Source organism: Odocoileus virginianus, chromosome 33 (genome assembly GCF_023699985.2).
Source record: "Odocoileus virginianus isolate 20LAN1187 ecotype Illinois chromosome 33, Ovbor_1.2, whole genome shotgun sequence".
Classification (NCBI taxonomy): Eukaryota; Metazoa; Chordata; class Mammalia; order Artiodactyla; family Cervidae; genus Odocoileus; species Odocoileus virginianus.
This window is the reverse complement of record NC_069706.1, coordinates 17237406-17381217: the sequence shown is the minus strand read 5'-3', so window position 1 is coordinate 17381217 and position 143812 is coordinate 17237406. Positions and strand designations below refer to the sequence as shown.

Sequence of the window (143812 nt, the reverse complement as noted above, 5' to 3'; positions counted from 1 at the left end):
GGTGGACTTGCTTCCGATGGCTCTGCTCAGACTCAGGATGACCCCATGGTCCCATGGCTATTCTCCATATGAAATTGTGTATGGGAGGTCCCCTCCCATAATGAAAGAGGTGTCAACAAATTTGCCTCAGGTAAGGGGGGGATGAGATTTCACAGAAGATGGAACAACTGGGTAAGGTAATAAATCACATAACTAAGTTTGTACAAGAAAGGGTGCCGTTCCTCCTTGGGGAACAGATTCACGAATTTGTGCCCGGTGATCAGGTGTGGGTCAAGGACTGGAAACACGACTCCTTGACCCCACATTGGAAGGGTCCATATACTGTTGTTCTAACCACCCCCAGAGCAGTTAAAGTTGCAGGTGTCACTCCCTGGATCTACCACGTGAGGGTGTAGAGGGCATACCACGCAGACCCGGAGGATGCCGAGTAGACTACATAAAAGGATCCCACTGACCCCTGTGAAACCAAGATCATCTTAAAGAAGAAAAAGAGATGAAGCTCTACAATCAGCTGCTGCTACAAGGACTTGCCGGTATCATCTTGAGACTAATCATAGTCTCAGCACAAGGAGGGACCTGTGCTATAATTAAAAGTTGAATGTTTTGTATATATTCCTGATTTATCTTACAATATATCAGTCACCCTAGATGACATGAAACGTCAGGTAAAACTATGTCGGATGATAATCTTCCTTTTTGGACTTCGGTCCTATCTTTCCTAATATAGTGGAAAACTATATTTACCATTGTTATAGTTGCCTTGATAGTTCTGCTTTTAGACCCTTCATTTTACAATGTATTATGAACTTTGTAACCCGAAGGTTGGTGTCATTGTCCCAAATTGGCGGTCAGAGAGCCAGGGTACAATATATCCCTATGAATGATGCTCATACTATGAGTTAAGAGCATCAGGAGTGGGGAATGAAGGAGGAAATAGACAGAACAGGCTCCATCTTGAAAGCAGGACTCCATCTTGGGCCAGACAGTGGAATTTGAGCTTTATGTCCAGTATCTACGGCAAGGACATACCAACTGGAAAACCAGACCCCCAGTTGGAAGAGCCCAGGGCTCATACCTAGACTTTCCATCGCCTAAAAGAATGCCCTAATTATTTGTGTAGCTGAATAGAATCATAAACTCTATTATGCTTTTCGGGGTATGACCACAGGCCTATTGATAATTGTCCACTGTTAACTATCTAGGCCTAAAGCATAAGAATCATGGGTTATCTTGATTGTATATTTCTTTTCCTTTGTTCAGACTAGTTTCATGGAATTTGGGGAGGTGGGTTTGGACATGTACACTAAGGGTATATAAGGTTTTCACAAAAACTGGACGGGGTCCTTGGCTAAGAGGAGACTCTGCCTTGGGCTCGCTGGTGTAATAAACTGCACTCCACTATCTGCATTATCCTTCTGAGTGAGTTTGTTTCCCAGAACATATGGCTACAACAGTGTCATGGGCCAAATTATGTCCCCTTAAAATTTATATGTTGAAGTCCTAACTGCCAGACCTCTGAATGTAGTTGTACTCACAGATGGGGGCCTAAAAAGCTGATTAAGCTAAAATGAATTTGGGTCCTTAATCCAATATAACTATTGTTCTTATAAGAAGAGATTGGGATATAGACATGCACAAAGAAAGGGCTATGTGAAGACCCTTGAGAAAGTAGCATCTACAAACCAAGGAGAGAGGCCTCAGACTGAAACCAACCCTGCTAACACCTTGATCTGGGATTTACAGGATGAAGAATGGAGGGAATACATCTCTTTTATTAAAACTGCCCAGCTCATGGTACTTTGTTATAAAGTCTGCCCAAGCAGACTAATACAGATAACAACCAGTTGGCTTTGCTTATCCTTGTGTGTCCCCAGTCCAGGACTGAGTAGGCACTCAATAAACATTGACCAATGAGTGAATGAAAGTGCTGAGAATCCAGTAGCAGCTCTAAGGTCAGTTTCCACCTGCTTCTTCTCTGCATGATTGGTTTCAGCTGCTCAGAGCAACCCTTTCCATTTCTGTGCTTCTGAGACATGACTTCAGGTCTCTGTATTTTTCCTGGGTCAGACAACATGCTAGCATTTGGAGCTGATGTGTTTGTATATGGAGGAAGAACAAGATATGAGGCAGAGTGTGATATTCAGTGATCATTTCTCCAAAATAATTTTTTTTTTCATTAAAAGAGTTAAATATACTCACTGAAAAACTTGGAAAATAGAGAAATGTGGGGAAAGGAAAAATCTATCACCCATTATTTTCAATACTCAAGAAAATTGCTATTAACATTCAGTGTATCTCCCTCCGGTCTTTTTTCTTCTGTAGATTTTCCTTTGTCATATAAATAGCTGTGGTTCCCCACTATACATATATTATTTTTATTCAGACAAAATGAATTTAGCCCATTTTCCCCAACACACATGTTTAATGGCCAGCTACAAAACATGTTATTGAGTTAATCTACCACAATTTAATCATTGCCCTATTACTTAGGCATTAATTATTCCCCCCAATTTGTCACTGTTTTAAACAATTCTATAGTAACTATCTCTTGAATATTTTGTTTTGTAGTGATTTCCAAAGATGGAGTTTCTGAACTAAAGAGTATGACTAATTTTTTTGGCCCTGGAGTATGATTACCAAACAGCTTTATCAAAAGGGTCAAGTGGTTATACTGCCCCTGGCAGTAAGATCACAAGTGCCCCCAACACTCTGGTGACCTGTCCTTTGGAGGGCTAGCTAAAAGCTTATTAAGAAGTAAGACCAGTGGGCAGCTACTGAGGATACCTCCAGATAGATGAGGAAGTCAAGCCACTGAACAGTTGCTAGACCGGGCAGTGGCTCTGAATTGATGGTTAATGATGTTCTCTGCTTTCTTCCAGGGTCATCCAGTGATTCTAAAGATGCCCATTTGGAGACTGCAAGCCTTCAATTTCAGTAGGGTTGAAAGGATGATGCTCCAAGTGGGGATTAACCAGTGATCCCACCAGTTCCTCTTAGAAGTTTCAGAGACTTATGGGACCTTTCTGGGGTTGCTTCTCATTTCCCCACTCTTGATTTCTCAATTTACTCCTTTGAATCTTTCCAGAAACCGTCTTTGGAAGTTCTGAAACAAAGGCCATCTAATGACCATAAAAAAAAAAAAAAAAAACAAGAAAACTCTTTACAATTATCATTTCACAGCAAGACTTCTGTCCTGAAAGAATCATTACCCTCTGACATGTCATTGGAAAGCATCCATGATTCCTGGTTTTCCCCAAATTGCAACAATAAAAACAGCTGGCCTGAAATACATGCACTTTCCAAAAGCATTTCAGTACCACCCACTGAATCTTGTTTATGCCAATTCTTAGGGTGGGCACACAGCATGCTCTAAGGAAGGCCCAGTGAAGAAACAGGGAGACATGGATGAAGCAGCAGCTAGAGTTACACAGTCTTCACACTCCTAGTGCCTGGCCCTGAGTAGGAGTTCTAGGAGCACATACCCATTTGATTTCCCAGCTTTTCAAGTCCTAGGACTTCCATATGTTTACCTTCCTGGGGTACTTGTATGGAGCAGTCACCCTTTTCACATGCTCCTGGAGTTCTTGGGTTAGTTTCTCTGGGTCATGCGAGGAATAGGCTGGAGAAAGAACTATAAATGCCTTTACCACCTGTTGAGAAAACCAAAACCAAACAAAGGAAAAAACAAAGAATCAGTCCCCATATAACAACTCTTTTCTCTTTAACCAAGACTTGTGAACAAGTGCTTACATTTACCAGCTCAACATGAAACTTTTACCAGTGTCTTGGACTCGGCCAGCAAATTGGACACCAATTTTTTTCTGTTGTCTGCCTTTTCAGGATCAATCATTGGGAGTAATCATTGGGAATTATGGCTTTTATGGAGTGATTTAGAATCCTATTTACCAAACTCTTCCCCATACATGAAATGACACTGTTAGAAGCCAACATGCTTCTCTTAAGATGCCAATACTTTGGAGAGAGGACATTCACAGCCTCCTTCAGGCTCCTAGTGTGCCTGAGTCTGCTTAGTCACTCAGTTGTGGCTGACTCTTTGTGACTCCATGGACTGTAGTCCACCAGGCTCCTCTGTCCATGGAATTTTCCAGGCAAGGATACTGGAGAGGATAGTCATTCCCTTTTCAAGGAATCTTCCCAACTCAGGGATTGAACCCAGGTCTTTTGCATTGCAGGTAGTTTTTTTTGTTTGTTTGTTTGTTTGTTTTGTTTTACCATCTGAGCCACCAGGGAAATCTTTTAGGGCTCATTACTTACAGGTTTTCCTATCTATGAAGGCAGCTAGGAATAGGCTTGGAGAGGCAGGACTGGGGGGAAATTTATACCATTTTCAAGGGGTGGTGGGTCTTTCTGAGACTGCATGTATGAGTATTTGCAATCAGCAAGCATTTTTCTGCACAGCTGTTTCAAGCATCCTGAAACATCCTGAACATTCTGTACCTAGCTCTCTCTGCCCATATCTTTCTTGCAGGTTGCCTCTTACTAATGACAAGAAACAGTCCAAAACTCAGGCACAATAGAACATGGTTTCTGATGGAAACCATGGAAGAGTTCATGGAAGAGTTCAAAAGGCCAGCATACAACTCTGCCAACAATACCCTAAGCAGTGGTTCATTGTCTTTACATACATTCCAGTGGTGGGCATCTCATACCATTTTAGGTGAAGATAGATCTGGCTTTTAGGAAGGGCCTTCTCTTACTGTTAAAACTATCCAGAATTTATCAAACAGTTTCTATGTGCCAAGTTCTATTCTGAGCACTATACTTGACTTAACTTTGAACACACAGGCATTTGTCACAGCCCCAGTTAATTTGGGGCATTCAGGACTAGACATACATTTCCAGGTACAATTTCTGTACCTCAAAGATGGGACTCTCATCTCCTTCCTGTATATTAGTGGTCTCAAATTTTAGTGGGTATCAGAATCACCTGGCTAGGGGCTTCTGGTCAAAAATGAAGATTCCTTAAGGCTGCAACCCCAATCACTTTGACTCAACAAGTCTCACTTTAAGTCTAGAAATCTGTATTTTAAACAAAACTCCCAGAAGATGCAGCTGTGAGCAGTCCAGGGTCCAGGCTTTGCAAATCACTCCTCTCTCCTGAGGCTTCTGAGGATGCAGCTTGATCTTGTACTAACTTTCATAAAGTAACTACATTATACATCAGGATTATGTTGGATTTACAGCCACTGAAAAGTTCATATTTCTGCCTATGAGTTTATTTCTCTCATACTGTCCCTTCTTCTGGGACCCACTGGAAGGTATTTGCATATTTCCTGAGAAAGGCCAGCTTATTAAAATTGGCTACTTCGCTCTGTATAATGGGCTCCAGTTTCATCCATCTCATTAGAACTGATTCAAATGAATTCTTTTTAATGGCTGAAGGACTCTGGGAGAAGGAGAGGGTGGGATGTTTCAGGAGAACAGCATTGAAACATGTATATTATCTAGGGTGAAACGGATAACCAGCTCAGGTTGGGTACATGAGACAAGTGCTCGGGCCTGGTGCACTGGGAAGACCCAGAGGGATCGGGTGGAGAGGGAGGTGGGAGGGGGGACTGGGATGGGGAATACATGTAAATCCAGGGCTAATTCATATCAATGTATAACAAAAACTACTGTAATGATGTAAAGTAATTAGCCTCCAACTAATAAAAATTTAAAAAAAAAAAAAATAAAATTGGCTCATCTTTCTGATATATCATGGACTTCCCAGATGGTACTAGTGGTAAAGAATCTGCTTGCCAATGCAGGAGACACAAGAGATGCAGGTTTGGTCCCTGGGTTGGGAAGATCTCTTGAAGTAGGAAAGGCTGCCCCACTCCAGTATTCTTGCCTGGAAGATTCCATGGGCAGAGGAATCTGACAGGCTACAGTCTATGGGGCTGCAAAGAGTCAGACATGAATGAGTGGCTGAGCACATCTGACATATCAAGCTCACGTGGGATATTTATTGTGTCATCCCTCAAGTTGGCTATCCCTACCAGGTCACGGCCAACAGTGACCATGTTTGGCATGCTCACTATACTCTCATCTGCAAATGGAAAAGGACCTTTTATTGGACAGGATGAATGACAAAGTCTGCACCTGCCACCAACATCTCCATCTAATAGCCCCTTTTGGATCCAGTTCCATGTCCAGTTGACACCAAAATGTTTATATCTTCCCATGGTGTCCCTCTGGAGAGTATTTGTATCCTTAAAGACATGAAGGCAATGCTTAACCAAAAGACATGTGTATTTGCCTGATGGTGGCATTTCAGGCTTTGCGGTACCTGGATGGAGTGAGATATGGGAGAACCTGCGCCTTCCAGGTTACTCCGCTGGGTGCTGGTGAGTACAGAACCAGGAGATAATGCTCTTGGTTGGACTAGTTACCTCCCCTCTGATGGGGTCTGGGCTGCTGACCACAGCAGACTCCAGGACAGCTGGGTGCTCAGCAAGTGCACTCTCCACCTCAACAGGCCCGATTCGGTAGCTGGAAGAGAAAAACAAACTCTTTCAAGGGTCCTCCTCTCTCCTGCGAAACTTCAAAGGAAGAAGGAAAGTGTAGACAACTTGACCTTGAGGAATTGATCACATCATCATCTCTTCCCATGAACCAAAAGTAGCCATCCTTGTCCATGTGGGCTCGGTCCCCGGTGATGTAAAAGTCCCCTCGTTCTGATGCTGCTGTCTTCTCAGGGTTGTCCTGAAAGACACAGTGAGCCCATTAAGGGCCATCTGAACACAGTCACTCATTACTTATGGCCTGAGCAGTCCCTTGCAGATGTCTGAGGACCCCTCAACAGGAAATCCAGTGGCCAGAAGTCCCCACTGGACAGGGAGCTGTGAATCTGTGGGTTTTCCCTTTTTTAACTGAAAGGAAGCTGCCAGAAAATGATTAAGGACAGACACACATTACCATCCTTAGAAGTGTCTAGGCAGCATACTTGTGGGCAGGGGGATGGGCACAGGGCTGTTAGCTCTGTCTTTTTTTTTTAATTAATTTATTTTTTAATTGAAGGATAACTGCTTTACAGAATTGTGTTGGTTTCTGTCAAACATCGACATGAATCAGCCATAGGTATACATGTGTCCCCTCCCTCTTGAGTTTCCCTCCCACCTCCCTCCCCATCCCACTCCTCTAGGTTGTTTCAAAGCCCCGGTTTGAGCTGGTTTTTCAGGATAAAAGAGCACACTGATACTCTTTGTGCTCAGCAATCGCTGAAAATAGAAAGGGGATGGTTGGCAGAAGCAAGGGTAGAGGAAAGAAATAAAACATCAAATTCTGATTCTCAAAGCTTTAAAGTAAAAGCTACTGCTCAGCAGGAAAAAGGAACAAGTTATCGGCACATGCAGATGAATCTCAAAAATGTGTGCTGAAAAAAAGAAAGCACACACACACAAATTAATACTTTGATTCTATTTACATAAAGTTCTTTTTTTTAATAAAGGGGAAAGTTATTCTTCAATGGTGACAAGCAATTTAGCAATTGCCTGGAGTCTAGGTGTTGACTGCAAAAGGGCACAACAGAACTTCTGGGGGAAATAAAAAATGCTATATCTTAACTGCCATGGTGGTTACACAGGTGAATACACATGTCAAAAGTCATTGATCTGTACATGTAACACAGGGGCATTTCATTGTATGTAAATTATACCTTAATTTTAAAAATGCATTCTGAAAAATAAAGAAAAGGCTAAGCTATCAATACCTAAAAATAAATCTAACACAAAATCTGTAAGAAACATATACAGAAAATATAAAACTCTATAGAACATCAAAGAAGATATGCATAACTGGAAAGATACACTTAATATCATAAATATGTTAATTATCCACACATTGATCTATGAACAATGCAACTTCAACTAAAATGCTAACAGTTTCCAGGGAGCCTGACAAGTTGATTCTAAACTGACTATGAAAGAAAAGAGAAATAAGAGTAAGTAGGTAAAACATTTCTAAAGAAGTTAAGTAAGAAGGAGAAACTTGTTCTATTAGATACTGAGACTTATGGTAATGTTTTTGTGAATGCATCTCTAACTTTCTCAGGGTAATGATGCTTGTTGTCAGGCTGGGCACAGGAATGTACTCAATGTGCTGCCATCAGACCAAGGCCCTCAGGAGGGAATGTTCTACACAAAGCATAATAATCATATTACTCCCAAAGTGGGGGACCTCTAAGTAGTCATAAAAAATGAATTTTTCCCAAAATACTGAGTGCCACAAAAAAGACTCATGACATAATGTTAAAAAGTACATAGTACAAAGCTGTGGTATGGTATGGTGCCAATTATATGTGAAACTATACTTGAGGACCCTTTCATTGTAAAAAATTTATCATTTCTGTATCATATAATCATATATTTCTTATAGAATAAATACAAAATAAAGATGAAGGATGACCAAAGATCAGTCTCACTATTCGGATAACTAAGGCTAAAAATTTGATCTTGTATATGGGAACTTTTCATGGCTTATCTGTGATTCTAGGCATACACACATTTGTGTGAATGCAAAATATTCTGTTCTATGTGTTTCTAAAATCCAATTTTACTTTAGTTAACAATATATCATGAACATCTCCTCAGAATAATAAAAAGTCTAATGAAATATAAGATAGTTGCATAATATTCCCCTGTGTGACTGCAATATTATTTATTTAAACAATTTCATGCTGTTAGAAATTGGATTAATTTTCTTTTTAGTTCTTTCCCTTTCCTTTTTCTCCTTTTTCTGTCTTTCTCTCTCTTCTTCTTCTTTTTTTTAATATGCAGTGCTATAATATCCTTTATGTAACTAATTTCCCACTGTTAGAAATTCAGATAGTACGTCCACAATTTTTTGTCTGTTATAAACAACATTCTAATGAACACCTGGCATTTGACAGTTTGTTTCCATAGGAAGATAAGTAAATTCCTTACACTGGGCATAAAATTGATGTAGGCACATGAGTTTAATTGACAAGGACAATCTCAGCTATTTGGAATGTACACACTAATGAAGGGGGATGAGCTTACCTGGTCAGTCCTACTGACAACTCAGCATTCACAGAGCAACTCTGGCTTGACAACGTCTATTAATTTTCAATGTTCCATGACTCTCATGAAGAGATTAAATGCTTTAAGAATTTTCTTTGCTAAAAATCACCCAGAAACAAAACTAACAGCTAGTGCTAGGATGAAATGAAAAAGTTGAAGAAAGGAAATGTTCTCGTTAGGAGGAAATATTCTCGTTAGGAAAAAATGTTACATTGACTCTCAATGGCATGATCACAGACTCACAAAGGTCCTGTATGGAAGCCCTATGAGGACGAGGGTCTTATCTTTCCTGTCCAGTGCTGTATACTTAGTGGCATGAAGTAGGTACTCAGTGAACACAGGAATAAATTCTTCAGGAAAGTCAAGGATTTACTTTTGTTTACAAAAGTGATTAGAAGGAAATGCATTTAAATTTTCACATCACCTCTGCTTGATGGAATTACTGTCTTGTTATTGTTGTTATTTTGTAGGTAGCTTTCTATGACTTTAAATGGAATGTCATGAAAGATTTTCCGCTTGTAATCACAGAAAAGTCACAAAATACATGTGCAGCATTTCAAAATCAGATGAACTGCTTCTTCCAATATTGCTGCTGACTGATGGCTTAGTATACACAGCAGATGGAGTTCCTATAAAGTTGGGCCACACATATGGATCACCTGGGGAATTGATGCCCATTCTCAGAAAGTTGCCTCTCACTGACTTGAAACTTGAGTATCAGTCATGTGTGAAGCTTCCAAGCTGCTACTAATGAGCATCCAGTATTGAGAACCAGGTCAGCAGAGTTTTGTAGAGAAGAGTTTGGAGAAAACAGAATCTGTCATAAACACCACCTAAGGTGGGTATAAGGGAGAATTAATTACTGGATTATCACAGAAACTTGGACTGGAAACCCAGGACACAAGCCCTGACAGCAAACCCTTATCCACACAAGATTCAGGGCAAAGAGCCCTGAAAACTTGGCTCTTCTAAGAAATTTTAATTTGACCTTTGATAAGTCCCTTCCCTTCTCTGAACCTTGATTTTATCATCGGTAAAATGATTGAGTTGCCTTTATCTCATCATTAAATGATGGAATGTGTCCTTAGACACACCACATTTAAATCCCATGTCCTGAACATATTAATACTAAGTTATCAATATTGGATAAGTCACTTCATCTTTCTATAGCAGCCTCCTTATTGATGATAACATCTTATCAATATTAGTGCCAACTCATGCAGTTATTGCAAAAGTTAAACAAGTAAATATTTATAAAGCATAGAGCACCATGCTTGGCACAGTGCAATTGCTGTGAAAATGGCCATTCCCTGTTACTTACCAAATAGCACGTGAAGAAACAGAAGGGCCTGGTGGGTCTGACACGGATAGCAACATTCCCTTCTTCTCCAGGAGGTAAGATGTTGCCCTCCTCATCTACAACCTGGCAGAGAGATCACAGGATGGTGTCTTGAGGTCTGCACAGCCAGGCCAGCCTGCCGGCTGTCTGCTATCGCTAATCCAGATATGTGTGTTTGCTCTCTTCTTCAAGCCTTATTGACAGTTGGGAGAGGCTGCCTACCTGCACATCATATGGTGGGGACGCTTTCCCCATGGATCCTGACTTGATTTTCATCCCTTTTGGATTGGCACAGATTAGAACCTGAAGAGAAACCAGAACCAATAAGGAGGCGGCTTATCTCCTTAGTCTCCTTCCTGGCCCATGCATTTCCTTGCACTCTGCCTTCAAACTCTGTCTCCTTCTTTCTTGTTCTTCCTCTCCCCTTCCTTTCATCTTTCCTTTCTTCCTTCCCTCCCTTTCCTTCCTTTCTTCCTTCAGTTCTTTCCACAGAGAACAAACACTTATGAAACACTCAATCGGACACTCACACATAAAGAACTTAAGCTGTCACGAAGCTAAAAGACTCAATTAATCACCACGTCTGTGCCCAAGTGGCTGTAGAAAATGCTGTTAAGATTGGGCTCTGACCAGGGACAGACATGGAACGTCCTGGTGGAGACAAACACCTCAGCCACAAGCGTTGGTTTGCTGGCTATGGTGTCATTGTGAAATTAAATTACCTTTAAAACAAAGGAGAAGAAAGGCCAATTGTGTTTCTAGCAGAAGCTAGTGTTTTGTCACTAGCTTCTCCTCCTTGTGAATGGGGAATGGATTTCCCTGGTGGTTCAGATGGTAAAGCATCTGCCTGCAATGCAGGAGACCTGGGTTCGATCCCTGGGTGGGGAAGATCCCCTGGAGCAGGAAATGGCAACCCACTCCAGTACTCTTGCCTGGAAAATGCCATGGACGGAGGAGCCTGGTGGGCTACAGTCCATGGGGTTGCAAAGAGTCGGACACGACTAAGCGACTTCACTTCTCCTCCTTGTGGGCAGGGCAGTCCCTGAAGGAGTCACAGAGACGACAGCCAGAAACGCAGGAGGCTTTGCAGACCAGCTCTCCCTACAGACTGGCTGAGGGCTCAGATGGAGGTGACCAGGGCAGGGACTGGCCTGGCAGTACTCACGGTTTCAGACTGGCCATAGCCTTCGTGCAGCTCCAGGCCCGTCTGGTTCTTCCACTTTTCCCTCACATCAGGAGTCAGAGCCTCCCCTCCGGTCACACAGTGTCTCAAGCTCTGAAACTGGTACCTTTCTCAGCCAAAAAAACAAGGCCACATATGTCAGAATCCCCATGCCCAACCCCATACTCTAGCACTTCTGACAGATACCTCGAGGCGCTAAAGCATAGGCTCCCATACTTATAAAGATTATAAATCTGCCCCAAGTGCCCTGACCTTGCAGGCATGGACAGAGAATTTTTTAAAAAATCTTATCTGAGTTTGAAATAAAATCAGAACCTCATACAGTAGGCTTTGGCATAACACTGGTGAATTCCACATGAATTGGTCAAAATGATTAAGTTGCAAACAAACTGATTGATAATAAGTTGGTTAGGACAACCACCTGTGAAAAAGAGAAATCAATTAACAACTAAGAAAAGTAGCCCTTTAGAAACCCCAAAATTCTGACAGATATTAAATATGTTGCAAAACTATTCAACAAATTATTCAAAATGTGAAAGATAAGAGACTGTAAATAAATTTGTGATCATTTTCTCCTTTGGATTAAATTGGTTTGGCTATTACCTAATATTACCAAGTATCTTTCAATCACTTTCTGCTTGAACAAATCATTCTAAGTCTGCTTTTGATCAAATCATGCTGTGTAAATATTCACAATAGATCAATGGATATGAAGAATTCTTACATCATAGAGAATTAACCTTGAGAATCATGGAAGAACTCACTCTCTTAGGCACTTTATGACCAGATATATGAGATTAGGGAAGATAAGGGTGGTTGGGACATCTCCCATTATTTGGGAGAGAATAGAAGGAGGGAGGCAGAGATGAGGGTCACTAGGTTACCAGTGGGCATGGACCTCTCTCTACCCACCCCAGCAGTGAAACTCGCCTTACCAGAAGATGTTGCTTTGGATTCACCCAAGATGGGAGCCATCTGCAATATCTTGTCACCTTCAGTTGGGTGTCCAGTGGCATTCACTTGAGAATGGCTGGCTGGTGTTAGTATGGGACTAGGGATGGAGCTTTCATTGTGGTGGATTTGTTAGTCTCAGCAGACCTAAGGCTCTGGCCACAAACCTATTCCACAAGTGATTAACAATTATCCATCAATTTTTCTAATCTCATTGCTGAGGGAATGGCCTATAGGTATATGGGTGTAAACACCGAAATTTCAGACTGTTAAGTTCTACTCAGTTCAGTTCCATTTGGTTGCAAATTCCTGGGGGCCAGAAGCTCATTCCTAAGAGGTGTCTACAAAGGATATGGGTATATATGCTTGTGAGTATGTGTATACATGTGTGTGTGAGAGAGAGAAAGAGAGAGACACTGAGAGAAAGAAAATTGGAATAAGAGGGGACACGTGTTATAAGGGGTTCCTGTGCTATATATTTAGATACTTGGGTATCTAAAAGCACCAAAGCACCAAAACAATGAGCCATACCTGCTTAGATCCTCCTGCACAAGTAGACGGAAGATGGTGGGGACACAACAGAGGGTGGTGATCGGGAACCTGGACAGAGTCTAAACAAAAACAAAGTGTGGAGACCTTCTTAGAGTTATGAGGGTGGGATTTCACGGAGGGGGAGTGGGTGAATCAGGTCTTTTTATATTCCCATTATCAGAGGAGAAGAGTTGAAAACGCCATGTGGTTCCCAGCCTCCAAGATGGCCTGGAATGATTTCTACCTACCAGTATTCAAACTCGATCCCCTCCCACAATGTACCAAATTTGGTCTATGTGACGAATAGCATAACACAGACGTGGCATTTGGACTACAGCTTCCCCTTGGGCACTGTCACTGGCTCTCTGTCTCTTGGCTCACTCACTCTGGGAAAAACAAGCTGCTGTGTTGTGAGTACACTCCAGTCGTCCAATGGACAAGTTCACATAGTGAGCAACTGAAGCTTCTGTCTGTCTAAGAACCGATGAGGAATTGAAATTTTCTAAAACCTACATAAGTGCAGTTTAAAACATAATCTTCAATCCCAGTCAAATCTCAAGATAGCTGCAGCTCTGGCTGACATCTTTTTTCTTATTATTGTGATAAACATAACAGAAAAGTTCCCATTTTAACTACTTTTAAGTACAGTCCAGCGGTATTAAGTAAATTCATGCTCTTTTGCAATCATCACCACCATTCACCTCTAGAACTTTTTGTAATCTTCCCAAACTAAAACTCTCTATCTCTTACATGATAACTCCTTATTTCCCCTCCCCCATCCTCTGACCATCTACTTTGTTTCCATGAATTTGATTACCCTAGGTATTTATATATTATCTGTCCTTCTGTCCTATATATTATTTCACTTAACATAATGTTTTCAAGATGATGTAGTATGTAGCAGAATTTCCTTCTTTTTAAAGGCAGAATAATAATCCATTGCAAGTATGGGTCACATTTTATCTGGGTTGATAGAACTTGGATTGCTTCCACCTTTTGACAATTATGAATAATGCCACTATCGACATGAGTATAGCTTTCTGACATCTTGACTGCAACCCTTTGAGAAATCCAGATCCAGATCCACCTGGAAGCTGATTCCAGATTCCTGATCATCAGAAACTGTGAGATAATAAATAATTATGCTTTAAATTTCTATGTTGTTTTAGTTACTAAGTCATGTCTGACTCTTTTGAGGCAAGAATACTGGAGTGGGTTACCATTTCCTTCTCCAGGTGATCTTCCCAACTCAGGGATTGAACCTGTGTCTCCTGCATTGGAAGGTGGATTCTTTACCTCTGAGACACCAGGAAAACCCCTTTTTAATTAATGTATTTTGGAGTGGTTTACTACATAGCAATAGATGACTAACACACTACTTCAGAGTTGGGGGAAGTGGAGGGAGAAGGCACACATTGGTCTATCAAGCCCTGGATGAGTAATAATGATGGTGAGTTTGATAATGATGATAAAATAATTAATATGTGTTAAGAACCTACTACGTGCCAGGCCATATGCCTAATATTATTTAATTCTCATAACAGCTCTCTAGAACCTTATTATCCCTTTCTTCACTGCCAGTGAGAAACATGAGGTTCAAGGAGATTACATGACTTTCCCAAGAAAACACAGTGAGCAAATGGAAGATGTAGGATCAAAGGCCAGGTTTGACTAATGGCCCAGCCTGTTCTATTAGCCACCATGTTATACAGCTTGCCTCAATGCAAAGAACATGGGCAGATGGTTCCTCTGATATTTTAAAAAATTGTGGTTAGGATGTGGAGGGCAGAAGAAAGATGCCCTATATCGTCACTGGGGACATGGATTATGAGAAAATCCTGGAAGGATGGGCTGGAGAGTCTAGGGTTGGGTGAACTCTCTATGCTATGCACCATGGACAGCAGCACACAATGTTGAGGAGGAGGTTATAATTTTCCCCCAAGGTGTTGAGAAATAACTCTGGTTTTGACACGAGCACGAGGAAGAAAGTAGTACCAGAAAAGGCACCCCACAAAAAAACAAATAGAACATGCAAAGGTTTGGAGATATTAAGTGGTCTTACGTCTAGGAATATAGCTAGAGGATGGGCAATGATTCAAGACAACCAGGAGGGCATGAACCAGATTATGGAAGGTCCTGGGAGATTTTTGTGTTAATATCAACATCAAAGAAACTTTATAGTCACTGATTCATGCTTTTTATCCTGCAAACTCAAAACCTATACCCCACTCATCTAATTTATACCCAACACAGAAGAGGTGTTTTTGTCTCTTACATTTAGGATAAATTTGGCATCAACCCGGGGCAACTCGTGCACAAAAATGCAAGATCCATTAGGCCAGGCAGAGAAGAGAGTCCAGGCTGCCTTCACCCAGGCAGTGTCGGTTGTGTTCCAGAAGATGTCTGATTTGGTCAAGGCCACCCACCTCCTGCCAGAAATGGGAGAAAATCAGAACCCTCAGCAATGTTTCTACCTTTAAAAAGAGTTACATCAGTCTGTTCTCCTCTTTGGAGCCTTACTCACTCACTTACACTTGTCATATATGTATAAGAACCATAGAGCCAAACTGCCTCCAAAGCATTTATTGAGCATCTTCTATATTCTTATCTCCTAGGCCAGAATCAAAAAGACAAATTTCCTGCTTCCAAAGACTTCAAAGTCTAGAGTGATACTTAAGGGAACAAGTAATCTCAGTGTAATATGGAAGGGCACTTTATTTATTCAGTCAATATTTATTCAGTATTTATCTTGCCCTGACCATTAGGGATAGAGAAATGAATGATTAGTCTTGCTTGGAGGGGCTTATAGTTTAGTAAGTATAAGCATAAACTTGGCATCATCCTTGAGGTTTGTCTCTCACCTCTCATCAAATCTTATTAGGTCTGCATTCAAAATACTTTCAGGATCACACTTCCTCTCACTCCTTTCGCTGCTATTCCCCCAGGCAAGCCTTTACCTTCGCCTCTCAATGCACTGGCCTCTTAAGTGGCCCTCTGCTTCACCTTTGCCCCCTACAGTTTATTCTTAACCCAATATTCTGAGTTATCCTTTAAAAAAAAGCAAATCATATCTGGTCACTCCTCTGCTAAGAATACTCCAGTGTTCCTCAAAAAATTACATAGGATCACCATGTTATCCAGCAATTCTACTTCTGATTATACATCCAGAAGAATTGAACAGATATTTGTCCACCCATATTCACAGTAGCACTATTGACAACAGGTAAAAGGTGGGAGCAGTCCAAGTGTCCATCAGTGGATAAGCAATGAATAAGCAATATTAGTATAGATACAATGGAACATTATTCAGTTCAAAGAATAAGAAGGAGATTTCTTTCAAAAAAGAGGAGGAGATTCTTACATAGGCTACAACATGAATGAACCTTGAAGGCATTATGCTTAGTAAAATACATAAGACACATAAGGAAAAATATTGTATTTTTCTACTTTTATGAGGTTCCCAGAGTAGTCAAATTCATTAAGACAGAAGGTAGAACGGTTGTTTCAGAGCTGGGGGTAGGAGGCATTAGGGAGATTTTGTACAATGAGCACAGGGTTTCAGATTTGCAAGATGAAAAAGTTTTGCAGTTGAATGGTGGGGATGATTGCACAAAAATGTGAATTTATTTAATGACACTGAACTATACACTTAAAATGTTTAAAATGGTAAATTTAATGGCACATGTAGTTACCAAACTTAAAAAAAAACCCAAAAAACAGAAACACCTCCAGTCGCTTCTCACCTCACTCAAAGTAAAGACTAAAGCCTTCTGATTTTACCTGATTTGCCCCCTTGTTAGCTCCTAACTTCGACTCCTGCCACTTTCCCCCTCACCCACACTCCTCCAGCTCACCTACCTACTTTTCTCTTCTTGGACCCACCAGACAAGCTAACCCCTGGTACCTCCCACTCGCCACAAAACCCAGTCCGTAGCTGGCCTGGGTGTGCTCAACCATCTTGGGGGCCCCAGTCGTGCCGCTTGTGAAGTAGACAGCCACTGGGTCTTGACTCCTGGTCCTTGCACAGTTGTGTTCGGTGGATGCCTCCCTGTAAAATAAAAAAATATTATAGGGGTACTGTTAGGAGTGCCAACAGTCACAGTAATATCTATAACAACAAGACAGGCTACATTTGATAAATAGCATGTGTAAGGTACCTGCTGGAAGTGCCAGCTTAAGTTATCTCTGACCCCTACAATCACCTCGTGGAGTTATAACCATTTGCACATAAGGAAACTGAGGCTCAGAATAATTTAATGACTCACTCAAAAAAAACCTGTGCTTTTATCAAGGCATGAGACCTTCTGGTGGAACCAGCATTTATGGGTTCTACCTCAGTTCCTGGTAATTCAGAGTTGTTTTCTTAAGTGTTCCCTAAATTTGGATTTTTGAGATGTGGGTAATTCCTAAAATTTTATGATCTGGAGAATGTTCTAACTCACTATTTCTCAATCCTGGCTGCATCTTAGGATCACCTGATAGGTTTTTTGAAATAAATACTATTCTGCGGGCTCCAAGCTGAAGAAAATAGAATCAGAATCTTTGTTAGTGGGGCTGGGCACCATTTTTTTTTTTTTCTAAGTTCCTTATGTAATTCTAATGACAGCCAAAATTGAGAGCCTGCTGATTCAGACCAGCCTGACGCTCATCAAAATCACGTGGGCAGATCACTGAATATAAGGATTTGGGCCCTTGTTCATATATGTCTGGTTAAGTAGGTCAGCAGAGAAGGCAATGGCACCCCACTCCAGTACTTGCCTGGAAAGTCCCATGGAAGGAGAAGCCTTGTAGGCTGCAGTCCGTGGGGTCGCTAAGAGTCAGACACAACTGAGTGACTTCACTTTCACTTTTCACTTTCATGCATTGGAGAAGGAAATGGCAACCCACTCCAGTGTTCTTGCCTGGAGAATCCCAGGATGGGGGAGCCTGGTGGGCTGCCGTCTATGGTGTCGCACAAAGTCAGATACGACTGAGGCGACTTAGCAGCAGCAGCAAGTAGGTCAGATGTGGGACCTTAAAATCTGTATTTCAAACCTCACCCCAAAATAAATAAATAAAATGGGGCTTCCCAGGTGGTGCTAGTGGTAAAGAACCTGCCTGCCAATGCAGGAGACTTGAGAGATGAGAGTTCGATTCCTGGGTCAGGAAGATCCCCCGGAAGAGGGCATGGCAACCCACTCCAGTATTCTTGCCTGGAGAATCCCATGGACAGAGGAGCCTGGTGGGCTACATTCCATAGGGTCACAAAGAGTCAGACACAATGGAAGTGACTAAGCACACACTCAAATAAATAAATAAATAATTTCCCATAATTTTATGGTAGAGAGTTTATATTCTATTGTAGGAAAGGACATTCAAAAAAGCATTTACCATGTCCTCAAACTTTTAAATATATCTTTGTATTTAACTGTATTTCTTATATATATTGATTATTTTCTGTTCAAGTTTCAGCTGCTTATAATTATACTGGGATATAAGGAAAGTACAGACAAGGCCATATGTTGGAAATATAATATTTTGTAAAATACGGGACACATTATTTATAACTTGTGCTTGTGAGTCTTATAGTCCTAAAAATTATAATATAATTAAATGCAAGTGACACAAAGTTTTCTTTTAAGCTACGGACAAGAGACAAAGGCTGAGATCAGTCAAAAAAAAGAAAGTAAAATAGCAGGTGAATCTGATGCCCCTGATCTATGAAGACAAGCATTTGTGACTTAATAGTGCAGGCCCATGTGAGGGACCCATTTTAGTTCTGGCCTCCAGTCAAGACAAAATCTCAAATGCCCAGTTTGATTTCCACGAGTCCTTAATGAAAGGCAAATGGCTTTGGTTCGGTCCCAACCTTGACGTCATTACTTAGCATCATCTCAAACACGTCACATTATCTTTCCAGGTCTCAGTTTCATCATCTGGAAAATTAGGGTAAAGTGTACTTTATAGGGTTTTTCAAGGATTAAATAAGACAATGCTGATTCATTATTGTCTGAGTATCAAACACCATGCTTGTCATAAAACAGATGTTAGCTAAATTTTTGTTGTAAGATTGAATGCAGGTGAAAGCTTGCGGGGCGCGGCTTGAAAGAGCTGACTCTGGGAGCTGCCTTGATTGATTCTCAAGGGTCTGTTCTCGGACATAGCTCTCTGTCCCGCCACCTCTCTGGAATTTATCATCCAAGTTAAATCTTAACAGAACATTGGTAAGCCTTGAATGCACACACGGAGCAGATAGATAGCCTTGCACGACTGCCCTTAAGATAAGTAGGATGCCTTTCTTATCCCTTGGCGCCATGAGAGAGCTCTGGTGATTGTTATCTTGAAGATGATGCACATGGGGAAGAATTTTCTTTGGGATGCCTCCTTCTTGGTTTAGTATCAATGAAGCTTAGGAAAATAAAGAATCATCGCTGACTGCAGCGATCCTCTCGACCCCATCTGTTCTGTGTCTTTAATTCTTAGCCTATAGGAACGCATCGTGCTTCCCATTCGAAATCTTCTGGCTGGCCCGGCAAATGCTAACCCAGCACAACACCTGGAATACATGCAGTTCAGTTGTTCAGCTGTGTCTGACTCTTTGCGACCCCATGGACTGTAGCATGCCAGGCCTCCCTGTCCATTACCAACTCCCGGAGTTTACTCAAACTCAGGTCCATTGAGTTGGTGATGCCATCCAACCATCTCATCCTCTGTTGTCCCCTTCTCCTCCTGCCATCAATCTTTCCCAGCATCAGGGTCTTTTCAAATGAGTCAGCTCTTCGCATCAGGTGGCCAAAGTATTGGAGTTTCAGCTTCAACATCAGTCCTTCCAATGAATATTCAGAACTGATTTCCTTTAGGATGGACTGGTTGGATCTCCCTGCCGTCCATGGGACTCTCAAGAGTCTTCTCCAACACCACAGTTTGGAATACATTAAGCACTCAATATATGGAAGAAATTAGATTATTAATTGGCCACCTACAATGTACTAAGCGCATCATGTAAATCATCTCATTTACTCCATCTGATCATCTGTATTTATTACCACATCATAGAGACAAATACACAAAAAAATCTAGCGACAATTCTAGTACTGACTAAGTGAATAACACTGAAGGAACTTCAGGTAGTCCCCAGGAGGATTAGGTCTCAGGTCTGTCTTGCTTCCAAAGTGATTCACCTTTCTGATTCACTCTCTCCATGTGCAATGAGAAATCCATTCTTTTTACACAGGGGGAAATGCCTTGGCCTCATTTTTAAGCTCACCTCTGGAGAGTTCCAACTTACCAGAGGAGTTCCCTGAAGTTCATCCAGCCTGGCCGATAGCTGTCTGACACAAGCAGCTTGGTCTGAAGGGAAGGGCAGTCGGAGCTAATGGCATCCACCCGTGGGGCCAAGTGGTCACTGGTGATAATGGCCTTGGCTCTGGATGCCTGCAGCCGAAATTTGAGGTCTTTTTCTGTCAGCTGAGAGATGGCGGGAATCATGATGGTCCCTGATACCACACAGAGAGAGGATGTTGACTGGGTGACAGGGAAGACCCCTGTGAACAGGTCCAGACCAGATATTCCCAGATAGAAGCAGGAAAGGGCCAGAGATATTTAAAATGCCTGAACTGGAAAAGGCACTGTTAATGATAAAATATTGAAATTCAGAGAATATTTACAGAACATTTACACATGCTAAGAACTTTGCATGCATTATTTCATTTAATTCTTACAACCCTGGAAAGTAGATGTTATCATTAAACCCATTTGGCAGATTCGAAACACTAAGACCTAGACCTTTCTGCCTTAAATAAATTAACTATCCCAGGATCATACAGCTAAAATGTTGTAGAGCTGTGACTGTGAACCCAGGCAGTGGTAACCTTAAGACTCCATGATCTTGAACACTGTATTACATTGTCCTAGAAATTACCTGGAGAAAGAAATGGCAACCCACTCCATTATACTTGCCTGGAGAATCCCATGGAAAGAGGAGCCTGGCAGGCTACAGTCTATAGGGTCTCAAAGAGTTGGACATGACTGAAGCAACTTAGCATGCACACATGCAGAGATTACCTAGTTCAATGCTTTTTCAGGCCTTTCAAACAAAAGGCTATAGTGAATCTTAGCATTGGGTGTGGGTCACTTGGGGCAGGGGCAAGGGTATAGCAGTGGGGGCTCCATGGCCCCATATTACTTCAAACAAAACCACTCTATAGTAGTTGAGTTCATCTACTCTCAAGGGGAAGTGATAAGGAAACAGAAAGCAGGGGCAAATTTTAATCAGACACTTGAAAAACCACTTGAACATCTCAGAATGCAGGCTGTAAACACTCCACACTCCACTGAGTCCAACATTCTCATTTCACAGAGGAGAAGAAAGAGACCCTAAAATAATTGGCCACCCAGTGAATGAGGACAGAAGACAGAGGAAAGGGCCAATCCCAAATAGGGTGGAGTCCAAGCAAAACCCTCATTTCCCTTCTCTCCATCTCCTAAACTTTATGGGATTTAAAGCCCAGCATGAACACTTTGGGAGCTGAGCAGTTTGGTTCTTCACTCCACCTCTCTGTTTTAGCTGTTTCTAATACAAGTCTGTTCTATCCGGAGCTTTGGTGGCCCAGAGATGGTGGGCAGCCGGAGCTGTCAGCAAGAGAAATGAGGTGAACACCATAGACTGAAAGAAAAGTGACAAGTGCTTATCAGGAGAACATGGGGATGTGAGAATGTGAGGTCATTCAGGTTGTTTCGCCTTGGGAATGAACAGGATGCTAGACTTGATGTGGCGATGGAGAACATGGTCTTGAGCTACTTGGACAGCAAAGAAATGGGGTATGTGTATAATTGTTGAAACTGGAGACATTTTTCGGTTATAATTCCAGAAAAAAATGATAATAATACTGCAAAGAGAAGTTTTGATCATGCAAGGTGCCTAACACAGTGCCTGGAGCAGAGCAGATCCTCAGGATCTCCCTTACCTCAGTCCTCATTTAGATGGATTTTGTATTCATGGCAGAATATGGAGAAGTCCCCAACCCTGTGTGCCTGTTTCTTTTCTTCAGAGCTGGATACACTATAATGGTGCTCACTTTTATTTGTTGTCCAAAAATAGGTAAAAATAAAGTTTTGGGGAGAACAACCTATTCACAAAATGGTTGGATTAAGCTTGATCATACAGAAAGGTCAATTTTCTGATATGAGTTTGTACTGATTTGCAAACATTTGTGACAACAGATTTCAGGTGGATTGTTCTACAGATACAACTGGAAGGGAGTGGACGACTTTCTGAGTGGTAGAAAGTTCCTAGGGGATGGAGGAACTAGCACCCCACCAAAAGTCGATGTCTTGCTTTTGAAAAATCAGCCTAAAAACTCCAGCCCTTTCAACATGTGCATAGGACAGAGCCAGCAGAGGCTCTTGGGGGTACTGAGGGCTATATCCTTTGGCCTCCCCTCCTTTGCGGAAGGAACCATCTGAAGATTAATAAGTTCAAGACAGCAGTCATCCCTTGATGGGTGAGGCATGTGAGCTCTAGTTCACCACAGTCCTCAGCACTCCCTGCTGCCTCACATTGTTAGGGAAATTAAATGAATAGTCTTGTTTAGGCTTCAGAGACAAAGCAGAGCAGTCCTCTGACCTTGCCTCTAACCTTCAGGGACACTGCCCAGACTGGGAGTGAATGCAAGATTTGCAGCACCAAAGATAAGATGGGGGAGAAATCTTGAGATTGTTGAGCCCCTAAAGGGGGCCTGGCCAACCAAGCCCCAGGCTTAGCAACATTCTAAGTTTTACAAGACAAAACAAACATCATTAACATGAAATCAGGCTTGCGATTTGGCCACAGATTGATGATGATATCAGTTTTTGTAGTCCTGGGATTATCAGCAGAACACTGAACTGCAATCTTTGAAGTCTCACCCATGGAGTCGACACACTGCCTGGGACCCTTTCCCAACTGGGACTCACAATGTGCTATGACATGGGGCTTCCCAGTGCTGTTTAAGTCTGGATGTTGGTGTAGTCTCTGCTCTTTCTATTTCTCTTTTCTTTTAATGTTGGTATGTTGAAAGCAAGCTAGATAATTCTCTAATACATATCTGTATTCTCTATTTGCATATAACGAGTGGCTTACTTTATTAACAAATCCTTTGAACCTGAGACGAAAGTGGAAAACATTCGACAAAACACATACTGACCTGCTTTGATCAATTACAGTGCTCTCTGGCCCCTGCACACAATCATGCTGTGATTGGAAAGTAAACAAAACTCCACATGAGGTTCAACTTACTCCATTTCCCAGACATTGTGGAAGCTGCCCAAACTCAGGCAGGTTATGTCAGCCCCAACTGGGAGTCTCAACCCGGTCACTGACCTGTCCGCATACAAGCCACGCTGACCAGCCACCACTCCGGGAGCCGTGGGAGCACCAGCATCATTCTGTCTCCAGGCTGCAGGCCACAGGCACCCTCCAGCACATTAGCCGCCTTCCTGGACTGCTCCGCCAGCTCTTCAAAGCTCCACTTGACCTCTGCTCCTGCACCATCAACCCACCAGAAGGCAGGGATTGGGGGCCGGTGGCCAGCCTAGAGAATTGTATAGGCAAAAAAGAAATAGAAGACGTGGGTGAGGATTTTTGTTTGTTTGCTCTTCTTTTTTTTTTTTTTTAACTTTTTTTTACAATAGTTATTAAAGTCACAGGGTTAAAAAATCAAAATGATATGAAAAGATATGCATTGAGAAGGCTTCTTCCACACTGGGCCTATCCTGCTCCCCACTTCACCTGTCTCAATGAGCAACCAGTATTATTAGTTTCCTGCAAATCCTTCCAGTGCATCTTTAGGCAAACATAAATATATTCTTTTTTTCCATCCCATCTTTTTAAAGCAAAAGATAGTCTAAGATTTATACTATTCTGTGTCCTCCCTTTTTAAAAACTGAGATGCAATTCTCCTACCATAAAATTTACCATTTTGAAGCACACAATTCAAGGGGTTTTGGTATATTCACAAAGTTATGTAACCATCACTACTATCTAACTCCAGAAAATTTTCATTATCCTAAAAAAATGTTTTACACATTAGTAGTCACACCCTATTCTTTCCTTATCCAGCCCCTGGCAACCACTAATCTATTTTCTGTATGGATTTGTCTATTCTGGTTATTTGACATGAATGAAATTATGCAATATGTGGTCTTTTGTGTCTGGTTTCTTTCACTTAGCATGTTTTCAAGATTTATCCATGTTGTAGCATGTATTGCTGTTACATTCCTTTTAATGGCCAAATAGCATTCTACTGCATGGATAGACCATATTTTGTTTATCCATTCATCAGCTGATGGACATTAGTGTTGCTTCCACTTCCATAAAGTTTTTATGAACATTTATGCACAAGTTTTTGTATGAACATGTGCTTTCTCTTCTCTGGGATATATATCTGTGAGAGTAGTGCTAGGTCATATGATAACTCTATGAGTAATTGCCAAACTGTTTTCCACAGCATCTGTACCATTTTACATTTCCACCAGTAATGTATGAGGTTTCTAATTTCTCTATATTTTTGTTAACACTTCTTAGCAAACACTTTGGTTTTCTTTCTCTATTTTTTCTGTTTATTTCTTCTTGCCCAACACTTTTTTGTTTGTCTGTTTTTGCTTTTAGCCATGTCACTCTGTATGAAATTGTACCTCTTTGTGGTTGGGATTGCTTACCCGTAATGAATAAAGATGTTGAGCATTTTGCCATGTGTCTGTTGGCAATTTGTTTATATTCTTTAGAGAAATGCCTATTTGAATACTTAGCCAATATTTTAATTGGGTTATTCATACATTGCAGATTATATACACACACACACACATATACATAAATTATATATCTCAGATATGTGATTTTGTGGGTTGTCTTTTCATTTTGACCTACAAATGCTAGAAATTTTCATGAAATTCAATTTATCTACTTTCTTTCATTGCTTATACTTTAGAAACCATTACCTAATCCAGGATATGCACCTATATTTTCTTCTAAGAATTTTATATTTTTTTCTCCTTCATTTAGGTCTTTGATCCATTTTTGAGTTAATTCTTGTATGTGGTGTGAGGTTGGGGTCACATTCTTTTTTTGCATGTGAATATCCAGTTGTGCCAGCACCATTAATTGGAAGGACAATTCTTTCCCCATTTAATTTTCTTGGCACCTTTGTTGAAAACTAACTGACCATAGATTTATGGGTATATTTCTGATTCTTAGGTTTATCCCATTCATCTATGCCTATCCTTATGCCAGTACCAGATTGTCTTCTTCTTTTTTTCCTACACAGTCTTGATTACTGTAACTTTGTAGTAGGTATTGAAATAAGAAAGTGTGTGTCCACCAGGTTGTGCTTCTTTTTCAAGATTGTTTTGGTTATTATGGGTTCCTTGCATTTCCACATGACTGTTTGGACAAGATTGTATATTTTTGCAAAGTCTACTGGAATTTTGATAAAGCTTACATTGAATATGTAAATCAATTTGGTATATATTGTCATTTTTTTGCAACTTCATAATTTATGCCTTAATAACAATTCAGTTTTTAAAACATACAGATCAACTTATTCATACTATTCCTTTATGGAAGAGACTTCAGGTAAGCTTTTAAAAGTATGAATAACATAATACATAATTATTTTCTGGTAGTTCTTGGCTGCTGAAAGTTAAATTTCATCAGATGTATTTTAACATTTTCAGAATAGTCACAAAGGATATGTAATTTTTGCATAATGAGGTAATATCTCTGGGGCATTCTCATTGAAGTACACCCAGATGTTAACCAGAGTGTCTTTAGTATACATTCCCTGGATTACTCTAATCTTTAGTTAGTTTCTAGAATTCTGAAAAGTTGATTATGACTAAGTTTTTTGTTTTGCTTTTATGGAGAATAAAATTTCAGAAAGTCCTTATTCCATCATTTTTGCTGACTTAACCCTCTTTGTTTGATTTTTTTTCATGAGGAGAAGTCTTCTAAGAATGAGCTTGTGTGCATGCATGCTAAGTCGCTTCAGTCCCATCTGACTCTTTGTGACCCCATGGACTGTAGCCTGTCAGGCTCCTCTGTCCATGGGATTTTCCAAGCAAGAATACTGGAGTGGGTTGCCATTGCCTTCTCCAAGGTAGGAGGGAGCTGCTGTCATCCCCACTCCACAGGCAAGGAGCTGGGGCCACTTCAGGCCCACATAGCCTGTGAGCTTATGAAATCCAGGGGACTACAGAGCCTGGCAGGAAGGTCATTTCAGGGAAGCACTGAATAAGCTTAATGTGGTTTTATTTTCTAAAAAAATCTTATACTTTGTAGATAGTAAAGGAGCACCCTGACCCCAATCTCTTATTTCTCATTTAATTCTCACAGCTCCAGTTGGCATACTGTATGACTCCATTTTTATAGATAAGGTAACTGAGATACAAGGAGCCTAGCGATTGGCTCAAGGTCATGCTTCAAGCAGATAAAGCACATCTGACAGCAAAACTTACTTTTACATCTCAGTCATTCTCATGCCACCTCCATACATTTAACCATATCCACTAATGATAGACTATTACCACATCTACTCACAATATTACTTAGCTCATCTTTTTTCTTTAAACAAGCTCTTCTTAAAATTAACATAAATAAATTTCTTTGAGATAAAGTTTATATTCTTCTACTATAAACAAAAGGTATCTTTAACACAGAGTACAAAGAGAGGCACAACAGACAGACAAGGAAGGGAAGATAAAGAAGGAAGCAAATGCACAGACATACGAGGAAGTCAAGATCGTCTGAATTCAATCCTATGTATTTGCTGTGATCTGTGAAAAGTTTGAGCCTGAGCCAAGCTCTCCCCTTATTTAAAAAGGGATGGACCCAAAGTGAGGAAGATACTAAAAACAGATTAGTAGTAGTACAAAACTTTCTCCACTTGCTCAGAATGATTCAAAGGATTTGATTGGGGCATAACTCTCCCCCTGGGTAATTTGGGTTTAGGAATGTGAGAATACTAGGGATTAGGTAGGGGTGTCTAAGGCTCCAAGACTTAGTCATAATAGCTTTTTTAAGGCTTAAATGCTCACAGTTTAAATTTTAAGACTTGCAAAACTCTCAAGCCACGATGTACACGTCTTATAGCCTCGAGTCTCACTGGGGTTTTGCGAAGGAGGAGTCTGATGCCCAAGTTGGACCCTAGGACACCGTGAGCTTCACCTTTTCCAGCTGACTCCACACGTCCAGCACATCATGGGCAAAGTTGAAATACTCAGGCACTGGCTGCCTGCCCAGGCTGATGGCTTCCCAGGTGGCCACAATCTTCTCCGGGACAGGAAGGGGCGGTGGCTGCCCATGAGACCCACAGATACCCCGAGCATTTCTCAGTGCCTGGAGGACCAGCTCTCTTAGCCATAGCCTCATGTTGCCTCCTGCCTGTCATCAAAGAAAAGAGAGAATGTCATCACGAATTTTGGGCTTTAGGGAGACTGAGGTTGGAGAGAAACCTGTGGTCAGCCCTAGGGTGACCACAGCACATATTGCCTTGTAGAGCAGAGTCTTCGGCTTTAATCTGAGTTCCATGGCGTGATTTTGATCATTTCTCCTCCCTGGGCCTGAGGTTCATTTCTCCCACCTTTCACGGCCTGTTGGATCTCTGTGGAGGGCAGGAACTCAGAGCCTACCTCCCAAGGCTCAGTCCTTCAAACTGAATTCCTCAAAAAGCCTTTGGCAAATCCTGAACTGGCCTGACAAGTCTGAAGAAAGCTCCAGGGCAGCACCTTCCAAAAGATATATGATATAAACCACACCTTCTCCCGTAATGCACAACTCTCTGGTAGTTTCATTCAAAAAAATTAAAAAGAAACAGGTGAATACATTTTATTTAACTATTGTGGAATGGAATGGAATGAAGTGAAGTGAGTCGCTTAGTCGTGTCTGACTCTTTGTGACCCCAGGGACTATACAGTTCATGGAATTCTCCAGGCCAGAATACTGGAGTGGGTAGCTGTTCCCTTTTCCAAGGGATCTTCCCAACCCAGGGATTGAACCCAGGTCTTCCACATTGCAGGTGGATTCTTTACCGCCTGAGCCACAAGGGAAGCCCTTGTGGAATGGAATACTTCCTGCCATATCAGTGGGCAAGAAATGCCACAGCCATCAGTGATTTGGGGCCTTCAAATGTGAATGCAGGCTCCCCAAAGGGAATGCAACGCCTACTATCCATCTGATGTGATGCTCCCCATGGTGATTGCTGAAGAGCTGGGGGATGGGTGGGAAATGCAAGAAGCAACCATCCACTATATCTGCCACGCCTTGTGGTGAACAAAGAATTAAGGATGTAAACAATTAAGAAATAGAGTTTGGCCCCAGATAGCTGAGGGGCATAAGAGTGAGTGAGTGTTGCTCAGTCATGCCTGACTCTTGCAACACCATGAACTGTAGCCTGCCAGGTTCCTCTGTCCATGAAATTCTTCAGGCAAGATTATTGGAGTGGGTTGTCATTTCTTTCTCCAGAGGGACATATGAAAGGAATGAATTCAGTGAGCCCAGAGGCTAGCATCCTCCTACAGATTGAAGCTAAATTCCTTAATATCTGGTTTTCCATACTTAATAATCTTTGTTGTTCATACTGCCTGCCCTCTTTGTTCCAAACTTGTATATAGCCTAACTCCCTTTTCTGCCTCCTCAGAGCAATTTTCTCAGGGCTCCTGAGATGCTGCCTCCTGGGCTGGGAGTCATTAATATCCCCACCAAATAAAATAATTCTCTACTTTCACCAGAGATACACTAGCTGTATCCTATAATTTCAAACATGTAATCAATATCAGAAGACATTATTAAAGAGATATTTTATATTCTGTTGTTCTTAAGTCTTTGAAGTCCAATGTGCATTTTCCATTTACAGGCACACTTCGGTTTAGACCAGCCACATTCAAATGCTCCAAAAGCTCCACGTGGCTAGTTTCTACTGTATTGGACCAGAATATTTTAGTATCTGGATATTCAGAGTGTAGTCTATGGACCAGCGACATCAGTATTACTTGGGAACAGGTTACAAATGCAGAACCTTAGACCTCACCCAAGACCTGTGGAATTAGAATCTGCATTTCAACATGAACCCCAGGCCAGCTGAGCACATTAAAGTTTAAGAAGTGAAGCAGTGGCCACGGGACAATATCCCCAGATTCATTTCCTTTCTGCCAAGTTCCTCTTAGTAATAATAATAATAGAATGCAATAATAATAACTGCCATAAACTAAATGTTTGTGCTCTCCCCAAATCCATGTGTAATTTATTCCTAACCTCCAATGTAATGGTGTGAGGAGGTGAGGCTGCTGATTGGTGATTAAGTCATGAGGGTGGAACCCTTATAAAAGAGACCCCAGAGAACTCCCACCTTCCTTCTGCTTGCTGAGGCTAGAACTATGAACCAGGAAACAGGCCCTCACCAGACACCAATCTGCCCATGGTGCCTTGATCTTGCACTTTCCAGCCTCTAGAACTATGACAAACAATGACAAACTTGTTTAAACCACCTAGTATGTGGTATTTTTGTATAGCAGCCAAAACGACTAAGACAACAATAATAATGTGCCAGGATAACAAGAAAAGCAATAACAACTGTCATCTCAAGCATTTGAAAAGGGCTTTATAAATGTTATTTCCTTAAATCCTAATAACTGTGTAATGTGTTATGTTCTCTATTTACAGATAAAGAAAGCAAGGCTTGGAGAGAAAAAGTGACTTCCAGGTCTCACCTCCCAGAAAGCTAGACCTCAGGCCCTGTGCCACCAGCCCTGCTGTGGGCCAGGCTGGGGGTGGTGGCTGCAACTTCAGGACTCCCTTTCCTTCACCTCCCTCCTTACTCCTTACCTCTCCAGAACTCTGCCCCAAGCCCTTTCCTCTGCTTTTCTCTCCTGGATTCCTGGGGTCCCTTGACAGCAGATGTTTAGAATCTCAGGCTTCCTTCCTAAGTGTACAAAGCCCCATTCCTGGCCCTACCCCCTTTAAGCTTAAATCAGTAAAGGCTTGGGGCAGCTGACACCTCCTGCCAAGCATTTCTCTTCACTGTACCTTGTTCTTGAACCCAGGAAATGCGAAGACTTCCAGGTTTTGCTTCAGTGGAATGCAGGCCTTTGTGCCTGTAAACAAACAGGCTCCCAGGAACGCTAGTAAAGGCAATCTGCTAACTCAGCCTCCTGTGGGAACCTTGGCCCCAAATGCAGCCAAGAGAGGGCAGAGCCTAAGCCAACAGAGGACGGCGTCAGCTGGTCAGCACACTTGAGCCAGCGAGAGTCGCCCTGCAAACGTTTTTTCACAGCTGGGAGATGCAATTCCAACCTCAGGGCCTGGAGGGTCCTGGACTCCACTAGGGGATATTTTCCCTGAAACTTCAGGTCACCATCTAATCCAGAAAGAGAACAGGAACTATATTGTATTCTGGCAGAAAGAAGGCCATAGCGACAATAATATAAATCAAATCATGTCCCTTTTCTGTGCAAAACCCTCCAGAGACAGAAAACAGACAAGAAGTAGATGGGCAGTTACCTAGAGCAACAGGACACAAGGGATGGTTGGAAATGTTCTAAACTGGGAGCGTGGCCGTGACTGCGCATCTCTATAAACTTCAGTTCAGTTCAGTTGTCGCTCAGTCGTGTCCGACTCTTTGTGACCCCATGGACTTTGCGACCCCATGGGCTCGATAAACTTAGCAAAAGAAATTAACAGTAATACAAATAATTGTACACTTGAAATGAGTGAATTTTTTGGTACGTGAATTATACCTAAATAAAGCTACTAAAAATAACTAAACCTCCTCTGTTGCCTTGTGTCTGTTAGCGTCAAAGTCAAAGTCTCAAAAACAGTTCTCACTGGGCTTATTGGGCTGCAGCCACTGTAGTCTCCTTGTGGGATTGAAGTTGTGGCTTGGGGTGGGGCTGCTGGTAAACTGGTTCTCTGAGAACAAAAACTGCACAATTGACTTACAGTGTTTGCCAGTACCTGCAGTTAAAAATTCCCACCGTGGCCAGTTTCGGTTCCCACAAGTTTCAACCCACCAGAGTTGCAAAACTTCTGAATATTAACAAGCTCTCAGGCTGGCTCCGGCCAGTGCTGCTTCAGGTCTTCTTGCAGATCATCTGCCAGGAAGCTCCATCCACATGACTCAGCTCATGGAGCCTTCAACCCACTCCCTCATCGAAAGTGGAATCCTCTCCCATCTGATGCTTCCTACCCATGGTTCTCTGCTTGACCTTCCTCCCCAGGATTAATCACTTTCTAACAGTTGATACGTGTTAAAATATGTTTTTATTTTTATTTTTCTCCAACTGCACTGAGGTATTGATTCCAGACGCGTGCAGTAGTAAATGGCAGCTGGCAGCAAGCAGCAGCAAGAGGTAGCTGGAAGCAGGGTCTTAGTTTCCCAGACTGGAGTCCTAACCACTGGACCACAGGGGCCAGCAGTTAGGGCTAAGTTCCCTAGTCCTGCCTGCCTAGTCAAGAAGGAATTCAGGTGAGGAGGCAGAAGGTAAAGAGTAAAGTAAAAAGTTTATTGAAAGGAAAAGTACAGGCGGAAAGGCGCATGGGCGAGCTCAGAGAGACAGTCGAGCCTCTGGGAAGTTTAAATCCTTTATAAGGGCATTTCTCCAGGTCTGTCTTCCCTCAGGTCAATCACCTTGCTTTGCTCCACACTGATTAATTTGTCTCAGGACACTCCCCTGAGGCGCACATGTACACTTTAGCTATTAAGGTGTGGCTAATCTCTTGCACATCATTTGAATCTCAAAGTGAAGTCTTCTGGGAGGAGCAAGACTCATTATGGCCTGGAATCACCCTCTAACTTTTGACTCCAAGGAGCCTTTCTGTATATGTATCAGTTCAGTTCAGTTCAGTTGCTCAGTTGTGTCCAATTCTTTGCAACCCCATGGACTGTAGCACGACAGGCCTCCCTGTCCATCACCAACTGCCAGAGTTTACTCAAACTCATGTCCGTTGAGTTGGTGATGCCATCCAACCATCTCTTTCTTCTGTCGTCCCCTTCTCCTCCCGCCTTCAATCTTTCCCAGCATCAAGGTCTTTTCAAATGAGTCAGCTCTTCATATCAGTTGGCAAAGTATTGGAGTTTCAGTTTCAGCATCAGTCCTTCCAGGGAATATTCAGGACTGATTTCTTTTAGGATGGATTGGTTGGATCTCCTTGCAGTCCAAGGGACTCTCAAGAGTCTTCAACACCACAGTTCAAAAGCATCAATTCTTTGGTACTCAGCTTTTTTTATGGTCCAACACACATCCATACATGACTCCTGGAAAAACCATAGCCTTGACTTGATGAACCTTTGTTGGCAAAGTAATGTCTCTGCTTCTTAATAAGCTGTCTAGGCTGGTCATAACTTTTCTTCTAAGGAGTAAGCATCTTTTAATTTCATGGCTGCAGTCACCATCTACAGTGATTTTGGAGCCCAAGAAAATAAAGTCAGCCACTATTTCCCCATCTATTTGCCATGAGGTGATGGGACTAGAACTAACACCCAAAAAAGATGTCATTTTCTTTATAGGGGACTGGAATGCAAAAGTAGGAGGTCAAGAAACACCTGGAGTAACAGGCAAATTTGGCCTTGGAGTACAGAATGAAGCAGGGCAAAGGCTAATAAGAATTTTGCCAAGAGAATGCACTGGTCACAGCAAACACCCTCTTCCAACAACACAAGAGAAGATTCTGCACATGGACATCACCAGATGGTCAATACCAAAATCAGATTGATTATATTCTTTGCACCCAGAGATGGAGAAGCTCTATACAGTCAGGAAAAACAAGACCGGGAGCTGACTGTGGCTCAGATCATGAACTCCTTATTGCCAAATTCAGACTTAAACTGAAGAAAGTAGGGAAAACCGCTAGACCATTCAGGTATGACCTAAATCAAATCCCTTATGACTATACAGTGGAAGTGAGAAATAGATTTAAGGGGCTAGATCTGATAGACAGAGAGCCTGATGAACTATGGACAGAGGTTCGTGACATTGTACAGGAAACAGGGATCAAGACCATTCCCATGGAAAAGAAATGCAAAAAGGCAAAATGGTAGTCTGAGGAGGCCTTACAAATAGCTGTGAAAAGAAGAGAACCGAAAAGCAAAGGAGAAAAGGAAATTTATTCCCATTTGAATGCAGAGTTCCAAAGAATAGCCAGGAGAGATAAGAAAACCTTCCTCAGCGATCAATGCAAAGAAATAGAGGAAAACAACAGAATGGGAAAGACTAGAGATCTCTTCAAGAGAATTGGAGATATCAAGGGAACATTTCAGGCAAAGATGGGTTCGATAAAGGACAGAAATGGTATGGACCTAACAGAAGCAGAAGATATTAAGAAGAGGTGGCAAAAATACACAGAAGAACTGTACAAAAAAGATCTTCACGACCCAGATAATCACCATGGTGTGATCACTCAATTAGAGCCAGACATCGTGGAATGTGAAGTCAAGTGGGCCTTAGAAAGCATCACTATGAACGAAGCTAGTGGAGGTGATGGAATTCCAGTTGAGCTCATCACTCATTATCAGAGAAATGCAAATCAAAACCACAATGAGGTACCATTACACTCCAGTCAGGATGGCTGCTATCCAAAAGTCTACAAGCAATAAATGCTGGAGAGGGTGTGGAGAAAAGGGAACCCTCTTACACTGTTGGTGGGAATGCAAACTAGTACAGCCACTATGGAGAACAGTGTGGAGATTTCTTAAAACACTGGAAATAGAACTGCCATATGACCCAGCAATACCACTTCTGGGCATACACACTGAGGAAACCAGATCTGAAAGAGACATGTGCACCCCAATGTTCATTGCAGCACTGTTTACAATAGCCAGGACATGGAAGCAACCTAGATGCCCATCAGCAGACGAATGGATAAGGAAACTGTGGTACATATACGCCATGGAATATTACTCAGCCATTAAAAAGAATTCATTTGAATCAGTTCTAATGAGATGGATGAAACTGGAGCCCATTATACAGAGTGAAGTAAGCCAGAAAGATAAAGAACATTACAGTATACTAACACATATATATGGAATTTAGAAAGATGGTAATGATAACCCTATATGCAAAACAGAGAAAGAGACACAGATGTACAGAACAGACTTTTGGGCTCTGTGGGAGAAGGCGAGGGTGGGATGTTTCGAGAGAACAGCATCGAAACATGTATATTATCTATGGTGAAACAGATCACCAGCCCAGGTTGGATGCATGAGACAAGTGCTCAGGCCTGGTGCACTGGGAAGACCCAGAGGGATCGAGTAGAGAGGGAGGTGGGAGGGGGGATTGGGATGGGGAATACATATAAATCCATGGCTGATTCATGTCAATGTATGACAAAAACCACTACAATATTGTAAAGTAATTAGCCTCCAACTAATAAAAATAAATGAAAAAACAACAACAACAACAACAAAAAAAAAAAGAATTCCAGTTGAGCTATTTCAAATCCTGAAGGATGATGCTGTGAAAGTGCTGCACTCAATATGTCAGCAAATTTGGAAAACTCAGCAGTGGCCACAGGACTGGAAAAGGTCAGTTTTCACTCCAATCCATTAGAAAGGCAATGCCAAGGAATGCTCAAACTACTGCACAATTGCACTCATCTCACACGCTAGTAAACAATGCTCAAAATTCTCCAAGCCAGGCTTCAGCAATACGTGAACCAAGAACTTCCAGATGTTCAAGCTGGTTTTAGAAAAGGCAGAGGAACCAGAGGTCAGATTGCCAATATCCACTGGATCATCGAAAAAGCAAGAGAGTTCCAGAAAAACATCTATTTCTGCTTTATTGACTATGCCAAAACCTTTGACTGTGTGGATCACAATAAACTGTGGAAAATTCTGAAAGAGATGGGAATACCAGACCACCTAACCTGCCTCTTGAGAAATCTTTATGCAGGTCAGGAAGCAACAGTTAGAACTGGACATGGAACAACAGACTGCTTCCAAATAGGAAAAGGAGTAGGTCAAGGCTGTATATTGTCACCCTGCTTATTTAATTTATATGCAGAGTACATCATGAGAAATGCTGGGCTGGAAGAAGCACAAGTTGGAATCAAGATTTTTGGGAGAAATATCAATAACCTCAGGTATGCAGATGACACCACCCTTATGGCAGAGAGTGAAGAGGAACTAAAAAGCCTCTTGATGAAAGTGAAAGAGGAGAGTGAAAAAGTTGGCTTCAGCTTAACATTCAGAAAACTAAGATCATGGCATCTGGTCCCATCACCTCATGGGAAATAGATAGGGAGACAGTGGAAACAGTGTCAGACTTTATTTTTGGGGGGCTCCAAAATCACTGCGGATGGTGACAGCAGCCATGAAATTGAAAGACGCGTACTCCTTGGAAGGAAAGTGATGACCAGCCTAGATAGCAAATTAAAAAGCAGAGACATTACTTTGCCAACTAAGGTCCATCTGGTCAAGGCTATGGTTCTTTCAGTGGTCATGTATGGATGTGAGAGTTGGACTGTGAAGAAAGCTGAGTGTCGAAAAATTGATGCTTTTGAACTGTGGTTTTGAAGAAGACTCTTGAGAGTCCCTTGGACTGCAAGGAGATCCAACCAGTCCATCCTAAAGGAGATCAGTCCTGGGTATTCATTGGAAGGACTGATACTGAAGCTGAAACTCCAGTACTTTGGCCACCTCATGTGAAGAGTTGACTCATTGGAAAAGACCCTGATGCTGGGAGGGATTGGGGGCAGGAGGAGAAGGGGGCGACAGAAGATGAAATGGCTGGATGGCATCACTGACTCAGTGGGCATGTGTTTGAGTAAACTCTGGGAGTTGGTGATGGACAGAGAGGCCTGGCATGCTGTGATTCACGGGGTCGCAAAGAGTCGGACATGACTGAGTGACTGAACTGAACTGAACTGATGGGACTAGATGTCATGATCTTAGTTTTCTCAGTGTTGAACTTTAAGCCAATTTTTTCACTCTCCTATTTCACTCTCTTCAAGAGGTTCTTTAGTTCTTCTTCACTTTGCTATAAGGGTGGTGCCATCTGCATATCTGAGGTTATTTATATTTCTCCCAGCAATCTTGATTCCAGCTTGTGCTTCTTCCAGCCCAGCATTTCTCATGATGTACTCTGCATGCATATAAGTTAAATAAGCAGGGTGACAATATACAACCTTGATGTACACCTTTCCCTATTTGGAACCAGTCTGTTGTTCCATGTCCAGTTCTAACTGTTCCTTCCTGACCTGCATAAAGATTTCTCAAGAGGCAGGTTAGGTGGTCTGGTATTCCCATCTCTTTCAGAATTTTCCAGTTTATTATGATCCACCCAGTCAAAGGCTTTGGTGTAGTCAATAAAGCAGAAATAGATGTTTTTCTGAAACTTTCTTGCTTTTTCGATAATCCAACAGATGTTAGTCTCCCATATTTTTTACTCAGACAGGGTTTTTTCCTTCTCTTTGTCTTTGCCATGATTATGCCCTTGAGGTGTTTACTAGAGACACCAGTTCAGTTCAGTCGCTTCGTCATATCTGACTTTTTGCGACCCCATGGACTGTAGCACTCCAGGCTTCCCTGTCCATCATCAACTACTGGAGCTGGCTCAAACCCATGTCCACTGAGTCCGTGATGCCATCCAACCATCTCATCCTCTGTCATCCCCTTCTCCTGCCATCAATCTTTCCCAGCATCAGGGTCTTTTCCAATGAGACAGTTCTTTGCAACAGGTAGGCAAAGTATTGTAGTTTCAGCTTCAGCTTCAGCCCTTCCAATGAATATTCAGGACTGATTTCCTTTAGGATAGACTGGTTGGATCTCCTTGAAGTCCAAGGGATTCTTAAGAGTCTTCTTCAACACCAGAGTTCAAAAGCATCAATTCTTCGGTGCTCAGCTTTCTTTATCATCCAACTCTCATACCCATACACTGGAAAAACCATAGTTTTGACTAGATGGAACTTTGTTGGCAAATAATGTCTCTGCTTTTTAATATAGCTCTACAAGTCATGTTGGATGTTAGCTCCCTGTGTATTAGTTGCTCAGTTGTGTCAACATTTTGCAACCCCATGGACTGTAGCCCACCAGACTCCTCTGTCTATGGGATTCTCCCAGCAAGAATACTGGAGTGGATTGCCATTCCCTTCACCAGAGGATCTTCCTGACCCAGGGATGAAACCCTGGTCTCCTGCATTGCAGGCAGATTCTTTACCATTTGAGCTACAGGAAAGTGTCTTGTTACAAGAGACTAAGACTGACTATTTACCAGTCAACAGGGGGCTGGTTATAAATTCCTCAGCTGGACCCCACCTGTCTCTTATCTCAGGAGACTGACTGACTGTATATGTCCAGCCTGGAGCTTTCAGTATGACTGACAAATGAAAGTGTATATACTTAGGCATACAATGTGATGACTTGATACACATGTACGTGATTACCAGGGCTGGGTTTCTTGCCTTCCAGGTACTATCTGTAGTATCATCTCATCTAACACTTACAACCTTTCTAGGTGTTGTATGTCATTTTGAAACAAGAAGAAAGGGGGCAGGGCACAACTTTTGAAAGAATGACATAGCCCATGGATATAACATAAACCAATTAGAATCAAATGGGCCCAAGATGGCAGACAAGTCAACTTTGACTAGACTTTGATCCTCAGTCAGCAAGCTAAATAACACACCCAGAGGTGCCATGACAGTTTCAAGGCACCACCAAAACCAAAATGTGGTCAGTGGCCCAACTCCTGGAAATCTCCACCCCCTCCCCAAAGTAGTTAGAATAATCCTTCCACTCAGTAGCCTATGAAATTGCCCAGACCATAAAAGCTAACCACACCACATTTTGGGGCCCCTGTTTTCACCCTCTTCAATGCCCCCACACTTTGTCAATGGAGTATGTTTCTCTGAATAAAACCACTTCTTAACTATCACTTTGTCTCTCACTGAATTGTTTCTGTGATGAGATATCAAGAACCTGACCTTCATTACTGTGGGCTTTGGCTGGGTTCGAGTGCTGGTCATGGGAGTTCAAGTCCCAATCTAAGGTAAATGGTTTCAGTTTTACTGGTGAGGAAACTGAGCCCAGAAAGCCTAAGTGACACTCCTGAGATCACACAGATGCTTAGCAACGGAGCTGGGATCCAAATTCCAATCTGTAGGCACCTTTGGTGGGGACACCCAGTACCGCACAGTGTGTTTTGTTTCTGGCCCTTCTTGTGACCTTCAGCCCTCAGCTCAGCACGGGCAGAGGAGGGCCCCCTCTTACTCAACAATGCCCTATTCTTCTCCCGGGCCACCCCTGGCCCTCCAGAACCCCGGAACTCAGAACACTGCGGCTACGGCTGCTGTGGCCTCAGTGAGTCCAGGAAGGAGCTCCATTTCTGCCTCTGGATTTCTTCAGAACACTCAGCTGCTTTTGGGTCCTGCTCTGGTCACAAAGAGAAGTCAGGAGGCTACTCTTCAGCCCACGACTGCCCTCCTCAAGGGCAGAAGAGTTCTTTGTCCCAGCCCTGGCTCAGCCCCAGTGGGCCTGAGAGAAACCAGGCATCCTTCAGGTATGAACTTGAGTGAAAATGGCAGTTCTGACTGAAGGGCCCTGCCCTGACAGCCTTCCTTCTGCCAATGTGGTTATAATTTTAAGTGTGAGTTTTAACATAAATGGTTACATACTAAGATGACCAAGAGGGCTTAAAAAGAAAAGATGCCCAGACTCACCCCACCCCAGATCAATGAAAGTGAATCCAATGTGTTTGAGTTAAAGCATCAGCATTCTTTTTAAGCGCTCTGGGAGACTGAAATGCACAGTCATGGCTGAGAACCACTGAAACAGACTTGTGGGGTTTGCGTGAGAATTAAATTAGCTTATTTATTCATTCATTAATTCAAATTCCTTGAGCTCCAAATCTTGGCCCGGCACCATTCTAGGAGGAGGGGAAACAGCCACAGCCGTGAACAACGGCACTTACATTAAAAAGTTAGAAATATAAACAAGATGTTGTGGGAAGTAAAAATAGAAAATTTGAAGCAAACTGTTGTGATGTGACCAAGAGTGCTCAAAGTTGGGGTTTGGGGAGACAGAGTGGCCTGTGGAGACCCTTCTGAGTTGCTGGTGCTTGCACCCGGACCCTTCAGAAAAGGCTGAATGGAGATCAGGTTGAGGGATTTCAGGCCAAGGCAAAGGCCTGGAAGCAGGGTGTGTTTGAGGAGAGGAAAGGAAAGCAACGTGGCTGGTGCCCTGTGAATGGGAGTGGAGAATGGAGGGTTGGTGTCAGAGGGAAAAAGAGCTATGGAGGCCGGAGTTGGCCTGAGGGGACAGACGCGCGGTGGGGTTGTCCAGGCCAGCCAGCTGAGGACCTTTCAGTGAGGTCCACAAAGCAATGTGATCCGCATTATGTTTAAAAAGAAACTCGATAACTGCTGTGAGGGAACTGGATGAGGGGAGGTAAAGAGAGTAAGTAGAAGGATCAGACAGGAGGATACTGCTCCAAGTGGACGAGGGCCGACAGTACGGGGATGAGCGGCCTCTCTGGGAATGCTGGTGGAGACAACACACACACAACAGCGCTCAGCGCACCAGCCGCGGGGTAGCAAGCCCCTCCATGGGAGCTATTCTTGTTCTTTTTAATAAACATTTCCTATCACGGCACTCTCCTCGAGTCGGGTACGGGGGAGGGATGCTGGAATCTGTGGGGCTTGGGCAGATGGTGCCTGAGGGGACACAGAGCGGGCAACAGGGATGCCCGGTCAGAAGGGCAGGCGCTGGGAGAACTGAGGTCCACAGGCCCAGAGAACAGAGGGACCTCGGCACACGGCGGGGACTAGTGCCTGGGGTTGAGCCAGAATGGGGTCCAGAGTTTGAGGGGAGCCCTGTGATGAGGTAGGACAGAGCCACGGCCACAGTGAGTCTCAAGAGAGGGCACAAGAGGGAGACAGAGAGAGAGAGACTACTCTCCCTGCCACGCCACAGCCTGCTCCCAGAAATGCAAATAGTTCACTTCTTTGCTTCTTTCAGAAAATGTCAACTTCTGAGTGATGCTTTCCACGTGGCCCTATTTGAAATGTCAACAGCCCCACACACCTTTATCCCTTTCAGATCTTCTCTGACTGACTTTTCTCCTTAGTGCTTTACCAGCATGTGATATGCTCCGTATTCTTTCTGTCTCATTCGCTTTTTCCCTCTTCTAGAATATAAGCTCCGTGAACGCAGGGACTATTGTCTGATTTGTTCACTTCTGTACGTAGAACAGTACTCAGCACACACGAAGGCCTTAAAAAATATCTGATGAATGAACAAAACGAATGAGTGAGTGGGTGGATGAATGAATGAACAGGGGTTGTGGCTGGTTCTGCGAGGCCGGAGGGAAGGAAGACTGAAGTGGGCAAAGTCTGACTGTGAAAGGCTTTCCACACAGCTCAAGGGGCTTGAGCTCCATCCTGTGAGACCTGGGGCACTGGAAGACTTCGGGGGCTCCTGTTTCAACCTGTCCAGTTTAGCAGGAAACCTGACTCCTCCCTTTCGGGGCCTCCCACTTCTCCTTCCCCATGAATTGTTCAGGAGCCCCTGGGAATCCTGTGTCCAAGCCCTGTGAGGGGAGAAAGTGCAGGGCATCCCCTACAGTCCCCACTGTCTTGGCTGCTGGGCCACCCACGGGCTTGAGAAGGGCTGGCACATTTCTCCCAAGTCCTGGAGCTGAGGTGAGACCGCTGGCCCAGGCTTCCCTTCCCTCTGACAAGAGCCATCTGGCTATCTCAGAGAGAGTCTAGCAACCTCCAATCTTGAGATTTCTTTCCTGAAGACCCATTGGTACTTTGGCAAATCCCGCCCACCCCTGCCAAACAAGGGATTTTGGGTGCCAAGGGGTTTGGAAGGGATCACCAAATGGTCAGTTACAGAAAGGCTCTGGGTGGCTCTCTCTGTCTTATGTTTACGTAATAGATAAGGGGTAATTCTGGTGATTACCTGTAAAATAAAAGTTAACTCTCTAGCACTTTAATGTCTTCATATAGACAGAGAAATTTAGATAAGAGTTTCTCTTGCAAGTAAATTAATCAATGAACAAACAAATAAGCAAACAGATGCCAATGAAAGAATAGAGCTCACCATCTGGTTCCATAAGAATTAAGTCATTAGTCATTGCAGTCACTGACCTTCAATACACTCTGAAAGAATTTCAGGGCAAAGATGAAGAATGAAGTACTCTGTGCTCTGGGAAAACTGGCAGACTAGGTCTTCAAAATAGTTAAATAGTTTTAGGAGAAATTTTTATGAACCCAATTTCTTGCGTTTTCTCATACTTAGAAAAGCACTAAAACCAATAACTAAGACATTGGTTCCTTATGACCAGTAGCAACCTTCTACCAAGTTGTGTGTTTGGTTACATGTACCCCTTCACCAAAATTATAAATATTCTGACCTCCTCCCTTACATCTTTTGAGCAGTTTCTCAGAGCCATCTGAGAGACTGTCTCCCCAGGCTATAGTCTTCAAAAAGATACTAAGTTCAACCCGCAGCTCTTATGTTGTATGTTTTTTCCCAAGTGGACAAAGGTGAGTTAATACTAGGAACAAAAGTTCCATCTAATAGTCATCACCCTGCACCAGACTTCCCCAGGACTAACAAGTAGCATGTTATCTGTGGGTCCTGGGATTCTGGGGATCATTAAGCACACTTCAGGCTGGGTGGCAGTAATGAGCCCTTTGGCTGAAGTGTAGATTTGAATAATATGCGTCACTCAGCTTTCCAGAAAACCAGACTCTCCACTCTGCCTTCATCCTTACCTCAACTCTCCTTTATTGACTTTATTTTATTTTTATTTTGGTTCTCAACCTATAGGCTGCAGGATAGAATTACGTGGAAGGCTTAAGAGACCCAACAGTCAATGACAATACATGGATCTCAATTGGATTCTGATTCAAACAAACCTAAAACTTAGGGAATAATCAGAGTAGTTTATTGCCTAGATATTTGATGATATGCAGGATTAGAGTGAATTTTGTTAAGTGTGATAGTGGTGCTGTAGTTATGTTTTATTATCAGACTTTCATCTTTTAGAGATTCATGATGAAATATATATGGATGGAATAGTACGATGCATGGGACTGGCTTCAAAACAATCCAGGGCAGGGAGCTGACAGGAGTATAAACAATATGATTGGGGGTGACAACTGAGGTTGAGTGGTGAGTTACCATGGGGGTATGTTGTACCATACCATTCTGTTTTTATGTTCAAAATTTTCCAAATAGAAAGTTAAAATAATCACCTGGAGAGCTTTTTAAACATACAGACATCTGGACCCCACCTTGAGCAATTTTGAACTAATAAATGGTCAGAGGAGCATCAGTATCACCTTAAAAACTCCCTAGAGAATTTTAATGTGAATCCAGGTTCTTAGTTCATGTTAGTTGTTCAGTCCTGTCCAACTTGTTGTGATCCTATGGACTGTAGCCTGCCAGGTTCCTCTGGGATTCTCTGGGATTCTTCCCTGGGATTCTCCAGGCAAGAATACTGGAGTAGGGATGCCATTTCCTCCTCCAAGGAATTTTCTCAGCCCAGGGATTGAAACCAGGTCTCCAGCATTGTGCTAATCAAGCACAAGTTCTTTATGAATCTTCACAACTACTCTGGGATGAAAGGCCACTCACCCATTGTGCAGAGGGAGGTGCTATGATCTGATAGTGGACTTTGAAAATCTGAGAATCTGTGACCACTTACCAAGTACAAAATCTGAGGTGGGGCCATGCGGGCAGGGTGGTATGGTGATTTAGACCTGAGGTTAGCAAACTTTTCCTGAAGAGGGCCAGATAATAAATATTTTTGGCTTTGTTGGCCACATAGTGTCTGTATTACAACTACTTAACTGAATAGTTGTGGTAAAGGCAACCATAGGCAATAGTGATGGAATGGATGTAGCTGTGAATCCTCTAACATGGTATTTACAAGAAAGGCAGCGGGCTGTAGATTGTGAGCCCTGGTTTAGACCCATATGCATTAGGCTTAGATATACCTGAGCTCAAGTCTTGCTCCTTCTTCTAGGGTGGGTCTCCACCTTTGTAAGTTGGGCATCATAATTGCACCTACCTAAGAGACATGCTGTGACGGTTAATAAGATGATGTGTGTAAAGCTCAAATGCTAGTTTAATACACAGTGATTGATTTATTGCTATGACCAGAGTGTGACTGGGGATAGGGACTGCAGTGGTGAGCCAAAAGAGAAGGGACAGAGGGTCAGAACCCTTTCTCAGGGCCCTAGAAGCATCAAAGCTCTTGCCATTCCTTCCTGCTCTCCTCCCTCTTGATAAAAAGGCACACTTTTATCTCCTTTGGGGAAGGTGAATGTTCCTTCTGTCAACGTGTTCTTCCTTTAGAGTTTATAACATAAACCTTTGAGTAGTCAAAAACCCTTTTTTATTTTCCTGAAAAGCCTGGTTCTTACAATTAGAACGCTGACTTGCAAGCCCCTCCTGAGTTTTAAAGGCCTGTTTTGTAACCCCAAACCAAAATTTTGATTCTGTTCTGTTGCCAGCCTCAGTCCTCCGCTTCTGAGACAGAGCACGATTAGATGGTGGATACCAGAGATGGTGGTTGGAATCAGGGAGCCTCAGTTACTGTCTAAAGACACCGTTCACTGCACCAGTTTTGCAGGGGGCACTAGAGAGACAGTACATCATTCTGGTTAAGGACACGGATTCTGTAGCTAGATTGCCCTGTTTGAAATCCTGTCTCTGTCACATGTTAGCTCTATGGCCTTGGACAAATCACTTAACCTCTATGTGCCTCATTTTATACTCACTAAATGGGGGTTATAATATTACTATCTTATAGAATTGTCATAGGAGAGATGATGGCGGGGAATGCATAGAACAGCCATACATGACAAGTATATTTAGCGATAGGTATTTATAAAATTTAACACTTGATACATAATTTAACAAGTATGTTTAGCTACAGGTATTTATAAAATTTAACACTGTGACCAATTATCTAATACCAATTATTTTAGTGTTAGACCAAAAAAATTACATTAGAATATTTACTTTTAAAAAATCCTCAGATAGTGTGCCAAACATATTTACCAGGTATGTATCAAATATCTACTCATTCATTCATGTTTATTTGCCTATGATAAATACCAGGTGCTAGGAATACAGCTCTCAAAGAAATTGAGGTCCTTATAAATTTAATCTGGACCAGCTATTTGCCATGTTCAAAACATTTGAGTAGTCTGTACGCTACGTAGGAAAATGGCTCTGTGCTTAAGCACAACATGCAAAGATCTATGACAGTGATCCTATGCTCTTATTTATCAGGGAAAATGTTATTGGGGAGAGTGGCACTTAAAGAGAGACAACTGCTGACCCAAACCATCTGAACAGATAAGAACTGTAAAAGAAAAGATAAAAAGGAAAAGAGAAAAAAAATGAGGGATAAAAAAAAGAGGAAAGGAAATCATGTTATAGACCTAATATGTACTCTTATCAGAAAGGTATCTGGATATATTTTACATCATTGAGTAAGACAGTTGGACAATGAACAGTACTGCCTATCTAAGTCCATTTATTAATATGTTTACATATGTACATTTAAATATACATTCATACTGGCATTTTCAACATTGGTAAAGATTCATTCCAAACTGAGTCACTTTCTCAGGGGTGGGGTTATGGGAGAAATTTTTGTTTTCTACTTGACATTTTTTTATTGTGTTGCTTGGAATTTTTACAAGTGTACATTATGGTGATTACTTTTTTATTTTTTTTATTTTATTTTTTTATTTTTTAGGTGATTACTTTTGAAAGAAATATTTACACTTGAGAAAATTTGCTCAGAAATCAAACGGGGTACACTGCCAGTAGTAAGCTTCCCATCAAGCAGGAGTCGGGGGAGCATGAAGCAGAGGCTGTGATAGGGATTGGATTAGTTGTCTCTGAGACCCAGAGGCTCACCTTGGGATTCTGGACTGAGTTTCATATCTAAAAATATCCTTACCTAGTGTCTGGGGAGCCAGTGGGCTTGAGTGTTGGTTTGTGATTTGGCTTTCTGTTGCTCCAAGTGGGACCCTGCTGCTCTGAGCTAACCTCATGCAGTTTCAATGGGCCCCAAGGTTAACCTCACTGGCAAAGTTTGCCTCTCCTTTTCCAGCTTGCTTTGCTGAGCTCTGGGCACTGCTAGGAAGCCAGTGGGGCATGCCCAGGCCATGTTCTCCACATCAGGACTGACCTTTCAGGAAAGGAGATGGGGAGGGAGTGATGATGTGGGTCCCCACCACCCGTGGTGATAAGAGTCCTTGTTTTTTCTCCTGCCCTTGAAGGACAGCCATGGTGCTGCTCTGGATGTCTCTCCTGCTGGTAGCCTCTTGTGTCGGCACTGTCCAGGGCTCACCAAAGATGAATGGCAAGAAGGAGATCATTAACATGTCCCAGCCCTTGCATATCCTTGTGGAGGAAAACTTGATGGTGCTAACACCTGCTGGCCTGACTCAGATGCTGAACGAGACACGCTTCCTGATGGTGCTCTTCCGTGAGTGTCCCCCACTCCTGGGCAATGGGTGATGGGTGGGCTGAGACCTGCCCCCTTTCTTCTGGCAGCCAGAGGAATTTTAAGTATTGCTAAACAGGTGGCGCTGGTGGAAAAGAACCTGGCTGCCTGTGCAGGAAACGTAAGTGGCGTGGGTTCGATCCCTGGGTTGGGAAGATCCCCTGGAGAAGGAAATGGCAACCCACTCCAGTATTCTTGCCTGAAAAATCCCATGGGCAGAGGAGCCTGGCAGGCTACAGTTCATGGGGTCCGCAAAGAGGTGGACACAACAGAAGCAACTTAGCGCAAATACATGAGAACACATTTCAATAATAATTTAAAAAATAGCATCATCCTTAATTTCCAGATGAGAGTACTGAGGTCCAGAGAAATTAAGTCATTTGCAAGACGCTATTTCGCCTCTTCAGTCTTGATTTGTATCTGGCTCCTCTGTTCCACTGAAGGCAAGAAGCCAGGATTTACCTTCAGGTGTCTTTACCATTCCAAACCTTAGTTTTCTCCTCTGTAAAATGGGTATAAACACAAGCGCCACATTGGATTATTGTAAAGACAAAATAAGTTGTTAAGTTGCTAAATAATATTGTAAGTTGCTGGGACACAGTTATGGGCACTGTCTCAAGGAAGATTTTTAGATCATCAGCTTGAATTTTGCATGCCTACTTTTATTCTTCAGATTTTGCATCAGCAGGCATTTTGATGGAGGAAACAGACTTCTTTTTCCTGAGACATTGACACAGATCCATGTCTGTGCTTTGAGACAGGATGGAATGGATGTTCATAACAACTTTCACATAGCAAGCACTTAGAGTGTGGCAGGAACTGTCCCTAGAGCCCCACTAAATGTTCTCACATACTCCTCATAATTACCTGGTGTACTGCCACTATTTGCCTCCCTATTTGGGGACATTTCATAATTGAAATTCAATTTACATCTGCTCTTGAAAAACCAAGAGATCTGGAAGCCCTGGCTTACATTCCTATGATGTGACAGTTGGCTGCAGCTGAGTGACAATTTCCCCCTTGTGATCAGAAAAAACACACTTGTCTGTTTGCCGCATTCCTAGTCGGCCAGCCCCACATAGTCACACCCCTGCCTCACCCCTCTAGCATCTGAGTTTGTGCCTTCTGCCTGAAATTCAGGCCTCCCAGCCCCTTCCTCAACTCCTGTCTCTCCTCATTTGATACATTCTCTCTGAGTTACACCACTTCAGTGGGGTGGTCTTTGCATCAGCAGGCATTTTGTGCCAGTGACAGTATCAGTAGCTCAGTTACCCTGGATCCCATTACTTCCTCAGCTGACGTGTGCAGCCACTTCATAGCAACATACAACAAAAATGTCCTTTTTGTGCCCTTAACCTTCGTAGTTCCCAGGAGAGAAAATCTAATTGGGTCATTTTGCCTCCTTCCAACTTTCACCCTTATGGCAGAAAGTGAAGAAGAACTAAAGAGCCTCTTGATGAAAGTGAAAGAGGAGAGTGGAAAAAGTTGGCTTAAAGCTCAACATTCAGAAAACGAAGATCATGGCATCAGGTCCCATCACTTCATGGCAAATAGATGGGGAAACAGTGGAAATAGTGGCTGACTTTATTTTCTTGGCCTCCAAAATCACTGCAGATGGTGACAGCAGCCATGAAATTAAAAGACGCTTACTCCTTGGAAGGAAAGTTATGACCAACCTAGACAGCACATTAAAAAGCAGAGACATTAGTTTGTCAACAAAGGTCCGTCTAGTCAAGGCTATGGTTTTTCCAGTGGTCATGTATGGATGTGAGAGTTGGACTATAAAGAAAGCTGAGCGCAGAAGAATTAATGCTTTTGAACTGTGGTATTGGAGAAGACTCTTGAGGGTCCCTTGGACTGCAAGGAGATCCAACCAGTCCATCCTAAAGGAGATCAGTCCTGGGTGTTCATTGGAAAGACTGATGCTGAAGCTGAAACTCCAGTATTTTGTCCACCTGATGCGAAGGGCTGACTCATTTGAAAAGACCCTGATGTTGGGAAAGATTGAAGGCAGAAGGAGAAGGGAATGACAGAGGATGAGATGGTTGGATGGCATCACTGACTCAATGGACATGAGTTTGGGTAAACTCCGGGAGTTGGTGATGGATGGGGAGGCCTGGTGTGCTGCGGTTCATGGGGTCTCAAAGAGTCGGACACGGCTGAGCAACTGAACTGAACTGAACATGAAGTGTGCCTATTGTGTAAAGTTCTATCAAAATAATTTCAAGCCTCTGACCTCCATCCAGTTCAGGCTGTTAATGGTTTGTTTCCTTCAAAGAGTCAGAATGCACACCTGATTTTGCTTCAAGCCCATGGAGCAAGACCTAGGTGAGATCGAGCTTGGACCATTTTCTTTATAGGAGCCTATGAGCAGGACATAATTTCCACCTTACTGAACTACTCCTCCAGCTGGTTCCCTACCTCCCTCATCCACATCAAGACTTGGGTCACCACTTGGACATTTGGTTCATGGTTCTTTTCTCAGGGAAGAATTGAGAACTCTACGGCTGCTCTACCTGCTGTGGCTTGTGAGTTAATGGTTTGCACAGGTCAGCCGTCTAAGCCGTCTTCTCTTTTTTGCTGCAACCTTAATCCCTGAATCCTGGACCACCAGTGGAGATATTGAAGGATTTAGAGCCACACACTTTGCATGCACACACCACAACACTCATTTATGCTTCCAAAATGACACAGCAGGTGGACAAGCCTGGGTAACCTATCCTATCTGTGTGAGAATGCAGGACTCTGTCCACGACCACTCTGCTTTAATCAGGGCAGAAGGGCAAGATCATGGTTCTTTGGGATGTTGACGTTTTATAACTTAGGGATTGACATTGCGCCTGGGGCTATGAAGGGAGCCAATCCATTTTATAATCTTTAATTTTACCTAATAACAACCAATTTGAATACTTTAAAGTCTTCCCACCAGCAGGTATTTCAATTCGGTGAACACCAGCAGAGATGTTATCTAAAAGACACTCAAACTCATTTCATTTGAAAATTTGATTCCTTCAAATGTGCAGTTTAAATAAAAATGAATTCTTAAAAGCTGGCAGACCCTTTAAAATGACCTTTGGAAAAACAAATCTCTTAGGACGGACATTATAAAAGTTTTTTTTTTTTTTTCCAAGAGTAAATGGCTCTTTACAAAAAGGTCTTTCCAATATTGTCCCAGGGAAATACTGTCCTGGTAACTATCAAATCCTTAGCTGCTGCCCAGTTTCTCATTTCTCCAAGGACTTCAGGTTCAAGAACCAACACTCAGAGGCCTCTTTTCTCTTGAATATTTCACACATCTTAATGTCACATGTGTCCAAAATAGACCTCAGCATCTTTACTTGATTTGCTTTTTCTCATATCCTGTCTTGATTGACAGCATGGCTATCTTTATAATGTCAAAGTCAGAAATCCTAGATCATTCTTGACTCCTTTCTAGTCTCATCTCTAATCTCTCACTGAGTCCTATTGAAACTACCTCCCAAAGCCCTCTGCAATCTCCAGTCCTCCCCATTCCCCCCGCCAACTGCTGTAGTTATGACCTCATCATTCTCTCCCTGAACCACTGTGGCATCTTCTAGATCAGGGGTAGGAACTGGGCCACACAGCAGGAGGTGAGTGGTGGGTGAGCAAGCAAAGCTTCATCTGTATTTACAGCCATTCCTCATTATTCACATTACTGCCTGAGCTCTACCTTCTGTCATGTCACTGATGGCATTAGATTCTCATAGGAGCACAAACCCTACTGTGAATTATACATGCAAGGGGTCTAGGTTGTGTGTTCTTTCTGAGAATCTAATGCCTGATGAGATGAGGCAGAGATCCTAATAAATCAATTGCTTGCAGACTCATCAAAACTCTATCAGTGAGTGGCAAGAGACAATTAAGCTGCATCTGGGGACAGACTTTATAGTGGCAAGTGAGGTGAATATCTTCAATTGTATAATTGCACCTTGGTGGCAGACTTTAAGTCAGAATCCGACACTTATTTTAGTCCATGCATGGCCTGCCCGTGTTTTATTTACCACTTCTGTCTCTGCCTCTTTTCCACACTGGGAGTTTATCTCAGTCACAGTTTTGGCAAGCTCACAAGCTAACTCTAGCCAAAATGAATAAAAAAATGAGTGTCACTGGGGAGCTTCTTTGAAAAGAGGGAAAGACTAAATTATGCGATAGCAGAATATTCTAAGACTGCCAACAAAAAGAAAGCCTCATTTACAAGAAAATATCAAGAGACTTATGTTATAGGCTCATTGCAACAGGTGATTTATATTCTCTAAGCTCACTTTATATAGCGACCAGCTATCCAACAAAGCCATGAAACCTTCAAAACTGCTTTGCCACACGGAGACCTAGCATGCTGCATTAAAAGACAAGCCTTTGGAGCTTTTCAAAAGAAAAAATGTGAACAGGAAGAACAGAAGTGATTATTGAAGGCCACCACGCCTTCAAACACGTCTGCACTGACAGCATCGTTCTTAGAGGCTAAAATGCACATCTGATTGGATCACTCCCTAATTGAAAATCCCAAAGTCTCCAAACTCCTTAACATAGCTACAGTATCCTTCGCTTGATTTAACCCAGGCCTACTTTTCCATTCCACTTGAAGTCTGTGCTCTACACCCTGAGTGTGGCTACCCGGTTGGTCACACTGGCCCTGGCCTCCTGGCCTTTACACTTGAGGTTCCCTCTAACTACAGTGTCCTTCCTGACCTTGTTCAGTTGGATTGTGAGGTTTAAGTTCATGAAGTTGCCTTGTCAAGAGGCTGTGTTTACCTCCCTCCCACCTAGGCTCTGGCATGCTCACTCAGGGTTATGAAAACTCTGCTATTCATAACATTTGCCACACTGCTTTGAAACTGCTTTTAAACTTGTGAGTTCCACAGGGGACAAGGGTCAAAACTGATTCATCTCTTGATTGCTAACATCTAGGATTGTGCCTGGAGCACAGTAGGCTTTTGGAGATGTTGATAAATAAATGAGCTTTCCTTTGGTCCACAGTGTTCTCCACAAAGGAGACAGGAGAAAAGGAAAAGCTACATTTAGTGGAGGAGACAGGAGAAAAGGAAAAGCTACATTTAGTGGAGGAGGCCAAAATGAAACTTAATAGGAGCTGTTTCTAGGTTCATTAATCAGTCTTCCCTAAGGCAGAGGTGGCAAGAGTCTGCCTTGGGAGCAGATTAGATGATGTAGATGGTATAGTAGACTAGGATGGTGATGAGGATGGCAATGATGGCGATAATGGGGCAATCATCATGATGAAAATGAGGAAGACCATTTACTCAGACCTGTATTCCAGGCACTGGGCTTGTTCCCATTGTCCCTGTCTTATATTATGAAGTAAATAAAGTCTCAGAAAGGTTTAGGATTTGCCCAAAATTATACAACTGGTAAGTGATGAGGCCTGGATTTCAGACCAGGTCTAACACTCAATTCTTCTTAAACAGTACTGATAATAGAAGCATTCATTCATTAAACATTTATTGAATATTTATTATATGCCAGATCTATTCTAGGCACTGAGTGGTAAGCCAGACAGACAAACATCCTTGCTTTATGGATCTTTTATCCTGGAGAAGGGAGTGAAAATGAAAGTGAAAGTTGCTCACTTGTGTCTGACTCTGGGAACCCGTGGACTATACGGTTCATGGAATTCTCCAGGCCAGAACACTGGAGTGGGTAGCCTTTCCCTTCTCTAGGGTATCCTTCCAACCCAGGGTTCGAACCAGGTCTCCCGCATTGCAAGCGGATTCTTTACCAGCTGAGCCACCAGGAAAGCCCAAGAACACTGGAGTGGGTAGCCTATCCCTTCACCAGCGGATCTTCCCAACCTAGGAATCAAACCAGAGTCTCCTGCATTGCAGGCGGATTCTTTACCAGCTGAGCCACAAGGGAAGCTCAGAGAGAGGAGACTCAAGATAAAATGATCCAGAAATGAAAAATGTGGGCTATCTTAAGGGTAGACGTACTATGGAGAAAAATAGAGCAGGCCCTTAGGAAGTACAAAGAGTGGTGCAAGTGGGGCTGTGGTTACGTGCAGGGTAGCCAGAGAAGGCTTTCCTGTGAAGATGGAAATTGAACAGAGACCTGAAGGCAGTAAAACAGCAACCTGAGAAAATTTCAGGCAGAAGGAACAGCAAGTGCAAAGGCCCTGAGGTGGGAATGGGCAAAGTGGCTAAGCTGAGTTGCTGAAGAGAAAAGTAGTGGGAAATAACATCAGAAGGGTAAGGAGCAGATCTGTAGAGTTTTATAGACCTTTTCAATGGTCAAAGAAACTTGCTGGCTGGACCCTGAGGAGCTGGGATTTGGAGACCATTCTGAAGTCCTTACACCTATGAGCACCGTAAAGCATCCTATGGAATGGTGAGAGTATTGTACTCATGATCCTTTTCCATGCTTGATCTTGAGATTGGTCTAAAGTGGGGTTTCTCATCTTTAGCACTGTTGACATTTCTGCTGGCTAGTTCTTAGCGCTGTCTCTCTACGTATGTGTGTGTGCATGTGTGTGTGTGTGAGATGGCGGAGGAGGGCGTCTTGTGCACTGTGGGATATTTACATGTGACAACCAATAATGCCTGCAGATAGCGCCCAATGTGCCCTGTTGAGAACCACAGTCTAAAGAAAGGCAGACTCCAGCTCCCTGTGCCCGGAGCTAATCTCCAGTCCCTACACTCACACCTCCCCCAACCATCAGCCCCTCCCCTGACCCACATCCTCTGCTCCAGAAAGGGAGCATGGGGTTACCTACTGAAGACCCAGGCAAACATTGATTCTAGGTCCATTAGCCATTAACACATTTACACACTAGGCCCACTGTCGAGAGCCACTGCCAACTCTAACGGGACCCTGGGTGCCATTTGCTCAACCCCGAAACCCACGAGAGAGCCACAGAATAGGCCTCAGCCTTGTTTTGGATGGCTTGTCACCCTTGTCTTCCTTTCCCCAGGAACCAGATTTGCTGAAGATCCTGAAAACTACATAGGCTCCTTCCTCCCCAGAGAACATCTGGTCAGAGCAAGACCATGAATTTCCCCCCTGTTACCATAATGCTTAATGTTTATTGGGCACTTCTGTATCAGAGCTTTGCATACCTTGGCTTACTATGTAGGCTTATTCTAAGGTACCCCCATTCTGTAGGTGAGGAAGCTAAGATTCAGAGATGTTTGAAAAACACCTTTCCTGGACCACAGGTACTGTAAGCGACCATAACTGTCTCTCATTTATGAGACCCAAGGAAATCATGTTCACTGAGTATCTAGTATGTGCCAGACAATGGACCCTCGTTAGAACCTGAAGAGGGCTAAAACTGAAGGAGCTCCCAGCAAAGGGCTCCCTGCCCATCCACAGTCCTCTGGGCACTGCTTTGCCCAGGTTCCAATGTACAGCTGAATTGACTCCATGCCCCATGAGACATAGTCACCAAGACCTGAGGATGTATGCATTCATTTTACCTTTACACGCTTGGCATTCAAGGATTCAGAGGTAAACACTGATTTGCAAATTTTAAAAAGATAGAAACTAGTGAACAGGACTGGACATAAAAAGTATATTTGTTTCTCCAGAGTCTATCTGCTCTGATATGAACCACCCAGAGCAGGGGAGATTGGAAACTCACCCCTCCAGGGAAAAAGAGTATTTTTTCCAGTCTGGCTTGCCTACAAGGTCAGTTAGAGCATGGAGTTTGGAGTCAGCCAGCCTTGGAGCTGAGTCTTGGCCTAATGCTTACTAGCTGCGAGACTTCTTGGTTTCTGTTTCCTCATCTAACATTCCTCACCTGTAATAGTAGATGACTATCTACAATAGTAGATGACTCCTAGGCTTATTCTGAGGACTAATCAAGATAATGCACATAACACTTAGCAAAGTACTTGGCATAGTAAGTGACCAATAAATGCTGTTATCTTGTTATCAATACCACCATCATCATCACAATCATTAGCATCATCATCACTGTCTTCATCCTTCTGGTTGCTCAGGTCAAAATGTCAGAGTCATCCTTGATTTCTTTCATTTACATTCTACCTCCAGTCCATCAATAAACCTTGTCAGTTCCTCCTTCAAGGCCCAGTCGAGTTTCTGACCACTTCTCACCCTCTCCTGATTCAAGCCATTAGCATTTCTTACCTGGATTATTACAGTGGCCTCCAGCTGGCCTCCTTTTTTCTCTGTCATCTAATCTCCATGTAACGTTCAAAACAATCCAGTAAAAATGTAAGTCATCACATCTAACACTGCTCCAAAGCCTCTAGCACATTTCCACAAGCTTCAGAGGAAAGACCAAAGTCTATTCAGTGGTCTACAAGGTCTATATCAACTGACCTCATCCCAGTTTATTCTGCTCCAGACCCCATGGACTTCTTGTCATTCCTCAGACATGTTGATGTTCTCTTACTTCAAGGCCTTTGCTCATATGGCTCCTTTGCCTGGAACTCTCTCTCTCCTGTGAGTGAGCACACAGCTTGCTTCCTCATCTTCTTCAGTATTTATTAAAATGTTCCATCCTCTTCTCAGTGAGACCTCCTTTTACCTCCCGACTTAAACTCCATTCCCAGACATTCCCAACTTCCATATCTGTTTGTTTTTTCTCCATAGCACTTAGCATCTAACATAGAATATAGCCTGTTTCTTTACTGTCTACCTTTTTCAATGAGAGCAGTGATTTTTATCAGTCTGTTCATTGTTAAGTTCTCAATACCTAAAATACTTCCTGGCACATGGGAGATTCTAAAAAAGATTTGTCAGATGAGTGAATGAATGAATCCCATTACTGTAACTAGTAGGTCCCATCCATCCAACTCTCACACCCCAGTGGTCACAGTCTCTTTCTCTAACTTCCATGCTAGACACCAAAAAGCACTGGGCTATGGGTGGAACCTCAAAAACTCCAATGTTTGGACCATCATTCCAAGTGTTTCTCTTGTCCCACGCTTAGAAACTCAGATTTGGATGTTATGTCTATCAGCAGCCCTGAGTCAGGCATGGCCAAATCCATGAGGAAGCCAGAGGAGAGGCCTGAAGGCCAGAGCTGCTAGCAACAGGCCAACCCCTGCTGGTGGTGAGGGATGGGGTGTTGAAGGCAATGCTGGTGACAAAGCATGCAGTGGACAGGCACTCTACAAGGGAGGCGAAAGGTCACACTTCCTGTCCATTGATTGAGAGTTTAATGAAAGTGATCATTCACATTTGGGTTCCATCACCGGAGCAGTGTGCTGACTGGCAATGGGGCATGTGCCAGTTGTCCCAGGCCTGGCTTTCTGGGTTTTGCTTTACAAAAGCGCTCTCTCTTGTACTTGGAACTTGCCCATGGCAGTGGAAGTGACTTGCACTGGTTTTAAGTGCTCCAGATGGACAAAGGAGTTTGAGGAATATAAAGCATTCTGGCTTAAAAGGGAATCAATGACCCCCTGCCCTGGCTCAACCCACCTGCTGCAGACACTGGGCTGTGAGAGCCAGCAAGGGGCCTACAGTCTCATGACATTGTCAGGAGGAAGGGAGACAAATGTGATTGCCTTTCAGCCCCTCCCATTTAGGCCAGGAAGTCTTCTACTGCTGCTGCGATCGCATGCTAGGCCCCTGGGGCTCTTTCCAGAAAAGGGCCCCTCACTTCTTCTAGCCCACTGCCCAGCAATGTGAGAGGCCAAGGAATCCTGATCAATAGTGTCAGGTTTCTTCAACACTCTGGACCAAGGAGATGAGCTGGGTGGATAGGGGGTCATCATAACCTCCCCCCATCCCCTTACCCTTCTCACATCTGGCCTCCTTTTCACAAGCATGTCCCCTGCTACATTACATGCAGATACGCAGAACCTGTCCTGTTAGCTCCAGGAACTTCCACCAGATGGTGCTCATTCTCCCTCTCTCTCCATGCCCCACCCACCCACTTCTCTCTCTCCTCTCACCCCGCTCCTTCTCACTCTCTCTCCCTCTACTATGATTTCTGATAGAATTTTTACCCTAATAACAGTAGTAATAAGAAGGCATTATAAACTGACCAAGTGCCAGGCCTGATGCTAAGGACAGGCCCAGTGGAGGTTAGAGAGCAAGCCCCCAAGTCAGAGAGAGTGAGTCCCATCTTGCTGCTCCTCCTATTGCCATGCAGCTTTGGGCAAATAAGTCATTTCAATCATGCAAGAGTTTCCTCCTCTGTCACAGTGAGATAATAAATAATAGCCATACATACCACCAGAGAAGCTTCGCTGGTGGCTCAGATGGTAAAGAATCTGCCTGGAATATGAGAGACCCAGGTTCGATCCCTGGGTAGGAAGATCCCCTGGAGAAGGAAATGGCAACCCACCCCAGTATTCTTGCCTCGAAAATCTCATGGACAGAGGGGGCTACAGTCCATGGGGTTTCAAAGAGTCAGACATAACTGATTGCATCTAACACACACACACACACACACACACACACACGCACACACACCCCATAGGCGTACTAGGAGGATTCAGTGGCTTAATCCCCATAAACCTCTTAAAAAGTAATAAGCAGTATATGATTGATTGTTAAATCTTTTGACTCAGCTTCACAAAGCAACCACTATTTCCCCACTTTATTGATGAGGCATGTGGGTCTTTAAGAAATTAAATTGCCCAAAGTTGTATTGTTTCCAGTGTTGCTGAACCCCAAAAAAACCTGATTCATATCTCCCAAACTGATCAGTTTCATGAACTGTGATATCCTGTCACATTTCTGAATCTACCCATTAGCCTTGGAGCATGATAAAAACCCAGGAGTTAAGCAGGTCTTAACTTTTTAAAAAAAGCCTTAACAAAGGCTTAAACTTAACAAAGCCTCCTCCTTGGGAGATGGGATGGAGGAGAGGTTCTAGTGAGTTCTGTCTTCTTATTGGCTCTTTCAGATAACCCATCCTCAAAGCAATCCAGGAGCTTAGCTGAGGAGCTGGGCAAAGCCGTGGAGATCATGGGCAAAGGCAAGAATGGGATTGGCTTTGGCAAAGTGGACATCACAGTTGAGAAGGAACTTCGGAAGGAGTTTGATGTCAAGACGGCCCCAGAGTTGAAGCTGTTTTTTGAGGGCAACAGATCACAGCCCATCAGCTGCCAAGGTAATGGTATTTGTGTGTCAATCAAAGGAATGCTAACTATGGAAACACAAAAATCTGTATTTCAGTGGCTTAACAGAATTATAAGTTTATGTCTTGCTTGCACTGAACCCAGTTGTAGCAAGGTTGGAGGTGGGGCTTCTGGTCCACACAATCTTTCAAGGACCCAGTCCCTTTCAGCCTGTGACACTGTCCTCCCCCAGGACCTCCGATTCTCTGGCTGTTCCCTCTGGGTCTGGCCAGAAGTTGGTGCTGGGAGGCAGAGGAGTGCCACCAGTAGGGTCCATAGCCCAGACCTGGAGGTGGTGAATATCACTTCTATTCTCATCCCATTGACCTGAATTCTGCTATGTGGCTCCACCCAACTGAAAGGCTGAAATATGGCCCTGCTCTATGACCATAAGGAAAAAAATAGATTTTGGTGGACATGTACTTACTTCTACCATATCTGAGCTGGTGTGCCCTGGAGGCACACGAGATGGCGCAGTGAGGTACATGGTTTCTAAACTAAAAAGACCAGAGTGAGTTTCCAGCTTACCTAACTCCCCACTCCCACTGCACTCCCACTTTAGAATGATCTTGATGCGGTCTCAGCCAAGGAAGCACTGACTGATCAAAAGGGAAACTGGGAGGTGCTAGAACAGGGTGAGTGTGGAACAGGGTGACTACTAAACTAGAAGCTAAAGCTTCTGTCACCATCCATTTCATTAACTCATTCACCCACTTATTCCATACCTTTTTATTAAGAACCTAACATGTACCAAGCCCCACCTTTTAAAAATATTCATTTATTTTTATTTATTTGGCTGCACTGGATTTTAGTTGTGGCATGTGGAATCTAGTTCCCTGACCAGGGATTGAACCCAGGCTCCCTGTATTAGGAGCATAGCGTCTTAGCCCCTGGACCATCTGAGAAATCCCTCAAGCCCTATCTTAATGTAGGGGAATTTTGAAGAATTTTGTGCCTCAGTGTGATACATAATAGGTCTTAATTTTTAAAAAGTGTTAAATATATGGAGAAGCTAAAGGTAAAGGGGAAAAAGGAAAGATATATCCATTTGAATGCAGAGTTCCAAAGAATAGCTAGGAGAAACAAGAAAGCCTTCCTAAATGAACGAAGCAAAGAAACAGAGGGAAAAAATAGAATGGGAAAGACTAGAAATCTCTTCAAGAAAATTAGAGACACCAAGGGAACATTTCATGCAAAGATGGGCACAATAAAGGAGAGAAACTATATGGATTTAACAGAAGCAGAAGATAGTAAGAAGTGGCAAGAATACACAGAAGAACTATACAAAAAAGATCTTCAAGAGCCAGATAACCACGATGGTGTGATCACTCACCTAGAGCCAGACATCCTGGAGTGTGAAGTCAAGTGGGCTTTAAGAAGCATTACTATGAACAAAGCTACTGGAAGTGATGGAATTCCAGTTGAGCTATTTCAAATCCTAAAAGATGATGCTGTGAAAGTGCTGCACTCAACATGCCAGTAAATTTGGAAAACTCAGCAGTGGCCACAGGACTGGAAAAGGTCAGTTTTCATCCCAAACCCAAAGAAAGGCAATCACAAAGAATGCTCAAACTACCGCACAATTGCGCCCATCTCACACACTAGCAAAGTAATGCTCAAAATTCTCCAAGCCAGGTTTCAACAGTATGTGAACTGTGAACTTCCAGATGTTCAAGTCGGATTTAGAAAAGGCAGAGGAACCAGAGATCAAACTGTCAACATCTGTTGGATCATCAAAAAAGCAAGAGAGTTCCAGAAAGACATCTACTTTGTGTGGATCACAACAAACTGTGGAAAATTCTTAAAGAGATGGATGCCTGCTTTAGAAATCTGTATGCAGGTCAAGAAGCAACACTTAGAACTGGACATGGAACAAACAACAGACTGGTTCCAAATTGGGAGAAGAGTACATCAAGACTGTATATAGTCATCCTGCTTATTCAACTTATATGCAGATAACATGTGAAATGCCAGGCTGGATGAGGCACAAGCTGGAGTCAATATTGCCAGGAGAAATATCAATAACCTCAGATACGCAGATGACACCACCATAATGGCAGAAAGTGAAGAAGAATTAAAGAGCCTCTTGATGAAAGTGAAAGAGGAGAGTGAAATAGTTGACTTAAAACTCAACATTCAACTAACTAAGATCATGGCATCCAGTCCCATCAATCATGGCAAATAGATGGAGAAACAATGGAAATAGTGACAGACTTTATTTTGTTGGGCTCCAAAATCACTGCAGATGGTCACTGCAGCCATGAAATTAAAAGATTCTTGCTCCTTGGAAGGAAAGGTATGACCAACCTAGACAGCATATTAAAAAGCAGGCATTACTTTGTCAACAAAGGTCCGTCTAATCAAGGCTATGGTTTTTCCAGTGGCCATGCATGGATGTGAGAGTTGGACTATAAAGAAAGCTGAGTGCAGAAGAATTGATGCTTTTGAACTGTGGTGTTGGAGAAGACTCTTGAGAGTCCCTTGGACTGCAAGGAGATCCAACCAGTCCATCCTAAGGGAAATCGGTCCTGGGTGTTCATTGGAAGGACTGATGTTAAAGCTGAAACTCCAATATTTTGGCCACCTGATGCGAAGGGCTAATTCATTTGAAAAGACCCTGATGCTGGGAAAGATTGAGGGCAGGAGGAGAAGGGGACGACAGAAGATGAGATGGCTGAATGGCATCACCAACTCAATGGACATGAGTTTGGGTAGATGCTGGGAGTTGGTGATGGACAGGGAGACCTGGCTTGCTGTTGTTTATGGGGTCGCAAAGAGTCGGATATGATTGAGCAACTGAACTGAACTGAATGTGTAGATAAATGGATAGATGGATGTAATAAAACTGATGAACACAGAAATGCCCAACACAACGCTTCCTATATTAGTAGAGTGTTCCCATTGTATACGTTGAATGATTGAATCACAGAAAACTGAGCCTGTCTTTTGCAGGGCCCAGCATTCAGCATGTTTGCAAAAATCCTATTTGAGGGTGGTTGCAAGAACCAAAGGGGCGGAGTGGAGAGGCCACCATGTGCAGGGGCTGCAGGCTGCCTTGCGGCTCTCAGAACGGACACAGAGTATGAGACACACAGGCCGGACTTGCACAAGAGCCTGCCTCAGGGCAGATTGCATAGAAGACGGAGCCTCCTCCCAGCTGGTTTGTAGGAGGGTGGTGCATGAGGGAGTAAGAAGAGAAAGAGATGAGGAGAGAGGAAAGGAGTGAGAGAAACAGTAAAGACTGCTGCTTCCTATGCATTGATAACCCTCCATGGCTACCCCCTGACCTAAGTGAGGAGCCCTTTGTGATGTGTTGGTTGAGAGGAGGGCTGTGAAAAAAATAAAAGCCCAAAGTTACTTTGTTAAAGTACATATCTGCTCATGGAGTTACTCAGCCTCTTGGGATGCCCTCATATCCTAAAGGACAGGTGAGGTCCAACTCCACTTAAGGGTAAAAAGGTTATAGCATAGCCACTTCAAGACTGTCTGAGCCCTCTTTGTGCTGGGAGCCAGTGCCTGGAACCTCCTCGTCATTCAGGAAGTGTCACCATCACCTCCTCCAGGAAGTCTCCCCTGATTGCCTGGGTCATGGTGCCTGCCCCGTTTCTGTGGTCCCACAGTACCTGTCCTTCCTTCTCAAAGATCTTACCTCTCACCTGAGAGCACAGGACAGAACCCAATCTCACCTCCTTTCCTGGGGTTTCTGAAAAGGCTACCAGAGCTGGTTGACACTGTGACTTCAAATCCTCACTATGTACCTGAGGAGTAGCCACTCCCTCCCATCAAATTCTGATTTCTTCATCTGTGAAGTGTGGATTGCGAAGATATCTACCTCGGAGGGTTCTTGGGAAGAAAGATAAATGCACATGTCTGAAGCATTCACTGTGTTGCAGATACTGTTCTAGGCCCCTCTCAGATGTCATGACAGTGTAGGAGGTGCTTCTACAGGTGGGGAAACTGAGGTGCAGAGAGAGGAATAACTCTCAAGGCTCCCCAGCTAATAAGCAGTGAGATTCACAACCATTTTCTCTAAAGGACCAGAAAGTAAATATTTCAGGCTTTACAGGCCAGTCTCTGTTGAAACAATTTAACTCTGCTGATGCTCTGAAAAAGGAGCCATACACAAACAAACAGATGTGGCTCTGTCCCAATAAAAATAACTTATAAAATTAGATGGCTGGTCAGATTTGGCCCATGGGCTATAGTTGACAGATCCTTCCTGCATATTGTTCTGTCCTCTAAGTAAATGGCAGATGTGGTTATTATTGTTGTTCAGTCACTCAGTCGTGTCCAACTCTGTGACCCCATGGATTGCACTATACCAGGCTTCCCTGTCCATCATCAACTCCCAGAGCTTGCTCAAACTCATGTCCATTGAGTCAGCGATGCCATCCAATCATCTCATCCTTGGTCATCTCCTTCTCCTCCTGCCTTCAATCTTTACTCACATCAGGGTCTTTTCTAATGACTTCGCTCCGCATCAGGTGGCCAAGGTAATGGACCTTCAACTTCAGCATCAGTCCTCCCAATGAATATTTGGGGTTGATTTCTTTTAGGATTGACTGGTTTGATCTCCTTGCAGTCCAACGGACTCTCAAGAGTCTTCTCCAAAACCACAGTTTAAAGAATGTGGTTATTATTATCCTCAGACTATTACTTTTCTGACCCTAGTCCAGGGCCTGGAATGCTTAGGGTTTTAATGCATATTTTGTGTTTGAATGGGGTGGTATTAGAAGGTCCCCACCGCAGTAGGCTTGGAGTAAATAAGCCAGCTCTAATTTGTACTAGGCTTAACCATCTCCTTTCTCATTATGACCCTTAGCCAGGGAAAGAGGCAATGGGATACTGGGATGCAGTCAGGGCCCGGATTTTAGGATTAGCACTAGCTGTGAAAACTTGAGGCAGCCTTGATCTGTCATTTCCTAAAAAGAATGACTTGTGCCAATTCTGCCACTTGACAGGACTTCCTGAGCCAAGCGGGTGATGGTACTTTACTGGCCTCTTACACTGTGACTTCTATGAAAACTTCCCTCAGATGCAGGTTGGGTTTAGTCCTTGTTGAGTCAAATTCAGGTTCTCCTCTGGTCTCCAAGGACTGATGGTAGGAGACTTGGCTTTGACCATTTCCTTTGAGGGAGGGAGACTCAGGCTGCCTCCAGGCCCTCAATTAATGATGCATTAACAGCTTGTGCCTGGAAATATGCAGCAGTGCGACGGCCCCAGTTAATTATTGACACAACATTCACACCTCAGTTGTCACTGTGTCCTCTGGCTCAGAGCCGAGCAACAGGAAAGGCACCCGCATAGCAGGGACAGTGCCCAACACTCAAAAACAAACTGTTTGCCAGGTTCAGAGCTATCTCAGTCCCATGGGGTCCAGGGGGCCAAGTGGAGTTCATCCATCCCAGAGAAGAGGGTTCAAGATCAAGTTCCCTCAAACAGAGTTGTCTAATGATTCATTCACCTCGTTCATTCATCCCATGATTTCCTGAGCACCTATTATGAACCAGACATCACAAGATTTAGGGGGAGGAAAACTTTTCCTTTCTTCCCTTCTAGGTTCTTTGGGTGGTCTAATAATTAAATTGACATAAGAGAGATTAACAAAAGAAAAATTAATTTCATACGTACAGGAGTCCCAAAGATTTGAGGCTAAAAAGAAGTGATCAAAATAGTTAGATTTTATATCTTTTAGACAAAGAAACAATAAAGTTGTGAAGAATTGACAAGAAAAAAGGGGTTGGGGCTTGGGGAAGAAAATTAGTGAGGAAGTAACCAGGCTTGTTTATATAGCCTCCTTGACCTTAAATCCCTATGAGTGGTAATAAGGATGTCATCTATCCTGCTAGTATTGGGATGGTACCGCCACATGGGAGATTTATTTCCTGCTTTCAGAGGGATAAGGAAGAGTCAGAACATCTTTTTTGCACAGGCTGTTTCTCAAGTACCTTTAATTCAAAATAGTATGCCAAAGTAGGAGAATTGGAGGTGGCATATTCTGTTCTCCCTCAGGACCTACTGAGAAATTTAGCAAAAACTCATAACCTCAGAAATCAGATTCAATGAAGAAAATACAACAGGTCATAATACAGAGAATGATTGAAAGGAGAGTAGGAAAAGACCAAACTGAGGATTAAATAGGCCGGATGAGATGCACTTGAGAGCTGAGAGGAAAGGACAGCCCAGGCAGAGGGACTGGGGGATGCCAAGCCCGGGATGCTAGAAGGCAAATGTATGACTGGAGTGTGGACTCAGGGAGAAGGTAGCACAGAGGGAGATCAGAGCAAGAGTTCTGATGACCTGAAGTGCAAACTCGTTTGGAGGGATTTTATTCACCTTTTTTGGTATTTTCAGAATTTCTAAGCTAATTTCTTTCAGGTCACTTAAAAAAATAACTTTTTCAGGCAAAGCCTTTAGGAGAAAGGTTTTTTTTTTTTTCCCCCCCATGATGTGAGGCTCTTTCTTCCTAAAAGATGGCTTGGACCACTGTGAAAATAGAATCTTAACCTCAGGCTGGTATCTGGGTTGAGGGGGATGACTGCTGTGAGTCTGACCATGGTCTGAGGACGACATAATGTCTCCCCACCCACTCTGTCCCTTGGAACTACCACATCATCCTCTTATGAACTTTCAGAGGCCTGACTCACCGTGACTTTTTTAATAGCCTAATCTGTATCTACTGAAGCTGGACATTGTGTTCCCATGACCAGAAATTCTTCTCTTGGGCATGTACCCAACAGAAGTGCATATAATGTGCCCCTGGAGACATGCCCAAGAATTAATTCTTAACAGCCCCAACCTGTAAACAAACCAAGTGCCCATTAATAAGGAATGGATAAATAAGTCATTCACATAACAGAGTGCTACACAGCAGTGGGAATGAATCTCAAAGTACAACATGGAGGAATCTCACATGTGCAATGAAGCCAGAATCTCAAACACATACTGTGTGACTCTGTTTATATGCAGTTCAAGAACAAGCTGTTAGAAGCTAGGATAATTGTCACTTCTAGTTACTTCTAGGTGAGAGTAGGGTAGAGGCTGGGAGGGGGCACATAGGGACTTCTAAGGAGCTGATAATTTTCTATTTCTTTATCTGGGTGGTATTTGCACATGTCTGTTCATTTTATGAAAATTTGTCAAACTGTATATTATAATTTGTGTACCTTTCTCCACGTAAACATACTTTAGAGATTTTTTAAAGGCCTAATGTTCTTAGGAAAGGTAAGTAAAGACCCTTAGTGCCCTTTTCTGTCAATTTAACAATAACGTCTTTATCAGACAATTTAGCAACTTAGTGTGCATTCCTCAAGCCCCAGGCTGCAATTTCTCCTGCCACAGGGCCTTTGCACAGCCTGTTTTCTCTGCCTTTCCTTTTCTAGCTGCTTCCTGTTAACTCCTATGTATCCTTCAGTTTTTAGCTCATAAGGGATTTCCTCCAGGATTTCCTCCTCAACTTCACAGTGTAGGTCATGTATCTTTTCTACTGGTCCACAGAATTTTGCTTTTTAATGCTAACTTAGGATGTGATCACATACTTTTTAATGCAGTTATTTGACAATTATCTTCCTCAACAGAGTGAGAGCTGCATAGCAGAGGCAAGGTCTTATTTCTGTTCACCATTTTATCCCCAGGGCCAAACACAGCACTCTAACATGGCACTCCAATGCATATTTATCAAATGAATGAATGAGTGAGGGAATGAATCATGAGAGAAGGAATAAAGGCCTTTTTATGTCATACAAAGCAACTCACAACTAACATTGCTCTAGCTCATAAATTCATTTTAAATGATCCATTCTATTCTATAACAGTCTTTGACAGAAAATATTTTAATTACCTGCCATCATATAACATAGATGATCTTAGCAAGCACAGTCCATTTGTAGCCTTGTGTACATTTTGGCAGACTATTATGTCTCCCAGATATGGTAGATGTGTCTCAATTTTAGAAGCTTTCTGTATGCTTGGCATTTCCTATATGATAGCTGAGAAATGGAAGTCAGGATCGATGAACTGAGAGGACATCCATGTCTCAGCTAAGGAATGGGAGACACAGGGAGATAATGGAATTTTCCTAAGGGTGCAGAACTAGCTGGTCTTTTTATTTACCTTAAAAATTTTTATGTTTTAAAAAATAAATCCAACTTCCTTTCACTTTGAACAGTGAATAAGAAAGCACGCTGGGCATGCTTCCTCCTGGGTTTGATTCCCAGGTTCACTAGTGGGGTGGCCAATAGCAAGTTGAAACCTCAATATGTATCCCATTACTATTAACTATTACTATTACCATAGTAACCTTAATACATGCAAAATGCTCAGCACAGTGCCTGGTCCTTGGTAAGTGTTTGGTAAAATTTAGTTGTTATTAAAGTTTACATCCTTGGGCGTCAGGTTGAGGAAGAGAGGAAGAATTGACCTTGGCTTTCAAGGGGTGGGAATCTAAGGCAAGAGGTTTCTACTCATTTAACTTGGAGAAGACAGGCCTTATTCCAGTTCAAGGGGAAACTTCTGTGGGATCCATTTAATTGTACCTCTCTCTCCAGGAGTGGTTGAATCTACTGCCTTGGTTGTTTGGTTGAGAAGACAAATTAGCCAGAAAGCATTTCTGTTCTCTGACAGCAATGAGATAGCAGAGTTTGTGAATTCCAGGCCCTTGGTCATCGTTGGTTTCTTCCAGGTACTGCATTCAAGAGTTGGGAGGTGGCTTCTCAGTTGCTAAGGATTCCTGTGTCTGGGAGGGAGGGTGGGGTGAAGAGAGGTCTTCCATTTAGGTTAATTCCATGCCCATTCTTCCTTTTTCAACGAGTGGTTTTCTGGGAAAACTGGAAGGATAAAAAATAAAGAAAAAGTGGAAGCTGAAATGGCAGGAGGAGCTAACCACAAAGGCAGACAGTAATGGGGAGAGAGAAGAGAAGAGAAGATTAATATATTTTGAACTGGTTTTGATAGCATAACTGATCTTTTTGAGGTCCACTTAGAACATCAACAAATAATAAATGATTTTCAAATTGCCCTTGCTTTTGGAGAATGAGTTTCTTATACATCTTTGCTCATTTCCTATAACTTTGATGACTCCTCCCTTTTTCTGAGCAGAAATCAGAACTTTGGGGTTATAGTTATACAGGGGGAGAATTTCTACTTTTTTTTCTCTCCCATATTGCATTTTGACATTGTTTTTGGCTGCAATTTTCTTTCAAGCTAAAGAATGCAGGCTGAAACTACAGTCATATCTTAATATGAAGTTCATATTTGCTACTACATGTTTAATCACATGTTTAATCACATGTTTAATCTTCTGAAGGCAATTAAGGACTGTGTGTGCATGTATGCTTAGTTGCTCAGTTGTGTCCAACTCTTTGCAACCCCACTGCCTGTAGTCTGCCAGGCCCTTCTGTCCATGGGGTTTCTCCAGGCAAGAATATTGGATTAGGTTGCCATACCCTCCTCCAGGGGATCTTCTCAACCCAGGGATTGAAACCAGGTCTCCTGCCTTGCAGGCAGATTCTTTACCATCTGAGCCACCAGGGAAGCCCATTTAAGGACTAAATGTTATTAATAAAAAGTCTCAACAACTGTGTTAGTACAGCCTTCACCCTCATACTTGGAAAATGTCAAGTTTATCAATTCTCTCTATTTATCTCTGTGGATTTGCCTATTTGGGCCTTAGTCATAGCCACAGAGGAGAAGGCAATGACAATCCATTCCAGTACTCTTGCCTGGAGAATTCCATGGATGGAGGAGCCTGGTAGGCTGCAGTCTATGGGATCGCAAATAGTTGGACATGACTGAGCGACTTCACTTTCACTTTTCACTTTCGTGGATTGGGAAAGGAAATGGCAACCCACTCCAGTATTCTTGCCTGGAGAATCCCAGGGACAGAGGAGCCTGGTGGACTGCCGTCTATGGGGTGGCACAGAGTCGGACACAACTGATGCAACTTAGCAGCAGCAGCAGCGTAGCCATAGGAGTATTCTGGGTATGAAACATCCATGAAGGTGGATTTAGGTAGCCTACCAAAACCACAGAACTTGGAAAGGTGAAGAGATGAGTTAGTCACCATTTTCACCCTGTCCTTAAAATTGCCAGACATTTTGCTTTCTGTCGAAGCCTCATCAAACATCTCTCCCCAAATAGGACTTAGAGGAAGAAGTAGCAGAGCTGTTCTATGATATGATCAAAGACTTTCCAGAGCTAACGTTTGGAGCGATATCGATTAGACATGCCGTTGGGCGTTACCATGTCACCCTTGACAGTGTTATAGTGTTCAAAAAGGTAAGACTTGAGTTTTATTGCTAGTGAGGGGTCTCTAGTTCAAAATCATGAACCATGCATGGGCTTTGGGTGTAAATTCTGGTTCTGCACTTGTGAACTAAGTGGTATTGACCAGTTGGTTTCTGGGAAATCAGTCTCTAGACATCTTTCTGACCTTTCCAGCCACTTCCCATTGGGAGCGCCTCCTTTCTTTAACCAGTAAATGCCATTAATTAAGCCTCAGTCTTCTGCCCTGCATTTTCTTCTGTCCTTCCAAGCTTCCCCATCAATCCATATACCCATGATTTACAAATCTCCATCTCCAGCCAGACTTCTCTAATCTACAGACCTTTAAATCCATCACCAGATGTCTCAACATGGTCAAGCCTAAAGTCATGATCTCCCTTCCAAATCCTCTTCTGGTATTTTCTCTCTCTTTTTGTGAATAGCAGAAACATTTATTCCACCCAGCAGTCACTAAAGAAAAGTGAAGTTCAAAAACATTTCTTTTATTATCTTCTCAGTTATAAATAAAAATAGGCATTTTTATCAAAGAAGACATACACATGGCACATGAACACAATACAAATGTTCAACATCATGAATCCTAGGGAAATGCGATCATCTCATAGTGAGATGTCACCATCACTCCCAACTCCTCTGTAAACAGAATCAGAACACCTAGGCATCATTCTAATACCTCCCTCTTTTCCATCCCTCCTAACCAATCCATCATCCCAATCCCATTGATTTTTCAGTCTAACGCTCTCCCAACTGAGCTATTTCGGCCACTTCCCATTGATTTTTAAATTTAAAATATTCCATGAATCTATCCACTTCTTTCTACTGCTACCATCATAAATCAAGTGACCATTCATATCCCACAGCCTAGTGCAATATACAATCAACTGGTCTACCACATTTTAGCTCATCCTCTAAAGAGATATCTTTTCAAAATTAAAATCTGATTGCTATTTTTCTCCTTCTAATTGAAAGCCCTTTAACAGCTTCCTATAATTTTTAGGATAAATATGAGTTTTTGATGCGGCCCTCAAGGCTTTCCACAGTCTAACCTATATTACAAACTTTCCTCCTCTCCCTCTCTGGGATCTGGATCTGAGCCGTTCAATACAGCAACCACTAGTCACATGTGACTATTTACTTTAACATTAAAATTTTAGTTCTTCAATCAAACTAGCTATTAGCAGATAGTGGCTACTGTATTTAATATCATTGATTTACAGAGCAAATCCATCATCTCAGAAAATTCTACTGAAGTGTCACTTTAGATTCTGTAGTTTGGTTCCTGGAATATGATTTATTCCCTCCCTACACAACACTAAATCCTTACAATAACCATATAACTTAAAGACATGGCTCAGAGAGGTTAGGTTACTTGCTCAAGGCCACACAGGAAGTAGATGAAATGATCCAGATGCTGGTTGACTTCTCATAGGGAAGACTGTGAGCCACTATGTTTTACTTAGGCCCATGGAAGTCACTGAAAGATTCCAAGCTAGAGAATAAAATAACCGGATTTGTGTTTTTGAATGGAGAGTCCAGACTCTTCCAACATAGAGTCCAAAAGTAGATCCAAATGCATACTGAAATTTAGTATTTAATAAAGATGATATTTTAGACTAGTAGGCAGACTATGTTATTCAGTGACTAGCATTGAGAGAATTGGGTAGCCATTTGAAAAAAGAAAGCTAAAGCTAAATCCATGTCATTCCTGCTACCAAATTAAATTTCAGATTGGCCCCTAATTTAAAAATATAACAATGAAACTAGTTGAAAGACTAGAAATGCCATAGGAGAATTTGCTTTCTAACCTTGGAGGGAGGGGAAGAGTCCCTTTATGAAGCATGACAGAAACCCTAGAAAATACGAAAAGAAACCACTGATAAATTTGGACCATACAAAAAAATGTTAAATTCTGAAGAATAAGTGAAGGTCACTCAGTCATGTCCAACTCTTTGCAACCCCGTGGACTACACAGTCCATGGAATTCTCCAGGCTAGAATACTGGAGTGGGTAGTTGCTCCCTTCTTCAGGGGATCTTCCCAACCCAAGGATCAAACCCAGGTCTTCCACATTGCAGGTAGATTCTTTACAAGCTGAGCTACCAGGGAAGCCCTCTGAAGAACAAACCCAGTCACAAAATCAAAAACAAAACAGCAAACTTGGCATTGCAATTAGGAGAAATTTGGTCTATGTTAATGGCTAAGAAATGGGCACTAGAGTCAGATTGCCTGAACTGGAATTTTGGCTCCACGTCTTTCTTAGCTCCACATCTAGCTTAACAACCCCAGGCAAGTCACTTCACTCCTCTGTGCCTCAATGTTCTCAACTATAAAATGGGCAAAATAATAGTATATGGCTTAATGAGATGTTATGAGGATTAAGTGAGTTAATACATACAACATGTTCAGAACTGTGGCTGGTACAACTTGAGCTCTCCGTAAGTTTAATTAGTATTATTAAACTACTATTATGACCAGACAGGAGTGTAGGCTTTATCTAGAGGACAGCAGGGCTTATGTTTAAGAAAGACTCACGTTAATTTTATATCCTGCAACTTTACTATATTCGTTGATGAGCTCTAGTAGTTTTCTGGTAGAGTCTTTAGGGTTTTCTATGTAGCGGATCATGTCATCTGCAAACAGTGAGTTTCACTTCTTCTTTTCCTATCTGGATTCGTTTTACTTCTTTTTCTGCTCCGATTGCTGTGGCCAAAACTTCCAAAACTATGTTGAATAGTGGTGAGAGCAGACACCCTTGTCTTGTTCCTGATTTTAGGGGAAATGCTTTCAATTTTTCACCATTGAGGGTAATGCTTGCTGTGGGTTTGTCATATATAGCTTTTATTATGCTGAGGTATGTTCCTTCTGTAAGCCAGAAAGATAAAGACCAATACAGTATACTAATGCATATATATGGAATTTAGAAAGATGGTAACAATAACCCTATATGCAAAACAGAAAAAGAGACACAGATGTACAGAACAGACTCTGGGACTCTGTGGGAGAAGGCGAGGGTGGGATGTCTTGAAAGGACAGCATAGAAGCATGTATATTATTAAGGGTGAAACAAATCACCAGCCCAGGTTGTATGCATGAGACAAGTGCTCGGGGCTGGTGCACCGGGAAGACCCAGAGGGATGGGGTGGGGAGGAGGTGGGAGGGAGGATTGGGATGGGGAATATGTGTAAATCCATGGCTAATTCATGTCAATGTATGGCAAAAACCACTACAATATTGTAAAGTAATTAGCCTCAAACTAATAAAAATAAATGGGGACCCCCCCCAAAAAAAAGAAAGAGTCGCATCTTAACAACATCACTGGCTGAACTTTAGGGGACAGATTGAAGGGAAGCAGGGGAATAAGTTGGAAGGCTATTAGGAAACTATTGTAGGAGCCCAGGGAATATGTATGGACTAGAGGTTGGAATTGGTATAGATGTAGAGAAGGAGATGGAGTAGAGAGAAATAAGGAGATAGTTACTTTTTTCTCCTCCCCCCACAGACTTTGATCCTGTGCTACAGAGAATTTATATAATTTCCTGTGTTAATCCAGGTCCTTCTGAGAAGCAGTCATCAAGCAGGATTAGTCATGCAAATATTAGGGGGAATGCCTGTGAAGCAAAACAGAGAGGGAGCTGGGGAAACTTATCAGACCATGATGCAGATCTGACCCTTGGAAGGAAGGAAGGTGAAATGGAAGTCTTTGATTACAGTGTAATCCTAAATTCATCAAAGTCCTCCACAAGAAAAGTCCTGCATCTCCCAGAAATGGGCTTGCCTTGGTATCCTTGAAAAATTCATTGGTTAGGAGCAGTGTATGAAAAACTGCTCAGCATCAGCACAAATACATTGACAAGATTTCAGAGCAAGGCAGATGGGGCTGTCAGTCATCTATACTCCCTGCTCTGTAGACCAGAGATTTTCATGGCTTCCCCATACCTGTATTCCACCCTCAGGTTAGTCTGCTCGGACATCTATATTTATTAAGTATCTAGATTATATGTCACAACCTGTTACCTTGGTGTTTCCCTTTAATCCAAGGTGAAAATTGTGCTATTTACATTTACTAAGTGGTTATGTCATGGATGCTACTGCCCTCTAATGTTTTTCTTCTTTTGTCCAAGGGAAGAATTGTGAACCGCCAGGAGCTTATTAATGACAATGTCAACAAACAAATCCTCAATAAACTCATAAAAGAACAACTCACAGATTTTGTCATTGAATACAACACTGAGGTCCGTGAGCAAAGGGTCTCAGGAGGAGGGTAGCTGCAGTAGCTGTGTGCACAGAATGACTTGTTTTCTTTTTAATTTCAGAATAGGGATCTGATTTACGAATTGAACATCCTGAATCACATGTTGCTCTTTGTCTCCAAAAGTTCCGAGTCATTTCGTATGATAATGCAGCATTACAAGTTGGCATCGAAGATATTCCAAAACAAGGTTTGTGGAAGTTGCCACTGCTTTTTAGGGTTCTTTGGAAAGGAATCAAAGTCCTGTAGACCCTGATGCCATCCGTCTGCTTTGCTGATTGTAAATGAATCTAAGAAGAATTGGCATGTTCGTTTGCATTCCACTCTCCTGATTTGCAGTCTTCTTCTTGCCCAGTGTCTCTTTCTCACCAAAGCTTTGCTTTTTCTTAAGAAGTCTACTATAGTAACACGATTGTTTCGGCTGCTTCTTTGAAGGACCAGGCTCTGCTAAGAGTGGGTGACTGCAATGCGGCTAGAATTTGGCCTGGAGGAGAGTGGAAGGCAAGACCTGAGGTCAGGGACTGTGAAAAGCCTGAAGATGTGAAACAGTACAGACAGCAGATGCTGGGGTTCTAGGATTCAGCATCAACAGGCTTCGGTGCAAATTCTCTTCCTCTTACAAGTGATTTTGTCTTAGATGAGTTTAATCTCTCAGGCTCAGTCACTTTCAGTGGAAAACGGGGAATTAGAGCAAGAATTAGAAGTGCTTTATGTAAAGCAGTGAGCAAATGTACAATAGACAGTGCTTACTTTCATTATTATCGTTAGAAACACTTCAGTGTATCCTAAGTACTATATCCATATTTATGCAGTTACCACCATCTGGATTATGGAGGCTATTTACTTCCTTTTTCTCTTTATTTTTATAAAAAAGTAAGGTAAGAAAATTATTCTGAAATTTAAACAAAACAATAAAAAACTTTGAAGACTCAAAGGAACACATAATAAAGCCACTATGCACGAACATATTTAAAGTCCATGCTACATCCCACCTCATTATTCTCCAGGAAAGTTGTGCTAATTACAGAAACATCTGTTGTAAATACATTCCTCTGTGTGTGTGTGTGTGTGTGTGTGTGTGTGTATGCATGCACACATACACATGTGCTTAGTCACGTCCTACTCATTGTGACCCGTGGACTCCAGGCTCTTCTGTCCATGGGATTTCCCAGGCAAGAATACTGGAGTGGCTTGCCTGTTCCTTCTCCAGGGAATCTTTCCAACCCAGGGATCCAACCTGACTGTCCTGTGTCTCCTGCATTGGCAGGTGGGTTCTGTATCCCTAGCACAACCTGAGAAGCAATACATTCCTGGTTTATTCAATATTAACCTAGATTTTTTTATGTAATTAAATTGATTACAGTCTGATTGCTTTCCCAATATTTTTGTTATAATGGTCAATTTGTTTTTGCTTAGTCACTAAGAGAAGTGAAAGACAAAGCAGAAAAAGAAAACATACCCATCTGAATGCAGAGTTTCAGAGAACAGCAAGGAGAGAGAAGAAAGCTTTCTTAAGTGAACAATACAAAAAAAAAAAAAATAGAAGAAAACAATAGAATGGGAAAGACTAGAGATCTCTTCAAGAAAATTATAGATACCAAAGGAACATTTCATGCAAAGATAGACACAATAAAGGACAGAAATGATATGGACCCAACAGAAGCAGAAGACAGTAAGAAGTGGCAAGAATACACAAGATCTATGCAAAAAGGATCTTAATGACCCAGATAACCATGATGGTGTGATCACTCACTTAGAGCCAGACATGCTGGAGTGTGAAGTCAAGTGGGCCTTAGGAAGCATCACTGCGAACAAAGCTAGAGGAGGTGATGGAATTCCAGTTGAGCTATTTCAAATCCTAAAAGATGATGCTGGGAAAGTGCTGCACTCAACATGCCAGCAAATTTGGAAAACTCAGCAGTGGCCACAGGACTGGAAAAGGTCAGTTTTCATTCCAATCCCAAAAAGGGCAATACCAAAGAATGTTCAAACTGTTGCATAATGGCACTCATTTCACATACTAGCAAAGTAATGCTCAAAATCCTTCAAAGTAGGCTTCAACAATATGTGAACTGAGAACTTCCAGATGTTCAAGCTGGATTTAGAAAAGGCAGATTTACCAGAGATCAAACTCCCAACATCCTCTGGATCATAGAAAAAGCAAGAGAGTTCCAGAAAAACATCTATTCCTGTTTAATTTACTGTGCTAAATCTTTCGACTGTGTAGATCCCAACAAACAGTGGAAAATTCTTAAAAAGATGGGAATACCAGACCACCTGACCTTCCTCGTGAGATACTTGTATGTAGGTCAAGGAGCAACAGTTAGACCTGTACATGGAACAACTGACTAGTTCATAATTGGGAAAGGAGTACGTCAAGGCTGTATATTGTCACCCTGCTTATTTAACTTATATGCAGAGAGAGTGCATCATGAGAAATGCCAGCCTGGATGAAGAACAAGCCAGAATCAAGACTGCCAGGATAAATATCAACAACCTCAGATACACAGATGACACCACCTTTATGGAAGAAAGTGAAGAGGAACTAAAGAGCCTCTTCATGAAGGTGAAAGAGGAGAGTGGAAAAGCTAGCTTACAACTCAACATTCAGAAAACTAAGATCATGGCACCCGGTCCCATCACTTCATGGCAAATAGATAGGGAAATAATGGAAACAGTGACAGACTTTATTTTCTGGGTTCCAAAATCACTGTGGATAGTGACTGCAGCCATGAAACTAAAAGACGCTTGCTCCTTGGAAAAAAGCAATGACAGACCTTGACAATGTATTTAAAAAGTAGAGACATCACTTTTCTGACAAAGGTCCGTATAGTCAAAGCTATGGTTTTTCCTATAGTCATGTATGGATGTGAGAGCTGGACAATAAAAAAGGCTGAGCACCGACGAATTGATACTTTTGATCTGTGGTGTTGGAGAAGACTCTTGAGAGGCCCTTGAACAGCAAGGAGATCAAACCAGTCATTTCTAAAGGAACTCAACCCTAAATATTCATTGGAAGGACTAAGGCTGCAACTGAAGCTGCAATACTCTGGCCACCTGATGCAAGAGCTGATTCATAGATTCATTGAAAGGACCCTGATGCTGGGAAAGATTGAAGGCAGGAGGAGAAGGCAATGACAGAGGATGAGATGCTTCAATGGCATGACTGATTAAATGGATATAAGTTTGAGCAAACTCCAGGAGATGGTGAAGGACAGGAAAGTCTGGTGGGCTGCAGTCCACGGGTTGGCAAAGAGTTGTGCCTGACTGAGCTACCGTACAACAACAAGTCGCTAAGTCATGTCCGACTCTCTTTTGACCCCATGGACTGTAGCCCCCCAGGCTTTTCTGTCCATGAGCTCTCCCAGCAAGAATACTGAAGTAGGTTGCCATTTTCTTCTCCAGGGGAATCTTCCTGACCCAGGGATTGAACGCACAGCTCCTGAATCATCAGGCAGATTCTTTACCACTGAGCCACCAGGGAAGGATAATTGTTTAGCCATAATTCTTCTAGATTAATTTTTTCATTTATCTCTTTAATCTAGATGGAATTTATTTTGGCATGTATCAAAAGATTGAGTTTGTTGATTGCCTTTATCCCATTTAGCAAGCTTGTTAAATGTCATTCATTGATTTGTGCTCCATTTTCGAGGCAAAGAGATGCAGTTGCATAAATATTGTTCCAACAGGTCATGCCCCTTATCTTGTTCTCCTCTAACAAATGTCTATTGAAAATATACATGGTTTTAATATGTCCACGTTGTTTTTCACTCTCTCCCCAGCACCTGGAAGACAGTCTGACACACAGTAGGACTCTTAATATTTTGAATTATAAATGACCTGAGAATGTCCAAATCCAGGGTCTTCAAGAGCCTTTAAATGATCTCCTTCTTCCACACTTTCTTATCTGCAACCAGAGTGGTCTTTTAAAATTATCACCATGTCACACTCTGGCTTATTATCCTCAGCAGCTTCTCATCTCTTTCATATCAACCCCCGGCTCCTCATTGTAGATCTGACCTCGTCTCTCACCATCTCCCATGACTCTCTCCTTCATGGTGCTGTAGCCACACTGGGCTGCCTATCTGTTCTAGAACACTCTAAGCATTCTCCATCCCCCCACCCAGGCCTTTTCAGTGACAGTTTTCACTGCTTAAATAAGTGCTTCCCTGACTAGTTACTCATCACTCAGATCCAAGCTCAGATGTCACCCCCTCAGATATGCTTCCTGACCTTCTTGCAAAATATTGAGCCCTATGTCACCCTATCTGTGCAGTCACTCTCTCACCGTGCCCTGTCCCATTATCCAGTTGGCACTCACTCCTTGCTATCTAATCGATTAATTTCTTTACTCATTTCTTGCCTATCTTCTCCACTAGAACATGAGCTCCATGAAGGCATGAGTTTTGTCTACCTTGTATCCCCAGTACTTAGTAAAATTCCTAGGAGCCACTCCACAAATAGTTGTAGAATGCATGGTTGAATGAGTTATGAGTTTCCTAGATGGAAGAATAATTTAGAATAATAAATAATGAGTTGAAACGTACTGAGCAATTTCTACCTCCCAGTCACTGAACTAAGCCTTTTATAAACAGTGTCCTATTTCATTCTCACAGCAACCCTATAATGCGGATACTATTATAATGATCACTTTACAGACTAGAAAAACTGTAGCACATAGAGGGGAAGTTACTGTTTTGCCCAAGGAATTGAGATGAAAGCTCAGGACCTCCTGACTTCCTGCAGTTGTATGATGCTGTCTTGCACAAGGATGGTGAAAGCAGGATGACAGCTCATGCCTGTCTATGCAGCGGTGTTCAGGACTGCACCTGATGGAAAGGAGCCTTTACAGAGGTGCTCCACAGACACTGCTCTCTGCATTTCATTAAGTGCCTTGCTGGGCTTCCCTGGTGGCCCAGACAGTCAAGAATCTGCCTGCAATGCAGGGGACTCAGATTCTGTCTCTGGGTCAGGAAGATCCCCTGGAGAAGGGAATGGCTACCCGCTCCAGTATTCTTGCCTGGAGAATCCCGTGGACAGAGGAGCCTGATGGGCTACAGTCCATGGGGTTACAGAGTCAGACACGACTGAGCAACTCGACTCAAACTGCCACTACTGCAACTGCCCTCCCATAGCTCCCCAGTTTCTCCCCCTCCCCCTTTTCATACCTCCAGTCCAGACAGACATGGGTTTCATTTGATTTGGCAGATCCTTTTCATCCTTGTGGATACAGACGTGCCCAGAAATAGACGGGTCTTCAAATACTTCCAGATCTCAGATGTCGATGTCCCATGTATCCAAATCCTAAACTTAAGCTCCGACGCAAGGTACAAAATGCCTTTCGAGGAAATAACCTACGAAAACCTCCAGCGTTTCGGCCAGAGCTTCCTGAGTAGAAAGGCTAAGGTAAGCCTGTCCTTGGATAACATTTATTCAGAACCTCAAAATAACTCTTTTTTGGTTGTGCTGGGTCTTCATTGCTTCGCTTAGGCTTTCTCTAGTTGGCAGTGAGCAGTGCCGACTCTTCATTGTGATGCTCAGGCTTCTCATTGTGTTGGCTTCTCTTATTTCCCAATATAGGTTCTAGGCAAGCTTGGCTTCAGTAGTTGTGGTGCACAACCTTAGTCGCCCTGAAGCATGTGGAATCTTCCTTGACCAGTGATTGAACCCATGTCCCCTGCATTGGCAGGCAGATTCTTATCCACTGTGCCACCAGGGAGGCCCTCAAAATAATCCTTTTTCTGTCAGTCTGTTGGCTTTGGTCATCTGAATGGAAAGGTCAATCTTACGGTTCTTGTGATGAAATACCTGCATCTTCCCATCTCAAATCTATTCAAATTTTCATGTGTCCTGACCTTATAATTCCACCATTAATTTGTTATTCTTAAAATTAAGACATTTTCTCTATAGGAATCTCCAGTTGAAATAAGCACTCCCAGCCTGGCATCCTCTCAAAGTAGGTTCTTATTCTTCTTTCAGACTCTAAAATGAAAGATTTACTTGGGCACAGGGTAGATGCTTGCTTGGAGGAGAAGATGGGGTGGCATATATGGAGCAATCAGGACTTAACCTCAAAGAACTTCAGGGACTAAGGAGGAGAGGCTTCAAAAAGAGGGTTACAAACACTATGTTGCCCCATTGCAGAACCACCTGCTATTTATTTAGCTCTTGCTATATCCTCAACCACCCTTCTGAGTTACTTCCTGCTGAGTTAGGTGATCATATTATTTATTTTTCCAAATGCGGACACTTTTGAGAGTAACGGGAGCATTCTTTGGAAGTATTCTAAATGGCAGGAATAAATTGGGACACTGCAGGCAAACAGGAACGTATGATCACCATATTTTGGAAGGCTCCCTCTACTTCTGTCCATCCCCCACAAACACTGCTTCCTCTGTAGCCTTCTCAAATGAAAGCTGACTTTTCTTTTATGTACAGCATTGTCACACACCAGTTGGTAAGACTGGTGTCCTCCATGCCACTTCTAAACCATTTCTCCTCCTTCTGCCTTTAGAAACTCCAAATTCTTTAGATTCCATGCCTTTGGACTTTAGACCACCAGCTCCTGCCTCCCATGGCTGTTCTGATCACTTCGCTTTCACTTTCTGAGGATGCAGGCATGCCCTCACCCCTATTCTGTCTTCATTTACAGAGCTATCAATATCCAAAACCCTCATCTCTCCTCCAGTAATGGTGTGTCCATACCCTCTCAGCCACCTGCTCTTATGGCCATACTCTAGAGATGGCAGCCCCTCTGAAAGCCTGGTTTCACCTTCCTGTTCTCTCGGTTCCCATCTCTAGTAGCCACATGGCTACAACCCCTTACCCTTTTCGTGGTTCCAGTCTCCTGATCTCATTTCTTAATCTCTTCAGTGCCCTCCTTTGTTAAGTTGGATTCCATGTCCATCGCTTTGATGATGATTCCCTTAACTCCTCCATCCCTTCCACCTTCTATCTCTTCTACATCCTGTAGCATTTCCCAGGCAAAATCTCAATTCCATTTGTACCCACTTAACTTTCCTGCTGTTTCCCGGCCAATCCTGGAGAAAAAGAACATCACCCTGAGGCATGACTTCTTCATGGAGTCACAAACCAAACCTCCTGTGGGCTCTTAGAAATGTTCTGACATTTATAGAAATTTCACTTAATGTGTTCATTCTCTTAATCTTGAAGTCTATTTCTCCTCAACCTCATTCCTACTTTCAGTCTGAGCTGAGTATTCTAAAATATCATTAAGAAAATAGAAGTTTTCAGAGAGGGACCCCTCATTTTCTATCACCACATCCGCAGATCTACTTGGAGCTCTGCCTGTCCTCTTTTTCTCATGCTAGTTATATCTCAGGAGGTGTTTGTCTTCCTCTCGAGGACCAGCACATCCTCTTGTGTTCTTGGAACAAAGAGTAGCATCTTTCATCTGACCTATAAGATGTCATGAGTCTGATCTGGCCCATTGCTAATTCTCCATCATTTTCTCTATTTCCCATCCCTCACATCCAGTCCCCATTCTTTTATGCTCCCTCACAAAGAATCTTCAGATCCTTTCCAGAGGTGGCGGTAGGGATGAGGGAAGCACATCCAGTCCCCATTCTTTTTATGCTCCCTCACAAGGAATCTTCAGGTCCTTTCCAGAGATGGGGGTAGGGATGAGGGAAGTTATTGTAGGTGACAAGGCTGGTGAGTTGGGCAAAGACCACACAGCAAGCACTTGTAAGCATATTAAGGATTTGGTATTCTAAGAGCAACGGGAAGCCACATTCGCTTGGTGAAAGTAGAACCTGCTTTTAGGAGAACAAAGGTGTGAAGAGGATTAGGAGGAGATAAAGAGAGGACACTGTAATAACAGTGACCTAGAGGAGAGATGAAAGCTACCTGGCCACAGCAGTAGCAGTGCAGAGAGAAAGGTGTGAATTCAAGAGCTGTTCAGAAAACAATGGTTGCAAAGAAAAATATATGTTCTGAGATTTTTCATCACCTCCTTCAAAGAGAAGCAAGAACTGAGTTCATTTTTTCATTTGTTCACAATATTGACTGAGGTCTCATGATGTACCAGTACTTGGTGGCACTCAGTGATAAGGGAAGAAAAGTCCTTTGTGACATTCCAGCCACTGAGATAGGGGCACATTAATCACATAACCATAAAATAAATATAAATGGTTAATAAGTGATACAGGAAAAGCACCAAGTATTATGAGAATTTATGAAAGCAGGGCTGTGACCTAGTCTGGGGGAGAGTCAGGGAAATCTTCCTTTGACGTCATTCTGAAAGACGAATCTGAGTTAGGGACAATTCTGATAGAGGAGGGAGCATGGGAGTAAGAAAGTGGAAAGAAGGCTAGCCCTTTGAGTGAATAGACCAGTGTGGCTGAAGAAAGCAAGGGAAGAATGATGAGCGTGGAGAAGGGGGCAGGATGCAAAGTATAATATATATTTTATAGATGGCATAAATGATCTTAGTTTGATTCTTGGGATAATTGAGGACAGCTATATTTTTGGGAGAAGGGACATAGACTAGTTTAAATGTTAATGATGTGAAATCCACTCTCATCTAAGAATTCTAAGAATCACGTATTTGGAATTCTGGAATCCACCCTGGTTTGGGACTCTGCTGCCTCCTCAGCCCTCTGACTCCAGTGCCCTGGACAATCCAGCTTGCACATTTAGCTCATGACCTTTCTTAGCATTTCAAATGCTTTCCCAAGGCTGCTGTAAAAACAAGAGAGAATTTTCTATTGTTTCCAGCCAGGGTGGGGACCCCAACTGCCAACCCGTTTCTGGAGACTGTTAAAATGTCTCATTTATTTCCTAGAAACATCTATCCAGTGAAGAGATTCCAAATTACTGGGACCAGGGGCCGGTTAAGCAGCTTGTTGGGAAGAACTTCAATGTGGTGGTGTTTGACAAGGAAAGGGACGTGTTTGTGATGTTCTGTGAGTATCTCTGCAGAAGCCACGAGGCACTGGCTCCAACGTTACTTTTTCAAATGTAGGTTCCTGAATTCTTGGGTACCCAAATCTCCAAATCCTATCAAGGCATCATGCCAAGAATGGTCTTCAGACATCTATAGTTTGGATCAAGATGCTATCAGCTACAAAGCAATGCTCCCCCCAGATCAAATTCTTGAAGTGTGTGGAATACCTTTCACATAATCGAAGCCTGTGGCTATTTGTAACAACAGTAATACTGATGGCTGACACTCATTGAATGCTAGATCCACCAGGCCTGCGCCGTCAGTCTCTATGCTATCTCACTCAATCCTCACACCTTACTTTTGAAAGTAGCTACTTTATTACTCTCACCTTACAGGTGAGTAAACAGAGTCCCAGGAAAGTGAAACTTTACTAAAGTTATGCAGCTAGTGGGTGACCTTAAGTAAGTAAGGGATTGAAAAATAGTCAGCCTGAATCCAGTGGCTACATGGGTATCTACTGTACCAGTATAAGTTAAGTAACATCAAATAGCCGATATTTAACATACCTGAGTTGGAGCAACCAAAATGAAGACTCAGGTCATGCATGTAAAAGACCTGGAACAGTGTCTGGCATCTTGTAAGCACATGATAAAAGGCAGGTACTATTGCCATTTTTTTCCCTGTTACAGTTATTTCCATAATCATATTATTGATTATTTTCATAATAATCATAATCATAATATTGATTATTTTCATAATCAAGAGGACTGTTGCTCTTCCTTCATTGTTTCTGATTTGCATGTGGAAGCCAAAGCCAAGGGATCTTCTCTTTTATCCTGAGACACAGAGAAGGGTGGTAATGCAGTGACTTCGGATCCCTCTTTTACTTAACAGGAGGAGTTAATATTTATTGAGCACTGATGAGTTTGCTGTTTATACACCTGCTGTCATTCCTCCTCTAACCAAGCCTCTTAGGAAGGTACAGTGGATTTCCCCATGATACAGATCAGAGAACCTAGCCTCAGAGAAATGAATTACTTTACCCCAGATCACATAGCAAGTAAGCTGCAAGACAAGAAGTTCAAATCCAGGTCTGATGCCATCATTTCCTAGAGGGTGAAACAAGGATTAGTTTACATTATGCAGGCCTTTAAAACTCTCATTGAAATGGACATTCACCCACAGAGCCAGGTGTTTATAGTCTGCTGGAAGTCTTCACTTCCTGGGTGCACTCTCCTCCATGGGACCGAAAGGGGTGTGATACAGTGGTCACAAGTCCAAGCAGCCTGTCTGCAAATCCCACTTCCTCTGCCTAAATCACTAAGTGACCTTGAGCTGTAAGCTTAACTGCTGTTGGAAAACTCTTGTGCTCTCTCTCACATACACAAATACACATACTTTTTCGCAGAACACAAATATTTTTTTCTTGGCTTGGTTTTCCTCTTCAGCTGGACGGAAGGAAATGTTAAAGGGAAATTAGAGAATGGAAGAAAATGTCCCAACATGTTAATGTCTGAGTGGAAGCGGACTAGGTTATTATTTTTTTCATAGTTTATTTAGTGATGATCAGATACTATAGCTGAAATGTAAGATAACCTAAGTGAAGTAAGTGAAAGTGAAAGTTGCTCAGTTGTGTCTGACTCTTTGTGACCCCAGGGACTATATTCTTTGTGACCCCATTCTCCAGGCCAGCATACTGGAGTGGGTAGCCATTCCCTTCTCCAGGGGATCTTCCCAACCCAGGGATCAAACCCTGGTCTCCCACATTGCAGGTGGATTCTTTACCAGCTGAGCCACAAGAGAAGCCCAAGAATACTGGCATGGGTAGCCTATCCCTTCTCCAGGGGATCTTCCCAACCCAGGAATCAAATCAGGGTCTTCCGCATTGCAGGCAGTTTCTTTACCAACTGAGGTAACAGGGAAGCTCAAGATAACCTAACATACTTTAAAAGAGATAGGGAGTGCAATTTGCATGGCAGCAGACCATTAGTGGAGCACAGTGATGGTATCTATGGGGGAGTGTGGCTTTCAGGGTCTTTATGAGTGTGAGCTTCAGTGATGGCCCTTCTTTTCCAGATGCACCCTGGTCCCAGAAGTGCATGGTGCTATTCCCAGTGTTGGAAGAGTTGGGCAGAAAGTATCAAAACCACTCCACAGTCACCATCGCCAAGATCGACATCACGGCAAATGATATTCAGCTGACGTACCAGGACCGGTACCCCTTCTTCCAACTCTTCCCCACTGACTCTCAAAAAGTGAGGGGCTCTTGGGATTCACATAACTGGAAATGTTATATTATTGTCAAGGACTCAGTGTCTCTCAGTCTCCATCTCTACCTTTTACCAAATCAACTTCATTCTCAGCTCCAATTTCTATTAACTTCTCATATTCAAGTTAGAGAATAATTTCCACTAGCTTTCAGAAAATTCCCAACTCAGTCTGATTGGGTCCTCCTAACCCAATCACTGGGGCAAAGAGGATGTGGGTGTTTTGATGGTCAGGCCTAGGTCAAATGGTTCCCTCTGGTATTAGAGCTGAGCTTGACTCAGACTATATGGAATAAGGTAGGAGGAGTCATCATGTGAATATTGGGGGTGGGGTGGTACCAGAAGAAGGTAGACTGCATGATGGAAGCAATCAAGTACTTTACACTTTGGTTTTAGAGCCATTGAATATCACCAGTGTTCATGGAACACATACTTTATGCTACTTTGGTATGTGGGGAAGAAAGTCAAAGAATCACAAGCCAAGGTCCCTGGTCCCAAGAAGAGTATGATTAAGTGTTGGGTAAAGTCATGGAATGTGAAGTCAAGTGGGCCTTAGGAAGTATCACTGTGAACAAAGCTAGTGGCGGTGATGGAATTCCAGTTGAGCTATTTCAAATCCTAAAAGATGATGCTGGGAAAGTGCTGCACTCAACATGTCAGCAAATTTGGAAAACTCAGCAGTGGCCACAGGACTGGAAAAGTTCAGTTTTCATTCCAATCCCTAAGAAAGACAATCCCAAAGAATGCTCAAACTACCGCACAATTGCACTCATCTCACACACTAGCTAAGTAATGCTCAAAATTCTCCAAGCCAGGCTTCAGCAATACGTGAACTATGAACTTCCAGATGTTCAAGCTGGTTTTAGAAAAGGCAGAGGACCCAGAGATCAAATTGCCAACATTCGCTGGATCATCGTAAAAGCAAAAGAGTTACAGAAAAACGTCTATTTCTGCTTTATTGACTATGCCAAAACCTTTGACTCTGTGGATCACAATAAACTGTGGAAAATTCTTAAAGAGATGGGAATACCAGACCACCTGACTTGCCTCTTGAGAAACCTGTATGCAGGTCAGGAAGCAACAGTTAGAACTGGACGTGGAACAACAGACTGCTTCCAAATAGAAAAAGGAGTACAACAAAGCTGCATATTGTCACCCTGATTATTTAACTTATATGCAGAGTACATCATGAGAAATGCTGGGTTGGAGGAAGTACAAGTTGAAATCAAGATCACCAGGAGAAATATCAATAGCCTCAGATATGCAGACAACACCACCCTTATGGCAGAAAGTGAAGAGGAACTAAAAAGCCTCTTGATGAAAGTGAAAGAGGCGAGTGAAATAAGTTGGCTTAAAGCTCAACATTCAGAAAACAAAGATCATGGCATCACTTCATGGCAAATAGATGGGGAAACAGTGTAAACAATGGCTGACTTTATTTTTGGGGGCTCCAAAATCACTGCAGATGGTGATTGCAGCCATGAAATGAAAAGACACTTACCCCTTGGAAGGACAGTTATGACCAATCTAGACAGCATATTAAAAAGTAGAGACATTACTTTGTCAACAAAAGTCCATCTAGTCAAGGCTATGGTTTTTCCTGTGGTCATGTATGGATGTGAGAGTTGGACTGTAAAGAAAGCTGAGTGTAGAAGAATTGATGCTTTTGAACTGTGGTGTTGGAGAAGACTCTTGAGAGTCCCTTGGACTGCAAAGAGATCCACCCAGTTCATCCTGGAGGAAATCAGTCCTGGGTGTTCATTGGAAGGACTAATGCTGAAGCTGAAACTCCAATATTTTGGCCACCTGATGCGAAGAGCTGACTCATTTGAAAAGACCCTGATGCTGGGAAAGATTGAAGGCAGGAGGAGAAGGGGACAACAGAGGATGAGATGGTTAGATGGCATCACCGACTCAATGGACATGAGTTTGGGTAAACTCCAGGAGTTGGTGTTGGATAGGGAGGCCTGGCATGCTGCGGTTTATGGAGTCGCAAAGAGTTGGACACGACTGAGCGATTGAAATGAACTGAACTGAACTGAAAGTCATGGTATAGCTTCATCTCCAAATGCAATTGGCATTAAATAGGGCAGATTCTGGAAGGCAGATATGGCTGGAAGTCTTCATGAAAATATGACACTTTAAAGAATGGTAGGGATTTAAATCAGTAGTGTGTAAATTATAAGTAGGGAGCATATATAAACAAGGGGGTAGGCAGAAGGCTCACCACAGAACTTTGAAAGAGATGTCATCCTCCTGGTGTAGAAGATGCACATGGAAAATGAGGCTAGATTGAAAGGTGGATGGAACTGGTTCAGATCTTCAGTTGTCTGAAAAGGAGTTTAGACAGCCAGAGGGCAGTAAGCAGTTTCCTAATCTTCTTAAAGACTGAAAAAGGAAAGGAAGCTAGTGATAGCTAAGCAAGAACATATGCCAGACACTTTGTAAAACAAATATTCTTAACCTTTAGTAATAAAACAGCATATATATATATATAGTGCTCCTATGAGTCAGGCATTGTTTTAAGTGCCTTTTGCATGTTGTTTGCGACCCCATGGACTGTAAGCCCACCAGGCTTCTCTGTCCATGAAATTTCCCAGACAAGAGTACTGGAGTGGATTGCCTTTTTTTTCCTCCAGGGGCTCTTCCCAGCCCAGGAATAGAACCCATGTCTGCTGCATTGCAGGCAGATTTACCTCTGAGCCACCAGGGAAGCCTGCTTTTCACATAATAACTCATTAAATCCATATAACAACACCGTGAGAGAGGGACTTCATGTTACAGTTAAGGAAACTGAGTCACAGAGTGTTTAAGCTTCCAGACAACACTGCGAAGTGATGAAGCCAGGGTTTGAGCCCCAACACTGTGACCCCATAGTTCTTGCTCTGAACGACTACAGCACAGCCTTATGATGGAGGATATTTCATTATTCTTATGGTAATGAAAGCTCAGAGAAGTTAAGGAACTTGCTCACTGCGCTCAGGTTGTTAAGAATTTGACTCCGGATTTGTCTGTGGAGCAATCCCTGAGTATCCTGCGGGAAGGGGCTGCCATTTCAACTCTGCTCCATTTTCTTCCTAGGCTGTACAGTATAAAGGTGAATACACCCTGAAGGGCTTTTCTGACTTCCTGGAAAGTCAAATCAAGATCCAGATTGAGGATGAAGATGAGGTAAGGTGAAACAGCAGTACCCTAGACCATTCTGTCCCACACAGAACCATCAAGAGCTCAATAGATTAGGAAAGAGGGTGCCAAGAGTTCTATAATCTTATGGGAGAGAATGGAGGCTGGATCCAGGTTGGATGACCTTATTTCAAGGACACATGCTACTAGAAAGGCAGAAATGAGAAACACAGAAGGACAAGGTCTCACACAGCTCCTAGGCTGCTCCCCTAGGTCCACTATTCTCGAGTGCTTAGCCACATGTCCTGATGGGCTCCTGTGCCCTGGCATCGTTCTACAATCTTCATTCCCTCCTAATTCTGGCCATGCCTCAGTAAGGCCGTCTGCTGGAAGGGGTCCTCTGTATTAGTTAGGACCCTTTCAGTTGCAAATGTCAGAAACTATAGCACTGTTTGGCTTCAGCAGCAATGGGAATTTATCCTCTATAACTGGGAGAATATTAAATGTGGGTGGATTCTGAAGCTCAGGGTCTTTTTCTGTCTCCCATCTGTTTTCCTGTTTGCTCATTCCCAGGCAGGCACTTCCCCACAGAGGGGCAGTGACAGCTCCACAGCTCTCAGCTAACACCTTCTCAGCTTGCAAAGAAAGTATTACTAATACCAGGTCTTTGGTAGTCCTAGCGCATGTCCTGGGGCGCATCTCAGTAGCCAGGCCTGGGGCAGCAGCATCTCTGGGCTTAGAGCAGCGAAAGGTTGTTTGGCAGTACAATGACAATTACTGCATAATTCTTGCCTCTATTTTTCCTCCTCCAACCCTTTCTCCCTCCCACTTCTTTTCTTAAATAGCTACTCTCTATTGAGGAAAGTGAAGAGACAGAAAAGGAGGTATTAGCGGAGGAAAAGGAGGAAGCTTTTATGAAGAAAGAGCTACCAGAACAGAACTTGCCTGAGTTGGAGAATGTAACCAAACTCAAAGGGCCAGCTGAGCAGAAAGAAAAGGCTGAGGAGGAGAAGGCAGCTGAGCCAAAGGAACCTCCAACACAGGGGAAGGAACCAAGAGTGAAGGAAGAACTGTAAGGCTCTCCAGAGCCAGGAAGAGAGGGTGCCCATTTTCCAGACCCTGGCATCATTTTCTGAGTGGATCTACTCCAAATAAAATTCTATATCATTGTGGTAGGTGCGTGGAGGCTGGATAATAAAAGCCCCTGAATGCCTTTGGCCCCGTGCCACTCATTATCTCTTTTTTTCTGCTTGGTATTGCCTTAGAAAAGCTGTTTGGCCTCATATTCAGGTAGAGTTGCAAGGGAAGCCATAATATTAGCATTTAATGAGTGTTTACAACATGCTGGGCATTCACTTAGTTCTCACAACCTCACTGAGAGTTAGGTTTCATCATCCCCATTTTTCTGATGAGGAAACTGAGGCAAAGAGAGGTTGAACAACCAGGCAGGATCACAAGGCTAGAAAGCCCTTGAAAAATGATTCTGGGCAATCTCACTCCACAGGTGGTGCATACATCACCATCACCAGTACCACACTGGGATCCCCAGAGAGGGTGGCTGATGCTTTCAAAGAGGTGGAATGATCTTTTTATGCTTCATTGTAGCACAGTAGGAAAGAGATTCGATCCAAAATCTCTCCCTAGTCTTTCACATCTTAAAATGACCCATTCTGGTAAGCAACCATATGCTAGGCTAAACCTCAAGTCCCTTCTTTCCTTTTATTACCATAAAAGTAACTCCACCAAGCCACATGACTCCTCCCACTTCCTTCCACTCCATCCACTAGTGACTCCATCCACTATTCCCATCCTCAACCACCAGTCTCAGCCACAGAAGTCTTCCAATTGGTCCCTCCACTGCTGCTCTCTACCTCCAAGAACCCCCCCCCAACACAATCCATATTCCCTAAAGCTGTTAAAGTGCTCTTTTAAAAAGCCGTATCATGAGAGCTCACGGTACTACCCCGTTTTTCTAGCTTCTAGTGGTGACCTGCCATTGATGATTTCTTCCTCAAAGAACTCTGACCATTTGCTTCCATCCTCACTCTTCCTGCTTCTTCTAATTCTTCCTGCATCTCTCTCATAAGCACCACTGTAATTGCACTGGGCCTGCCCAGATAACCTCATCTCAAGATGCCGATCTTAATTACACCCACAAAGTCCCTTTTGCCATGTAAGGTAACATTCACAGATTCTGGGGATTAGGACATAAACATATTACGAGGTCATTCATATTCACGCTGCTGGTTTGTGACATTCACTTAATTCGGGTATAACAGACCTTCTCTTGGTAAAAGGAAGGCATAATATTTTAGGGACTAAGGTCTACACAAACCACCCGGGCCTCTCCATAGCCTTCCCATTGTGTAACGCAAAGGCTGATTGCATTTTATCAGGCCTCAATAGCCAGTGCCCCAGTCTCTCCTTCCCCAAACCCGGCCTGTCCACATCCAGACCAAGCAGGGAACAGCCTGGGGCCCTGCAACTCACCTGAACCAGTTGCCCTGGCAGGAGCAGGTGTTAGTATTCAAGACACGATTCCAAGCTCACCTGCTTCAGCCTTAAAGCCATGTGGCTGCCAGTTGAACGAGGTCCCCGGGTGCTGCTAGGAAGTCACGTGGAACTAAATCACATGGAAAAGAGCTCCTGACTGGCCATGAGCCAGAAAATGGAGGTGCTACTTGCTTGTCCCCCAGATGCAGTGAGGCCTTAGGAAGTGGGGGCTCAGATTGGTGAATACAGTGTGGGTAGATGGGGCAGGTGATGACTCTCTGCTGGGTGGTCATCAGAGCATACAGGGAGAGAAGGACCTTTTACAGAAGGATATTGTCTCTATGAAAGGAGCAGAGGATGAGGAAGATGAGTCCAGAGGCAGGTAGATGGAGAAGATGTGGGAGGCATGGCTCAATGATGCCAATGAAGTATGCCAGGTCATCATTAAGTGTGTGGGGTGGGTGGGAGCGGGGAGGGTGGGAAGAACAAAGAGTGGAAGAATAGCCAATTAGACAAATACCACAAGATGATCCAGTTGTGTTAAATGAAGGTGATGTTTACTGTTTTAAAATACAGATTTTATTATAATTCAGGTATGACAAGGGCAACAGATCAGGAGATAACTGTCATCAAAGGATAGTTTATTATACTCTCAGATCCTAAGAAGAGGGTATATGTCATGCCATGAGGGGGGCACATAGGAAAGTGTTAGGGTTGGTCAGAGGGCAGAGGAAGCAAGGGGAAAATATGACTATAATCTGAAAATGTTGCCTTTATTCTGGTTTCCATAGGAAGGAATGGAAGAGGCAAGGTAAGCAGATTTAGGATTGGCTAGCTGGAATAACGTCAATAGGCTCTGGGACTTGGAAATTGTCCCTAGTTATCTGGTACCTGGTCCTGAGTGTAAGCCTGACAGAGGAGAGCTTGGGTGATGGGATCTAGACTGGCTGTTTTGCATATGAAAGGCATGCTCTCAGGAATATGATGTTCCTAGAGGTATCGAGGTGTATCTCCAATGCTACCTCTAGGCATTAGTTCACCCTCAGTAGGGCAGTCCCTCCAGAATCACCAAAGTTTCAAGATGTAAAGGCATCAAACACAAAAGCTTGAATAATGTGGTTGGCTATTAGACTTAAGAATAGTCTCAGCCCAAACTCCCTATTTTCCTACCCAAGATCTCTGCTCAGACAACTTTAGGAGCTACCTGGAGCTCCATCTTTAATCCTTTAAAGACACCCAGACTTAGGTTTTGACAGAGCCTCATGTTCTGTCATGAGGCTCTCAGACAACCAGAAATGACATTCACCATCTAGGATTGAGAAAAAAATATTAAGAACTTTTATTTTCTTCTTAAGTTATAGCAAAGGGAAAAAATCATTCATATGGGGGAAAAACGGGCAAAGGATACAAACAGTTCAGAAAAGAATAAATAGGAAAAAAATGAAAAGATAACTTCCTTTTTCATCAAAGAACTGCAAAAGTAAATAACAATGAGATATTTCTCACTTTTCCACAAAGAGGAAAGTTAATGTCCAGGGTGGCTGAGAACATCACTGGGATTGTAAACTAATTGTTACAGATCTCTCTGGGGTGCTGTTTGGGAAGAAAACTGTGCTTCCTCTTTTCCTATGAAATTCCCCTGAGGAGGTGAGTGAGCCACTGCTGATAGTCATCCAACCACTAAGCCAGACAGGAGAAAGCCCTCAAAGAGTCGATGCTGTGGATCACTGCCATATTTCCTGCTCAGCCTGAGTTCACATGCACCTGATTTTTCTCAATATGGCATTATCATTAATGTGGAATTAGGTCAGGAGACATAAGGTTGAACCAAGCCCTGTCATTCTCTACCCCATGACTGCACATCATCAAAGCAGCATTGGCTGTGATTCCCACAGATGGTACCATTGCTATATGCCTTAACTTGCATCATCTCCTTTAATGGCCATAACAATTCCAGGACACAGGTATTCTTGTTTTACAGATGATGAAAATTACCTCAGGAAGGAAAGAAGTGAGCCCACTGGCACACACACAAAAAAAATTGCTGACCAGGACTCAGATAGACTGACTCCAAAGTCAGTCTGTTCATTTACAAAATTATCTACTTCTCAAGGACCTTCCTTCATGGGAATTCAAATTTCTTGATTCACAGAGCATCTGGTCCAATGATGTCTGAATTATCTTCTGTCTCTGACCTTCAGCCATTCTCAGCTCCTTTCCTGCTCACATCTGGACCCCAGGGGAGCTGGCTAAACCTGTGAGGATGGAATTTGCTTTGGAATTGAGTGGCCGTAAGTACACATCCCAGTGGGAACGATGAATACCCCTTTGCTCCTGGAGCAGCCTGGCTTCAGATTCTGGCCTTTGCTTGGCTCCACCTTGTGCTTTTCAATGACCAAGAAAAGTCCAGGCCCTTGGAATTGTTTACCCAGTTAATTTCTAACTAAACAACCTCTTGTTGCCAAAAGATATAAAACAGAGTCCTTTAATTGTGGGCACAACTGTGACCCCCAATGTCAATCATTTGGGGTCTCTACCTATTAGGGAAAAGAACAACAACCACCTCACAGCCTAGAAAAGGAAAACACTGTGTCAAAGGGAAAAATATTCCACCCCCATTAAAATAATTAAGAAACAGCAGAGGATAATTGGAGGAGAGATTGCCAGTGGGGGACAGATGTATATATATAGAGATATGAAAGTCACCTACTTGTAAAAGGATTAATTCTACCTTTCTGGTTTCAGGTAAGGCTGACTGCAGCTCTCACTTCTCCTAGCCACTTCTCCCATCTAGTCTTTGCTGGCTCCCATTCTGTTTGAGGGATGGGGGTCTGGAAATGAAGAGATTGGACACTTAAATCAAACCTAGGATAAGTTGTTACTCGGCTGACTATTGACTTTAAGGGCTTTGGTAAATCAACTTGCCTCTCTTTGATCTTGCACTTCCCTAACAACAACGACTACAATCTTTCCATTTGTTCAATGCACATGAGTGAAGTTCCTATTATATATCAGGCATTGGGGATGGATAGAGCAGTGAACAAGAGCATCTGCTCTGAACCTGCTTTGCACATATCATCTTTGTTAATACCGGGACGACAATATGCAGTCAGTCCATTATTAGCCAAACTATAGTTCACAACCCATTAGTGGATTATAGAATCATTTGTGGGTTACATTCAGAATTTTCTTTTAATTAGATACAATAGGATATATCAGCAAGGAATGCACATAGTAATGGTAAGAATTGTTTTATAAAACATTTATTTCATGTGTGCATGTGTGTGTATGTGTACAAGCAACTGTACTGGATCATGGCATAAAATATTTTCCTTATAGCAGATCACGGTCACAAAGGTTTGTAAACCTTTGTTTACAGGTTCTTTACTAACAGGAGACTTCACACTGAGCCTGATGCATTGTAGCCACTCAGTCTGTGCAAGCAATAATCTATTGCATAGATGAGGAAACTGAGTCTTAGTGAATTGAAATACATTGCCCAATGTCACATGTGAGTTTACCAATCATAGTGATTGGTAAAATAGGGGTTCAAATCCTTGTTGCAGCCTCCAGGTCCTATACTTTTAACCGCTATGCTACCTTATTTTGCAACTATAAGAATTGGGGTATTAGTAGATTATTTTGCTGGGTGAGTGAAATAATATATGAGCACTCTGGAAACATTAAAATACATTATGAAGGTTAATCACCTCTCAAGCTGCTTATCTCAAGCCACTTCTTTACAATACACCAATTGCATGAAGTCAGGAATCTTGTCTGTCATTTGGTTAATAGCTTCCCATTTGGCACATAGTAACTACTCAATAAATATCTGTTGAATGAATAACTGCATTTAGGAAAGTTCAAAGTTTTCCATGAGGGGATTAGGAGTTGACTGTTAAAAAACCCAAGGTGCCTCCAATAAAATGGTGAGTCCAGAACATCTCCCCACTACCCCGCCCCATCTTGCAGGTTCCTGCTCCAGATGAGAGACTCAGCTCTTTCAAATGCACTGAGACTTGGGGAGCTGAGGCTGGGATGTGGTGGGAATTAAGAGTAAGGCCACAGAGGGGAAATCTTTACCAAAGCAAGGACCACAGCACTACACACTTTTTGTCCTTCACATAAATGGCATCTCCTGGACTTGCACAGTGCACAACCAAAGCACTTTCCCAACTGTGGGGAAGGGAGTTCCATCATGTATTTATCTCATTTGTCTCTGTTCACAGGACTTCAGGGATCAGGGACGGGGAGGAAATCTCAAGAGGCCAGCCTTTCCTTGTCTTTGGGAAAGTCTTCCCAGAACAGAAGAAGCTGTGAGGAGCAGAAAGGATGAAGTGTCTTTTCTCTCCGACCTTGATGTGGATGGCAGTGGTGGTGACCTCTTGGGTCATCATACCTGCAGCAACTGACACCTCATCAGCAAGTGAGTGCTGTGTGTGTAGAGAGCAGTGTCACCATTAGCAGAAGAGGTCTCAGTCCCTCTCCTTTTAAGCTTGGGATTTGCATAGTCTTTATTCTAAATTCGTTTCTTATACTTTAATGTACATAGGATTCACCCAGGAATTTTACTAAAATGCAGATTCTGATTCAGTAGACCTGGGGTGGGGCCTGAGACTCTGCATTCTAACAAGCTCCCAGATGATGCTGATGGTGTGATCCTTGGATCACATATTGAGAAACCAAAGTTTAGAACATCACTAAGCCCCCCTGGCACTTTACTGAAAGGTCAAGAACACACTCAACCACACGAGAGATGTGAACATATCTGGGTGGTACCCAAAGACATCCCCTTTCATACATAAGTGACCCTTCCATTGGGTTGCACATTGCTATTAGCTTTTTCTTGGAGAAGGGAGCTAGATACCTCTACACAAACCCCAACTGGAGTTCTCTGGAGCAGAGTAAATACCATCATGTCATCGTGGAGCACACACACTGTGGTCCTGCAACCTCGATTTGAGTCCTGGCTCTGCTGCTTACCAATGAAGCAAGTAGATTAAACCTTCTGAATCTTAAGTTTCCTCACCTTTAAAATATGGCTAAATACAAAAGTCATTTTCCAGGGCCACTGGAGAGGATTCTGTGAGACAATGGATAGAAAATGCCTATCCCAGTGTCTGGCATATCCTAAGTGCTTGATAGATGACATCTTTACTATTATCTTTATTATTGTCACAGAAGAACACACGAAGTGTGGGTACTATTGCTAGGTAGAGAGGGGGGCCAAGGGAAGGAGATCTGAGCAAAAGGCATAGAATATATCAAGTTGGGGAAGGGGTGACAGGGTTCCCTAAATCCTTACCGAAGTGTCAAGAACTCTGCATTTTTCCTCTGGGGGTGGAAAGGTGGATGTTTGAAAAGATGATACAGCTTGAATGCAATGCTTAACACAAGAATGCAGGTGGGTGTTTAGACATCAGGGAAGGTTGATTTGTTTCTTTGGAAGGGGGTCTGCTCTGTCTTAAAGAACCCTAAGGACCATGGAAAGTCTCTTGGTGAACAGTGGCCTAGCGACCCCCACTCTGAATCTGGGTTTTTCTGTCTGCAGAAAGCTGCTCTGAATGTCACGCCAACGCCACGTGTACGGTGGACGGGGCTGCCATGACCTGCGCCTGCCAGGAGGGCTTCTCTGGCGATGGCCTCGAGTGTGCGGATCTGGACGAATGTGCCATTCCGGGGGCACACAACTGCTCCACCACCAGCAGCTGCGTGAACACGCCGGGCTCCTATACGTGCGTCTGCCCCGAAGGTTTCCTCCTGAGCTCGGAGCTCGGCTGCGTGGACGTGGACGAGTGTGCAGAACCAGGGCTCAGCCACTGCCACGCCCTGGCCACCTGTGTCAATGGCGAGGGCAACTACTCGTGCGTGTGTCCCGCGGGCTACTGGGGGGACGGGAGGCACTGTGAGTGTTCCCCGGGCTCCTGCGGGCCCGGGCTAGACTGCGTGCAGGAGGGCGACGCGCTCGTGTGTGCTGACCCGTGCCAGGCGCACCGCATCCTGGACGAATACTGGCGCAGCGCAGAGTACGGCCCCGGGTACGCCTGTGATGTCAGTCTGGGCGGCTGGTACCGCTTCATGGGCCAGGGCGGCGTGCGCCTGCCCGAGACCTGCGTGCCCGCCCTGCACTGCAACACGGCCGCGCCTATGTGGCTCAACGGCACGCACCCATCGAGCGACGAGGGCATCGTGAGCCGCGTGGCCTGTGCGCACTGGAGCGGCGACTGCTGCCTGTGGGACGTGCCCGTCCAAGTGAAGGCCTGTGCCGGCGGCTACTACGTGTACAATCTGACGGCGCCCCCTGAGTGCCATCTGGCTTACTGCACAGGTGAGCGGGTGTCTCCCAGCAACCCCACCCTGGGCCCTGTGGGCGCCCCGAGAGCCTGGAGCTCATCCTTTTTGACTATATCTGTGGCCCCTGCAGACCCCAGTTCTGTGGAGGGGACGTGTGAGGAGTGCCGTGTGGACGAGGACTGCAAATCGGATAATGGCGAATGGCACTGCCAGTGCCAACAGGACTTCAACGTCACTGGTGAGGCCGGAGGGGAGGCGGGGTGGTGCTCAGAAATGCCAGGGACCTGGGGAGGGACACATTCCTGTGTGTGAATTAGGGGCCTGTGGGGATGACCCAGGGAGTGCATCTTATCCAATCTGTGTGGAAAGTCAGGCCAGTAGTACCCATTAAAATCAGCAAGAAGCTCTCTGGGTTCCTGGAGTCTCCCCTTGGTTGACCCATAAGTTCCCAGAGCTTGAGGAACAACCCCACCCCCAGGCTTGCTTCTGAGGCCCCCAACACCTGGATGGATAAGCAGGAGGTTACCACCTGTTGGCCAAAGGCTAACCTGAGCTGTATTCCCACAGCACAAGAACACAGGCCTGGCCAGCAGCCTGTGGTTTCTTGGACTGGACCCTCCACTGACCAGCTGAGGACCCTGAGCAGGGCCCCGGCCATCTCTAAACCTGTTTGCCTGTATACATAATGACTGAAGCAGGCTAGTGTTTCCCAAATTCCAATCTTGGTTTTAGTCACAACCTTCTTTTAAGTAAACTTGGGCTGTTGAAGTTCACTACTGTGACTTATCTGTGGCAAGTAACACCTTAGATAGGCAGTGGCTAATAATGAATACAATGAAAGTGTTAAATTTCAGCAACTATGTAATACTTTAATTTAAAAAATCTAACTGGATCTCTTTATATGCTGCAAATACTTAACCAGAGGTCTGCTCTCTGTGGTTTCAAGGAAAATTAGCAAGTGTATGGTGTTAATAATAAAAACAGTAAATCTTGAGGACTGTCCCCTTGATATAGAAAGGATGGAAAGAAATTGCCATTAACTTATTAGCTTTGTTTGCTTGTTATTTGTTTTGTTTTACTAGGATTCAATGTTATTTAATGCTGGGGCTGTGGAGTCTGGCAGGCTACAGTCTGTCCCTAGAGTTGCAAAGAGTTGGACATGTCTGAATACACAGAGAGAGCAGTGAATGACCCAAATGTGTTACTTTTCTTTGCATACAGCCTATGCTTAGGGTAACATGAGCTGGTGGTTAGTTACACGGATCCATCCAGTGATGCTGGGAACCCAGTCTCATGCCTCCACCTCTCTGAGAGGGGAGACCACAGCATGATTCTGGGTACCCCCGGCTGGTGGCCAACCCGGCTAGCTGGACCCGGGCCCTGGGGATGTGCTTAACCCTGAGCTGTGGTCACAGGCCTCCAATCCTGCCTTCCCTGACCGTTTCAGATCTCTCCCTCCTGGAGCGCAGGCTGGAATGTGGGGTTGATGACATTAAGTTGTCCCTGAGCAAGTGCCAGCTGAAGAGTCTGGGTTTTGAGAAGGTCTTCATGTACCTGCACGACAGCCAGTGCTCAGGCTTCCCTGAGAGGGGTGACCGGGACTGGATGTCTGTGGTGACCCCAGCCAGGGCTGGCCCCTGTGGGACAGTGATGACGGTACGTTCTGGCCGGTGTGGGGTAGGGTCGGAGCACTGCCTGGGTCAAGCCCAGCCCCACCACTTACTAGCTGAGTGAACTGGGTGAGTTATTTAACCTGGATGTGGCTCAGCTTCCTCTGCTGAAAATGGACTGATAGTAACTCCTTCATAGGGTTAGGAGAGTTAAAGGAGTTACTATGTGCAAAGTGATTAGGACAAGTGACTGGCACAAAGTAAATGCTCAATAAATGTCAGTTTCAAATAAAGAGGACAATCCATAGTGATAGTTCCCTGTTTGACAGATGGGAAAGGTAGTGCCCCAATAGGGCAATGACTATTCTAAGCCAGTAGGTATCAGCACTGAGTTCAGAAGCAGATCTGTTTGTCTCTGATGGTTCCTGGGAGGCAGGGTCTGCACCTTCAGTGTTCAGAGAGCCAGGGCCTCAGCTACAGAAGCCTCCTTCAAAAGAACCCAGAGGTAAACATCTGTGTGAGTGGGTTCTGCTTCCTTGCATCTCCCTCATCCTGCACAGAGAAAAAAAAAAGACACAAGAAACAAGGAAATAATTGTCATTTGCCAAATATGACTTTTTGACGATCTATCATTAATGATGACTCAGAATGTGATTTTTAGTCTTTTGGCATGTGCGAGAGGAGGCATGAAATGATGGGAAGAGTCCAAGCTTCTTAGACCCCCTGTACCATGGATAAGTTACCCAGTTCCCACGAACTTCCATCTATATTAGGGAGGTGGTCATCCTGCCTCTCAGGGTCATTGAAGGATCCATGCAATGATGCAGTCGGGACATTCAGCTTGGGCGGGGGGCACCTAGCTCATGACTCATGCTCATGGAAATTGGGAGGGCACTTTCAGCAGTTTCAATGCCTTTGGTTTTGAAGCCTACTCAGATTCTATGCCTTTTCTGCTCTTCCTCCCCCCACCTTCCTACTCCAATATAGAGGAATGAGACCCATGCCACATACAGCAACACTCTCTACCTGGCAGATGAGATCATCATCCGTGACCTCAACATCAGAATCAACTTTGCATGCTCCTATCCCCTGGACATGAAAGTCAGCCTGAAGACCTCGCTGCAGCCAATGGTCAGGTGCGGCCAGAGGGGGTCCCCAGTGTCCCTAGCCAACTCCACCCCACAAACCCTTGGCCACCAGGACCTCAGCTTCTCTGTCAGCTGCCACCAATAAGCAGTTTATTGGAGGCAGTCAGCTGGGAGGCAGTGTTGGACTCCAAAAAGAGTCCATGAGGAGCCCAGCTAGGAAATCTGGAGCCCACTTTCAAATCCTGGCTCTATCACACAAATGGCTTTGGGAAATTGATAGCCCTATTCTAGGCATCAGTCGTCTTGTATGTGAAATGGATTTAGCAGTAATGTACTGTCTTTCTTAAAAGCATAAAAGTGCTCTGCAGAGGTGAAACCAATATTAAGGTCCCTGGTTTATCTGAGGCGTAGGGAGATTGGACCAGAGGAAAGAAGGGAGGCATTCTCAGTCCCTGCTGTGGGACTGGGCAAATCGTGCCCCATGTTTGGACCTCAGTTTCTTTCTCTGTAAATAGGAGAAATTTGAATAAAGAGGGGTTTACAAATTATGCTTTTGGAGTGTGAAGGTCTTTAAGGAGGTGATTCGGGGATGTGAACCAGAGAACTTTTTAAATTTTAATTTTATTTTTTTAATTGAAGTATAGTTGATTTACAGTGTTGTGTTAATTTCTATACATTCTTTTTTTATATTCTTTTCCATTATGGTTTATCATAGGTTATTGATTCTAGTTTCCAGTGCTATACAGTAGGACCTTGCTGTTTATCCATTCTGTGTATAATAGCTTAAATTTGCTAACCCCAACCCCCCCACTCCATCCCCACTTCCCCTGAGAGCCACAAGTCTGTTCTATATATCTGTGAGTCTATTTCTGTTTCATAGATTGCTTCATTTGTGCCATATTTTAGATTCTACACGTAAGTGATATCATATAATATTTATCTTTCTCTTTCTGTCTTTACTTAGTATGACAATCTCTAGTTTCTTCCATGTGCTGCAAATGGCAGTATTCCATCCTTTTTTATAGCTGAGTAGTATTCCATTGTGTATATGTACCACATCTTCTTTATCAACTTTATTACTTAAAAAAATAAAAGGATCCTGTTGCTAAATAAACTTGAAAATTTCTGAATAGGATGAATCACAAGCCAGTGATGCAGATACTGGGAAAAAAATAATAGTTGTGATAATAGCAAGTGTTTATCAAGAGCTGACCATATGCCAGGCATTGTGCTAAGTGCTCTACATGGAACGCCTCATTGAAATCTTAGCATGGCCTAGAAGGTGTTAGTATTATTATTGAAATTGAAGTTCAAAGAAAGTTTAGTAACTTGTCCAAAGTGGTAGGTGATAGTAAGTTACAGAGCTGAGATTCAAACCCGGGCCATCAGGCATAGAGCCTCCACTCTACCATAACCTCTTCTTTGAAGCTTGTCCATGGGCATGTGTTTCCTGGGCCAGCCAGACTTGGGGAAGGGCACCTGATGCTGATGAAGGTGCTCGGCTGACTTGAAGGAAGACAGTTGCTCCTTGTCTGCCTCTGTGTGGAATATCACCTGGCCAAGAAGTGCTCTGGAGCAATGTGGCCATGTCTCAGACCCAATAGGTTTCAGGGAACAAAACATCTGTATGCAGATCTCTCTCTGGCTTAAGCTAGAAATCTCACCCCAGTCAAACACCAAGTCCAAACAAATAACCCAGTACTCACCTCTAAAGTGGACTTCCGCATTACTGTTCTCATGTACCCCCTTTCCTGGGGCATCAGTCCTTCAGTATCCTTTGTAGGATAATCCCCATGGAGTTGCCATCAGTGTGGCTATTTTTAATGTGATTTAAAATAATGCATTTTAAAAATCCTAATCTTCTGCTGTAGGTGGAGCCAGAACTCTAAGGCCTGTAGGACTCATAGCCCATCTTTAAAAACTGTTCTATATTAAGATAAAAAAAAGGAATCTAGGTGATTCCCTTGGGAATGTGTTTGCTGCACTTCTTGGATGCAAGGGCCACCATGTGAGGGGGTGGACATGGTACAGAAAAATATGATCTCTGGATCAGAAGCAGCAGCATCACCTGGGAGCTTATTAGAAATGCAGAACCTTGAGCCCTATCCCAAAGCTACAGATCCAGAATCTGCATTTCAACAAGATCCCTAAGAGACCTGTGTGTGATTATTGTGTTTTGCAGAGCAATGGTTGGTGGATTCCAGTCCTGTTGCTGGATAAAAATCCAAATAACTGCCAGGGACTGCCCAGGAATGCAGATCAGAGAGAGTGGCCTATCTGTTGCTGTTTTTGGTTCTGGTTCTCTCACCAGCCTCTCTCCCCCTGCAGCGCCCTCAATATCAGCATGGGCGGGACCGGCACGTTCACCGTGCGGATGGCACTTTTCCAGAACCCTGCCTACACACAGCCCTACCAAGGCTCCTCTGTGACCCTGTCCACCGAGTCGTTTCTCTACGTCGGTACCATGCTGGATGGGGGTGACTTGTCCCGGTTTGTACTGCTCATGACCAACTGCTTTGCCACGCCCAGCAGCAATGCCACAGACCCCTTGAAATACTTCATCATCCAGGACAGGTAAGGCCCGTTGGATGGAATTTGGGGCCAGGGAGGGTCTTTAGACTTGGATGGGTACAAAGTACATCTTCACCTTCATTCACCTCTAGCTGAAATTTAGCACTGGCATACGTTATGATATAGGCAACAAGCCAGAAAAGTATTAGCAGGACATTTGAAGACATTTATACAAGTCATTTGGAGAAGGCAATGGCAACCCACTCCAGCACTCTTGCCTGGAGAATCCCATGGACGGAGGAGGCTAGTAGGCTGCAGTCCATGGGGTCACACAGAGTTGGACACGACTGACGTGACTTAGCAGCAGCAGCATACAAGTCAGTATTTTTAGTTACTTTATTATAGTATTAGAGTTTCTACTAGATCTTATTATCTGATATATATCAAATATATGTACTTGTAAATATGTAGATATCTATATCTAGATATGTAAATATATAATGTATTAAGTTTAATATTTTAAGAATTATATTTAATTGGTTTTCTTTATTATCTTATGTAGTTTACTGTATGCATTTAAAGCATTACTTTTGAGGAGGAATGCATGGGCTTCACCAGATGGCAGAGGGAGGTCTAGGATTCAGAAAAGGATGAGGAACCTGATGGAAAGGCAGGCCCTGGACAGGAGAAGGCTGGCACTTGGCTGGGAGTACAGAAGAGGCATGGTTAGGCAAGGGTCAATTGAAACAGGGAGGACACAGATGGACTACTTTTGACTCAAGCACATTAGGGAAACATGAACCACACTGTGAGAAAGTAGTTCACATTTTCATTCATAAATCGAACAGATATTTTTGGAAGCTCATTGGGTGCCAGGCTATGTGGATAACAGTGAATAGAAGAGACAAAAGTCTCTGCACCCTTATAGCTGATATTCTAAGTGGGAAGATCAACAATTAAACAAAAGTACCATCCATGGCATGCTAATGATGATGGGGCTTTAGAGACAAAAATGAAGTAGGGAAAAGGGAGGGGATTTGCTGTTTTTAAGAGTGCAGTCAGAGAAAGCATTCCCAGGAGACCCTGACCTATTTCTGTCTCAGTTCTCTTAGAATCTGCCTGGTCGTATCAAGGGGAAAAGGTTCAGTTGGGTGCTCTTCTGGTGTTCACACTTCTGTTATTTGCTAATCTCCCTTTACAACAAAAGAAAAGGAGAACAGAAGTCTTTTGGGGGTCTTTTACAATCAACAGTGTTGAAGTAAAATGTAATAGCAGTGTCTGACTGTGTTTGTATGGTCGTGTTTTATTTATGGCAAGTAATGTGCTGTGTTCTCAGCCGTTCAATTCTTTGTGACCACACGGACTGTAGCCTGCCAGGCTCCTCTGTCCACGTTAAGTCTGCAGGCAGGAGCACTGAAGTGGGTTGCCATTTCCTACTCCAGGGAATCTTCCTGACCTCAGGACGGAACCCTCATCTCTTGCATCTCCTGCATTGGCAGGTGGAGATTCTTTATTTTTTTTGCCACCTGGGAAGCCCTGGGTTAGGTATTTGTGGTCATGATCTTTTTAAAAAATAAATGTATTTCAACAAAAAAGTATGTAAATTTAAAGAAAATAGTAATAGTAATATAATAATGTAAAATAATAGTACAAATATTGGTAAACTGGAAAACATTCAGGGCGGTGGTTTCTGTATAAGGCTAAAAAAACTAAAATTTGAAAAATGCTGATGTGATCTTGACTGGGACATCATGGAGACTTGGGTTCATAGCATGGGTTTGCTGTTTCTTAGTTCAAGACACAAGTCAGCTCATCTATCTGAGTATTTATGTTCTCATATGTGAAACAGGCATGAAGAAAACCTACTGTGCAGGGATTTTTAAGCTTTGTTTTTTTTCTTCTGAGTATAAAGGTAGAGCATGTGCATTGTGAAAAGCTTACAAAGTCTTGAAAACGAAGCATGAAGAAATGCTGGCTGTGGCCCTGTGTGTCTGCCATGGCATGGGTGGGAGCCGGGCTGAGGACTGCCAGTCTGTGAGACACTCAGAATATCACAGGGGTGTAAGGAGGAGATAAGTTGCGGAGGTGCTTGGGGGCTGGGGGAGACACGTAGGCGCCTTACTTGGGTTGACTGCCTGGGGCTGCCAGGGGCAGTGCTGGCTGCCACTCCCTCTGGTTTTTGGAAGGTGGGTCCCCTTAACCACAGGGCTTGTCTTTTGCCAAATGGAGTCAGATTTGAATTGTGGGGGACACAGACCAAAGTGAACACCATCCTGAGGAGTTCCCTTCTCGGTCTGACGCCTCCAGCTCCCCTTTTTAAGTCCATTTTGAGCGGATAGTGTCAAAGAGCAGATGGGGTGCCTGATTTGCCTGCTCAGGGTGCCTGCATGCCCTGATCCAGCCCAGTACACGTGAGTCTCTGGACATGCAGTTTTGAGTTCCTATCTGTGTGTTTGAGTGGGCTGGGTAATAATGTGTGCTGATGAGCATACACACAGCCCAGTTTGCCCAGCGGCCTTCAGTGCTGAGATGTTTCCAATGTGAGAATTAACACCAGGCACTAGGAGGCAGCCAATAAATGGTAGGTAATGACTCCTGAATGCCATTTCCTGGGAAATCAGAAAGTGCTTACTTAAGGATAGTTTAAGCTCTGAACTGATTACATTTGTATTTTAGAGTCACATACATGTAGCACCTATTGTATGGCCCATGCTGACAATTTAACTCATTTAATAGTCGCAGCTATCTTTATGATGCAAGCTAAAATTATTATTCCTCACACATAGATAGGGCAACAGGCTCAGGGAGACTGAGTAAATTGCCCATAGTCACACAGCTGATAAGTGATAGAGTGAGATCCGAACCCAGGAAGCCTGGCCCCAGAGTGTTTGCACAACCAACCATGTTATGTGATGTGTGCTTCCCAGATGTCCACGCACTGCGGACTCAACCATCCAAGTGGAGGAGAATGGGGAGTCCCCTCAGGGCCGGTTTTCTGTGCAGATGTTCCGTTTTGCTGGAAACTACGATCTGGTGTACCTGCATTGTGAAGTGTATCTCTGTGACGCCGTGAATGAAAAGTGCCGACCTGTGAGTCAGACCCCTCTTCCCTCAGTCTGTTTGCCACACCCTCACACCCAGCTGAAGACACTTGGCCACAGGTTAAAAGAAAACAAACATCTCTGCCGTATTTTCATTTTAGTGCAGGGGTAGACAGAGCGATGAGATGAGGCTGGCCTGGCCAGACAGGAGACTCGGCTGTGGGGCAGCTGGGTGAGATCAGGGCGCTGCAGCAGGCTGGTAAACCTCTCACTTATCTTCAAGCTTGTGTGCTAATAGCAGAAACTGACATTTTTAAGCATTGTGTATGACTTGCGTGTGTTAACTTTTTGATACTTCACAACAACTCTATAAGGGAGGTGTTTTACCAGCCCCCTTTTCCATATGGGGAGAGGCTTAGAAAATGTAAGTGACTTTCCTAAGATCATACATCTAACAAATGGCAGAGCTGGGACAGAAACCCATGTATACAGTTCTCCTAACAACCCCTGCCTCTACCATCCTCAAGTCCCAGCCCAAGGCAAGAGGTTGCTCTTACAAAGGGGGCACCCAGGTTTCCACGGCAGGGCCTCATCCAGTCTCTCTTGTGGAAAGGTTTCTTTGTCACCCTTTCCCTGCAGACCTGCCCTGAGACCAGATTCCGCAGTGGGAGCATCATAGACCAAACCCGGGTCCTGAACTTGGGTCCCATCACACGGAAGGGTAAGAAGGCCACTCCCCTCTCCATGTTCCCGGTGAGAAATGTTCTCTGGAGATGAGGAGAGCTGAGAGAACCTGGCACTTGGGATCTTACCGGGATCTGAAGAACCGGAGCAAGTAAATCCTGTGAGGCGAGGTAGTCTATAAGTTGCCTTCCTCCTGCAGGTTCTCATTCATCGCACAGCTGTCATCTCATGCCTGCCTTGTGCCAGGCCTTGTGTTAGTGGCTGGGGTCTCAGAATGAGCAGCGATGGGTACAAGCCTGGCTCATGTGCCACTTATGGACCCGTAGAGGAGACATCATTTAAATAATCTTGTGTCTTTGGAGTTGTGATAAGTGCAGGCGTGAAGATGGATCAGGAACTCTGAGCTCTTGCCGCAGGGGAAGCAGACCTAGTTTGGAGGATTGGGGGAGAAAGGAAGTGAGGTTTGGAAACTGAGAAAGGATTAAGTAACAGGGGTCAGGAGAAGCGGAAAAGAGGGAGGCATCCCAGGGAGAGAGTAGAGAGTGAGCAAAAGGCCTGAGCAGGAGGGAACCCAGGGTGCTAGAGGAGGAGGAGAGGTTGGTGTGGGTGAGCTAATGGAGGTGGGGGACCAGACCACGTGAGGCCTTATCAGTTCAGTTCAGTCGCTCAGTCTGTCCGACTCTTTGCGACCTCATGAACCACAGCACACCAGGCCTCCCTGTCCATCACCAACTCCTGGAGTTTACCCAGACTCATGTCCATTGAGTTGGTGATGCCATCCAACCATCTCATCCTCTGTTGTCCCCTTCTCCTCCTGCCCTCAATCTTTCCCAGCATCAGGATCTTTTCAAATGAGTCAGCTCTTCGAATCAGGTAGCCACAGTATTGGAGTTTCAGCTTCAACATCAGTCCTTCCAATGATAGTACTTCTCTTTTTTCTTCTTCTCCTCCCCCTTCCCTTTCTCCTTCTTCTACTTGAATTATAAATGACATGTAGTTCTTGCTAAGGTTTTGGGCCCTTTTTCCTGAAAGTAGACGGCAGCCCCCGAGGGATCCAAAGCACCGGAGTGAGATGATCAAATTGGGGTTTCAAAAAGACCACACTCTGGCTGCAAAGAAGAGCAGATGGAAGGGGCTTCTTCCAGGCTTCCCATGCGCTGATCCTTCTGTTTCTTCCCACAGGGGGCCAGGCTGCAGTGTCAAGGGCTGCTCCCAGTAGCTTGGGTAAGTTCAGATCCTCTTTGCACAGGGATTTGACCAAAACCTCCGTCTGGGGCTTTTATCTGTTGGCCTAGGGTGTCCTGGAGTGCCCGGCCTACTTGGCCTGAGCTCTGAAGAGGTGACTGCGTTTGTGGAAGTGTTGGACCTGGGTCTGCACATGTGCACACACACCTGTGCTGTCCCATGACAGTGCACATGGACGCAGGCACACACAAACAGGTGCACAAGAGCAAACGTCACCTAGGCTTTTTCAGACACGTCCACGAGGTCACATGCATATAGTCACACTCGCACACAAACATCATGACAGCTGCAGCTGCTTGTGTGTGAATCTGCATATGCAGACATATGGATGCTTGTTACACACTTGGACGTAGTGGACAAGCACGCTGCGTTGTGATCTGCATCTTGGGCATTTCCTGAAGCTCAAGATGTATCTCTAACACCTTTTTCAGGATGTTTGGTGCCAGGATGAACACAGCAGACAAACAAAACACTCTGTTTTCTGCTTCTCCGCTCCTCTGACCACAAAGACCGGAGACCGGCAGCATTTTAATGGCCCTTGACTTTTATGGCCACTGAATTGTCTGAAAATCTGGATAAAAAGTGAATCTGTGTAACTGTTGCTCTGCTTGGCTCTTGGCACCTAGATCTGAGTGGGTTGTTACACCAACCTAGTGTTTGACATGAGCTAGTTCATCCCAGTATCAGTCAGCTCAGTCCTGGAGAGGCAAGAGGCTTGCCCTTTGTGACTATCCCTCAAGGTCACCAAGGTTGAGTAGGTTGGTCACTGCACAGGAGTACCCTTGAGTGGATACCAGCTAGTGCCTGCAGAAAGGCTGCCTTTTTCAGATTGGCCCATCTGGGAGGGCACCTTTTTCTAACTGGTTTTCAGGGCAGATAAAGAAAAAACTTCCTTTTTCTACACTTGATCTTAGCCAAAAGGCCGAGAAGCGATTAAAAACTTCCTTTTTCTAACTGATCTGCTCAGAGAACATGTCCTTTCCTAACTCGTCAGTTTAGAGGAGGCATTTTTTGTTAGTTTTGCACATTAAATGTGCACACCAGTGCTAGGAGCAACCCTATAATCTCTTTCTTTTCAGGGCTCCTGCAGGTCTGGCTGCCTCTGCTTCTGTCGGCCACTTTGACCCTGACGTCTCCGTGATCAGTGGCCAGAAATCTAGTACTCTGTGGCTACCAACTCACTTTCTACTGACTGGCGAGGCAATGCATGCTAGCACTCCACCCGGTGATAAAGGAGCCCACACTTCAGTCACTCTGCTCCTATTTTTCTCCCCTTTAATCTTTGCTACAGAAAAACAGCCTGTGTCTTTAAATGCTTTCTCTCAAAATGGGACTTGTGGTATGTCTGTTCATGAGGTCTCTGTCTCCTTGAAGGATGTTGCAAAATAATAATTAAAAAAAAGCTCAGTCATTGAGTCATTCATTCATTCAACAAGTATTTATTGTGCTCCTGCTCCATGTAGGCACTGTCTGTGGTGCTAAGGATCTGATGGTGAGAAAAACCAGACTCCATTTCTGCCCTCATGGACTTCATGGTCTGGTTACAGACTGGGTTCAGCTCTGGTTTTATGAGCTTAAATAAAATGCACACTGTCTCTGAACTTTATCCATCCATCTATCCTTTCAGTCAGTCAAGAAATATTTGCTGGTCACTTACTATGATCCAAACAATGTACTGGGGATACAGCTGTAAACAATTTCTGCCTTCCCAGGGCTTAAGGCCTGGCAAGGGAAAAAAACTTGAACGAGTAATCATAAGTCTGTCAGGCATTGAAGAAATGGAGGGTATAACAGGAGGCTGCTGCTTCTATATTATGGGGATAATTGTGATACCCTCCCAGGGTTCATTCAGCTTCCCAGAAACATTTATTTGAGCACCCAGTATGTGCCGGGAACTATGTTTGGTGCTAGGAAAGGATAGTCCTGAATAGAATAGACACAGTCCCAGGCTTCTGGAGTGTCACAATCCTTATATAAGGGACTTAGATGGCATGTCCCACCATCCTTTGCACTTCTCTCCCTGCCCAATGCAGGAGAGGTAGACCTGTTTACAAGGACTTGGCAACAAAAACAGAAAGCATACCATTAACTCCATTGAGAGAGGATGTTTTGCAAGGGAGACCTCTACAAGGTTCCTTGGAGGCACAACTGGAGACCGCCCAGGAGACCCAGATATCTCAAGGGGCTCTGGACTTCTTTAACAAGTGAACCAAAGGAAGCTGATGCTCATGGGAAATGTCCACCTTGATGCCAGCTGCTTCCCTGGACCCCAGCTGTGGCTTTCAGAAGAGACCAAGGCCCTGACCCATTTTTAGAACCTCTGATCCCAGGGAAAGCCACACGTGTGTATCAGCAAACAGGGGGCCGTGAGGTCAGCACATCTCGAGTTGAGGAACCTCTTATCACACACAGACATGCACTGAATCCCCACACCCGCTGCCTTTATGTCAGAGCTATGGGAGGACGTCCAGGGTCAGATGGGCCAGCTAGATGTGTGCACAATCTATGCTTTGATTCCGGTGCAAGAGAACATAAAAAAAAAATGAAAACAAGGGTCAACAGCCAGGAGGAAAAAATATATCAGAATTTATCCCTTTATCCCTCTGTTCCTTTTTTCCTCTTCCCTTTATGTTTCACTCTTGTTTGCTATCAGATAGTTGTTCAACTCAATATTCGACAAGTATTTTGAGCATAAATTCAAGACTTGACACTTTTATAGGCAGCAGGGGAATTGCCAGTGATGAGAACAGAGCCCTTGCTGATAAGGACCCTATGTTTAAAGGGGGGATAAGTTTAAACAATAGCTATGTGATAAGCCACCTGGGGCTTCCCGGGTGGCACTAGTGGTAAAGAACCCACCCGCCAGTGCAGGAAACAGAGAGAGACGTGGGTTCGATCCTTGGGTCAGGAAGGTCCCTTGGAAGAGAGCATGGCAACCCACCCCAGTATTCTTGCTTGGAGCATCCCCATGCGCAGAAGAACCTGGTGGGTCACAGTGCATAGGGTCGCAAAGAGTCAGACATGACTGAAGCAACTGACAGGGGGGCAGGGGAAAACAGCAGTAATAAGGCAAAGAAGGCGTTAGTTTACATAGGATGACTGGGGAAAGGTCTCACTGAGATGCAGAAACTGAGAGAAGAAAATGAATATATGAGGAAGATTACCAGTAGTGGGCCAGCAAGTGCAAATGCCTTGAGGCCTTGTGTCTTTCTACCAAGCTTTCACTAAGACTTGGACACCTAAAGTTTGAGGCATCACTCACAGGAAAGGGTCTTAAACATACACACTGTCATTTTTGTCCATTTGTTAACTCAACTAGTACTTACTAGGTGCTCATTAGAACTGCAAAGATAAGATTGAAATCTGCAAAGACCTTACAACCTTCAGAGGGAGACAGATAGGTTAGTGGGTAATTGAGTGCGACTGCAATCAGCCCAGAGAGGCGCAGGAGCACAGAAGAGCAACTCCAGCCAACCTGTGGAATTTAGGAAAGACTTCCTGGGAGAGGCAAGCCTGAACGGTAAGCGGTAGCAAGAGGCTGGGCACAGAGTGATCCAAGCAAGCATATGGTATGCTGGGAGAAGCTGTAGATGAGGTGGGAGCTGTGAATAGGGGTCAGATCCCAGGATACTTCACATGCAAGTGGTGGGGAATAATGCAGAGAGGTGATGCCATGACATCTGGCTGCAGGGAGATAACAGAATCAAAGGGGACAAGAATAAAACAGACCCACTAGGCAGCTGTTAAAATCACTCTTCTAAGAGATGATAGTGGCCTGACTTAAGGTTGATGAAATGGGCTTGAAGAGGGAAAGATAGGTTCACAAATATTTCAGATATTAGCAATTACTGAAAATGCTAGACTGACGGTAAAGGCAGGAGTCAGGTTTCCAGTTCAGGTGACCAGGTGAGCAGTGGTGCCGATGATTAAGATAGATGATGCAATGAGGAGGGCGGGATATAGGGGAAATGATGAGTTAGGATGTGGACCTGCTAAGGTTCAAGGTGCCTTGAGCATCTCAGTCCAAGTAAAGCAGTCCAGCAGGCACCTGGGAAGGTGGATCTGAAATTAAGGAAGTAGTCAGGGATGGAGGTACAGATTTGGAACTCACCAGCCTGTGGATGATACTTGAAACCCTGAGATAACTTGACACCTCCCAGGGAGAGTCCCTGGAGTAACAAAGAAAGATAAGACCCAGCAGCCATCTCAAGGACAACTGGAGGAAGAAGGTAATTATCATGACAATGATCATGACGATTTTAGAGCACAAGTATCCAGATAGAGAATAAAGAAAGCAATTGGTGCAGGGGAGTCAAGGAAACACAGAGTGCCTAAAGAAAGCAGCAAAAACTCCATTGACAAGAGGCCAGGAAAAATGCCCAGTGGACTTGCATAAGAGGGGACGTTTGCAAAGCAGTCTTAGCCATATGCCTCAAACAGTCCATGGGGTCACAAAGAGTCAATTATGACTGAGCGACTTCACTTTCACTTTCAGACTGGAATGGAGAAGTCAGAGACAGGTGGAGGAACTGATTTTGAAAAGAGGAAAGATCACCTTATCAGAAGCTGGGGAGGAGGTGGAAAGTGGAGGTAGGTGTTTATGTTTCTAGAGGAAGGGGACACAAAGTTGAGTGAGGTCAAGTGTGATGGCCTACATTTTCTTGAGGTGGAATGTAAGACACCTGCTGAGAATGGAGAAAGTGGGAGAGTGAAGTGAATAGTAATGGCCGCAGAGACTGTTTAAAAGAAAGAAGTTTGGGAGTGGCCACTGGGGAGACTAGGGTGGGTACCTGGCTTAAAGGAATGGACACGTGGGCTATTTTGTGGGCTCAGATGGATTTCTGAATCCAGCATTTGTAGCTGTTGCAAGTTCCACATTTATGGGATTCTTCTCCAAATGCACTATGGTTAAGAAGGTGGCTTATTCCATCTCTTCTTTGTCCATGTTGAGTTTTTGCTGGAAGGTGTTACCAAGGCAGGACCCCCAGCCTCCCTGATCCTGTAGCCTTGGCTCCGTGAAGAGTCCCAGAGTAGCACAAAAAGACAATGGTCATTGATTCTGCTGAAGCTTTGACTCTTTTGTTAATTCCGTAGTATCCACTTTCCCCCAAAGCCAGGTTCAAGCCCGAAATTTATTTATTTATTTATTTTTTCATTTATTTTTATTAGTTGGAGGCTAATTACTTTATAATACTATAGTGGTTTTTGCCACACATTGACATGAATCAGCCATGGATTTACATGTGTTCCCCATCCCGATCCCCCCTCCCACCTCCCTCCACATCCAATCCCTCTGGGTCTTCCCAGTGCACCAGCCCTGAGCACTTGTCTCATGCATCCAACCTGGGCTGGTGATCTGTTTCACCCTTGATAGTATACATGTTTCAATGCTATTCTCTCAGAACATCCCACCCTCGCCTTCTCCCACAGAGTCCCAAAGTCTGTTCTGTACATCTGTGTCTCTTTTTCTGTTTTTCAAGCCTGAAATTTAAAAGTCCAAAATCTTCAGCTTCCTCTCAGTTCTCTACCTCCCAGTCTCTGGAGCAGCCCACATATGGACAGGCTCTTCAGATGCTTATTTTTTCCAAGGGTCTAGGCTAGCCTTTGCTGATCTGTGATTCACACATCCCCAGATTGACCTTTCCCAGACTTCTCAGCATGGAGCATCTGCAGTTGGGTAGATTCTATGGGCCAAAAACTAGAAACACCCATCCGCCCTTCCTTATTTCACCCTTGGTCCTAACTGACTTCAAGTTGAGTGGTTCCAGACGGAACAGAAGGGTTCTAAGGTGATTAGCTAGGAATGTAAGAAACAATTGGAAATCTATTGTGCAAACAAGTGCCTGTTTGATTTCTCTCCACTTCCCTTTGGATATTAAGCTTCCTTTTGATTAATGTTTGGTTTCCAGTAATAAATATGGTACTACTTCATGGGTTCATTGTGAGGATTAAATGTGAGAAATAATGGGTGCAAAGCAGTGCTCAGGTGTGTTCAGCGTTTAGTACATGCTGCTCTTGTTTATAGAGAAGCATTTGCATGGAGGAGAGACTGCTGGAAGGGTTACCTGCAGGGGGGTGGTGGGCAGGGGCTGTGGGAACAAAGGGGCCTCCCCTTCACCACCCTTTCTGGTAAATTGTTTATCTTACCTGCACCCAACCAACCCAGTGTACGCCTGGTAGGCTAACATCTCTGCACCAATCCTAGAGAGCCACATGGGTGGGAAACGGCAATAAAAAGACAGTCCACAGCAGATGTGCATTTCCACAGCCAGAGAAGGAAGAACATTCCGCGTTCTCACCACCAGGTAAGTCCTGCTTCGAGCCCCAGAAGGCTTTCTCCCAAGCCTGGGGGCCTCATCTGATACTTGACCCTTTCAGAACCCAGCAAGGAGTTTGGACCCTGGCCTTTATTGAAGACTCCAAATAGCACTGTATTTCCAGTTCAACTGTGCCTCCAGGGCAAAAAGTGCCCCCTTCCCTTGTCTCTGGACACTGCCCACCCCCCACACCCCAGGAAGACAGGCGTCTACTTAGGATTTCACCTCCAAGAATTACCAGTCCCGGGCACTCTTTGATAACATAGCCACGATATCCCTTCCGGAAGCAAACTTCTATCTTCAATTGAAGTCTTTCAGATGCTGTAGGACATTATCCAAAGAGTTTCCCATTTGAGAAAAGAATTTCCCAGAAGAGGAGGTGTTATTTGTTTGAGTGTTGGCAGGCTCTTCACAGTTCCTTGTTTCTATCCACTCCCTCCTTGCTTATTATTCACACATCCCTCAAATGTCTCCTGAGCACCTCTTGTGCTCTGGGCACCGTGTGAGGAGCCCGTGATGGGCTCAGTCTGACATGGTCTCACCCTCACAGACACCTACATACACAGAGGACGCCTCAGGCTCTCTCAGCACGGTGCATGATGCACAGAACCGAGAAGGGGAAGCGGCTACTTTTGTCTGCAGACATGCATAGCACTATCACCCTCCCCTCCATCCAATCTCCAAGAGCCTCTACCTTGATCCATGTAGGAACTGCCCTGAGACCTTCTAGGACATTCGGTAGTCTTGGCTGGCTCTGTGCTTGCCTTTGGTTCTCTTGCTGTCAACCTTACCCACTTGACAAATCTGCTCCTTTTATAACATCTCTTTTCCGTAAGTCACAGAAAGGACTTGAAAGCAATACAGGCTTCATGAAAGAAACCATCAGAACATTTCTGAGAAAATGGGCCTAAGCAAGCTATTTCACTTCCAGCATAGTACTTGCACATAGGAGGAATTCAATAAATATTTCTGGGATTAATTTACTCTGCATCTCAGCTATTTCATCTGTAAAATGGGAATGAAAAATATACCTTCCTGGAGGGTGGTTTGGTGTCTTAAATGAGCTAAGGTATGCAAGGGGCTTGGTACAAGTCATGTGCTAACCGATGTGAGTTCCCTAGTTCCCTTCTTACCCCTGCAGTCAGGGGAACAACCTCCATCTCCCTGATCGTATCTGGGTCTCCCCACGACCACTGCATGGAGAGTCTGCAGCTTGCTGAGTGACCCGCATGTCTCAGCTCCTGGAAAGGATGACGTCTATCCTGTGGCTGGCCCTGGCCTCCTACATTCTGACCCTGTCATCTACAGAGCAGCAAGGTGAGTACTCTGCTCACCTGGCATCTCAGATGACCCTTGATACCTGGAGAAGCAGCAGGGGAGAGCAGAAAATGTGGTTCAGGGTCAGTGAGGCGACAGGGGCATGATAAAAACCTGAGGGAAACAAGATGAGAGAAACCGGAATCTAGTCATAATCTCTCAAAGAGCCAAATCAGAAATTCCCCCTCAAGGGCAGTGGGAGCCAGCTAAAACCTCCTATGCCTGGATATGGTGGCAACCAGAGTGCTGGGGTTCATAAGGACAGGAAGCACCCAGTCCCTCTGTGCCTTGTTTTGGCAAGCATCTCTCTTTCCTCCAGATCAGTTTTCTTATCTGTAAAATGAAGAGACCAGGCTTAGTGATCTCTCTGTGGTCCCTCCAAAGATCCATGGATTGGGCATCTTAGACGCTGATAGAAAGTGTTCTTAGGCTTTGCACAAGGGTGAAAATTTCTGCCTATGTCCTGTGGAGGGGGCTGGAGGCACTGAGCTCATGGCCTCCATTGGGAAAATAGTGTGTGTAGTAACCAGTCCAAGAATAATAAGTGCAATGACTCCTTTCCTTAAAACAAGCATGTGCAAAAGCAAGGCTTGAAAATCTCTTTCCTTAAAAGTTCCTCTAATGCGATCCCAGCTTTGTGGGGATGGACTGAGCCCCAGTAATCAATGCATCAGTGCTGGGCACATGATCACCCATTAAATAGTTTAATGCATCAAAAGAAAAAAGGAATGTGACCCTGGTAGAATATACTTAATTCATCATGAGGGCATTTGTACTATTCAGCATATCAGAACTAGAGGAGAGAACTAGCTTGAACTACTAGGCTTCAGGTACTGTGCATGCCATTTTACACCTAGTACCTCATTTAACCTTCTAACAGTTTTTTAAAGGTTTATTCTCCCTAATGGGGCATGCATAGCCCGAAATGAGGTTGCATGGCAAACTCTTAACTGCAGGGGCAAGAGTTCACTCCTTGATTGGGAAACTAAGATCCCACATGTTTCAGGGTATAGCCCCAAAAAAAAGAGAGAGAGAGAAAGAGAGAGAGAGAGAGAGAGAGAATTTTTGGTAGCTAAGCTATATGTACTTTTATTCATGGGTATTAAACCATATAACTAATACATCATACCTATGGATACTATTCCTTAGGATGAAATAAATCTATAAAGAGAATCACTGAAAGAAACATATGAAATATATAATGACCTTGTTAATCACTCAATACAAAATAAAAGGTTTTTAAAAAATTTAAAAAGTAAACTACAGGCATCAGTGCATTTTATCTATAAATATTTCAGCATGCAAATGATTAGTCTGAGTTCATTATTACTTTCAGTTGTTTTTTTTTTTTGTCTTTTTTGAGATAAACTTAAATACAATAAATGTACAAAATTTAAGTGTATAAATAAAGAGAAAAAACACATGAGACAAATACAAGGACAGATGAACACCTGTGTGGCAATCATGACCTGAAGTATAGGAATGGATGATATTTGTATTAGCTTACAGGTGGTGTTTTGCAGAAGAGTCTCAGGGGAATTAAACCATCTGCCAAGGTCAGCCAGTCAGCAGGTGCAGAGCTGGATTTAAACCCAGACTGCCTGGCCCATGACTTCCTCCCTGTGTCCACCCCTGCTTTACTTCTCCAGATCTTCACACAGCACAGTCCTTGAATCTGTTAAAAACCATGAGACCAGCAATGGGGAATGGCCCTATTAGACCCAGTGGTTCTCAGTGGGGGGTGATTTTGCTTTTCAGGGGACAATTGGCAATATCCGTAAACAACTTCAGGGAGGAATACTCTTGGCATCTAGGAAAAAAACTCAAGGAAGCTGCTAAACATCCTACAGAGCACGGGACAGCGCCCATCCCCTCATAGAATTATCCAGCCTGAATATCAGTAGAGCTGAGGCAAAGAGATCATCATCTACTGATAAAGGAAAAATCTCTATGATATACTAAATAATAAATGCAGGTGGAAAGAAAGCTGTACAGTATTAAACCCACTTTTATTTAAAAAAAAAAAACAGCTATGTTTTAAACATATGCATAAGAAGGGTCTGAATACTGTATGACAAATTTATGGTTACGTCTGGGAATGGAATGCACTATGACAGGTGTCATTTCTACTTTATTCATTTGAATGACCTTTGAGTTGTCTCCCATGAGCCTGTGCTACGTTTCCAATGAGGAAAACAAATACTGGCAGGCAGAACCACAGTGTGTGGTGGCAGAGGGGAGCCCTGCACAGGTCCAGAGCCCGGATCAACGCTCAGGCTCAGTATGAGTGACACCCTCTGGGGCTACGCAGAGAGTGTGGGGACTCTGATGTCCTTCATGCCTATAATACACCACACAGAGCCCCTCACTGTTATTCTGACCCCAAGGCGATGAAGGCTGATGTGCAACTGACGGATCGGGTGCCTCTTGCCCTCACTGGGTTTCCTAGCATTCCCAAAACAGAGCGTGTAGGGCACAGAAACCCTGTCGGCCCCAGGGTCTGCTCTGTAAACCCAAGCACACCCTTACTCTCCAGGTTACAGCAACTCCACCGACACCGGTTCCTATGAAGAGGACCTGGATTGCGGAGCCCCTGGCACCCCAGACGCCCAGTTCTGTTTTGACCCCTGCCAGAATTACACCCTCCTGAATGAACCCTTTCGAAGCGCCGAGAACACAGAAGACGTCCAGGGCTGTGACAGCGACAAACACGGCTGGTACCGATTTGTGGGGGACGGAGGAGTCAGGATACCGGAGTTCTGTGTCCCTGCGTTCCGATGCCAGACGTCTGCGCCCCTGTGGCTGAATGGCACCCATCCCAGCCTTGGGGAGGGCATCGTCAGCCGCACCGCCTGTGCCCACTGGAGTGCCAACTGCTGCCTCTGGAAGACAGAGGTGCTGGTGAAGGCCTGCCCGGGCCCGTACCACGTGTACCGGTTGGAGGGCACCCCTCAATGTAACCTGAGATACTGCACAGGTGAGCAGGGACGGGGCAGCCTGGTGAAGTGCCCAGGGTCAGTAGGGTGGGTGCAGTGGGGCAGGAGGAGACTGAATAGAACAGCCTCGATTCAGTGCCTGCAGTGGACACAGACAGGTTAAGCAATTCTCCCAGCATCACAGAGTTGGAAATGTGGCAGAGCCAGATTTGAACCTAGCACCCCAGCTCCACGATCCAAATGCTACCCCCACCCGCACGAGGTCTACACATGAACTGAAAGAATTAATGTGTGGAAAGTTCTGGGAATAGCACCTGCCCTGTAGTAAAAGCACCAAGATGGCAGCTCCAAGGTTCTCACCCCACCGGATCAGGAGTTGGGAATTTCAAGTTTTAGGCTTATCGCTTCCACCAAATGTGGTGCAACCCTGGCCAAACATGGCAAATCTTCTGTAGAATGATAAGGTAGGCCTTGGTGGCCTCAAGTCCACCCTGCTATGCGCCCTGATCTTCTTCCTCCATGCCTCATCCCAGACCCTGCCACCTTGGAGAACAAGTGTGATAGGACCTGCCGCCCCGAGGAAGAGTGTCGCCTGGTCAGTGGCACCTGGGGCTGCTTCTGCAGACAGGACCTCAACGTCTCCGGTGAGCCCTGGGACTGTGTTGACCCAGCGGGCAGGGCAGGAGGGAGGGAGCTCCCGAGGGTCAGGACTAGGTGTGGACCACAGTCAGTGGTGGTGGAACCGGGGTCCGCGGAGGAGACATGCCCAGCCAGTGAGTTTGCAAGGATGCCGGCAGGGGCGGGGCACATTTCCAGGTCAGCCACTGGACTGCGGCCTCGGGAATGGGTGGGCTTGACTCACAAGGAACAAAGACACTGAGGATGAGGACTCTGCCAATGTTGGAAGTTGTGTTCAGGTGTCGGCATGGTCTCCACGTGAGGAACAGGGGCAGACTCCTGTCAGTCTTGGATTTGTCGGCTGCGGTCTGGGACCTGGGACCAGCCACTACCCTCTCTGAAACTTAATGTCCTTATCTGTAAAATGCAGGTGAGATAATAATTTAAAAAAAAAAGAACCACCATACAGGGTTTTTATGAGAATTCAATAAGAACAGTCCAAACGGGCAGGCTCTGGAGGTGATGTTCTTATCATCCCAGCAGGTAAGCAAGCATAGGCAGGTGACCCACGGCTACAGATGAGCCGTAAGCCCTGGGTGGGAGTCAGAGGAGCTTCCCAGTGAGACGATCTCCTTCCCTCCTAGACTCCAATGAGGGCCTCTGATTCGTGCTTTGGACACAAGCCTGCTTTCCTCTGTGCATACTCCTCGCCCCTGAGGAGGAGAGAGTGTCCTATGTTGAGAGACAAGAAGGAGCCTGTCACCTATCCATGGTGGCAAGCGTGTCCTTCTACTCCACATGCAGAGAGAGCACCTTTCACATGGGAGAATCATTTTCTGTTTTCAGGGAAACAGAGAGGTGTGTCAGAGTGTGGCTCTTGCATTAGCTGCAACTTAAGTAACTTTAATTCAAAATAATCAATACACCATTTGGCATATTTTGAGATGATCTGCTCTGGGTCCCAACGGGGACCAGACGTGAGAGCCTTCTCCAAGCCTGCACACAGCATGCTTGGAAATCTTGGCCCAGGGCATCTTGGCCAGCCTCACCTACTGCAAGCCTGAGTATAAACCCCATGTGGGCCTCAGGCCCCGCTAGTCTCCCCAGCCTCCTGGTGGGCAAGGTGGTTTGCCAAAGGGCACTGTGTGTGAGCTCTGCCCACTCCTTCCAGACCCCTATCTACTCTACCTGCCTTCCCCTCGACTTTCCAGATGTACACAGTTTGCAGCCTCAGCTGGACTGTGGGGACAGGGAGATCAAAGTGTCACTGGACAAGTGTCTGCTGGGAAGCCTGGGTTTTGGAGATGAGGTCCATGCCTACCTGCGAGACGGGAACTGGAACTGCAGCAGCCTCGGGCAGAGTGAAGAGGAGAACTGGATATCCGTGACCAATCCCACCCAGGCTGGTGCCTGCGGAAACATTCTGGAGGTGAATGATGTTTGTACCCCCGCTGCCAGAGTGCAGGAGCTGGGTAGGCGAGGTCTATCTCAGTAACTGTGATTCCCTGGACAAGTCACTTAGCCTGCACGGACCTCTAGGGGCATGTGAGATTACGCATGTTGGTCCAGGAGGCAGCTTAGAATAGGCTTGATGCTTAAGCTCAGTAAATGAAAGCTGTGATTATGATTCTTTTACTTAGGGATGATGTGGGAGGGGTTCACAAAGGAGCAAGCATGGCAGTTCCTGACTGTTCCCGAGAGTCAACAGTTTATTCTTCTAGTTTTCAATCTGGGGTTCTCATTCCCCTTCCAATAAAGTGCCAGTGCCCCTGCAGAAGGAGGCCCATTGCCTCTGTGAGATCAGAGGGCAGGGTTGTCCGCTTGATTGACAGCATCAGCTCTGGAGTCACACAGACCTGAATCCCAGATACACTTGTACCTGCATCCATGTCGACATATATGTGGTCTTGTCTTTATGCCAAAGAGTAACCAGACCCATGCCATCTACAAAAACACCCTCTCCTTGGTCAACGATTTCATCATCAGAGACACCATCCTCAGCATCAGCTTCCAGTGTGCCTACCCACTGGACATGAAAGTGAGCCTTCAAATTGCCCTGCAGCCCATTGTAAGGTATGGCACTGATCTTTCCCCTTTGACCTATAACCCTGACTTACTTCATGCACATTTTATCATGTCCACAGGATGCTGCCCACCTCCCTCAGGAACTTCCATTCATTCCCCAAATATTTGTTGATTATGTATTAGGATGTTCAGCATGAACAAAGCAAGCATAGAATATTTTATGGATATTGAAGATTATTACTACGAAGCAATGCAACGACATGGAACAGTGTTAATTAAATAAGCTAAGGAACAGAAGAGCATGACAATTTCATTTATCTTGAGGTAGAAAGGCATTAAACAACTCATTATATCAAAAATCATTTACAAGTGAGAGGCAGGCAATGTAGGGGAGGCACAGGGTGCTGTGGAAGCAGGAAACAAGGGTCCCTGACCTAATCTTGGTTGGGGAGGAAAGCTGGGTGCAGGAAAGCTTCCCTGCACATGTGGAATTTAAGCCAGACCAGCTTTGAATGGATAAACTCATCAGATACAGAACCAAATAGCAATTTGGGTGGGATTCAATTTGGGTAGGGGGTCTCGTCGTTTGTTCACTGCTATCTAACTGTGCCTGGAATGGTCCCTGTTGAAGGAATTCCTCGGCATTCCTAGATGTGCTAGGAGACTTTCTGGGAAGTGCCTGTCCCCATTACCTTTTTGCCTCCTGGGCTCACAGAATGGCAGAATCAGGATTAGAAATTTTATAGTTCAATTTCTAGTTTTCAGTCTGTAATATGTTGGGGCCCAAGGTTCATAAAAAAATAAATATTAAAGCTATTTTATTTATCTTGTTAAAATTGATGTTGCACTGAAAATTACGTTGCACTGAAAATTAGCCCAGTTCTACAGGTGAGAAGATGGAGGTGTTCTTTGAGTGAAGGAGGTATATACGCTCTCTTATGTAGGGAAGACTGGTAGGAAACCTGAAGTCAGATGTCAGTTTGTTGAGTTTAATGCCTAAAAGATAGTAAATGTTTGGTATAGGTAAATGCATAGTGCATTTAGGAATCAAAGGCGTGCCTCTGGCTTCATAATCTTACACAAGTGTGGGACTTGATTTCATTCTCACTGCTCAAAGCTCACTCTTGTGGTTTTGTGTCCGCAGTTCCCTGAACATCAGTATGGACGGGGAGGGAGAGTTCACTGTCAGGATGGCCCTCTTTCAAGACCAGGACTACAGGTCTCCTTATGAAGGGACTGCTGTCGTTCTGCCTGTTGAATCCACGCTCTATGTGGGCGCCATCTTGGAGAGAGGGGACACGTCCCGATTTAACCTGGTGTTGAAGAACTGCTATGCCACGCCCACTGGGGACAAGACTGACCCTGTGAAATACTTCATCATCAGGAACAGGTAACTGGACAATCCGGGGTTATCTTTCGACTTCAATGAGGTTTGGGGTAGAGAACAGTGATCAGCTCATCCCTGCCTGGCAGATGTGTAGATCAGCTTGCCTCTTTTAGAAAACAATTCGGTATGACACGAGCAGACCCTTTGACTCAGAAACATCTCTCCTGAAATTGTAGCCTTAAAAGATTAATGCAAAATAGATGGGCAAGGTAAAGAAGTGCCAGTTATTTTTCATTTCAGTATCTTTTATCATTTTGGTAGTAGGTTTATAGACCAAAGGGGACTTTTATACTGATGTTAACACTGACTAAACAACATGAAAACAGTGTGTTATGGGACAAAATATTATTGAATATTGTTAACTGGCAAACACAAAGGAAAATGCCTATCTATAGATCATGATTCAAACTGTAGTAAAAATACTAGTTAGTTAGTATTTAGCATAGAGTTTAGCTGTGTGCCAAGCATTGTGCTAAGCAGAATACAAGGATTATCTCATTAAATGCTCACATCAACCCTAGGAAGTACATATTGTTGTCCCTACTTTTCAGATAAGAAAACTGAGATTCAGTAAAATTAAGTAATCAGCTCACGATCATTTAGTTAGAAAGTGGGTTGGGTTGAAATTTGAAATCAGTCTGTCTCATTCTGGGGACTGTAGGCCCCCAAATTTAAACCATGTTAGTTTATTGGTCACATTGTGGAGAAAACCTGGACGAATAGAAGTCTATGCTATAGGTTGGAATAAACCTTGGTTGGCGGGTGGGAAAGCTCTTTATTTCTCTCCAATGTTGTTTTTACATTGGATGCAAATTAGAAATGCAATTAGAGCTCAGGCCCACTGAGTTTTTCTAGAAGCTAGATCCTTATCTCTGTCACCCTCCCAGCTGCCCAAATCAACGTGATTCCACTATCTCCGTGGAAGAGAATGGGGTGTCAGCAGAAAGCCGGTTCTCAGTTCAGATGTTCATGTTTGCTGGAAATTATGACCTAGTTTTCCTGCATTGTGAGGTTTCTCTCTGTGACTTCATTAAAGAAGAGTGCCAACCGGTGAGTATCTCTTCAGACTAAACTATCCAGTGCCTGAGATGGGGCCTGGTACCTCCATATATGTTTACTGGAATTATGGATGGATTGAAAGAAGGGAGGGTGGGAAGGAGAAAGGAAGGGAGGAAGGGAGAGAAAAAAAATCAGATAGATGATGAAATGGAAAGATGGATGGATGGATGAATTAATGGAAGGGAGGGAAGAAGAAACAGAAAAAGAGAGGGAAGAAAGGATGAATGGATGTAACTTAAGTCTCCAAAAGCTCATGTGTAAGTAATTATAGTATCCCCAGGAAGCATATTAGATGAAAGAGCCTGTCTACTACGTTTCCTTGGTACAGAACATTTTAAATGATTTTAATAATAGTTGACTTCTTTTAGTGCTTACTCTGTGTCAGTTCAGTTCAGTTCAGTTGCTCAGTCGTGTCCGACTCTTTGTGACCCCATAGACTGCAGCACATCGGGCTTCCCTGTCCATCACCAACTCCCAGAACTTGCTCAAATTCATGTCCATCAAGTCGGTGGTGCCATCCAACCACCTCATCCTCTGTCATCCCCTTCTCCTCCCACCTTCAATCTTTCCCAGCATCAGGGTCTTTTCAAATGAGTCAATTTTTCGCATCAGGTGGCCAAAGTATTGGAGTTTCAGCTTCAACATCAGTCCTTCCAAAGAATATTCAGGACAGATCTCCTTTAGGATGGACTGGTTGGATATCTTTGCAGTCCAAGGAACTCTCAAGAGTCTTCTCCAACACCACAGTTCAAAAGCATCAATTCTTCAGTGCTCAGCTTTCTTTATAGTCCAACTCTCACATCCATACATGACTACTGGAAAAACCATAGCTTTGACTAGATGAACCTTTGTTGACAAAGTAATATCTCTGCTTTTTAATATGCTGTCTAGGTTGGTCATAACTTTTCTCTTAAGGAGCAAGCATTTTTTAATTTCATGGCTGCAGTCACCATCTCCAGTGATTTTGGAGGCCAAGAAAATAAAGTCTGTCACTGTTTCCATTGTTTCCCCATCTATTTGCCATGAAGTGATGGGACCGGATGCCATGATCTTGGTTTTTTGAATGTTGAGTTTTAAGCCTGTGTCAAGCACCATTCTAAAACTTTTATATGCCTTATCCAATTTAATTCTCACAGCACACTTTTAAGTAGATTCTTTTATCAACCACATCTTACAGGTGAAGGAACTGAGCTCAGAGAGGTTACTTGCCTAAGGGCCACAGAGCTAGAAAGTACCAGGGTTGAGTATGCCCTGGCTGAGGTGTGACTTATATGCCCATTTTCTTAGCCCAGATTCAACACTGCCTACTAACAGTTGGCATTTCTTGAGTGCTTGCTGTGTGCCTGTATGTTGCACACATATTTCCTTTTAAACTTCACAGCCAAGATATGATTTAATAATAGTAGACAGGTATTGTCATTTATCCCAAGTTAGACAACTGAAAAAAAAAGAGAGGAGATTCAAACCCAGGTTCATTTGACATGACAGAATTCTCTAGACTGAGAAAACCACAGCATCAGAGTCAGGATCATATCATGGGTGGGGGCCCATTCCTGGGCCAGAGCTGTTCATGGCAGGAGCACTTTGGATAGGAACATGCCTTTACATTTTGATATAATGAGAATTCTCCATCCCCACAGTCTTGCTCAAGAAGTCAACTCCGCAGTGAAGGAGTGGCTATTGACCCAGCCCGGGTTCTAGATCTGGGACCCATCACTCGCAAAGGTAAGAAGTAGCCAAGTCCTGCTGATGGCTCCAGCTGGCCAAGTGCTGACCGTTAACCTCAGGTGCCTGGGGTCACCAACTTAACAGCCCAGGTCCTTTTCTGCCTCCTCAGGAAACCCAGTGGTGAATGCATCTTTCTAGGAGATGTTCTGGGTAATGATAATAGCATTTGCCACTTGTGCTGGGCTTCCTGTGTGCTAGAGATCAGGCTAAGCTATCAGAATTCACTGACTCAATCCTCCCCAACTGCATCCATTTTACAGGTGAGAAACTGAAGCTCAGAGAGATAAGTGACTCACCCAAGATCACCCACTCATGAGCAGCTGGAGTTAGCACTGAACCCAGCTCAGGCTGATTCCCAAGCATGTGTCTTTTGTCGTTTCCCTCCGACCAGGTGCCTATAACTCGATCCCTTTGAGGTCTAAGTGCTAAAGCAACTTAGGTTTCTGAAGAATGACCATGTTTCTCAAAATCCAGTTATGGCGTTCTGGGGCATGACGTAGGAGAAGCTTTCTAAACGCTCCTTAAATTTTCATCTGTCTATCCCGCAGGTTAGCAGCATTCTCATGGCTTTCACTTGCACTGAATTGACAGAATCAAGAAGTCCAAAAAACTGAAAGCATTTTTTCTGTCTTAGAGAAATTAAGGAGCAGTAACATTAATAATGGGTTTCCCAGGTGGCCCTAGTGGGAAAGAACCCACCTGCCAATACAGGAGACATAAAAGACCCTGGCTCAATTCCTAGAACAGGAAGATCCCCTGGAGGAGGACATGGCAACCCACTCCAGTATTCTTGCCTGGAGAATCCCATGGACAGAGGAGCTTGGTGGGCTATAGTCCATAGGGTCGCAAAGAGTCGAAAACGACTGAAGCGACTTAGCATGCATGCAACATTAATAATATTAATAACAGTAACATTAATAATAATACCTCCTGCCTGGCACCATATTTATATGCATCATCACATGGAATATTCACAACAGTCTAGGGACATAAGCACTATTACCACTACCATTCTCCAGATAAGCAAGCTGAGGCTGTCTCATGAATAAGCCTCTGCCTCTAGTTAGCTTGTTCTTTTATTGAATCTTCCACTAGAAGCTCATGTGTTGTCACAGGGTGGATCAGGGAGGAGGGAGGAGGGATTGAGAACTTCCACTTTGTAATCAGGCAGACTGGGGTTCGAATCCAAACTCTTCCACTTATTGGCAGACATTGCTGAGCCTCAGTCTTCTCATCTGTCAAATGGGAATGAGAACACTCTTCACAAATCTCTCAGGGGGATTAAGTTTCAAATGCATGAAATGGGTTTAGAAAGGTACTTGCTAAATAATAGATGTTTCCACCATGTGGACTGCAATGACCAGGTCCAGGAGGTCTTGGAGCAACTATGGCTACAGTGCCATAGCCAGCGGAGCATGACTGTGGAAACCCTCACCTCTGATCTTGTCTCCAGGTGCCCAGGCTCTTGGTGTCATGAGTGGAACACCCAGCACTGCAGGTACATTATTTTCTCTTGCTTGTCCCACAGCCCTCCCTCCCAACTCTCCTTTTAAAATCAGGGCATATTTATTTAGCTTCTTCTGTGTGCCAGGCCCCAAGAACTGTGCTAAGAACTGTGAACCCTGAAATGAATCAAATCCTAGACTGGCTCTAGAGATGCTCACAGTGCAGCAGGAACGCCATGATTAGACAAAAATGCTTATTGAGCACCAACTGTGTTAGGCATTGTTATTGGCACTAAAGCTACAGTGGTGAATGGTCAGTTGCCTGCCCTAATGGAGATTGTGTTCCAATTTCAAAATAGATTAAAAAAAAGTTAAGAAGGCAATTTAGAAATAGAAGAGAATGATGATGTGATAGAAAGTTACCAGCATGGGTAATACTGCCTTCAATAACACAGAAGTTTATTTCTCTCACACATAAATGAAGTCAATAAGGCAAGTAATCAGGACTAACAGGCCAGCATCATGAGGTCATCAAGAATCCAGACTCTCACCTTGAGTGGGGGAAGGCTAGCTCCTAATACAGAGAGTGAGGCTCTGAAGGCATTGGTTCAGGGATCATAATCCATAGGAACCTCTATCCAGATGATCCCACCCCACGTTCTTCAGTCCCCAGGTTTTTCCAACCAGGGCTCTGACATTGTTGCAAAGCTGCCAAGACAGACCATTCAACCATCTTTTAAGCCTGGCAACTACAATGAGTCCAAATTTGCTCCTCAGGGGTATCCACTCTCCTATTGCTGGAGATAAGGGCCTCTTACAAGCTACTTACAAAAGAGGCACTCTGGCTCTCTCACTTGGCCCTAACTATTAAAACCCCTCCAGTTCTCATCTTTCTGCAATAGGGCATTACTATAAAGCAGTAGTAATTAACCAAGTCCATTTCCCCTGTACTTAAAGGGGAATCATTGCACTGGACAAAGAATTCCCCTCCTCAATAGGAACGTTCTCTTGAGTCACTAACTGACGAATTTTTTTAGCAATGATTTTGCTACCTTATGATGGAACTGCTCATGCCACACATATTAGTTGAGATTGGGTTCTAAAAAAAAAAAGAATCCAGGCTCCTTCCATCTCACCCCTCTACCATGTTTAGGATGTGGTCATCATACTCATGGTCTAAGATGGCAGACAGAACACCAATCTTTGTATCTAGGCCAGGATGGAGGGAACTTGTAAGAAGTCAATGACTTTTAAGGAACAATCCTGGAAGCTGACACCTAGTATCTTCACTTACATCTCATTGATCAGTGCTGAGTCACATGGCCACATCTGGCTGCAAAGGAAGTTGGGAAATGCAGTCTTTATCCTGGATGGTCACACACCCAACCAATGTTTGATGGATCTGTTAACAAGATAAGGAAGGAAGAATGAATATCAAAATGGATAAATAGTCAGAAAATGTTTTGAGAGAGGTAATATTTGAACTAAATGAGAAAAAGGAGCCAGGTATGCAAATATTAGCAGAACAAGCCCTGTAGGAAAAATGCACAACTGTTGCAAAAATGAGATACTCATATAAGCAAATAAATCACAAGCAAGTAGATAGTGCAGAAGAGTAATTAATTGTATCAGATAAGATTAGAAGAGAATTTCAGCTGATGTTAACATCTGAGTGTGGTTTTGATGAATGAATTGGAGTTCAGTAGGGAGACAAATCTAAGAAATATATTTTGGTCCAAAGGGAAAGCAATGCTATTAAGATTTCACTATCCCCCAAAATGGCCTATACTGGTCAACCCCGACATTAAAAAGTTCTGCCCATCCTCAAATCTCCAACTAGATAACAGTCGAAACGTTTCCAAATAACCTCAGTGCTAACATTCAGACAATGCTCAGAAAAGCAGTACTCATCGAAGAGGGTGGTTAGAGCTCAGACTGCAAGCAGCTTGAGTGCAGGGACCTCAATCTCATTCATTTCTTCCAGGCCTTTGGGTTAGCATAGTCCCTGGAACAGCCTGGCTTCACAGTGGACTTTGCTAAATTGACTAATTTCTTGGTGGGTACTGGTTTCTGGAGACTTTTGAAAATGGAGGGAATCACTCCAACATGATGCGGTAGCAGACTACCGCAAGAGTACACTCATGGTTTTCATAGTTTGCTATTTCCCACAGCCATTTATGATGTTTTAGAATTAATTGAACATCAACCTATGTTTCATAATTATCGACTGGTTGTCATATAATGATATATTTCTGAAAATTGTGATATTCTTCTCCCTCTCCCTCCTGAGGACATCAGCAAGTTATTTTGGAATTTAGGCCTTGAGGAGCCACTATAATATGGTATTGGGTGGAAGGGGCTTGCACATGCCTCTCCTAGGTCCTCTAATATGAGACAGCTATGATCTAGGAGACAGCCCTTCTTTAACCCTTAGTATACAGTAATGTTCAGAAGAGATATGATTCCAACCTCCCAGATCTTAGAGTCCGATTTTCAAAACCAGTACTTACATGGTATTTACCATGTGTCAGGCACTGTTCTAAATGCTTGCTATGAGTTCACTCACTCGCCTTACAAAAATCTCATGTAGCAATAGCTGTTAGTAATGATCCTGTTTTGCACACAAGGACTTTCAGGCACAGAGAAGTTCAGTAACTCGCCTGGGCCTGCATAGCTAGTTGCAGAGCTGGGATTCTGAACTAAGTAGTCAGGCGTCAGAGGTAATGCTTTTTTAACCTCTCTTTCTGTCCTCAGTGTCTTTCTGCCTCTTCAGTATTAGAGTGAGTAATGCTAGCTACTGTGACAAGCGAGCCACAACTTTCTGTGCTTTTATGCAACAGTTTATTTCCCATGAAATCACTGGAAGATGCAGTTCAGTGCCCTTTACAGTCATTAGGAACTGGAGTTCTTACCTTCTGGTAAATTCTGGCAACTCTGCTGTCCCCTGAAAGTCCCCTCTTGGAGCCTCTGCATCTGGTCCCTAGATGCTAGATGAGGGAGCATGGAAAATTATATAGGAGACTTTAAGAACCAGGTCTAAAAGCGGCACGTGTGACTTCTACCCACATTCTACTGGTCAGCTCCAGTCATAGTCCTACCTACTGCAATGCATGTGGGAAAAAGTACCTTCCTGTGTGCCCACAGGGAAATGACGTGTTTGGCGGTGGTGAGTCAGCTTTGCCTCTGCGACGTGGCCCTTTGCCACCTCCCAGGGGCGGAAATCTAAAATGGATATTAAGGATACTCTGTGTTTGTCATCCTTGTCCAGCAGAAGATAGGGATGCCACCTCATGTTGGCTGCTGAGTTCCAGAGCCCAGCACCTGACAGTCCTCTCCTGTGTTTCAGGGTTCCTGGTGGCCTGGTCCGTGGTTCTCCTGCCTGTCCTCCTGGCTGGGCTGCTCTGAGAGCTCAGCTGGGCATCTGGCCTTGAAGCTTGTGTTCTTCCCTCCGGCGATGGCTTCCAGTCACCCTGCTCCGCTGGTTCTGTCTTCAGACAAATCACGTAGGCCTGACTAGTCTTGGAGAAAAAGAAGAGCTTCCCCTCTCAATGCACTCTCAATGCCTTTATATTCCTCTTTTTCTCATGGTGGGGGCTCTGACACCTGGCCTGAACTGACTTTTCTCATTCATTAGCAGGCGCTTGAAAGCAAACTTGCTAAGTGCTTGTGTGTCTACAAGTATAACATACGTTCACAGCTTCAGGGAAGAGGGGCTATGTCAGTGAGGGGAAGGAGCAGGGGCAGAGCTTGAAAAGAGGTACCCTCCACGATCTGCCGAAGTACCTCCATTCTGACTGCCAATAAATTGAACCAACTGATGTTTGCTTTCACCTCACTTCCTCTGGTGTATTTCCATCATGGTTTCAACAATTTCTATGGAAACATGCTGTAACATGGCCAGTTTTGGAGACCTTGCACCAGAGAGGACTAGTCCCCATTGCTCTGCTGACCCCGCCACACTGCAGACCTGCTTTGACATACCTAGAACTATACAAACTCCTACCCCTGGGACCTGGATGCAGGAAGAACTGCTCAGTTTGGGTGCAGAGATGTTGTCTCCCAAGAGCACACCTCTAGTGGTAAATAGTGATGCCCTTGCTCTGAAGGGTTCAGCAGGGAGTCCCAGTATAAACTAATGCACCAATTCTGCCCTGAGGATGTAGCAGCAAAGCCTGGAGGGTGAGAAAAACCCCTTTCTGGAAACCTTGAATGAACCTTCACAAAGATTCCACAAAGATGCCTCAGGTAGAGAATGTTATGCTTGAGGCCCCTCCAAGCCAGCTTCAGGGAAAGGGCTTCAGGACAGGAGTCATGCACGGTCATGTCTGACTCTTTGACACCCCATGGATTGTAGCCGCCAGGTTTCTCTGTCCATGGAATTTTCCAGGCAAGAATACTGGAGTGAGTTGCCATTTCCTAGTCCAGAGGATCTCCCCAACCCAGGGACTAAACCTGCATCTCTTGCATCTCCTGCATTGGCAGGTGGATTCTTTACCACTGCGCCTCCTGGGAAGCCCATAAGTGACCAGGGGCAGAGCCTATTCATCTGCCAGGAGGAGACTTTGCAAAATGCTGCATTAGTCAGAGATGATGTGTTTCCAAGAAAGAAAACTCCACTCCAATGGACTCAGACCAAAGGGGGATTAACTGTAAGGATATAGGAGCACAAGGTCCAAGGACAAAAGATACAGCCTGACTGCACAAGGAGAACCACAAGAAACAGATGGTCTCTTTCCTCCTGTCAGTCTTCCTGAAATCACACTGCCTTTATACCTGCTTATTTTTGTGTGTCCCCTTCATTTCCCCTTCTCTCTGTGAAGTTAACTTTTCCCATTCATTCATCATCATTGACTAAATATGGATATTGCAGCTTCACATCTCTTCAGGGACTACAGAGACCAACTGGCATTTTGGTATCCCACATCCAAATTATACCTAGGGAGTATGGGTTCCCTGCGTGGGTCTCAGTGCTTCCCTGGTCCAGTTGTTGAGGCCATGTGAGTGGGCTCATCTAGCACAGACAGAGCCAGTAGGACTGACCTGAGGGGGCAAGTCTCAGATAAATGGGGGTGTTCCTTGGACAGATATCCCAAAAGACCACTATGATAGTGGCTTCTTTAAAAGGGGGGTTCCTGGGAGGAATTGCTTTCTGTTTCCCAGTAAGTGGGAGGATTCACAACTGCCACATTCCAAGGAAGGTGGTGTGCTAGAAATGGATCTCAAAGGCGGTCAGAGGTCCAAATTTTCCCCTCTCTGAGGCTCATCTTCTCCCTTTTGTAGGGAAAAGGGGCTTGGCTATTACAAGATTCACATTTATAGAGGAGCCTTTTTTTTTTTTTTCATAAATACAAGTCTGCCTGAGCATCCAATATATAGAAGTTAACAGACTCTTGTTGATGCCAGGGTTTACCTCTTCCGTTCTGTGCTTCCCTCCTCAATCCCTCAAAGAAACTCCATAACCCACAGGGTTACCAGGGGCAAAATTTTGGAATTGCCTGGAACATACAACCTCTAATATCTCTTCCAGTATAAATTACACAGGATTCTACTTAACTAGACTCAATCCTATCTGTCTGTCTCCTATCTGTCTGTCTGTCTATCTATCTATCTATCTATTTATCTATCTATCTATCCATCTAGATCCTACTCTCTCTTTCCCCCTCTGTCTGTCTACCTATCACTGATGTACTTACAGCCTTTTGTTTTCTATGAAGGGCATGCTGAATGAGTAACAGCCGTTGAATATTCAGTCTATGTCATTCATTCAATCAACACTAATCTGCTGAGCAATTGCTATGCTCCAAGTCTAAGGGCCTGGGTAAAATAATGAAGAAACACAGTCCCTGCCCCTAAGACATTCAAAATCTGGTGGAATGCAAACATTTACAGAGGCACATGAATGCATATCACACTCACACACACACTTACCACTAACCCTCAGGCCTCGTCCTCACACCCATGCCAACACATACTTGCAACTGATAATACACGTCAACTTTTTGTGCTCAAAGATGCATCTCATACACAGAGATCCTGACCTGGGCCCTCAAGCTCAGTCACTTACATATTTATTGCCATGAATAACTTAGTAACAGCCAATAGTTTACCCTGTCTTGTGCATCATTCTAGATGTACTATGGACATTGTATCATTCCACCCTCACATTAGATACTGAAGATACTTTTATTACCCCTAGTTAGAGATGAGTAAACCAAGGAGTAAGAAATTACTCACTCAAGAGCTTATAGCTTTTAAATGCTGTATTCAGGGTTTGAACACAAGTTGCCTGAATTTGGAGCATTTGCTCTTAACTAGACACTCTATGCTGCCTCTATACACAGAGCACGCACACACACACACACACACACATGCATACACAGACATACTCATATACCCACACATGTATCACCATATATATAACATGCACCCACCCACATACAGACACATGGGAACACATACATACACAGTGACACTCACATGTGGACAGACATATACATTTGCTTACACAGAGACCTTCACACATACACAGGCATGAATATTAATGGACACACAGATGCTAAGGTGCACACTGACTTATGTGTGGCCATGTAGATGCAGACACATACAACTTAGTACAGAAAAATAAATAAAACCAGAAACACATCTTATGATATATACACACCCATACAAATACTTATAGATACATAAGCATATGCACACATACCTACAACACACAGGACCTGAATCCAGCTCCCCAGGAGCCAGGATTCCAACCATGTCTCCTCTCTCATTCATTTTCCTCTCCTCCAGCCCCCGTCCTGCCCAGCTGGGCACTGAGATAAGAAGTCCATCCCAAGACACAGTGAAAATAGACTCTAGACTCAGCATCTGGAAGTTCTGGAGTAGAAGGATAACAGAGACAATGAGAAGGAACTTGACCTGTATCAGGAACACCGGTGTCTCCATCCTGAGGGTGCGAGCATCTCCTCGTAGCAGCGATTGAGGATGCAGAGAACAGGGCAGCCCTGGCCTCTAGGACCTTGGAGTCAACTTGGGGAAGCCAAGCATGCAAACTCCAGACAGCCCGAGCCAAGCAGTGTGAGACTGACCCAGACACTGCTGCAACATAGGGAGAAAGGAAAACTCAACTTACCCTGGGAGAAGAGGCAAGGATCCCATCTCTGAGAAGTTTTAGTTCCTTTATTTTCCAGGTGAAAACTGTGGTCCCCAAAAGAGAAACGAGCACATCCATTCTTAATCTATAAGGATCCTAGAAGATATATTGTAACCAGCTGGGTGTGAGGCAGCAGGGAGAAAGTGGTCCCCTGAAAAAGGTCACCAGAAGGAAATTGGAATGATGACCCTAAAGGATAAATTCCATCCACCTAAGTCATTTCATAATCTCTTCTCATCCTCTCCTACTTCCACCTCTTCCTCTTACAAAGGACTGGAAGTCACCCTTTTCTTTTCCTTCCTCATCACAGTAGATTCTCCCTTCTAAAACACTAGTACATTCAGTCACTTTTCTTCCGCTCCTCTGACCCAGATCTTCTCTGAGTTACTGCCCTCTCTCAGCTCTATAGTAGTTCCTCAAGTGGTCTGTCTCCAGTCTCACCCCGCCCGATCCACTCTCCACTCTGCAGTGAGCCAGCATTTAAAGCAACTTTACTTCTCTCTTGAAACCCCTTCACCAGCTCTCTACCTTCTATGGGATGGGGTCGGCCTCCTAGCTGGAAAAGTCCTCCATGGCCTGAACCCTGCCTGTCTCTTCAGCCTTAGATATTATATGCACCTGCTTTATACCCTTGTTCTGGCTGCTTTGAATTTCCTGGGTTTCTGACCTAGTCCACTTCACCTGTGCTGCCTTCTCATGTGCTGATCTCACTGCCTGGAAGACCCTTCCCATGCTGGGGATGTGATCCTGTGGTCCTAATAAGCTTTAGGGTCATTTCTTCTGAGAAGCCTTCCTGACCCAGCTTCCCAGTCTAGAGCTGACCACACTCCACCCTGTGAGCCCTTCTTTACTGAACCTCATGCTCATGTGCGCTATCTGCCTCTAAAGTGATCTATTTACACTCATCCCCCACATCCCCCACCCTGGACTGCTGGTTTTTTTGAAGGCAGAGGCTTTGCCATATCCGTACATTACTGGCTGTATAAATGAAGACATAGGCTGCATCATGCTGTCATCTTCCAGGAGAGGAAGAAACAGCTTAACTCAAAAATAAAGAAGAACTTCTCACTTGGATAATTATGATAAAAGAACCAACTCAGACTGTGAATAGGAGCTCTGGGTTCAACCCCAAGTGTGCACTCACATCCCAGGGTCATCCAGTCTCACCGAGGATCAATTTTCTCTTCCTTTAGTTCCCATCTTCTCTGGCTTCAGGGGAAGTTGATTGGAAATCTGAGTATTTTCTTCCTCTTTTTCTCATTGAGAGGGGTTATAATGAAATTGATGAAATGGTTATTGGTGGAGAACAAATTGAGAGGGCTGAAGAGTGATTACGACTTAGCAGCAGTGGGGTAAAAGCACACACAAAAGCCCACAAAAACCAAGCCCAGAAGTGCTAGGGAGACTAAGCCCAGAACTAAGCACACAGCAACTGGGTGGAAAAATAGCATTCCTTCTACTCTTATAGGGCTTCCCTTGCAGCTCAGCCAGTAAAGAATCTGCTTGCGATTTAGAAGACCTGGGTTCGATTCCTGGGTCGGGAAGATTCCCCTGGAGAAGAGAATGGCAACTCACTCCAGTATTCTGGCCTGGAGAATCCCATGGACAGAGGAGCCTGGCAGGCTACAGTCCATGGGGTCACAAGAGTCCGGCACAACTTAGCGACTAATCGACCACCACTACCCTTATAGGTGGAGGTTGAGACACGTCCCCCGCGCACGCGCGTGTGTGCACACGCACATGCGCACACACACACACACACACACACACACACACTGTAATAAAAGACAGATTAACAGGAGAAGAGCAAACAAACTTAATAACATGTCTACCTTAATAACATGTATACCTCCTGTATACAAGAGAGATACCCAGGAAAATTGTGTAACTCCCTGAAATGGCCCAAGCCATCATCTTAAATACCATCTCCAGCTAAAGGTGAAGGAAGATTTGGGGGAGCTGGGTGGGGAGGAGGCCAGTTACGGGCAGTCACCTGGTAAACAAGGGTTAAGTTGTTTTGCAGAGTTAAGTTGTTATACAGATTTAAGTCTTTGCCTCTCCTTTGATAGAGGTTTCTAGAAGATTCGAGTCATCTTTCTCTTCCTGGTGCAGAGGAGACACCATTACAGATGGAGTTTCCCCTCATAAATGTGAATGTCTCTTACAAAAGATAACTTCTACTCAGGTTTCAGAGCATCTCCTGTGTCTGCTATTTCTTAAAAATAACAGTTCAAAATGATCCTTATGCCCAGTATCATATTTTTTAGTGGTGAATTCTGTCCCCCTTTGCAGCCAATCAGCAAACAAATCTTAGAAAATCACAGAGAGGAACTTTCAAACAGACAAGTATTAGAGAAAGTCTGTTGTGCACTCCAGCCACAATACCGGAATCTGGGAGCCCTTGTCTTCGAGAAAAATTAGTTTTGTTTCATTGAATACTTTGCACGTGAATTGGACTGGCAGGGAGGCAGAGGGGCCTGGTTTGTACATAGCTTATTTCAGTGCCTAAACCTGGTTCTAAACTCATTGAGAAGAGCTACGATTTTTAAGGGCAGCACACTCGGACTCTGGGTCCCAAACAACCCATGCAAGTGCCCCCACTCCTTAAATGTAAAAATGGGAGTTGCAAGGTTGTCAGCAAAGTAAAGAAGATATAAGACATGAAGTCACTTTGCAAACATTCAGATGATGACTGCAGTCCTACCAACATGACCAATCATCTATATCGTGGCTATTTCCCCATTGTAGTGTAGTAAGCTCTTTCTCACATCTCTATTTGTCCTCCTAGCTTCTAGATGGGACCAAAAGAGATTGTTTTCCACAGTCTTTGTGTTTGCCAGCATGTGGAAGGGTGTACTCCCTCCCTCAGACATGGTGTAACACTTTATGAGAACTTAATACATATAAACTGTTAAGGCAGTCTGAGCACAGGTTGGAAAAGGAATTCCCTGACACAGAGAATTTCAGAAGGGAGTGAGTTTATTAAGGGCAGGAGCAGACATAATGAAGTCACTGAAAATGCAGTGGGCCAACCTCCTGACAGACCAGGGAGAGCTGATGCTTTTCATGGGTTAGTAGCTAATTTTTATAGCCTCAAGGTAAAGAACATTCCTGCTGGCAGGCTGGTATTAGATGAATGGTTAGAACACTACAGAGAGTACCAGGGTGGGCATTTTTGCCTAATTTGGGGTCAAGAAGCTTGTTGGTGATGATCGGGGTGCTTCTGACAATGGTTACATTGGGGCTCAGTCAGCTTCAAAAGTGACCTTGATTCTCGGCTCCGCTTCTGTGGCCTTGGTACAAGGCCCCACACCTGTGGCCTTGGGGCAGGACTCCACACAAACCAATGTGCCGCACACTTTACATTTAGTACCTAACTTAATCCTCACAATAATCCTTTGAGATACGTGCTATTATGCCCACTTAACAGAGGAAGAAACTGAGGTATTGGGAGATTTAAGGGACTCATCATCACATGGATAGCACACACCCGTCATTTATGTAGTGTGCTCGATGGGTCCGCAGCTCAGATTTCACATATTACAGGGGAGGAAGCTGAGATCCTGAAACACTGGTAACTTGCTCAAGGTTGCACGGTGAGGGAGTGACAGACTCCAAGGCTGGAACACAGAGCTGCTGAAATTTAAAATATGTGCCCTTGCCTCCATATCACATTGGCCTCCCCACATGAACCTTGATGCTCTGCAAAGACAGTGAAAAACCTACCTCAGAACTATGGCAAGATGTGCACATGCATATGTGTGTGTGTGTATGCAAGCACACAGGCTTCCCAGGTGGTTCGGTGGGTAAAGAATCTGCCTGCAATGCAGGAGACACAAGAGATGTGGGTTCGATCCCTGGGTTGGGAAGATCCCTTGGCAAAGGGCATGGCAGCCCACTGGAGAAGCCCAAAGACAGAGGAGCCCGGCGGTTTACAATCTAGAAGGTGGCAAAGAGTCTGACATGACTGAAGCGGCTGAGCACAGACACACACGTGCACACACTTTTTCGTGTATTTGTATGTGTATGCACGCATGTGTATGTGCATCTTTGTTTTGGCAGCCTCTAGATAATTAACTGTAAGCTGAATGATATAAAAACCACTTTTCCTGAGACATCCTTGAAACCCTTTCCCACTTGGTAGGAATTCAGAAGGCTCTTTGGACCTGGGAGACCTGAGGAGATTTACAGAGGATCTAATCCTACCCCCTCTTGTGTCCACAACTAAAGTAACACCCAAAATGCACTGGGGAAAGAATCAAGAAATTCAGATTTTAGACTGATATCTGCTGATGTGAGTACAAGAGTGCCACTCGACTTCCCTCAGGCCATCAGTAAATGAAAATAATGCTATCTCCTTTGCTGCACTTAATGATCTTTTACTCTGCCATTGACAGGCGGTGGCTGTCACACGTTCTAGTCCCATCACAGTCGTCTCTGTCTAGCCTGGGGCTATCTCAAGACACATTCTCCATGGTAAACTTGGCCTCAGAACCCTCTATTTGCCTCAGAACCTGGGAGAAGACTTCTCTGGTCCTGAAATGCTAGGCGGGAAGGCGGTTCAGTACTCAGAGACTGCTCCCTGCCTCGATTCCTTCAAGCTCTTTCTGAAGAGTCCAGTAGGCCAGCTCTTGTGTTAGTCTTTCTTTGCTCTTCAGGGACTCCCTGAAACTGGTTTACTTTGCCAAGTGTCCCTTCCAGCTGAAACTTCTCAGGTAGAAAAACGGCACATAAAGCCTTTTTTGTCCTCAAAATAGTTGTGGCTGTGTTACATTGTGAACGACAGTAATGCAACTGTGATTGAAAAGGTGATGTCACTTTGTAGCCACAGAATGCTTTTACTGGTGTACAATACACATATCTAAGATTATGGCATCCGGTTCTATCACTTCATGGCAAATAGATGAGGAAACAATGGAAACAGTGACAGACTTTATTTTCTTGGGCTTCAAAATCACTGCAGACGGTGACTGCAGCCATGAAATTAAAAGACTCTTGCTCTTTAGAGGAAATGGAGAAGGGAAAGGCAACCCACTTCAGTATTCTTGCCTGGAGAATTCCATGGACAGGGGAGCCTGGTGGGCTACAGTCCTTGGGGTTGCATAGAGCCAGATAAGACTGAGCAACTAGCACTCACATTGGAAGAAAAGTTATGACAAACCTAGACAGTATATTAAAAAGCAGATACATCACTTTGCCAACAAAGGTCCAAATAGTCAAAGCTATGGTTTTTCCAGTAGTCATGTATGGATGTGAGAGTTGGACCATAAAGAAGGCTGAGTTCTGAAGAACTGATGCTTTTGAACTGTGGTGTTGGAGAAGATTCTTGAGAGTCCCTTGGACTGCAAAGAGATCAAACCAGTCAATCCTAAAGGAAATCAATCCTGAATACTCATTGGGAGGACTGATACTGAAGCTGAACCTCCAGTACTTTGGCCACCTGATGTGAAGATCTGACCCATTAGAAAAGACCCTGATGCTGGGAAAGACTGAAGGCAGGAGGAGAAGGGGATGACAGAGGACGAGATGGTTGGATAGCATTATTGACTCAATGGACATGAGTTTGAGCAAACTCTGGGAGATGGTGAAGGATAGGGAGGTCTGGCATGCTGTAGTCCACAGGGTCCTAAAGGGTCGGACACAACTGAGTGACTGAACAACAATACACACATCATGTGCATATCTCACGTATATGGTTTGACGAATTTTAACAAAATGAGCACTCCAATGTAAGCACTACCCAGTTCAAAAATAGAAGCCCCCCTTCCTGTCCCTCTGGTTATTGCATCTCCCAAATGCAGCACCTGTCCCAGCTTCCAGCACCACAGAGTAGCTCTCTGATTTTTAACTTTATCTAAGAGGAATCCTACAATGTCTCTTTTGAGCCTGGCTTCTTATAGTCAGTGCTATCTTTGTGAACTTGATCCATGTTGTTGTGTTAATTATAGTTTAACTGACATTATTCTATTCAAAGAATGCAACCTAAATTATTCATCACTTCTACTATTGACAAGGTTATCAGTTGTTTCCAGTTTTCAGCTGTTCTGAAGTGTGCTGCCTCTTATTCATGACTTTTGGTGAGCACAGGTACCCATTTCTGATGAAGTGTGTATATTCAACTACAGTATTAACAACTAGGGCCATTTTTCAAGGTGATTGTACTTATATCCTACCTGCTTCTTTTTAATTATTTTTAAACATCCCAAGATTCTTTATCCTCCAGTATCTAGTGACTATTGACTCTATTTTCTTCCATTCCTTGAGCATACCAAGACCCTTGCCTCCTTCACGGCCTTTGCACATGCTATCCTCTTGGCCTGTCTTAATCTTTCCAGGTGAAGGATGGACAAGTGCTCACCCTGTAGGTCTCATTACTGATGTGTCCCTTTCAAGCCTGTGACTGTTACGCTCACCACTTCATGCACTGCAACCAGCCCGGCCTGGTAAATAGCCAGCAGTAAGCAAATGTTAGTTAATACTGCTGTTGTTGCAATAAATAGTCTCTTTGCAAAAAGGAAACAACGACCACGTTTCTCTCTCCGAAATTATGATCCCAGGAAGTCAGATTTCCTGACTCTTATTCTGATGTGCTGATCCATATGTACCCCTAAGGGTTCTAAATCTTCTGGGGGTGGGGAGGTGGGCATTGGGGGTTTGGGGGAGCATTAGCAGGGGGAGATCTCCGCAGGCCTCCTGTCTTCCGGGAGCTGCGCTTCCCGTTTAGGGAAGCTGAGCTTCCTGTTCTCTACAGAACGGCCAGCAGAGGGCACTGTGGGAACATGTCCAAGGAAGCAGGGAGCGGTCAGACTCAGAGCCGGAAGGGATCTTCATTCTGCAGACCCGAACCATCATTTTACAGCTGAGCAAACAGACCCCTAGACAGGAGACGTGACTTGACCCAAGGTCACCCTGCTTCTGCTCGGCGGGCAGAGGTGACTCTTCACCGGTTGGCGTTCTCCACTCTGCTCTGGAGCTGCCAGCACCGAATCAGTCGGCCACCGGTGGGCGCTGCGGCCTTCAGCCGCCGAGACCCCTTTTGCAAGCCCCTCAACAGCCTCTTCCTTGTTCCCGTGGCATCAGAGAAAGGATCTAGATTTTGGAAGCGGGGCAAAGCACATAACGCCCTTTTGCTTCCACAACGATCTCTGAGGAAGTATTCTACTTTACTTAATAATAGCTACCAATTGCTGGGAACTTCCTGGGTGCCAAATACTATGCATTACAGATTTCACCCTCAATCCAGGAATGCTTTGCAGGTTCAATTTTTCCGTCTCTTCTGGGAGTCCTTTCCTGATCATCACCCCACTGAAAGAGATCTCTCCCCGCATCCATTTCCTCCCCAATCACAGAGCCTGGTTTATTCCTACACAGTTCTAACAATTATGTTTATAACAACTCTGGTTATTTACTTGTCTACTTATTTATTGTCTGTATCAACTCCTCTCCTCCTCCTAGTAGACTCTGAACTTAGTGAAAGAAGAAATCTGGAGCTAGACAGGCCTGAGTTCAAGTTCCAACTCATTAATTTACAAGCATTATGACAACCTTGCATTAGTCATTTAAACAGAGGCCCTTCAATCCCTGGATCCAGAAGATCCCCTGGAGTAGGAAATGGCAACCCACTCCAGTATTCCTGCCTGGAAAATTCCATGGAAAGAAGAGCCTGGTGGGCTACAGTCTTTGGGATTGCAAAGAGTCAGACATGACTGAGTGTGCAGAACTCACCCTATATATGATTACTCTTGGTGATGGAGAACGTTTTAAAAGGCAACCCAGATAGGCATAGCTGGGCATTCCAAGGTCATTCATAGCTATGGAGCTTTGGAAAAGTCAGAAAACTTTTCTGAGTCTCAATTTCTTATTCTGCAAACTGGAGATGCTGATGATAATACCCATTTCCCAGGGTTGCTATGAGGATGCAGTGAGATTGTGTACTGTGTATAAGGGGATGGCATCTGGCAGGTGCTTACTAAATGTTAGTTTCCTCACCTTGTTACTTAGATAGGGGGAAATGAGTCTAAAAAGCACATCTTTTTAAATTCCATATATATGCGTTAGTATACTGTATTGGTGTTTATCTTTCTGGCTTACTTCACTCTGTATAATGGGCTCCAGATTCATGTCAATGTATGACAAAAACCACTGCAATATTGTAAAGTAATTAGCCTCCAACTAATAAAAATAAATGGAAAAATATATATATAAATAAATAAATAAAAATAAGAAGCACATCTTAGATATCTGAAGTTTCTATAATTGATGGCATGACATAGTTTCTAAGTACCATTCTTTTATATATATATAAATATAAATAAATATATATATAGTGTCTTTTATAGTCAAAGTAATCTTAAATTCATTGATATCTGATAGTAGGTTCCAGAGACAATATTCAAATTCAGGTTTGCCTGACTCCCAAGGTCTATTTCTGGGAAGAAGAGTCAAGTAATGGAGGACAGGGTTGAGAAGAAAACAGACCATAAGAAGTGTGTTCCAACTAAGGTTAATCTGAGCCCAGCTGTCCAGAATGCCCCCACTGCTCAGCTGATACATGAATTTGGAAATATTTTACCATGTAGGTCTGTCTGAATAAGACTCTCATAACCACTGGCTCCTCTGCAGCCCCAGCCCCATCCGTAGTCAAGGCAAATAAAAACTTAAAACTGTTAAAGGTCATATTAAAATGCTATGCTTATGTGTCTGGGGCAAGGAGAATCTGGGGCTGAATTAAACAAAGATGTCCATCATCTGCTATTGTCAATAGATAAGTCTGGAGATTGCACCTGTGGTTGCTTGAAAGGACATGACATTTATTGAGTTTCTACTGAGTTCAAGGCATTGGGCTTTGCATTTCGACAAAGGAAAACGAATCAGCTCCTCACCACAACCCTGTGAGGTAGGTGTTATTAATTAAGCTCATTTACATATAGGGTTAAGAGACTTGTCTAAGATCATACAACTAGAAAGTGGCAGAGCATGGACTGGAGTCCAGGGTTACTTGGGCTCAGAACAGCAAGGAAATTGGTTGAAATTGCTAGTTATAAACCTTGAGTGGTCCAACACTCATCCTGTTTCTTGGATCACAGGGATCCCCAAAGTCTGACTGTGTTACCTTTGCAACATGTACCCTGTATTCAAGAAAAATTAGACAAAGGGATGAAAACCCCCATATATAAGCATCCATTTACTTTTTACTCTTCCAAGACTAGGTCTCTTTTTTGGGTGGACTTTGTAGCAGAATGCACCAGCTTGGCCCAAGTTCCATGTTACTCCTTTAGGCCCCAATAACCACATCTAAGGGAGGGTGATAACCCTTCCTTTGTTGTGGGACAAGAGCCTAAAAAGACGCTCTGAAGGTTCAGGAGCAATGATCAAAGGAGAAGGTGTCAGCATTGACCTAGCTGGGGAGCCAAAACTTTGGGCACATGGATTTCCAGACCCAAATGGAACAGAAAAGAAAATTAGAAGGTTTGAATCCAAGGAGGCAATATTCCAGGGTTCACCCTATCAATCGTTATGTTATTTGCCTTTCTGATCCTCACTGATTCTGTCCTCTCATTCTCTCTGCTCCACTAACTATGGGCCAGTTACTAAACTTCAACTACCTTATTCCAGGATTTCTCAAGCTCAGCACTCTTGACCATTTTGAAGTTAAACCAACTGAAGCTCAGAAACGTTAAATTACTTGCACAGAGCTGAGTAGTTTGAAACAAGTCTGACTCCCAAACCCAAGTTTGTTCCACTACATATACTTTCTGCCCACTGGAGCACGATGAAGGCAGATGGACAGTCGTGGGCATGAGTGACAAGCTATTAGAAACAAGAAATAAGGTCATTGGGACAACCATTTCGAAGGAAGTAGATTCCCCCCAGACGTAATACAGCACTTGATATCAGCACATTCTATGGTTACATGCTGGTATGCAGTTCCTAGGCCTCAGCCCCATAGTCTAACCCTGAATTGAAAAACTAAGACAGGAACAATCTCCTTAACAAACACATAGTGTTTATCATGTTGCAGGCACTGCCCCAAGCACCATAATAATATTAAGTCCTTTAATCCTAGCAAGGAAAGTATAATTGTATTCTCCTGTGAGATGGGAAACTAAGTCACAGAGACATTAAACAACTGCCAAGTCACACAGCTAGCAGACTGCAGTGGTAAGATTTGAATCCAGGCAGTTGGGTGGTAAAGCCTGTGTCATTCGACCATTATGCCTGTCTGAACCCATCTGCTTTCAGTCCCATGGCTTCTCTGCTACCAGAGCCTTGGCATCCTGGTTTGAAGGATTTGTTTTGTGCCTGGAGCAGAGACAGCCAGTCCTGTTCTCACTGACAGCCGCTGGAGTCCAGCCAATAAATTACCAATGGGCTGTCAACAAGAAGGTCTCAAACTCATGCAGAAAGACCCCATAGGATAGATTCTTGGGATGGCTCCATACTTCCAAGTAGCCTCTGGAGTTTTTATCTCTCCCCTAAACCTCCCCTTGTCTTGCTGTTGCCCCCGTATATGTTTATTTAACTCTGGCCTAGAAAAGCTCTCACTCTCAGCAGCCAGAGGGGTGAATCATACTGTGGCTTTTCACCTCCCATCGGCAGTAGGCAAACAGATCACCACTGATAAGAGTCTCTTCCTACACCTCTTGGAACTCGCTGCTGTCATGGCCTGTTCCAAGCTGTGACGGGTTGCTTATGTGACTGTCTCTACCCGTCTAACTTGTGAACTCCTGCAGAGAATGAACCATCTTATCCAACAGAACCATCTTCCACACCCTTAGTGTAGAACCTAACACTTAGAGAAACTTTATAAATATTGGTTGAATACATAGGTGGGTGGATGGGTCGGTGGATGGATGGATGGAAGATGGATGGATGGAAGGACAGATGGATGGAAAGATGGATGGATGGAGGAATATACCAGATAACTCTCAGTGAGACCACTTTTCATCACTACCCCCATCAGTTCCTATTCAGATAGATACAATAGCTTCCTAGAAGTCTCTTCATCTCCACTTTGTCCCCCACCCCTAAAATCCATTATTGATACAACAGCTAAAGGAATGTTGTAAAGATGCAGATCTGATCAGCCTTGACTCAACCTGTATCTAAAATATGCCAATGACTTCCCATTGCCCTTAGAATAAAATCCAAATTCCTTCCCAGGGCCTATGTGGACCTACAAGCTGTGGTATCTGCTGGCCACTCCATCCTCATTCTGTGTCAGCCTCTTCCTCACTGATGACGTTTGGAAACCCTGACTATCTTTCATTTCCTAGAATGAGCCCAGCTCTTTCCTGCCTCAGGGGTTGTGTCTGAACTTGCTGTTCTCTGTGTCTGGAATGCCCTTCCTCTGACTTTTTGCATTGCTGGCTCCTTCTCTTTAAGGTTTCACTTTCTTTTTTTTTTTTTTTCCATTTATTTTTATTAGTTGGAGGCTAATTACTTTACAATATTGTAGTGGTTTTTGTCACACATTGACATGAATCAGCCATGGATTTACATGCATTCCCCATCCCGATTCCCCCTCCCACCTCCCTCTCTACCTGATCCCTCTGGTCTTCCAGTGCACCAGGCCCGAGCACTTGTCTCATGCATCCAACCTGGGCTGGTGATCTGCTTCACCCTAGATAATATACATGTTTCGATGCTGTTCTCTCGAAACATCCCACCCTCGCCTTCTCCCACAGAGTCCAAAAGTCTGTTCTATACATCTGTGTCTCTTTTTCTGTTTTGCATATAAGTTTCACTTTCAAAATAAACTCTTGGGGAAATATTCTTTGTCTCCCCCATTGAAGTTGCACTGCCTGCATCTTCTTCAAGACACTCACGTGTTACATCCACTTTCGTTGTAGTACTTTGATGGACATTTTCAGCATTATTTGTTAATATCTGTCTTCTTAGCTGGGGGCTTCTCTGGTGGCTCAGACTATAAAGAATCTGCCTGCAACACAGGAGACCTGGATTTGATCACTGTGTCAGGAAGATCCCCTGGAGAAGGAAATGGCAACCCACTCTAGTATTCTTGCTTGAAGAATTCTATGGACAGAGCAGCCTGGCAGGCTACAGTCCATGGGGTTGCAAAGAGTTGGACACATCTGAGTGACTCACACTTTCATAGACATCTTCTTAGCTAAGCTGTAAATTCTAAGAGGACAAGGAGGGCAGGGACCACCCTGTCTTATTCACTGTTGTATCCTTCAGTTCAGTTCAGTCACTCAGTCGTGTCCAACTCTTTGCGACTATGTATCCTTAGTACTAAGCAAATGGTAGGTACCCGAAAATATTTTTAATAGGTATTGTAGGTGAATGGATGGACAGGCACAGGATATGTTCTGACATTTCATCAGACTGAGGACACTTGGAGGACTTCATTAGGGTAATACATGGGCCTCTATCCTTTCCCCTGAACATCACTGATAAGTATTAATAAGTTTAGGTTCAGAATCATGAAATCCAATAACGTTGGAGTTGAAATGAATATCTTTGATCATTTTGAATCATTAAGATGATAAATGAAATATCAATCTCACTTTCAATTTACAGAGATGGAGCCCAAAAGTGAAAGTCACTTGCCAGGGGTTACTGTAGTTGGAATTGCTAATCACCTGAGCAATATCATTCTCTTCTTTGTCCTTATAGGCAGAACCCAGATTTTGGTGGCAATGGTGAAAAGCCCAGAAATGAATAAATAAGCAAATAAATACTATATTTATCAGCCTCATTTTCAGGGAGAGATGGTCATGTAATGGTTCTGACCAATGCGATATAAGTGGACATGGTTGATGTGGCTTCTAGAACATCTTCTTAAAAGAGGGTCTAACAACAGATATCTGCTTTGTCTTTTCCCCCTTTCTTCTTCTGTAACATAAGGATGAAAGCCAGAGCTGAGGGGACTATTTTGTGCCCAAGAGGCAATCTTAGTGACAGAAGCCAAAAGTATTGACGACACCTAGAACCTAGCCCTGGATCACTTACCTCTGCATTTTATGTCACTTGAGGCAAAAATAGACCCCCATTTTGTACAAGCCTTTGTTATTTGGGTTTTCTATTATACACAGATAACTTAATCTGTAATGGATATGGTCACTGACATAGCTAGTGGCACAGCCAGGATTTGAAGCCAGGGATCCTAATTCCATACCAGATGCCACGTACATAGGGATAGTGCAGTACATCTAACCACATGCACATAATAAGCAAATGCCATCCTAGAGATATTACTGTGATATAGCCATTCCCAACTGGCCCCTAGACAAGCAGTATCAACATCACCTGGGAGCTTGACTGAAACTGCAAACTCTCAGACCCCACCCCAGATCTACTGAATCAGAAATTCTGGGATGAGGCCCATTGAGCTGTATTTTCACAGGTCTTCCAAATAAGTCTATAGTGTTCTAAAGATTGGGAACCACTACTAGGGTAATAATGTGTATATC

At 43.9% G+C, this 143812-nt stretch overlaps 4 protein-coding genes across 7 annotated transcripts; 3 read left to right on the top strand and 1 right to left on the bottom strand.

Moving 5' to 3' along the window:
• Positions 1-1752: 1752 nt before the first annotated feature.
• Positions 1753-30234, bottom strand: ACSM5 (acyl-CoA synthetase medium chain family member 5). The gene is made up of 14 exons (XM_070460964.1): positions 30084-30234; positions 27228-27443; positions 23388-23598; positions 20316-20523; positions 16953-17096; positions 15324-15477; positions 13049-13128; positions 11549-11672; positions 10606-10686; positions 10366-10467; positions 6581-6708; positions 6396-6495; positions 3531-3650; positions 1753-3119 (listed from the first exon to the last, which is right to left on the bottom strand). Exons 2-14 carry the CDS (start codon positions 27429-27431, stop codon positions 3003-3005), a joined length of 1773 nt encoding a protein of 590 aa, XP_070317065.1. The 5' UTR covers positions 27432-27443; positions 30084-30234; the 3' UTR covers positions 1753-3002.
• Positions 30235-38179: 7945 nt separating this feature from the next.
• Positions 38180-86638, top strand: PDILT (protein disulfide isomerase like, testis expressed). 3 transcript variants are annotated; one of them, XM_070460962.1, is made up of 12 exons: positions 38465-38548; positions 45303-45511; positions 56385-56591; positions 65145-65278; positions 66736-66873; positions 71000-71110; positions 71192-71317; positions 76336-76533; positions 79934-80054; positions 82112-82290; positions 85384-85473; positions 86271-86638. In XM_070460962.1, the coding sequence occupies exons 2-12, from the start codon at positions 45310-45312 to the stop codon at positions 86499-86501; spliced, it is 1737 nt and encodes a 578-aa protein (XP_070317063.1). In that variant the 5' UTR covers positions 38465-38548; positions 45303-45309; the 3' UTR covers positions 86502-86638. The 3 variants fall into 3 exon arrangements, with proteins under 3 accessions (XP_070317062.1, XP_070317063.1, XP_070317064.1); XM_070460963.1 differs by lacking the exon at positions 38465-38548 and adding an exon at positions 43197-43323; XM_070460961.1 differs by lacking the exon at positions 45303-45511 and having other exon boundaries at positions 38180-38548.
• A 5612-nt stretch (positions 86639-92250) lies between these two features.
• UMOD (uromodulin) lies at positions 92251-105685 on the top strand. Its single transcript, XM_020899536.2, has 10 exons — positions 92251-92344; positions 93470-94246; positions 94343-94450; positions 95660-95868; positions 96810-96958; positions 99239-99484; positions 102349-102511; positions 103102-103183; positions 104329-104370; positions 105471-105685. The coding sequence occupies exons 1-10, from the start codon at positions 92251-92253 to the stop codon at positions 105530-105532; spliced, it is 1932 nt and encodes a 643-aa protein (XP_020755195.2). The 3' UTR covers positions 105533-105685.
• Positions 105686-108893: 3208 nt separating this feature from the next.
• On the top strand, positions 108894-127041 carry GP2 (glycoprotein 2). Of its 2 annotated transcripts, none has more exons than XM_020899485.2 (12): positions 108894-108981; positions 110597-110696; positions 111850-112025; positions 114562-115002; positions 115495-115605; positions 116791-117008; positions 117504-117652; positions 118749-118994; positions 119879-120041; positions 121691-121775; positions 123232-123276; positions 126570-127041. In XM_020899485.2, exons 3-12 carry the CDS (start codon positions 111938-111940, stop codon positions 126626-126628), a joined length of 1605 nt encoding a protein of 534 aa, XP_020755144.2. In that variant the 5' UTR covers positions 108894-108981; positions 110597-110696; positions 111850-111937; the 3' UTR covers positions 126629-127041. The 2 variants fall into 2 exon arrangements, with proteins under 2 accessions (XP_020755144.2, XP_020755149.2); XM_020899490.2 differs by having other exon boundaries at positions 111830-112025.
• Positions 127042-143812: the final 16771 nt, after the last annotated feature.

What these genes read in the sequence shown, in the direction of transcription:
- ACSM5 (XM_070460964.1), bottom strand. Translation starts at nt 27,431, where the DNA reads ATGAGGCTATGGCTAAGAGAGCTGGTCCTCCAGGCACTGAGAAATGCT. An exon ending in TGTGGAGTCAGCTGGAAAAG is followed by an intron (nt 23,599 to 27,227) that starts GTGAAGCTCACG and finishes ACAATTCTCTAG; the next exon opens with GCTGGCCACCGGCCCCCAAT. An exon ending in CGTGGCTTGTATGCGGACAG is followed by an intron (nt 20,524 to 23,387) that starts GTCAGTGACCGG and finishes GTGTGGTATCAG; the next exon opens with GGACCATCATGATTCCCGCC.
- PDILT (XM_070460961.1), top strand. Translation starts at nt 38,266, where the DNA reads ATGCCCTATTCTTCTCCCGGGCCACCCCTGGCCCTCCAGAACCCCGGA. An exon ending in ACAGCCCATCAGCTGCCAAG is followed by an intron (nt 56,592 to 65,144) that starts GTAATGGTATTT and finishes CTCTCTCTCCAG; the next exon opens with GAGTGGTTGAATCTACTGCC. An exon ending in TCATCGTTGGTTTCTTCCAG is followed by an intron (nt 65,279 to 66,735) that starts GTACTGCATTCA and finishes CTCCCCAAATAG; the next exon opens with GACTTAGAGGAAGAAGTAGC.
- UMOD (XM_020899536.2), top strand. Translation starts at nt 92,251, where the DNA reads ATGAAGTGTCTTTTCTCTCCGACCTTGATGTGGATGGCAGTGGTGGTG. An exon ending in AACTGACACCTCATCAGCAA is followed by an intron (nt 92,345 to 93,469) that starts GTGAGTGCTGTG and finishes TTCTGTCTGCAG; the next exon opens with AAAGCTGCTCTGAATGTCAC. An exon ending in TACTTCATCATCCAGGACAG is followed by an intron (nt 99,485 to 102,348) that starts GTAAGGCCCGTT and finishes TGTGCTTCCCAG; the next exon opens with ATGTCCACGCACTGCGGACT.
- GP2 (XM_020899485.2), top strand. Translation starts at nt 111,938, where the DNA reads ATGTCTCAGCTCCTGGAAAGGATGACGTCTATCCTGTGGCTGGCCCTG. An exon ending in GCCCTGCAGCCCATTGTAAG is followed by an intron (nt 117,653 to 118,748) that starts GTATGGCACTGA and finishes TTGTGTCCGCAG; the next exon opens with TTCCCTGAACATCAGTATGG. An exon ending in TGGAACACCCAGCACTGCAG is followed by an intron (nt 123,277 to 126,569) that starts GTACATTATTTT and finishes CCTGTGTTTCAG; the next exon opens with GGTTCCTGGTGGCCTGGTCC.